Source organism: Leptinotarsa decemlineata, unplaced genomic scaffold, assembly GCF_025532065.1.
Source record: "Leptinotarsa decemlineata unplaced genomic scaffold, Ldec_3_MD MMD2_tig00026328_RagTag_RagTag, whole genome shotgun sequence".
NCBI classification, from domain to species: domain Eukaryota; kingdom Metazoa; phylum Arthropoda; class Insecta; order Coleoptera; family Chrysomelidae; genus Leptinotarsa; species Leptinotarsa decemlineata.
In genome coordinates this window covers 20,762,135-20,906,313 of record NW_027412688.1, presented here as the reverse complement: position 1 = coordinate 20,906,313, position 144,179 = coordinate 20,762,135, and the positions used below count along the sequence as shown (strand labels likewise).

The window sequence follows — 144,179 nt, the reverse complement described above, 5'->3', positions numbered from 1 at the left end:
GTCGAAACTAAAACGACGAGCAATGCAAAAATTTGAGCGCGGTTCAAGCCGAAATACAGATGTTCAAATTTCTTACAGCGGTGACGTTTCGAAGACTTCATCCATCTTCATTATCAAACCTACGATCAATTTGATGTTATCAGTGTCAATAATAATATCAAATTGATTTACATCAAAAGTAGAATCATAAATACAATTTATGTTTTGATTCAAATAGGTAGGATAAAGAGAATGGATAGTCACCAGATTATGCATATTTACTTTTATATGCAAATTTTTATAAAATAAAGTCATTGAAAAATTAGATTTTCTTTCGAAGAGATAATCAATCAAATGCAGTTATTTTTTTGCCGTTTCTACATTTGTATTTATTTTAAAAATTGATATTCTGATTATTTTATGGATATATAGAAGGTAACAATTCCAAATGAAAAACTATTTCAAATATAAATTGTCCTCAAAATAAAATATTCAAACAAAATTTTCATGATATTTCAATTTCAATTCAATGTCATATAGAATATATCATTGAAAAATGTATATTAATACCTATTGAAAATATTTTTAACGCAATATGAGAAAAAACGTCGGCCACCTCTTTTGATGTTGGTTGTCACAATTTTAATGGCTTGATAGAGCCGTCTTCAACGGGCATAGCGGGTAGAAATATCTCACAGACTTTGTAGAGATGAATTGCAGTGCTACTTGCTTGAGAAGACTATGTTGCTTTCTTTGATGTACCGACATGTTTGCATTCTTCAAATTCATTCACTCTCAGACAATATACCGAATATACTATAGATGTTGGGTAATGAATACAAAATCGGGGGGAAGCACCTTTTTGTTGCCATATCATCATAGGTCGTTCGTACAGATCGATATGTACTAATAGTTCAGGTGAGGTGTACAATGGAAAATCTAAATTTCGAGATAAATTTTATCCATCGTTCAAAATCTGTGACCCGCAAACCGTACACTAATTGCACTTAATTGAACTTACTTGAGGTATTTGTTTTTTTGGTATTATTTGAAAGGTGTTCTCACTAACTCTGAGTTCTGTTGGTTACACTCGAACTGAAACATGTGACTTCAATTCAGCATAAACAAGATGGAAAAGATTCCAAACAGTAATTTTTCACTTCACGGAAAATTTCATATGATGAGATGACGATGATGAAAACGATATACGATATAATGATACTAACTACAGCACTCTTACGGCATTGACGAGATATTGGTGTTCCTCTACGCTCCGGTGGATATAGAATCCGTTGAAGGGAACGAGAAATGCCGAATTCATTGAAACTATTCGTTACCCACCTTCAGGTTCATACGAGCTAATAAGCCTGATGTAATTCGTCTCGACCACCAGAGCAAGACCATATTTCTAGTGGAGTTTTCAGCTCCTTGCGAGACGAATATCATCCAAAAAGAGGAGAAAAGACGAATAAAATATCGAGATTTTCTCTTCGAACTCCGCAGACTCTATCCAGACCATTCTGTCAAAATGGTTGTTCTAATATTGGAGTCCTTGGTGGAATGATGCCCTCTCTATTCTCGAATCTCAAAATAATACCGGCTTGGAGGACTGAGGCTCACTGCGCTTGCTCAGGACACATGATTCTCGGACCCAATGATCACTTAGCACACGGTATGGGGAGTGTTCGTTGGTTGATAATACATACTATGGTAAAAAATATAATAATAATGTGTTCATTCTCAACAGGTTTACACCCGCAAATAAAGAACATACAAATAGTTGGAGAGTATAAAAAAGATTCAGGTCATAAAAAAATGGAAAATAATCATTACATCGAGTTTTTAATACTTTTTGGAATGAAATGTTTGCTGTCATGATGTATATCGCAAGGTCGGGTACTTTATTGAACAACTCACACATTTCAAATATCGGCGACTTTTTCAATACATTTGTCCTAAGATTCTTATTGTGGGAAGTAATCATATGCCTGGATTGTTATCTAGGCACAAGAAATTGAATTGGTTATAGCAAATTACTACAATCAATTTCGTTATTCAAGAGTTCAACAAAAATCATAATCGCGGTGCATTTTTTTTCTTCCAGGGCTTCTGGGTTGATTGTGTTTAATAAAATATTATGATGTGTGCTCTTAGCTGAATAGAATCCATTGCAATTATAAAACATGAATTTCAAGCACTTACGCTGAACAGATTCTAATCGCTGATACTCATGAAAGTAACATACAATAATTTGAGTGTATCAACATCTAAAAAGTTTTTCCAGTTTCTAGAGAAATATCCCAATAGCTTCAACGCCGACAAATATAATGTGAGTTATATCAGTATCAAATGCAAGCCTTCGATCCAACACGACCCCTAAATCTTTAAATGTGTCACGGTTTTCGACAGCCGTATTATTTATGAAATCTTCGAAAAATCATTGAATGAAGTTGTCTGTAGAAAGACAGTACTCTGCATTCACCCACATTGAGTTGAAGTATGTTCCCACTATACCAGATTTGAACTTTATCAAGCAATTCCTGTAGATGATAGCAGTCGTAAATCTCCAATTCATTTGCGAAAAGTGAAGGCATGTGATTCCTACCGAAATATCATTTACGAAAAGTAAGAATAATAGTGGCCGCCGATTAGAGCCCTGGGGCACCCCTGAAATAGAAATGTAACGGTTCGACTGTAATCCCCCTCCCATATTCGATAAACTGAATGCGATCTGCCAGATAAAATTTGGGCAATCCTATTAAAGAAGTTGAGAATCCGATTCTTTGAAGTTTTTTCAAAAATAGAAAATGGTCAATCTCATCGAAGGCTTTTTTATATCAGTATATCTACAGAAATTAACTTTAAATGTTCAAGCCCGTCTCGGGCTTGAACCTCTGACGCCTATCAGAAAACGACTACTTCCCTGGCTAATACCACGAAGGGCGTTGGATTATATCCGACAGGCATCAGTGCAGGGATCTTCACAGAAAATTTTCTGCATATGCAATTGGCAATATAACTGAAAAAGTCGACCTTCAATTTTGGAACGGGCACATTTGCAGATCGGTTCCGGGCTCCTTAGCCGCTCGTCAGGGCAAATCGAAATTCTTTCAGTTATGGAATATCATTGACTTTAGGTCGATGATGGTCACATTACGAGAAACATATTCAGTTTTAATCGCCAGGTTTGTTACGGTAGATCTTTTAGACATGATTCCATGCAGATTTGGTGTTATTATCATTCTAATATCGTTATATATTTGATCATAAGAAATGTTTTCGAAGATTTTTTCAAAATTGCATAATATAGCTACTGATCTGTGGTTGGATATGAATTATTCAGATGCTTTGCGAGAATTTCTCCAAAGACAAGCTTTCACTTCTCCTTTCTTGAATATGAATTGTGAGAAACTTCCAAAGGATGAAAGGAAGCAATTAGACTCAGAATCTACTCTCAAAGAAACATGAACATCGAATTATACGAAAAACAATTTTTCTATTCACCTTCACTCCAAACATTCATTATGGAATTGAATCAAATATCATTATAAGGGATGCTATACAATATAATAAATGATATAAAAATACTTTCGAATATGGAAAATCACCTATTTCGAAATGTGACTCTTATATTTTGTAGCGTTCCTATTAATAATGACTGATTCAGTTAAATAACGAGTGTTTGGAGTACATACTGAAAAAAAAGTGATTTCCGTATAATGCAATGTTCATAGAAAAGTAGATGTTTCGAAAGTATTCTTCCATATTCATATTTGGAATGGCTTTTTCAACCAGTTTGTATCTGAAAGTAACTCATACGATCTACACAGTTTGTAAAGAAATTGTGCATCTCTTCTCATGACGAATATAACGCGTGTTGACTAAATTCTGGGATTGTATGAAAAATTTTATATGATAGTATTTACAGTGACTACGATGATTATAGAGATTCATGATCTATTTATTTATTTATTCATTTATTTATTATCAAAACTGGCCTACAAGGCCTTATTACATAGATAAAAAATGAAATATAAATTTAAATTGATACATTTACATGGCTTACATTCTGATACTTAATACATGCTCAATTGAAGTTTCCTTGATATTCTCCTAACCAAATTTCTGATCCGAATTCAAGTTTCGATCTGACTAATATGTAGTAAAAAATCTTCATAGCTTCTATATTGGAAAAATATGATGTTTTTCTCACTATGAAGCCTAACATACGGTTTGCTGATTCAATTATATTTTTTACATGGTTTGAAAAGGATAGTCTATCCTGTTATGTAATACTCAGGTCTTTCGTTTCCATAACGCTCTTTAACCCCTCTCCTTGCATCATGTAATCAAATGTTATCGGATCTCTTAACCTTGTTATTCTCATAGCAGATTGAAAAATAGTTTATTTTCACAACTCCACTCGCATATTGCAAGTCTATCTGCAACATAACACTGTCTCTAACAATTTCAATTTTTTCAAAAATTTTGGGATCATCTGCAAATAATAAACAGCTTGAGTATTTGAGAATTTGGAACAAGTCATTGATAAACATAACAAAGAGTAAGGGTCCTTAATTCGAACCTTGTGGTACTCCAGAATTAGCTTCATATATCCCCGAGCTATTTCCATTATGTTTAACCACCAAAAATCTATTTTCAAGATAACTTCCGAACATTTTGAGTGTGTTATTAGAGAGTCCAAACTCATTCAACTTTGTTAATAGTACATCGTGATGATCAACTTTATCAAAAGCCTTTTTCAAATCAGTAAATATTTCATCGAGTTGTGACTTAATCTCAAGTGTTTCATACCCTGTAGAAACGAAGCTGGATAAATTTGTATCAACAGATTTTTTGGGAACGAAGCTGCTGCTGAGGGATTATACTATTCCTATCATAGCCATACAATCTTGAATATATAATTTACTATTACACCCTGTGTCTCCTTAGGTTTCAGTTTTTTTATTGCTTCTTTATATTCAGACTGTGTGACTGATTGCATGTTGAACTTATCTCTCAATACCACATTTGTTTCATTGCCGTTCGTAAACTTGAAAATCTTTCTTTATTGCACATCTACAACTTTAAACTAACCTACATACAAAATTTCAGCCTCCGAAAATATAGCGGTACCGAGAAACAGTGATAAGAAGTTAATTTTCATATGTATAGTTCGTTCAGTATTGTCTGAGAGTAAAAAAATTTCAAAAATGCAAACATGTCGCTACATCAAAGAAAGCAACATAGTCGTCTCAAGCAAACAGCAATGCAATTCACCCACAAAATTATTGAGATATGTCTACCATTTATATCCCTTGAGGACGCCCCTAACGAGCCATTAAAATAGGGATATGCGAAAAGGAAAGCGAAAACACCGACAAAGAATGCGAAAATACCGCCAAAAGAACCGCTCGATGTTTTGTCTGATATTACGTTTAAGATAATATTATTAGGTGTCGAACTGGGGGTATCAATATAAATTTTCCATATGTTATTCTGTATGATGAGGAGATAATTGGAATTTGGTGAAAACTAATTTAGTTTAAATATTTTATTTTGGGAAGGACAGTTTATATTTGAAATAGTTTTTCATTATTTAGAATTGTTACCTTCTACAGATCTATAAAATGATCAAAATAATAAATTTACAAATGGTGTTCTATGATAGTGTCGTGCACAATGATGCAATAGGCTCTAGTATTTTGAGGAAATCCCTCGGATGCTTCGATTTCAAGTTTTACATCAACACTGGAACTTTTGATGCTCTCATCCCTTCTGGAACAATCGATGACAAAGAGAGCTTTGTCCGTAAAGACGGTGGAAGTGAGAAGAGGATTATGTTGATTGGTCATTTTGTAGCTGAGACCAAATTGTGAGTTGTTGAAATAAGCTTGTGAAAAATTCTTCTTTGCAAAATTCAAATGCATATTTTCTTTGAGGTAATTCTCACCGTTAAGAGTGAGCGTTATATTGGTAATATTCAAATGATTGAATATTGTTGGATCATTGTTGACTTTAGTGTAGTCACGATTGTTTTGGAAACATACAATCACATAGCGAGGGCTTTCGAGGAACGAACAAGTCTTGACGGCCCATATTTCATTTTTTGCACCTTGTGTGAGAGCAGGCAGCATATGAAGTTCCCATTTTCTGAACGGTATGAGAGTAGGAGTGTCTGCTTGGATAGCTTTCAAAAGTTGCAATTTAATTTGATCATGCGGAAAGAGTCGTTTAACTTTCAGTTCGATATTTTCAATTTCCAATTTAACTTCCGTTTTCGGTGTTAGTGCAGCAGGAGTCTCTTCTATTTTGAAACAGTTGCTATCATCTCCAGCTCGTACTAATCGAATGGTATGTTTACCGTAGGAAATACACTGATAATTATCAGTTCAACGATTATAATCGTTGAAGATATTCAAAAAATGCTTGATGGGTATGAGCATATTGAATGTTAGATGAGTTGTGTTGATGACGCCTGTATTGTTGGGAAAAGTCCAACCGAAGGTGGCCAAGTGTTTGATATCTTCGTCGGTGTAGATGAGAAAACCTCTAACAGTACTAACAATTCCAAGTTCACGAACTGCTTCCAATTCCTTACCACTCTGCTCATTACTAGCAGATTGAAACATGAAAGCACCAGCATTGTTTACGAAAGACACCTTACCGTCACCTTTAGTCTTCTCAACTTTTCCACCAATGAACAGCAGACTATCGTACAAAGCATCGTAGGCATCAGATTGATTGATGTTGATTTCAATAACATCGTTGTTGTGGAAAGATTTGACATAAGGATAGTAGGTACGCCACTCTACCTTTCGTATGGACTCATCGATTTGCGGTTTTCGGAAAATGTTGAACACTTGATTGGACAACATGATAACTAAGAGATTCCAGAAACAATTTATTTTCCGTTGTCAATAGTTGTCGACTAGTGAAGGTCTTGGTGAAGACTGACTTGGGGATTGGAGGTGTATTATTTTTATAGATAGTCAGCACCATACTTCCGCTTCAATTCCAAACGAATTATTATTTCTTCGTTTCGGAAATCAATGAGCCTAGAATGTTGGTCGAGAACTCGCAGCGTGATATTGTTTATTTCGTCTCTATCTGCAATAGGTAGGTAAATGGGGTGATTAGGTGTTTCGTCAATTGCATACCCCGGATCAACACCCACAGCAAATTTGTATATCGTATGAGTCGGTGTGTCGTTGTAGAAGGCTCCAAACGTAATGTTGCTATCTATGTGTATGGTGCGTACTTTAATGATATCCACAGGTAGATCGGATTCGTGATGTAAGTTTGGTTTGAGAAGAGTAGATGAAAACTCCAGAATGTGAGCCAAGCTATTTGCAGGTCGTAAATCAATCGAGTGCTTCAGACAGAATATTTCACTTTTCAGCTATTATTATTCGGTTTCAGATAGAAAAAATCCTCAGGGTTTTCCTTGAACGTTTTAGGCGTGATGTATTTGCTTATTAATTCTTCAATGTCATCAATTTCGTAAGATCCAACAGGTATATCGATCTGTTTAGTTTTGTCAGCGTTTTCATAGTAGTAGAATTTCGTACCTTCTTCAATGTTGGGTATACTGTTGTACGAATGGAAACTGAGCAAAGCCAAAGTATATTCAGAATCAGAATCTAATCGAATGGGAGGATTGAAATCGATGGAGAGCGTCGAAGAACGACTCGTTAGCGTTAATATCATAGACATGACTGATATATAATGTCAGTATGACATCTCCTTAAATAATGATTGAAACAACAACATTTTGCATAAAAATCATTTATTTCTACAATAATAACATTCTATTTGCGAACTCACCGGACCATAATACATTGCTTTTTGTAGCGATGATGCAGCTGATGTAGGTGGTGGTACCTCATGTCGGTAATGGATGAAACATGGTAAACGAATCTGCAAAGCAAATCGATGTTGGTAGTTCTTTGGTAATCTATGCCAAACATCTAATAATTCCCAAGGTTTAGCATTCTCAATCAAATAGTCGATCGATAAAGTTTTCAATCCAGCATCGGTTAAATCTCGCAAAGATTTATCTCCAACCATTTTGGCAGACATTATGGAGCAGAAACTGTAGGCACAGATGTCCGCAATTACTCTGATCAAAATTTTGATAGTGATCATTGTTATATGTAATCGTGATACCCCCTCCAAAATATCTGACCAATTCCATTGGAGGTTTGAGATTACCGAAACTATCAAAATATTGTATAGCATTCCCGTTTTTAATGTAAGCTACCCAATGAGTGCCTGCATTCAATTGAGAATCCAAGTTCAATACAGCACATTCTCGCAGTCGGGAACCACGAGTTGGCAGCGTGTCGCGCATAAAGACTCCACGAAAATGTGGAATTCTCAGTTGACGTAGGAGTTTTTTTGCTTTTTCAAGTAAAGACCTCGCCCTTTGCGTTGCTTTTGTTTCTTTAGAAACAGACCAAATCCTCGAGGTGTTTTGCGTAGATACAAAGCGGAACCTAAATGTTCCATAGCTTTATTGTGGCGTTGATCTTCTTCAAGATCATTACGGTTTTTGCGATAGCGCCTACTCCACCTGCCAACAAACCCAAAGCTGAAAGGGCAGCGAATATAGGTATGAGGGGAAGGATTCCTCCAGATTTTGCTTCGAATGGTATTATCCTAGGTATCCGTACGTTTTTACGTCCTCCAGCATGACTCAATGCCATTTTAGCAGCTCGCAAAGCCGGAGCACTAGATTTCTTAATATTGGTAGGATGTGGCTTCCAATTTTTAGTAATTTTTTGAAGCATATTACGTCGAAAGGACAACCCCATGCCGAGCTCACGTTTCGCTTTCATTGTTGTAGTTACGAGCCAAGCTGCAGCTTTTTCACCAAATCTTGCGTCTTTCGATTTAACGCGTTCCCAAGCTCTATTTTCCAACACTTGATCTGCTTTATGACGGTCTTCTAATGAGTCGCTTTGAGAGTACGCGATATCGTGATCTTTACAATATTCGTCCAAAGGATTTACACCGGTGTCACCGCGTTACAATCTCTTTTTCAATTTGGTGCCTGATCCGCAAAACTGATAACCATGTAGATGTAATCCGAACGGGAGCTTATTGATAATCGAATTGACGACACCTGCACCGGAGTAAGTCAACATTGAGAATGATTGGGTGATGAGTGTGATGTTTTTATTTATAACCGTAGCGCACTCATTATCCAGCATCACATCATGCAAGTCGTTCAACAAAACAAGACATTACCTATTGAAAATTTAGATTTTTTGAATGAAGCCAACAATAGTTGTGTAGTTGGGAAGCATGGTATATTATTACCCAATTCGTTTCGTGCAATAATTTGTGGGCCGAGTGGTTGTGGAAAGACAAACGCTATCTTAACATTGCTATTCCACCCGAATGGCGCCAAATTTGAAAATATCTACGTATATTCAAAATCATTGTATCAACCTAAATATCAAGTGGTTCAAGAAATTTTCAGTAAAGTCAAGGGGTTGGGATATTATCCATTCAGGGAAAATGAGGATATCATAAGCCCTCATGAAGCCAAATCAAATTCCAAATTCATTTTCGATGATGTCGCATGTGATGGCCAACAGAAAATTCGCGAATATTATTCTGTATGTAGGCATAAGAACATTGACGCCGCCTATCTTTGTCAGACATATTCAAAAATCCCCAAACAATTGATACGAGACAATTGCAATATGATTGTACTTTTCAAACAGGATGAAATGAATTTGAAACATGTATTCGATGAACACGTCTCTCCCGACATGTCTTTCGATGAATTCAAGAGAATGTGTGCCGAATGTTGGCAACATCGATATGGAACCGTTGTAATAATGAAAGATTTCGATAAGAATGGTGGACGTTATCGTCAAGGATTCGACAAATATATAAGTATACACAGTGCGTGATGTAGTATCATTCACCATCATGAAACCGTTGAGCAAAGAAGTTGATGTTATTCGAAAGAATAAAATCAACGAAATTGCACGCATCATTCGAAAAAAATATTTGGCTCTGAAATTGGGCAAATCCGAAGAAGATGAGTCATTGCAAAGATTTTTCAAACTTCTGTCTATTCCATTGAGGAAAATAGCTAATAAAACAGTAACACAGTCAGCTAGTACCCCATTGAAAACTGAGGCAAAAACCGAAGTCAAACAAGAGACAGTGGAAGAGCCTGAAACGACTCAATTCCAATCCCTCGTACATGTTGCAGGTACAGATGAGGATGACGATGATGATGAAAACGTCTTTAGTAGGTATGCAGAAGACGAACAAGACGACAACGTTGCGTCAGACATAAATGAACAAGTTTTAGAAGAATATATCGATCAATATCCGATAATGTCTCAACCGTACATTAAAAAACATTGAGGATACATAAAATTGGCTGGGTATCACTGGAAAGGAACACCCGGTATATATGAACTGTTATTTCTCGACATGCCTGAAAATTATAACACTGAGGATTTGAATGTATACAAAAAGATTTTGAATTCATCGAGCGCTCACAAGAATTCGGCTGGGCATCTAAAAGGCACACAGAGATACAAGTACACCAAAATAATCAAACCGTTGTTTCCTACAGCAGGAAATCATGTCTACCCAAAACGTCACCTCTTGCAATGACATCCAATACGAAACACGAATACATTTATTGGGACGATCCCAACGAGCTATGCGAACGTCTCAAATTATTGCTAGCTTCTCGAGATGCAGGAAATACTTCAACAACAATGAAATCATTGCCATTTTGAATGAACTCAAAAAGGCAAAAATAATTCTATAAGATACACTACGTTTCCCAATATATTATCATTTTCAAAATGGTTATCGATAAGTTTGGACGTAGCGACAGCAACAGAAAGCGAAAATTGCAAACGCCCTCTGGAGGATGTTTGTTGCATTATACCTCAGATGGTAATATTCATTGTGGTGATGTGAAATTGTGGATGGAACCGATAATGAACTTGCTTCATTTATATATCAACTAAAACACGAAAAAGAAATGATCCAAGTAAATGAAAAACTAACCAAATTTCAAGGTGACATCTCCAAACAAATTACCGAAATAAATTCGAAGGTACAATCTACTATCAAGGAAATCAAAAAGATACAAAATAAAGTTCAAGCATAACCATAATAAAAGAGCGGGGTTCACACATCTTCACCATCAGTCGTCATGACTTCCAAAGACAAGATTCAACTTGTCAACGAACTACATAAACCAATTAGAAAAAATTATCCTCGACGCCATACAGTTATCAAAGGAATAGATGACTTATGGCAGGTGGACTTGGCTGTTCGCTCACCAAAATCGAAATTTCAAACTGATTCTAGTCGTCATAGATTGTTTTTCGAAATTTGTGTGGACTCGACCACTGAAATCAAAAACGGGAGAGGAAATTACGAAAACGTTTGCAGATATCTTGACACATACGAAACGTTGTCCAAAAAATTTACAAACCGATCAAGGTAAAGAATTTTACAACAATAAATTTCAAACTTTGATGAAAAAACACGGAATAAATCACTACAATACGTACAGCATCACTAAGTCTTTTATGGCTGAAAGTATCATTAGAACGTTAAAAGAAAGACTTTTCAAATATTTCAGTCTGAATGGCACCTATAAATGGTTGTATGGCATGCCTGAAATCACAAAATCCTACAATGATACGCGACACTCGAAGACGGGCATACAACCTTCGAAAATCACCAAAACTAACGAAAAACAAATTCTCAAATCAACATACACCCATCTGAAAATAGCTGGACCGAGAAAATTCAAAGTCGGTGATGTTGTACAAATCAGTAAGGCGAAACACGTTTTTGAAAAAGGCTATACGCCCAATTGGACTACGGAATTATTCAAAATTATCAAAAGCAATATTACCAACCCCGCCACCTTCATGCTAGAAGATATGCAGGGTGCTTTTTATGAGGAAGGATTACAAAATACTGCAAATCCTGATATATATCTCGTTAAAAAAGTCTTGAGGAAGAAAGATAAAAAAACGTACGTAAAATGGCTGGGTTTGGATAACAAACACAACAGTTGGATCGAAAATGTCGTTTTTGTATAGAATCTTGTGGAAAACAAGCACACTGACAATGTATTGGGAGGGCCTTTTGTGAAAAAATATTTGTGTGTTCAACAAACGCCCAATATTTGAAATGGACCACGTGATCTGAAGCTATAAGAGCGCATGCAAATACAGATGGATATTCAGTTTGAAAATGTCTCTCGATAGTGGTTACGGTAGTGAAGTTGAAGTAATGTTTGACAGTGATGGTGAAGATTACAATGGAACTCTAAATGCAATAGACAGAGCGTTGGAGCAATACGAAATGACTGCTCGAAACGAACATCAATTGCTGTTGATGGCATTTCCCATGTCATCTTATGAAATTCGATGTGGCCTAAGTCCATGCAGAGACTTCAGTCCATGCATAATTTTGAAGCAGCAGTTCTCCATTCGTTCCATCAATTTAACAAGTTATGAATGGGCGACCCTCATTGACATCCTGTAACAAGTGAAGGAAAATTTCTTTGAATCACAAATCGATGGATATGTAGACGAATATGATCCAATTACAACACGTTGCGGAGATTACATTTACGTCACACAGTACATCGAAAGTAATACCAAACAAGTTTTCATTTCCAAGGACACCACTAACATGGAGCTGTTTCAACGAGATTTAAACGAGATCCTGAATACTTACCTTGGTGTGCTCTCTGACCGTATCGCAATGCTGGATGCTTTGAACTTTTGTGATTATTATCGAGGTGTTTTCAATATAACAAAATCATGGTTACGTGAGAATAAAACTAATTTAACTTTGGAAGAAATCATAGAAGGTTTTTGTCAAGCCTCAGCTCTAGATAGTCTGTATGCTGATGCTTCACGTGAATATTCATTTTATTATAAACAAAAAAAGTGTATGATTTATGTAATGAATGAGAAAATGTTGTAACATTTGTTTCATTTAATGTATAAGGTGAAAAAAAAATCAGCTTTAAAAAGTTACTTGCTGGAATAAAACACCAAAATGTCAATATATATTTTATTCAAATCTTATCAACGTGTATGTACAACAATAAATAAGTATACAAAATTTCAATATATTTCATTCAAATTATATCAACGTGTACATGTACAATAATAAATAGTATACAAAAACTAAAATACTCAAACATATTTCTGTTTGCAGTCAATTCTTGAAAAGTTGTTGGTCTCGTACCGCTGTTGAAAATTCTCAGAGTAACACACACCTATCAGTCATATTCAAACAAGGATAAAATATATCAATGAATCACATCAATAGAAATAAAATCCAAATGATAACCTCATTTCAAGCTATAGTGCCCCCAAGGTAAAGTGTCGGATGATTTGGAGATTCATTTTCGTTTATCGTCGTGTGGACTTAAGCCTATTTGCACCTGCTTGATACTGAAAACGTTGTGAGCGTATGATCGAATAGTAAACTGCTCACATATTTTTTCTTTTAAATTTCTGAAACAATCGATATAATTTTTGAAATCAATTTTAATTTTGACTACATTATATCGAATTCCCTTTGATTTTTTGATAACTTTTCCACCCTGCACTTTGTAGGTGTACATTTTGGAACGTAACCCTGCAAAGTGCGTGATGATTTTACCATTTGCTTCATCTTTCATTAACCCAGGAATTTTTTTATTCACAAGTGGAATTTGAAACCTATTATCGGGCGAATAATCGGAAGTATCCAATTTTTATAGGTTATTTTTGATTAGTTCTGAATAGACATCTTCACACCTTATTTCGTAGATGAAGCTATGTGCATCTGTATACATTAACTTGCAATTTTCTATACCTAGAGTGGGCACCATGAAATCGTAATGGAAATCAAACATGCATGTTTTTGAAATATCTAAAATTGCCTTTCCGATGTACAGAGGTTTATTGAAAACAAATTCAGTCTTTTTCAATTCAATAGCCACCAAGTCTGTATCGAAAACGGTTCGACTCTGAAATCGAGGGCTCGCAATTAAATTTTTGGCGCCATAACGATCATTCCACGAATTCACAAGTTTGACCACCCTGTCTAACCGAATGTTTTCCATCGTTTTCCCAAAAATAGCATTTACCATTAGTTTATATAGATTTTTGCCAAAAGAACTGGTGGCTGCAGCCCTTAGACGATTATTCAACTCGATGTAGGGACGCAGTCATGCAGATTGTTTGAATTTCACAACCCGATGAATTTTGGTTAGAATCAAACCGTTTTTCAATGCTTGTTTCAAGTTGCGATAATGCAAAATATATTTGTCTTTATCATACAGAGTACCCATCAATTTTGTTTGTTTGGAATTTGGTGGTGCTTGATGCTCTGGACAAAACGGAAAATCTTTATGTGAATCATGTAATCTCTCAAGGTATTTCAGATCAACTTCCAATGCTTCAGAAGGCTACATGCCTTCTGAAGCATTGTCAGGAATTTCAGTTAGGTACATCTATGTCAAAATTTTCCACCCACTGAAAACCGTCGTAAGGTAAAAATGCTGACATTGCCCACCCATATAAATTATTAACGTCTGAATATAAAAGATATTTTGAAGGTTTTTCAGGATTGTATGCTTCCATATATTTATTGTTTGCTTCAGAATATCTATTTGAACAAACCGATATTCCGCCCCTTATCCCCTTTTCTACAAACCTAATCATGTCAATGTCTTTTAAAATTTGTAATTTACACTTCGTATACTTCAACATGGCATCCCACGTGTACCCAGGCATAGTATAATACCATGCGGGGTCCAACCCATAAGTTGCCATGCTTTTTTGACGAAAAATATCTGTTTTCAAATATAGGTCCGCACACGATCCCAAATTTGTAATTTCGAATGATTCCCAAACATTTTGTGCGTGAGCATATTTCTCTTCTGTTATCTATTCATCATTTAATTTATTATAGAATTCTTCTCTTGATGGTAACTCGGTGATGTTCAATGTTTCCATGCTATCCATATAATCATACGGAAATACTCCCTTCCTGGTGAGAAGAGCGAATTTCTCATCATCTAAATGACTATATTCTTTTTTTAAAATTTCCAATTCATTTTGATCCAATGTGGATACTGATTCATCCAATGATGTTCCCATGAATCGAAAAGAATCTATAATTCGAAATTTAATTTCAGGTAAAGGAAATGTATTTTTCTTTATTTGAGGGAAGTATGCTCACACATCCTTTTTTTGCGATATCTCTGATAATGAAGTGACTGTCGTATCCTGAAAGATTATGAAAAGTAATGGCTACCAAGTATAATTTTCGAAAGTTGACATTACAGGGGGCTTGGTGCGCAAAACCGCGGAATGCCCCCGTATAGTGATCGTAATCGTACACGATCACGAACGGTTTTTCGCAAATATGACAAGTCGTTGCAGCACCGATATTATTTAAAGGCAATGTCATCGGCTCAATATTCTCAATTTTAGATTCAACAAATTTTGCAATATCAGACAACTCATCGGCAAACCATTTCATACAGTTTTCACCTCGATAGCTTTTGAAATGAGAGAGACTGTCGTCATAGGAACACTTGAAGTAGTAGCCTGCACTGAAAGGTATATGTTTTTGGTATTTTGTAGTTTTGTTAGATATGCTTTCGTTACATCTTTCCAACAGTGACTCGAAATCAGCAAAAATTATAAACGGGCATTTCTGTTTATAAACATAATTTCGAAATTCCACATAATCGTATGTAGGACAGGAAATTTTACAATCATTCACTTTTTCGCACAAAACAGTATGATCATTTAAATTTTGCTGACATTAATGTTTTGTACATATGCATTCTTCCTAGCGATTTCTTGCGGCAGTGGAATGGAAGAAGAACCGTTACCAATGACATATTCATTAATTGCTACTTCCAACAAAAGAATTTCACTCAAAGCCCACCCCGACAATTGTTCTTCAAATTCGCCTAACTTATTCAATATAACATCTACAGCGTTTTCATTGTACCAAGCAGTCAAGTCCGTACCTGAATCGATAACTTTATTCGGTGTACTGAAATATTTACGATCAACAATTTCCCCATCATTCGATTTCTTAATAAAATCCCCTGAAAATGTAAAATTAACTTTGAAACATGACATTTGTTTTAAAATTTTGAAAATCTCACGCTTGAATAATGGAAAAGCATTGCCTAGAAACTTTTTAGGATCTTTATGAGTTAAATTGATGATTGCCCCCGTTGTTACTCTACGATTGAAAACATTGTTAACAGTTTGCCACTTCACCCTGGAGCTTCGTCGCTTCAAAACCAAGCCTGTATGTTTATTATTCATCATTTTGATAATCACTTCAAAGCGTTTCAATTCCCCAATTTTTGTAATTATTTTCTTTTTTTCCCCAACCGAAAATTTAATTTTTTTCATAGCTAAAACGCATTTCCTTATATGTTTCTTAATAAATTGTAAAGCTTGTTTGGCAATATACTCTGAATAATTATCTCTAATGACTAAAAGGTAATTATAAATTATCGACTTGGTTTTTGGAAAATAAATCATTTGGATTTTATTTATTGACATGACTCACCGATATTTTGTTCACAAATGAAATTTTTGGTGTGATGAGTAGGTTCTGGAAGCTGCAGAGGATTGAATCTCGTTCTGTGGAAAGTGTTGAGATGGTTCTGGAAGCTGCTGTAATTTTAAACTCGTTCTGGAAAGGTTGCTAAGTTGGATTTGGATGTAGTTGTTGAGATGACTGAACTGATACTGCACACGTTGATGTAGTGTTCTGAAATAAATGCAATCTTCAATAGAAACATACACCAAAGAAAAATAAAATTCAAGAGTGGGGGTAATGTTTTCCATGGAGTGATTGTGAAAAATGAGCGAGCTACAGTTATAATTGAAAAAATCAACTGTCATTCAAAACAACGAATTCAAAACACATATTCTGCACGTACTAAATGAAGACAAAATATTGAAAACACTTCTTTATGCGGATCATATCTATGAATAAAAAAAAATTTTGAGTCGAACAAAAAATATAGTATACAACCACAAACTCTATACATATATTGAACAGAGAAAAAAAAACAGTACTAACCTTAATTTCGTACAATTTCAAATGAAACAACACGACAGCGTATTTTCTAAATGCTTCTCACGATGTTGGCTGTCAATATCCTCTGCGGCGTCTCTACAGGTGAATCTGCTATTTTGTTATTTCGTTTCCTCTCCACGACCAAACTTGAATTTCAGGAAATCCACCTGCGAGAAACCAAAAATAAAAAAACAATGTTTCAAATGATACGAACACTCTCTCAATAAACGACAACATGAATGAAAGTTATTCGTAACTTACTATGCGTTTCATTCAACTAGAAAGCTGCTCACAAAATGAGCTTCTGTTTACTACATAATAAATGTGTATATAGACAAGATATGGCATTGTCAAAAACAAATAGATAAAATACGAGAAAAACTCTTATTCAGCTTGGATGATTCTCGAGTAAAATTCATAATCACGTTTCCCGGTTATGAGGCTGCCATCTAACATCAAAACAATTTGTACGATACAATAATTATTGTAAGAGATAGTATTCGAGAAAAATGGCAAATACCGGTTCTTATATTTTATTCATTATTAAAGATTGAGAAATATCAGTAATTGTTATTTCTTATCTTCTGATGTATGTAGGATAAAAATAGTTGTCCAGGGTTGGCTTGAGGAATACATAAATACTTCTGAACCGTTTTGTATTACAAAATTATTGAAAAAAACGTTAATCCTCAAAAAATATGTACAAAAAAACACTCAAGTATATCAATCTGAGGAAAATTTTGGAAAATTAATGATAATTCAACAACATCTCTCACGACCTTTGAATTAAATTAAATTTGAATAAATTCTTCTGTGAAAAAGTCAAAAACGTATAAAAAATCTTGCAATAAAAATTCATAAAGTGAACATGAAAAACACTTACTTTCAGATAAAATCGTTGCACTTGTCACTAGTATCACTGATACAACTAACTCATCATTTCGCCTCGCAGGAGGTATTTATAGGAAAATAAGTGATGCCATATTTCAAAACTAAACAGAGAGCCTTTGTTCCGTCGCTTTGAGAACTGCATATCTCTGGGTGCTGATTCAGCATTGACAGTGATCAATGTCACCTTGGGTAAGAATAGGAAAATAGGTGATGACATATTATGCAATCAAACAAAGAGCCTTTGTTTCGTCACTTTGAGCCATGTGTCTAGCTTTACCGATAAGTGATAGCGATAATTCTGCATACCTATATCATATATTTCCACCAACTTGAAATGAAACAACATTTACTCAATAAAAATATTCATTTTTTTATTAAATTCCATAATTGTTGTACAACTCTAATCAAAATTTTTTCTCTAGCCTTGTTGCGTATTCTGGAACAAATTCAACAGTTTTTTTTTAAATGACGAAGATCTTGAAATATCTTTTTCAATTCACATTTGAATGGTGTATTCTTTGGAATTGCGCCTGCGCGAATACTGCTAACTGACCCTCATTGACTGATGTTGAACGAATCGATTTCCATTGTTTACACTAGTTTTCACGCATATTTCCTTGGAATTTCACCCACATTCGGTACGTTCACATATTGAACAGAAATTATTGTAGTCAGAAGTACAAAATTTGTTTTTCAGAATCGTTGACAACATATTCTACACTCTGAGGCTGGAACACTTCGTCTTGAATGTGTAAATTATTCAACTGCTTGAGAACCATCTTCTTTTCCTCATATAATTGAATATCTTCACTTATTCGTTGGACACGTCTCTCAAATTCCTCTACTTTACGTCTGTATTCTCTGAATGCCATTTTATTACTAATGTTTGTTTACCAACGACGTACGGAACATCGTTTTCCTTCGAAACTATGCAAAACAACGTATGTTGAAATGTCATTGTCGAATATTTCGCTCCCCCATTGCCCGCACGTTGAGTCCACAAAGCTTAACCTCTCGACACTTTTGGATCTCCTCTTTCTCCTGATGATGCTAACTAAGTTAACAAAGATACGAGACGTAGTGCCCTTTTGGCATGGTGGAATGCTAGACTTCTGTTGAACCGACATGTTTTTTCTTAAATATATTTTGACGCACCCTGTGCACTTCGACGTTATGTTTGTTTTCAATGATGTATTTTGAGACACCCCGTATACAATGACGGATCGCAGGTTAAGTTGTCATATTTTTTCTTAAATCTGATTCATTATTATAAAATATATCATTTTCGCGCTTCCAATTTTCGTCAAGTAGTTTACGCTTAATTTTCAAACCGGCAACGCTACATTACTCCATAAACATTGATTTATTGTACAACTGGCAACACCTGCTTGCACTAGCAACCGGTAAATCTCGATACCATCTCCATCTCTCTTTGCATCGATTACGTCACACGCGTCTCTCGCTCTTACCCACACATACACATCTTTACATGAAATATCAATTATTTCCCAAATCTAACTATATTTTTCTGTCTTCAATATGATAATGATGATTACAGTCTACGGAAATAAAAATAAATGCTGTCGAGTATAATGAATGAGTCAATTTCGGTCCCGACAAAACTAATGCTGTAAATACCCAACATTCGCAGTTACCTTCAATATCTTACGTTGGTGAAGAGGCTAAGGACAATGTCTACGTCGCGGACGATCCAGGTTCGAATCTCATAACTATAAACTTTTTTTAATTAAAATCACGTGACTGGAACGTGACAAGGGGGCTGAGGGGTGAGGAAGAGTCGCAAGGGGGCCTGAGCGGTGATGTGGAGTACTAAGGGAGCTGATAGATTAGGTGGAGTACCAAGGGGGCCGAGGGGCGGAGTTCCACGCTTGAATCGATACTATACTCGTTCCATCCTGCGTCGATTTCGATGACGTTTCCCCCACTCCCAAGTGGTCCAGAATCGGTGTTGTTCATCTACCCATTTCTGAACAGATTATAAACGCACTCCTCTTATCCCCAGGGATTCAGTTGAAATAATTTCTTTACTGTACTTCTACAACTTCAAACTAACCTACCTACATACAAAATTCCAGCCTTCGAAAATATAGCGGTTCGGAAAAACAGTGATGGCAAGATAATATTCATATGTAAACGCGTCCCAGTTGGTATATTGGATAATCTTTCCGAAGTGCGCTTCTACGACCTAAGAAGCACCTTTATATGAAATTTTAGCTTCCTATGAGTTACCAGTAAGGGGAAAGAGAGATAATGAGTGAGTATTGAGTGAGTGACTTTCGAATTTATAAATATAGATTACACCGATACTTCTCGTTTGATTGCGTTGTCATATCCAATTCCAAACTTTCAAGTCAGGATGAATAATCTAATTAACTTAAAAAAAAAATCTGGTATGAGAAAAATCTATACATTTTGTATCAATCGATAATTTGAAACTGACCCAATCAATTCATTCAATAATGAATGATTGAATATTATCAAAGACTTAGTTTAATGAATATTCCTAAATTTTCAACTGTTAATCAGATGAAACATGATTTTCATCAAACAATTTTTCTCTTTGAGAGGTAACTTAAACTAGCTCATAATGAATCTCTATTAATAATTGGAAAATGCCATATCTCAAAGCTTTGGCAAAATTCTGAGGATCACAGTACTAACTCGTTGATTTTCAGATAATTATCCTCTTATAATTATATCAACTTCTTTTATTTCCGAAAGTTTGAAAGTTTCCTCCAAAACTTTTCGTTAATACCCAATACGAAATTTCAGATAATTTAATATTTGTTCACAAGTCGCTACTGAAAACAAAAGTTTTATCAGTTCATCAAATATGCTTGAGATTGGGAATTCTCAAAATTAGGAGGCAGTCATTTCTTGGAATATTCTTAATTCCCTTAAATATATAAGCCTTTTCATTTCCTCTGATGAAAAATTGAAAGTCAGTGAAGAATGGAAATTTCAGCGTGGTTCACGAGATGAAGAATGGGATTTTGTTCAGAGCAAACTTTATCATGACTTATGGAGATAAATTAATTATAGGAAGGATATTTAAATAATGTCTATATTATGTCTGAAGTATGTGAAATCATAGATAATGAAGATATGGAAAATATGAAATAAATACATAAAAATACTTAGATCAGAAGAGATGCTTTTCTGCTTCTTTCGAAAGTAAACAAGAAATAAAACTAAACAAATAAAGACATTCTCAAAAATAGATCTTGAATTCTAAAACGACATCATTTGATAGGAATGTTATTGTACTTACCCAGAAAAAGTTAATAACTTTCAAAGTACACATTGAGAAATTATTTTTGAGAATCCTCTCAGTTGAAAAATCAAATTAACTGTCTCAAAATTGTGTCAAATTCAATTATTTCCAAATGAAATAGTAGTTACATGATACATTGATTTGAGCTGTTCTCTATATTGAAATTCGAAATGAAAACGTTTTTTTCATTTTCTATTTCTATTATAAAACAAGTATAAGTGAGGCACCAGTCAATCTAATAATTACACTGATGATCTTCAAACATGACTCAACCTCTGACGGAAGCACCAAACTCTTACGAAGGTTCGAAATAGTTGAACACTTCAATCCAGCAGACTACTATTATAATCGTCATGCAGTCATTGTTTACTGTGGATCTGGCGTTGAATCTGGTCATTATTACGCCTTGGTCAAAGACGAACCTAACTGGTTTAAGTTTGACGATAGTCGTGTCACTAAATATTCTTGCAATATCTTGAATTGATTGATCCTCTGGAGACACCCTACATCACATTTTATCAAAGAGAAGACATTGGCAGATCAACATCTTCAGATGATGTGGTGCTACAGGTTTTTTCGGCTTTTTCTGCAGCTGAGAAAGAAAATGCGCGATTGGAATAAATGAAGGCGCCCCGGAGCGCCAATTAATATATTATTATATATAGTATAGTATAGTATAGTATAGTAATACAAATTATTCCAATCGCGCATTTTCTTTCTCAGCTGCAGGAAAAGCCGAAAAAACCTGTATATATATATATATATATATATATATATATATATATATATATATATATATATATATATATATATATATATATATATATATATATATATATATATATAGATTTCCAATCCTTCTTTTCATAAAAAAAATTTAAATACACTTTTCCAATTATTTATTAACAATTCCTAACCGGATCCTCTACTCTTATTTAGTACAACCGTTGACGTTCAAATTAATAATAACAACCAGTTGGACACAAATCCTTTAGAGTCTGAAAATGTCACAATTGGGACTGATTCACCTCCAGTTCCTATTATTTTCTCTTCTTCACCATACATGAGTGATATGACACCCAAGTTATGCAGAATTTTCAAAGATTTTAATATAAAAATAGCTTTCAGAACCATATTCACCATCAAAAAATTATTTTCTAAACTCAAAGATAAAACTCCAATTAGTTTACAGTCTCAATTAATCTATTATATTCCTTGCTTAAACTGTGGTAGGGAATATATTGGTCAAACGTCAAGATTACTCAAAGAAAGAATTAGTTCACATAGAAATGATAGTAGATTACATCCTAAGAGATGTGCTCTCAGTGACCATGTGTTCAAAGAAGGTCATAAAATGGACTATAATTCAACAAAAGTTTTATCAACTAAAAGAAACACATCTAAAAAATTGTTTTTGGAAATGTCATTTATATTGTGTCTCTCTCTTTTGTTCTTCAACCTCATGGCTTTTACCGGTAGTCCTCAATTTTGAAACAATTAACGATTTTTAGTAAAATTTTAATGTATTCTCCTTTGTATCTTGTGAGGAGTCAACCTTTTTTATTTAGTGCCTTGTTTATTGTATTGACAAGTTTCCATTTTTTAAATGTAACATTCTTTTCGACACGGCCAACCTCACTAACAGTAAGTTGACCTTTCATATTAATAATTTTTCATAGTGTATTACCATCATAATAAATACTTAATAAACATAACTGCGTAAACGCAAGCGAGACATAAGTGGAACCACCTATTGGTGTGACACCCAAGTCAACTTGCCAAGTTTTTATGTCAGTGTTGGTGGTTTGACCAATCAACCGACAACTGCGGTAGCAGAAATTTGGGAAGCTAACCTGAAATGTCATCGGAAAACGAATCCACATGTTTCTAGAAATGATATAAAATTGAGCAAATACAAATACAAATTATATAAGTACATAATGATATAAAAATAGAAAATATATTGAGAATATACAGAACAGAATGTCAGTCATAAGGCAGAGTACAAGTCTAGTCGGCAGAAGATACTTGTTCTACATGTTGTAGAATCATACGAAGAGTGGTGTTGACACAGTTGACCAATTGTGTACAAACTATAATGGTGCCAGGAAAACAAGAAGGTGGCCTGTGTTAATTATTACCATATACTGAATATAGCTGCAACAAACGCATTTGCAGCCTTCAGCTCCAAAAATTGTGACTCAACTATACTTCGAAGAGATTTCCTAGAACGACTTTCAATTGACTTGGTTACGGATCATCACAAAAGGCATCTAACAAGTGCCATGTTTACCCCGAATGCGAATAAGAGAAATCTGCCAACAACAACACGAAAATATCCCTGCAGATCAAGACAGACCGACCGCATGATAGATGTTTCTTTTGCGACATGAAAAAAAGTCGCAGAACAAAATATAAATATACGCATTGTAGCATATTTTTGTGTCTAGAACATATTAATGCGCTGTGTATCAACTGCGGTTTTGGCCACTCTGTAGAAGATTACTTAGTCTAATTTAAAAAAAAACTGTTTCTTTCGTTAACCAGCTATCGCAGCCCTACGAACGACAATCTTCAGAACTCGAAACCTGTGCGAGCTAAGCACTAACCAGGTATTACCTTTTAACATGTGATTCTTAACACGGGTTGGACGATAGCAAGTGAAAATCTATCGTTCAGCCTGGTGCTTGAACCAGCGACCAACTCGGCGGTCGATTTCAGTGAGTGAACAAAGCATCCACTTCGAACCAACCGGCTACCGTACGAACAATTGTTTATTGTTTTTATCATATTATTATAAATTATGGAATAATAATAAATCGACAGCTAACATTATTTATTTTTATAAATGGAATCACTTTCTAAGTACAAGACAAATAAAAATAGCATTTCTCCCATTCGTTTTCACAGAACGATGTTAGTACTCGTGTTAGTACTGAAGGGTTGAACAGATTTAAATAGTTTTCTACTCATATCCCCCTAACCTCCCATGTTAGGATGGTTAAATAATGAGTTCCGGTTGAATAATGCATTTCAAAAGTATAATTTCAAACCAACATCTTCAGATATTCTTGTGATGCACTGAAAGAAGAATTAACGAAATGTCGACTTTTAGAAACGACGAAAAGCAAGATAAATATATCCCAATTCAAATCATCTGAAAAAACAATTTGTTCGGGCCAGTACCAAATTACATACACTGTAGGTTAATAGACTGACTCCTATCAGAAAACACCTACTTCCCTAGCTAATTCCACGAAGGACGTTGGATTATATTTGACAGGTGTCGGTGCTGGATTCTTCACTGAAGTTATTCCTGCATATGATGTTGGCGGTACAACTGCCGCAATCGATTTTCAATTATTGAAACACACTTCCAGACCCGTTTCGGGATGTTTGCCACTCTTTAGTGCAAGGTAATGTCTATCATCAACTTAAAGTCGATGATTTCCGATAATTGAAAATTGAATTTCTTCAGAGGCTGAAGCGAACGAAATGAAAGGACTCCAATTCGAATATTTTATTGTGCCATTATTTTTTTTGTGTATATAAATTACTTCATTTCAATTTTCATTACAATTATAGTGTTGGTTTTGGATGTTAATATTGCTATCATTTCTTTTTCTGCTTATTGAAACACATATGATATATTTTTAATGAAGATATGTTTCAGATAATCATAAAAGGTTTTCATTGTAGAAAACGCTCGGAGCAACGGAAAAAATATGAATAGGTACCCAAAAATAAAAAAAAACTCTATAAAAACCCGTTTCGGGCTGTTTGCCAATCGTTAGTACAAGGTAGGTATCATCAACCTAAAGTCGGTGATTTCCGATAAATGAAAATCGAATTTTTTCAAAGATTGAAGCGAACGATAAACAACAAGTTTGTCATCACCCCATCTGCCTGCGAACGAGGTTACCAACCGCATATCCGAAATTTGCCCAATTCCTCGTATAAGGAAAAAAACTTCACAAATTGAGTGGGCAATAAATGACCCAAATGGAAAACTAACCAAGAAAATGTATTCATGTTTGTATGGATGGAAACATTATTTTTCAGAAAGTTTTCGACACCGTCGACCACTCTATTTTACTGAATTTTCTGGACGATGTGAGAATTAGAGATATAGCGAATAATCTTTTCAAAAGTCACCTTTACAACAGAAAGCAAAGGGTAAAAGTGGGAAATCATATTAGTGGAGAGGAAACTATTACATGTGGTGTGCCTCAGGGGACGGAATTAGAACCAATCCAATTAAATAAAATATATATGTTTAAAATATGTTTTTCCGTTAACCAGCTTCAAATTCAATATTTACTTGCTTGTGATTACTGACACTTCACATCACAGTGGACAGCTGGGCTGAATTTTCTAGTGAATCGTGTTTTGACTTTTCCTCTCGCACATAAGAGGTTCACAAAATATAATACAGAAAATAGCAGTCAATAACAGTTTTTCGAAGGGTATTGTAGACAATATAATGAGGAAGAAAAAGTTCAGGTTGAGAATGAACGAAATATCGACTTTCGAAAACGACGAAATTCAAGATAAATATATATCAGTTTCACACCACCGAAAATGCGAAGAACTTCGAACAATTTTCAAGGAACTAGGCATGAAGGTGGTTTTCAAAACAAGTCATACACTGCAGAGCCTTCTAGGAAATCCAAAACACAAAGTCGAGAGTTCGGAAGTCTGGAATTTACGGACAACGATGAAAAATATTATGGACAGACAAAAAGATCTATCAAAATAAGATATGAGGAACACTTAGCACACCTGAAATATGGAAGAGCAGAAAAATCAGCAGTCGCCTATCATATTTTGCAACAAAACCATTCCATAGACTTTAGTTTTTTAAGATTAGTTAGACAAGTTAACAACAACAGGCATCTAGATGCCTTCGAGACTGTAGAAATTAGTGAACATAATAATATTATGAATAACGGTTGTGGACCAATACCTAATAGTTTACTATATGGCTTGGTAAAATAATATTTCAATTGTTAGATTTACCTGACTATAACATAAGGATACATTGTAAAATTAGTTCATGACTAGTAGTTAAGGTAATATTGTGAAATTTTTCAAGACACTGAAGACGCGGGTATCTGGAAGAGGTATCTATGGTATGGATGAAAATAACATTGTAAGTATATTTAGTTTATTATCCTGTTAAAAAAATCTGTTTTCCTATCAACCAGCTGTCGCACCGATACGAACTACAATCCTCAGAAGTCGAAACTTGTGCGAGCTAAGGATTAACGAGGTCTTACCTTTTAACGTGTGATTCCTTTTGAAGATAATCACATAAGCGAAAAGTCGATTTCTCCGAGTATTTTTCAAAATATATTTTATCATGAGTATCGGACTATTTTTCTATTATCAGATCATATATTATACGAGCTTCTTCACAGAATGGAAGGTGTATATGCCATCATTGAGCAATATTAATTTTTCAACCGCAAATAAGTGGTACAACACGCTGTATTACGAAGAAGAGAGCAAAGGGGAGGTAGCGTTTCCATATCGATTTCCCCTAGTTCGCAATCATCCCGGGGCAGCATCACAGGTTTGCCAACTGTCAGATATGTAGGCGTAACATTATTGCTCAAAATTTGTTATTATAATCATGAATTTGTTGAAATGTGAGTTGTGTGTGTGTTTTCTCGTTATTCTGCTCAATAATGTATCGGGTGAGTACTCCATAATTACGGGGTGAATAATTTCTGCTGCAGTTTATGGGGTCATAATAATTATTCATAAACCTAAAGTAAATGATTGATTGTTATCAGAAAAGCATTCGTGAGTGTTAATGTTAGAATACATTACATTATTTCGTTAACAATTTTCATTTGGATGTACCTCAAGATGGTGATGATAAAATAATAGAAATTTGTGAATTCAAAGGGAAATTTTCATGAAACAGTAGCATAAAGAAAAGATGAATCCATTGAATAGTTCGAAAATAATGTAGTGTGTAAAAATCACTAGACGGTTTTTCGAAGCACATTTTTTCAATATAATATTCACTATATTCTTTATTGAGTTTTCCAATTCAGTTGTTTGATTTTCCAAATGTAATATTCAGATTACTTCATTGAAGAGACACGGTTTAGTCAAAGTGGTGAAAAAATTTTGATATTTAACGAATGTTGCACTGCAAAACTTTCAAATTACTGGACAAAAATATTGAATAGCGATATAGATTGAACCAGACCGTTCATGTTTTACTAGGATAGATCCCAGTAGGCAGTATCCTGATACCACTGTCACTAAATAACTAGTGTTTTTACTATTCAGTCTTCAGTCTTGAAAGCTGGCGAAAGCCAAATTTTCAATAATTTTTGTTCAATCACTTTACTGCTGTGATATTACATGTTTATGACCTCATTATATTGTCACAAACCTGATTATATCTTGAATTCCGTTTCGATCTTCAGAGTGAAAATTTCTGAATTTTGTAGCATATTCAATTCGCTTTGTAATATCAAACAAAGATTTAATGCTGTTTCGAATATACATTGTTTACAATTATTCGTATTACAGCAATATATGTCGATTGCACACTGAACACCGAGTCATGCGAAGAGAGGAGAAAGAAACGTCTGTCCTACGTTTCTCTTTCCTCTGAACAACTTCATATAACTATACAAAGATGTGTGGATCATGCAAAGAAGTAACTTTCAGGCAAGAACATACTTCATGGACAAGATAATTAAGAAATGAACAGCAATGAGTAAAAAACTGAATGTAGGATACAGAGAACTGCAGAGAGTTGAAATATCTGAAGGAGCATTTGCCGACGATATAGTGATCATAGCAGATAGCGAAAAAAAATTACAAAAAAATTTGGATGTATGGAATGAAGTATTGAAGGATTACGTAATGACGATGAATATAAACAAAGCACAGGCAATGACAATAGGCGAAAATAGAAAAGAGATGCCAATAGAAATAGAAGGAACAAGAATAGAACAAGTTACATCCATCGTACAAATATCTTGTTATATTAGATGAGAAGGGAACACAAGATGCAGATATCAACAACAGGATTGAGAAAACATTGAAATTCCATTAGGTACGGTATGAATAAAACATTTATTAGCAGAACAGAGATAAGACGCAAAACTGAACTGAAAGTTCAGTTTTCAGCAAAATAGTATAATCTTGAAATGAAATTCCTTAGACGAGTGAAAGGAATTACGAATATCGATAGAATAAGGAAAGAACTCTAAGTAAAGCCAATGAAAAATTGAAATTATTTATAATCTCTCATCAGAATTCTGGGAAAACAATCCAAATGAAACTCAACACTGTCTACTGGTATATAAAGAAAGAAAACCTATTTATCCTTCACCCGGACTCGATATAAGTACAAAAAAGACCTCATCGAGGTGATTTCTTCATGAATTTTATTCACAAAGCAAAATAATCATATACAAAGTGAAGAATATTTCGATATAATGAAGGAGAAGCCTTTCATTTTCAGTTACTAGGAAAATATAGAATGTACATAATGAGCAATATTTTGTAAAGAAAATGTTTATGATGTGAACAGAAAGAAAGCAATAAGAAATTGAAGCTCAAAATGAAAATATAATATATGAAATTGAAGCAGTATGACAAAAAAATATTCTTAGAGCAGGAAAATATCTATGTAGTAAGTTACCGTGAAGTAATTTTTTGTTTGATCTGAATTCATGAAGAATGCATTGAAGAATTATTTTCTGCATTAAACACAATTGCTTGAAACTTTTTTAAACCGAAATTTAGCACAACAAAGCATCAACACTGATTTGCTGGAGTAATTTTCAGGCACTTACGTCTCACAGGGATCAAATTATGTCTGAAGACTGTATAGAGGAGTTAAATACGAAAAACATCTGCGGGACTAACCTCTGTGAGGTAGGTATCTTGCATAAATATTTGTTGGATATAATTAAATATCCAGCGTGGTTTTAGTAAGGGATTTCAGTTGTTTTCTGACAGACATTTATCAGAATCAACGATGTAGGTAGTTGGGACAAATGAATATGTTTCTAGTACGTAAGTATCTCCCCTCGATCCAGTCTTCAGACACGTTTTTGATCTGTGTTAGAGATTGGTAGGTACATGAGATGTTTCTTTCCTGCTTGATGCTTTTGTCACGAGATAAAGCTGTTACTATGTTCCTCTTGAATGAATGTTTCATACATGCAGTGGAGCTGCGTTGAAATTATTCGAATCTCAAGCACTTTACTGTTTGGGTCGGGCCTTTCCTGCCCTAATAAGAGGTAGGTAATAGCTCGAAATCGGTCTGCAGGTGATCTACTTGAATAATTTCAGCATGGTCCTGCTGGATGGACTATAAACATCTGGGAGACTAACCTCTGTGATATAATGTAACGTGTATTTAGGATATTGAATTTTTTTGCTGAAAATGGCGAGTAAAATGAAGGTTAAACATTTACTCATCGATGAAATGAATTATGAATTACGTATACGAGGTGTTGTAACTGCACGGGACATGAATGATAAAAGGAAAATTTTGTCCAGACTGTTAAAGAATAACACTACTTCAATTCCAGATAATGAGTATACTTTTGATACTGAGAAATCAGCTATTAACAGTACAATCGACAGCTTACGAACTTTAATTCCGGACTTTGAGGGTTCTACAGAAGATTCATTATTTCTTAGATTACAATCTAGACTTTGTCACGTTATTGACAGAATTAAAAGAATGCCAATTGACATTTCTATAAAAGAACAAGTTGATTTCAAAAATGAAGCCCTTGCCACAGCGTTAACTTTAGATTCTGATATTGATGAGCGAATAACTGAGCCTTCAGCTCAAATTAACACGCAAGCAAATTTTTCTTCTACATTTATTCAACCACCAGCGCCAGTTAGTCATGAAAAACCTAGAAGTGAGGCAATTTATAAGTGGAATGTTAAATTTGATAGTTCAAAAAAAGGTTTAGTTGTTAGGGATTTTCTTGAACGAGTTAATGAATTATCAGAGGCCAGGCACGTATCAAAAGAACAATTATTTGAATCTGCAATAGATTTATTCTCAGGTAAAGCACTCCTTTGGCTTAGACATATTAAAGATTCTGGTAATATTAGAGATTGGGATTCGCTTGTTAAAAGATTAGAAGCTGATTTTCTCGATAAAGACTATGATGAAGAATTATGGCACGATATTGAAAATCGGAAGCAATCGGAAGATGAGTCAGTAGTTATTTTTGGGGCAATTATGGAATCTATGTTCAACCGTTTGACTACTCCACCAGTGACAACAACGAGAATAAAATGGATTCAGAAAAATTTGAGACCGGAATATGTTTCACGTTTAGCACTCAATGAATATATAACTTTGGATGAGTTGTTACATGATGCAAAAATTATAGAATCGGTTTTGAAAGACAGTTTGTTCAGGAACGGACCAAGAACGCCTCAAGTAAGCGGTGTAAATATTGATGATGAAAATAGTGTAACGAAAAATTCAGCTAGAAACAATAAATTTGATGGAAAAAATCTTGATTCGCGGAATAATAGTTATAAAAAGTTCAATACATGTTCAAATCGAAAAACTAATCCAAATTTTTATCGAAGTAATGAACCATCTGGTTCCAGCCGTCTTGCAAAAGATGCTAAAAATAATACTGTTTACTGCTGGAATTGCAAAGGGCTTAATCACACTTTCAATTCGTGTATGCAAAAACGTGACAAATTTTGTTTCTGATGTGGGAATCCGGGTGTTATTAGTTCGGAGTGTAAAAATTGTTCGGGAAACGATCAGTACGTTTTGCACGTTTTGGTGGCAATGTGTCGCTTCAGAATCCCATAGCCACTCTTGAATTGAGATCAAATGTGCGTTCAAACGAACAACGGTTCCATTTGAAATTTGTTGAAGTTTACTTTAGCGATTTGAAAAATATCATTACAGCTCCAGTTTTTGCTCAAGTCGCATCTGATAATAGACCTCACATCCGCATAAATATTTTTGGTAAATCTTTCACAGCTTTGTTGGACTCAGGTGCAAACCATTCTATTCTTGGACAAGGTCTCATAAATTTACAAAGTTTATTCGAAACCGAAGTAAAAGAATCTAAGCATGAATTTGTTATCACAGCAGATGGTGCTAATCAACCTGTATCAGGTATGGTTGACTTACCCATATGTATTGAAAATACTTGTAAAGTTGTTTCATTTTTAGTAGTTCCATCTTTAAATTGTTCAGTTATTTTAAGAAGTGATTTCTACATTTCTTGTATAGATTCCGAAGATATTAAATTGGACATGGAAAATCATATTCAGCCCATTGGTGATTTGAATGAGGATGAGTTGAGCTCAGTTCATGATATTATTTCGAGTTTCAGAACACTCGCGGGTGATAGTGAAAAGCTAGGTAGAACGAACAAAATGATCTATCACATTGATACCGGGGATGCTCGTGCTGTTAAGGAGAGACAGTATCTCATGTCACCTTACATGTTGTAACATTTGAATAAGGAGTTAGATAAGATGTTAAAATTAAATGTAGTCGAACCATCTTGTAGCGAATGGTCATCTCCCGTATTGTTAGTAAAAAAAACAAATGGAGACTTCAGGTTTTGTTTCGATGGTCGCAAACTTAATGCACTGACAGAAAAGGATAGCTATCCACTACCAGTACTCGACCGTATATTAGCTATGTTGAGAAATGCACGTTTCATTTCTTCCATAGATTTGAAATCAGCTTTTTGGCAGATTCCACTTGACCAGGAATCTAAAGAGAAAACTGCGTTTTCAGTTTCGGGAAGAGAATTATTTCATTTTAATGTTGTTCCTTTCGGGTTATCAAATGCAGCACAATGTCAGCAAAGACTGATGGACGCAATTTTTGGACCAGAACTAAAACATTTTGTTTTCGTTTATATCGATGACCTTATAATGATCTCAAAAACATTTGAAGAACATATTCGTTTACTCAAAGAAGTGGCGCGCCGTTTAAAAGAATCTAATTTAACGATTAATTTTGAGAAATGTGAATTTTTCAAGCCGTCTTTAAAATACTTAGGGTATGTAGTAGATAAATTGGGACTTAGAACGAATCCTGATAAGGTTTCAGCTATAGTGAATTTTCCGATACCGAGAAATACTACAGAAATCAAAAGATTCGTTGGTATGTGTGGATGGTACCGTCGTTTTATTCCTCAATTTTCATCTCTCATGGCTCCCATCAATCAACTTTCACACAGCAAAAAGAAAGGTCAGAAAATTAATTGGTCGGAAGATGCGAATAAGTCGTTTGAGATGGTGAAAGAAGCTTTTATATCGGCACCAATTTTGAGTAGCCCAAATTTTGATATTCCGTTTTGTATACAGTGTGATTCTTCAGACGTCGGATTGGGGTGTGTTATAACACAAAACCAAGAAGGTACTGAAAAAGTCATAGCTTTTGCCTCTAGGAGTCTTTCTCGGTGTGAAAGAAATTACACTACAACCGAAAAAGAATGTCTTGCGTGTGTCTTTGCGTGTGAAAAATTCAGACCTTATATTGAAGGAGTGAGTTTTACTTTGATTACCGACCATGCAGCGTTGAAGTCACTTTTTAAAATGAAAGATCCTTCAGGTCGTCTAGCACGGTGGAGCGTAAAATTAAGTCAATTCAATTTCGAAATAATTCATCGGAAAGGCAAATTCAATGTTGTGCCAGATGCTTTATCTCGAAACCCGGTAGATCCACCGCCAGACGATATTTGCTATATTGCTAAAGTGGATGATAATAGTAGTCATACTATAAGTCTACGTCCATTTTACGAAAAATGCGTTCGAAAATTCTAGAATCACCACAATCATATCCTCAATGGTTAGTTGATTCAAATTACGTATACAAATTAATTCCTTCGAAGTTGTCTATAGATACCAACATATCGGAATGGAAACTGTTAGTTCCTAAACGTCAAAGACGCCAAATTATACAGCAAAATCATGACTTAGCTACCGCTGCACATGCGGGCTATTCAAAAACATTTTCGAGAGTTCAACTATCATATTATTGGCCAAAAATGAGGCGTGATATTTACCGGTATGTGAAATCATGTAAAGAATGTGCTTCTCAGAAATCTCCTAACTATGGTAAATTAGGTTTGATGGGCACGGAGAAGAAAGTACGTTTTCCTTGGCAAGTCATTGCGCTTGATTTAATGGGTCCATTACCTAGAAGTAAGAATGGGTTTCAGTACATCTTAGTTATTAGCGATTGGTTTACAAAATATCCGTTAATCTTTCCTTTGAGAAAAGCTACATCACCATCTATTATGAAGTTCATTGAAAATGAAGTATTTTTAGTCTATGGCGTTCCGCAAAGAATTATTTGTGAATACGGTTCGGAAATATCATATACTCTATATTACCATCCTCAGGCGAACTACGTTGAACGTTCCAATCGGACGATTTGCACAGCTATCAGAAGTTATATAGGGAATTCACATAAGGATTGGGACAAGCAATTAGGAAAAATCGGGTACGCTTTAAGAACTGCTAGGCATGAAGTAACTGGTTATAGCCCGGGATTTTTGAATTTCGGACGTGTCATACCTTGTAGGGGAGATTATTATGGAAAGTCGAATTCAGAAAACATATTATGCGATGATAGGGAAAAATGGGTAGACAGTTTAGGTAACCTTAAAGATATTTACAAAGAGGTTGAAAAAAATTAAGTGAAGCCCATTCGAAGAGCGCTAAGTATTATAACCTCAGACGAAGGGAAAAGGATTTTTTTATCGGTGATAAAGTTTGGAAGAGAAATATTGTTTTATCTAGTGCAGCCAAAAATTTCAGTCAAAAATTAGCTCCGCGTTATGTGCTGTGTACTGTTATAGGAAAAAAGAGTAAATTAGTATATATTTTGAGAAAGGAAGACGGTAGCCATCCATGCAGGTGAGTGGCATATTCAAAATTTAAAACCGTACTACGGTTCTTTATCCGAGATTTCAGAAAATGAATCGGGATCAGGGAGTGAAATGTAAATAGATGTATATATTAGGGAAGTTTGGTAAAAACTTTCGTTCAAGGTGAATTTTGATGTAGATATTAGATTCTATTGGTAAATGGGGATTAGTATAAGTTAGTAGTAGAGAGCTCTTTACTAATCGTGGTTTGTTTATATAAATAAAAAAAAATAGTCAGAAATTAATATTATTAGAAAATAATAAAAATTGTCACTAGAAAGCAACAATTTTTATTATCTGGAGAAGGGGGTGAATGTAACGTGAAAAGTTGACTTTTATCAACAATCCAAAGCACTTGTTACGAAATGTATCATTTAATTGTGGAAATCATAAAATACATGTATACAATTTCAATCAAAGTATGTTTGATTGTGAAATGAGTCATTGAGTTTGATTGAATGTATTATTTATTATTCATTATGAATAACCCACAAAGATAACTTTGTACCATCACATTTTTCATGAGAGTATTACAATTAAATGATTGACTTTGGTCAGTAACTTTATATAAATATATTAACCACTTAGTTATTTTTCAGCAGCAATCAAACACATAGAGGCCAACCCGGATGCAAAAAGACTATATGATGATTTGCTCAGCAACTACAATAGACTCATCAGGCCAGTCATCAATCATACTGAAACACTCACTGTTTGGCTAAGTCTCAAATTGTCACAGCTCATCGAGATGAATCTGAAAAACCAGATAATGACCACGAATTTATGGGTTGTTCAGGTAGGAATAAATTTAATTCAGATTTGAAGTGCCATTTTCGAAAAACAATATCTTAATATGATAAAACTGGCAGATATTACATCTAATCCATGATTATATATTCAACAATTTATTGTTTTGTACCAAAGTCGTCAGATGATGCTATTCATTAGTGAAGCAATTGTTGGGGATATTTAACTGTTTTATGAAAATTCCACATTGAAATACAGTGTTAACAAATATGGGCATACCGAGTGAGTCAAAAAAGTTGTATCAGACTTCCATATCCATGTTCATGATTACTTGTTGAAATAACATTTTTTCTTCTCGGTTCCACAAGTTAATAATCGATATGATAGTCAGGTGGAATGTGCTTGAAAATTTAAGTTGTTTCTGAATGTGGATTTGTCATTTAATTTGTCATTTGAACATTCATTATTCATTCAACATTTTTTGGGAAAGAAAGTTTTTGGCTTTCTACTACTCCATCTGATACAAAAAAATGGATGAGAGAATCTTCCAAAGAAAGGAAGGATTATTCAATTTGAAAATAAGTAACTCTATACATTCAACATGATTTGTGAGTTTCCACAAAAGTATTTAAGATGATGATTTTTTCTTGATGTCATCGTATTTTCAAATTTGAAAATAACCATAACAACCTTTGTTGAGCATAAAAAATCATTTCTATAAAAAAGAAACATATTGATAGAAATAAATCAAATTATGACTTGAACAATCTTTACTCGTATATGCAAATTTATTTTTTGTAATTATATAAATAATTTCTTTTTGGGTTCATTTAAAAATTTACTATGAAAATAATAGTTGTCAAAACCATAAACCATTGATGACCTTAAAACTCAGTAAAGTATCTGATATGAAGCAAATATTTCATATCAAGTTTTTGTCTGAAAAATACCGTCTTTTTTCGTCTTCTATTCATACACTTCCTTCTGTACATTTGGATTATTTTGAACCCCAAAATATTCGATATTTCTCAAATTCGTCATAAAAACGTTCATTCTACTGTTACCTGAGAGTTGAAGAACAACAGCAAAATATTTATGATCAGTCACCTCAAGTTATACATTTTTGATCGTGATGACTACGCTCAGGGGCAGGATTCAGGTGAGGGCAGGTGGAGCTACTGCCCCGGGGCCTCTACAGGAGACCCAACAGGGGTCTCCACAATAAAGATAAAATAATTTCCAAATCTTGACGGGCCAGCAACTTTTACGTTTTTCTTTCCAAACAGTGTTTCTTTAATTTTCGCTAAGAGCACAAAATTATTAATATTGTTATTGATATATCAGAACGCCCCGATTGCGGGTTTCCATTTAAAATAATTTTTTGATTCGATCGAGCATTTCAGTGGCAATACTTTTTTTCAATTTTTAATTTGTACCCATGAGTTGCTGACAATGAATTTATTAAAAAGAAATATAGTGTAAGAAATTAATCAATTAACTGTCTTAAGCAAATTTATTTCTAACAATATTTCACAATATCACAAACTGATTTATTTACAACACTTAGCAACTAACGCTTAATTTATTTCCACTATTTGAATTTTTTGTTCAACCACTCCCTTTCCCTCCACTGCTCTTTCTGGACGAGAAGCCGGCCTTATATATCGGTAACGATCGTTCTAGAATTCTATAGTCGTTTCGATACTCAACTATAGTTTAATCGGCGGTTGCCGACTATCAACTATAATGTGTTTGTTCGCTGGCCGACATATTGGTCAGGGGCAGCTTCAGATTCATTATAATAGCTGTTATTTGGAAAATAATTGCTCCTAGGCCTCCGTACTTTCAAATCCGGCCCTAACTATGTCGTTTTTTTTTGTTGATGAATGATATACTAACAAGAATTGAAGGGATTTGGATATCAGTTCAATTTATTCTCTTCAAAAATTGTTTTCATTTCATACCATTTGTAGACGGTTATTTTTTTTGACCTGTATTATCATTAATATGTATTCTTCCTTCTGAATAGAGAGCAATATAAAACGTAAATTACAATGAGATAGGTACTGCCCAGAAGCAAAACATTATTCCTTGTTAGATATAATAATAACAATAATAAATGGCATTTATTGGTGAATACCAATCGACCGGTATGTTAGACATATTTTCAGTATTTTATCCTTCTTCCCTATCATATTTTGGCAACTTTGTTTACTTTTTCTCAAGATACTGAGTTTCCATATTTTTATTGCTTTACTTTCAGAATTAATTATATTTTTTTACAGTATTGAACATTTTGGAAACAAACTATTCTGACATTTCTGAAAGATTTCTACTATTTTTTCTAAATAGGTCTGTTCTGTTTCTAAGTTTGAACAGTTCCAGATTGTTCAAAATCAGTGAGTCAGTTGTATAATGGAATGATCTACGCCACATGATCCAGTTGGACAATTATTTTATGAAAAATAGTCCAGATAGAGGACCAGAACAGACCTAATGCTTCCCTATTTTCATTGTAATAGGTATCAAACAAAAATTACCCAAATGATTTCAAAAATCATTCTATTCTTTGATAACTTGGATAATATTCATATGAATACTCCCACCTATCCAACAATAATTAATATATTGTTATTTTCCACAGAAATGGTATGACTACAAGTTGCGATGGGACCCAGAAGAATACGGAGGGGTTGAAATGCTATACGTACCATCGGAACATATATGGCTTCCAGATATTGTCCTTTTCAACAAGTGAGAAAAACTACTTGATTTGATGAATTTCACCACATTTTCCAAATGCGATAATATTACCTTCTAGTGGTCGTTTACTCTCCTAGGAAACCTTTTTCAAACCCGATTTCAGATTTGTGAAATTAGAAGAATAGAGTAGGTTTTACCTTTCCAATTTGTCTTAGCATACTATTCATTTGTTTGCAGTGTATTCCAATTGGAAAGAGTCACCCTTGATAAGTCATTCAAAATTGAAACTGTAGGAAATTATCAAACACGTCAACCCTATAAAATAAATATTTCGAAATGAGATCACTAAACTTTCACCTCTCCGAACCTTCCTACAGAGTAGTTCCTACACCTGCCGGAAATCAACTAATTTTCCGGTTGATATCAGGTCCCCTGTTGGGAGAGATAAAGGTTTGGGGATTTTATTTCCAAATATTCATTTTCCTCATATATATATATATATATATATATATATATATATATATATATATATATATATATATATATATATATATATATATATATATCAACCTGAACCCACAATTTCACTATTTGAAATGTTCAACATGAGCTCTATTCAATGATACTATTGTAAATTACAATATTGTCCTGAATTCCATCACCTAGTTACAGTAGAAATGTCAAAATTATTCTGACCCGCGTTTTTCCATCCAAACCGAAAGGCAGGGCATGAATAAAGATTGGAATTGTTACATGAATTCATGGTAACGTATCCTCAATAACGAAGAACATGACCGTTCAAGATGATAACGAATGCATTGATATTGCAGTTCTAGAGCAAGTTGTCTTGATGGAAAAGAAGCAGTCGTTGACTAAGTTGTACCAAGCATCAAAATTGAGTCATGTAAATGTTTCCAAAATTCCTCAGAAATATAAATTTCTCAGTAACAAACTGAATATGACTCACCACCAATATTCTTATTATAATTATTTTGGAAATGAATCTGAAATGATGGAATACTAAGATATGCACGTTGCGAAACATTTCAATACATTTCTTTAATACAAGTGAACTGCAATAATTGTAAATATATTCTGATATCGAGATGCGGCATATATTACCTACGATACACAAATTTCTTCTTGGTTTACTTTTGTGGCCCGAAATTCTATTTCAGTGAAGAAGTGTTTACCCTAGGGAACGGAAAACAAATATACTCTGCGCGATATTTTTTCTACTGAAACTGTCATATTATTTCACGATAACAGGTAGAGCGATATTTTGAAAGCTTCGTTGTTTGTATATGTAGAACCATAAGATTTTTGTTATTCCTTGTGGTGAAGTAAAAATACAGAATTTTTTGAGTGGCAGGGGATTGATTCGTTCAATTTTTTCAGGTCGATAATTGTTATGATACTCGTATAATGGAATTAATAGGCTGCTTCAAAATTTTTGTCCATTTTTATGAGTCCACTTTGAACTGTAATATCTCAGTGGATACTTATTCAAATAATTCCAAATAAGCGCCATTTGAAAATGTAACATTTTCACGTTCATTTCACGTTCATTTCGTCAGCATGGAAATTCTATGATCGGGATTGGGTGAAGTCGAGAAAGCCGTTTTCTCCTGATCCTCATTGACGAAGGTTCTACCAGTGCGAAAGTTATCGAAGTGCTTGGAGAGATGGTAGTCGTTGGCCGAAGGTCTGAGGAGTATAGTGCGTGGGGCAGAATTTCTGATCATGAAGCATGATCAGACATCTTCTATTGACCAGTTTCGGCTGCTGCTGATGCAATTTTCCGAATATTTCGTTAATTTCCTCATAAAAGGACTCTGCTGTTATGGTTTGGCCCAGTTGCAGTGATCACACCAGCCGCTGACCACTTTTGGGAAGTAGGTATCTGGGTTGCTCATCGGTGGCCAAACACTGTTCCGAATGTCTCCTGTCGTCGTAAAGGATCCACTTTTCGCCACACGTGACGATTCGAAAAAGGATCTTTCTGGGTGCCCAAAAGCAAAGAAGAACAGACTTCAGGACGTGACAATTCCTGTGAATCGTTCAAACCGCAGTACAATCACTTTTTAAGCTATTTGAACTGTTAGGGTTCTAACCCGCTACCAATGTGGACTCTATATAATTATTCACTAGTATTAATGAAAGCCCAAGTACTTTCAACAAACTATATTTCCAAATGTTACACAATGTGCAATGTATGCACTGCCTGTCTTCTTATATAACGTGTTACTATCATTACACTTGACTAGCAACCCAAAAGTATTATCTCTGTATGCGCGAGGGGTGTGTTGGCGACGTTGCCAGATATATAATTTATCCTATAATCACTAACATACCCCCCACTTTGAAAGATTGTCTTTCAAAACGAAATGTAAAGTAACATGGAAATAAACATAATTTTACAACTACAAATCAAGCATCAATATATTTATGTGATTGCATTGTCAATTGGTAAAGGACACACCTTGTAAATAGCTCTTTTAAAAACACCATTTGTTGTTTTAATGGAAACAACACGAGCTTTCCCATAAGAACCTGAGAACACTTCACACACACGGCCAAGTTTCCATTGTAGAGGAGTAAGATTTTCTTCAAGTACTATAACCAGCGTTTCAGTCTGTAGGTTATCTTGCTCAATTTGCCATTTATGACGCTGCTGGAGTTCGGTGATATAGTCCTTTGACCACCGATTCCGAAAGTGTTGGTGTATCAGTTGAATATGCTGATTGATTGGAATTTTCATTAAATTTTGATCAGGTAAACTGGTTAGTCTTTTTTCAATCAGGAAGTGAGATGGTGTCAAAACGTCCATATCGTTTGGATTGGAGGAGAGTGGGGTTAATGGTCGAGAATTCAAAGCTGCTTCTACCTGGGTGAGCAGAGTTGACAATTGTTCAAATGTTAATGAAACATTACCCATTACCCTCTTTGAATGAAATTTTGTTGATTTCATTCTTGCCTCCCATAGTTTGCCTCACATAGTTTGGAGAATTGAAGGGAATAAATTTCCAAATCACGCCTTCATTTGCAAAGTAGTCTATGAGAGGAATCTCATCGTTTTTTAAAAATTCAGCCAATTTTTTCAATTCCGAATTGGTACCCACGAAATTTGTGCCTTTATTAGACCATACACAATTCGGTTTACCTCTACGCGAGCAAAATCTTCTGTATGTAGCAATAAATGCTTCAGATGTAAGGGAGGAAATTAACTCTAAATGGACTGCTCGAGTTGAGAAACACAAATAAACAAACATAAGATTTTGAGAGCCTTGCACCACGACCAGGTTTATCTTTAATTAAAAAAGGACCTGCATAAGCCACTCCAGTGGTAAAAAAGGGTGACATCGGACGAACCCTTTCTTCGGGAAGGATACCCATAATTTGAGAAATACCCTTTGGTTCAGTTCTAAAACATCCAACACATTCTTCTGGTTAGGTTCCTACCTCCAATTATCCAGAAATTTTCCCTTATTGAACTTAATAACATGATAGGACCACCATGGATCATGTTCAAAATATAGTAAAATATAGGTGAAATGATGTTTTGATGACAAAACTAGGGGATGTTTCTTAGCATAATCCAATTCTGATAGTTGAAGTCATCCAAAAATGGACTTAAGCTAGCAAATGACTTCAACTTAATCGGTTTTTTCGCTTCAATATTATTCATTTCCTCAACAAAGGACTCCTTTCGAGACCATTTTACTAATGTTGTCATAGCAAACTCTAACTCGAGGGGTGTTAACGAATCATAACGTTTATCAAATTTACTTTTTCAATTGTGAATGAACCTCAAACAATAAGCCAATGTGCGTTTCATTTCAGATAACGATGAAAATTTTCCAAATGGAAAATATGAAATTTGTTGTACTGCATGACAAGATGGAACTTTTTATTTCTGGTATATTTTCTGGCTCAATTTTTTTACAAATTGATGACCATTTTTCCTCTGCAAGTGAAAGCCAATTTGACCTTTCCACCACATTTCACAATCACCAATTCTCACAGGGCTTATACCATGAGACAGAGGATCTGCAGTGTTGTCCCCACTTTTAATATACCGCCAATCTTTCGGATCAATGAGATTCTGTATTTGCGAGACCCTGTTTGCGACAAAGGTCGGTGATAAATGTGGTGATGTATCAATCCAACACAATGTCACAGTTGAGTCAGACCAGAGCACTGTTTTTGAAAACTGAAGGTCTAGAGATACCATTGATACCATTGTGTATGGATGTCAGACGGCAATGTTTCCTCCCAATTCACCTTCAATGCCCATTAGGTGTGTAACAACATCTTGGCAATAATAACACAAGGACCCAATAAATCAAGTGGATCAAATATTTTTGATATATCAGACAAAATTTATCGTTTTGTTATTTTGTCTGACTTCGAAAAATCAATACTATATTTGAGTACATCTAACCTAAATCACCATACAAACCAAGCATTTTGTTCTCTTCCTTCTCACCGAAGCGAACATTTTCCAATTTAGAAAAATTGCCATTAATTTTTTCGGTAACTTGCGGATCACTGCTAATCCACTTCCTCAGTAGAAATCCACTCGCTTTCAATAATGATGACACATCATTAGATAACTGAACTGTCTCTTCAAGAGAATCTGCACCAGATACAAAATCGTCGACATAAAAATGATGTAAAATAGCTTGTGCAGCCTTTGGGGCACTTTCTGAGTTCTGAATACCAACCTTCTTTAGACACCTCATAGCCAGAAAAAGTGCTGATTTTGTTTCATAGGTAACAGTGTTCAGAACAAATTCCTTGATACTTTGTTCCCGATTTTTGCGCTATAAGATTTTTTGAAGATTTCTATGCATAGGATCTATTCAAATTTGCCTATACATTTTTTCGATGTCTGCGCAGACTGCAATATTTAATTGACGAAAGTGCAACAAGATTTTCAAAAGATCATCTTGATTATTTGCATCTTTATACTGTATGTCGTTAAGAGAGATGCCCTTACTTGTTTGTGCTGATCCATTAAAAACAACTCCTAATTTTGTTGTCGAACTTTGTTCTTTCAGAACACCATGATGTGTCAAAAAATATGACACTTGTTCATCATATGAAGATGGAGGTGCCAATGTACTTTTAACAAACTATATTTCCGAATATTACACAATGTGCAATGTATGCCTTCTGTCTTCTTATATAACGTGTTACTGTCGTTACACTTGACTAGCAACACAAACGCTCCTAAACTGTTATCTCTGTATGCGCGAGGGGTGTGTTGGCGCCGTTGCCAGATATATAATTTATCCTATAATTTCTAACATGAATTTTCCAATGTGTTATAAATCATCAAAAACCGCTTGGTATCTGACGCCCAGTTCTTTCGTCATCCGACGCACCGTTTGTGATGAGTCAGTCTCCACCAGGGTCTTCAAATACTCGTCCTGAATTCTCAAAGAAAAATTAGTCGAAAATCGCTCAACGACATAATATAGTGATGAGCTCAAAAGAGGAAAAAAAATCAAATTAGTAAAAAAAATTAACAGCATTAATGTATGTACTACAGAATTCTCTATCGATCAGTATATACCACAACACAGTAGAATACATATTTATTGAGATATGTGTTGAGGTTCCTTGAATTGAAACAATAGCTGGAGATAGACTTACTTTAATTTTCTCTGCAGTAATTTTTTTATATAATAACAAAGGTTATAATAACAAGTTTAGAAATACATTAATCATTCAAATAAAATTAAAACATACATGATCATATTCTTTTTTTTTCAATCAAGATCAACCAAGCCCACAAAATGAATTATCATTAATATTTCAATCTGTCAGGTTTTTTTATTCTTCTACCAAACACTGTTTTCTCGGGTACTTCATACAATGTGTTATCAGACGCAGTCATTTCCAAATCATTATCAGAATCAACATCAATTTTATTTCTACTGTTGACTACTGTTGGTAAAGTTTCGATAATTCACGGTTTCGTATAACTGAAGTGCCATGCATCATCTTTTTGGATTACATACGAGCGTTCCCTAGGTTTCTTGACTACTTTGCCAAATTTCCAAGTTGAATTTAATCTATCTTGATTCGATTCGATAGGTTTAAAGGTTTAGGCATTTTTATTGTAATATTCTGCTTATTTCTTGAGACTTGATTTTATTTGGCTATTAAATTTAGTAAAATTGACAATTTTTGGTTTCAAATAAGTTTCAGTAGTAGGTAAAATATCTCTCAAATTTCTAGACATTAATAATTGAGCTGGTGAAAAACTACTTTCTAATGGGGTATTCCTGTGCATAAGAAGTATTAAACCTAAATCTTTTTCATCGTCTATGGCTTTATATAACATTTTTTCAACAGTTTGTTTTTGCCTTTCTACCATCCCATTCGATATAGGGTAGTTAGGACTGGAAGTGATATGATCAAAACTGTATTCAACGGAAAACGCAACAAACTGAGTCTCTTTAAATTGCGGCCCATTGTCTGAAATCACTATTGCTGGAATACCTAAGCGACTAAATATTGCTTAAAGATGTTTAATAACCTTCTGCGAGGGAGCATTTTGATCCAATAATATCAATTCTACCCATTTAGTATAATAATAATGGTAGAGTTAAAACTTCAACATTTTTTTAATGCCTGGATTTCCATAGAATCTGATGAACAGGAAGCCTGTGTAATGATATTAGACTGTTGTTTCGAATTCTCGATTGATACACAGAATTTGACGTCTTTTTCCAAATCCATCTTGTCGTCTTGCAGTAATTTTTCTCGAAGACTTTGGTATTGTAGTCCACAAGTGAAAATGGCTTCAATTAGGCTTTCCTTCAAGTCGCCAAACTCGCAAGAACGTGCTTTAGTCTTGAGATCCGTCACAAATTGTTTCACTGTTTCGTTAGACAACTGCTTGTGAGTAAAAAATGTATAACGTTTATAGGAAATATTTTTTTTCGGCAAAAAATGTTTCTCGAACGTTGCCAGTACAGTTTTTATTTTGTTTTTTTCGGTGTCGTTCTCAAATACGAAGTTATTGTGAATAACAAAACCTTCCTCAAGTATGTAATGGAGAAGTTGGGCCATTTGAATTTTTTCATCCTTTTTTCCCATTTCCAAGGCAATGAAATAATTTTTAAATATTTGTCTCCATAATTTCCAGTTTTCGGAGATATTTCCCGTAAATTTCCGTGGGAGCCATCCCACTAAAGTCATCCAAATCAGACCTGTTATTAATCACTAATATTACTATTAAATACTACTTTTAATTACTGACTGCGCCATGTTAAGGTTCCTTGAATTGAAACAATAGCTGGAGATAGACTGACTTTAATTTTTTTGCACTCATTTTTGTTATCAATTTTTACATACAAGTAAAATCCATGGACAAAGCATCTAGGTACAGTAAGTAGCAGAAATAACTATATTCCTGACAATATGGATCTACAAAAACACACGATATTAAAACTGACAAAACTTTCGAATCTACCTAATATATTATCTATAGTGAAAAAATAAAGCAGTGACCGAGAATTGAGTGAAAGTGAAATGTAAATAGTGAAAACACAATTCATTTTCTGAATGAAGTTAAATATACATTCGATATTATCTATACAGGGTCCTGCAACAGTGGCGCGGTGTTCCATATCTCTATATAGGAAGCAGATAGGAATCAAATTTTCTATAATATTACCTTATTGCTCGAGCTCGACAAAATAAAAATATTGGCGGTCACACAGGGTGTTCGATTTTTTCTGGGCGGATCCCAACTGTGTCTTTTTAAATGGCAACCTATATTTTTTATCGCTTTTTCGGTTTCTTCATAGAAAATAAAATAAACTTTATGTATATCTGCACTTCAAAAATATTGATGGTTTTCGAGATATCTAACATGACAGGTTTTTTTTCCAATATTCGTCACTCAGAATATTTGAAATTATAAAGTGGTGCCAAGTACAGTTGAAATTTTTTTTTTGGTCGAATATTCTACATTGGTAACTCTCTCAAACGATATATCTGAAATCGACCTGTGATATACAGGGTATGAAAAATCGCTTGCCAAATATTGTAAATGAAAATTTGCAAAATCTTCCTTAGATTAAATGGAACACCCTGTATATTATTGATCCATAAGAAGCGCCAACGAAACCTCTACAAATTTCATTAAGTATTCCCTATGGCTAAGTTCAATAGTTTTTCTTAAATGAGCATTTCTTTCGAAAAATGGTCATTTTTTCAAAGCGAAATCCATTTGACGACTGATAAAAATATACGAAAGATATCTTGTTTCAATTTTGTACATTAGAAGGTGTCCAAACAAATATTTTTTAACGAAATAAATGTATGTACCTATCACTTTTTGCTAAATGGAAAATTATTTTTTCATTGGATGCAGAATTTCACTCATAAATCGTGCAATATCAAACCAAACAAGTTAAAAAAAAAAACATTATAAATAACTATTTTTTTCATGTTATTATATTCATTCAGAGCTTGAGTTCTAGATATTCAAATTTGTCAACTGGCAAATTACAAAACTACAAAAGGGAGAGTTTAATTAAGGTTGATAATGAAACTTTTATAAAATATGTTCAACATGTCTTCCATTTTCTTGAATGCAGAGCTGAAGTCTATGTTTGAAAGACTGTTCTACCCTGCGCAAGACAGCTGGTGTAATGCTGCGAAAAGCATTCGTTATTCTAAGTCGCATATTTTCGGGAGAAGTTGGTGGCTCAACGTAAACCATATTTTTTATGTATCCCCATAAGAAAAAATCTAGTTTCGTCAAATCTGGTGATCTAGCGGGCCACCGTACAGGCCCATTCCGTCCTATCCATTTATTGGGAAATACTTCATTTAGATGATCTCTCACTTCTGCCGAATAGTGAGCAGGTGCACCATCATGTTGTAACCACATTCTATTGCGGAGGTCAAGAGGAATATCATCTAACAAACCTGGTAAATCATTTCGTAAGAAATTGAGATACATTGCACCATTCATATGTCCCTCAAAAAAGTATGGACCAATTACATATTCTCCAATGATGCCTCCCCAGACATTTATCGACCACCTATGTTGATAATCCACCTGTCTCAATAAGTGAGGATTTTCTGTCGCATAATAATGGTAATTATGTCGATTTACAAATCCATTTTTATGGAATGTCGATTCAACCGACCATAAAATATTATTGAAAAAATATTCGTTTCGACGAATTTTGTTCATGGCCCAATTGCAAAATCTCACTCTTTTCTCGAAATCAGCATACAGTAGTTCTTGATGTAACTGAACGTGGTATGGATGCAAGCGATGTTTCTTCAATACTCGTTGCACTGATCTCTCACTTATATCCACTATTTCCCCAATTTGTCGTTGACTCCTACTAGGAACTTCTTCAACAGCAAGAAGAACTTGCAATTCATTATCTTCATTAGTAGCTGGCTTGATGCGCTCATGTTTGGAATAATTAATAGATCCAGTTTCAACGAATCGTCCCAAGACCTTTCGGAAAGATCTTTCATCTGGATGCCTTCTATCTGGATACCGTTGAGAATAAATTCTACTTGCCAATAAACAATTCCTGTCTGATTCACCTAATATGAAAATCATATCAATCAAATCACTTTTTGATAACAACATTCTGATGAAATTATACCGACAGTTCAACTTCACGATTGACTAAAAATTTCAATATTCATTTGCAGCCAAATATTTTGTTCTGTCATTTGCCAGACTACTTGATTTCCAATAAATATTCCATTCGCTGAAAGGTTGTTTTAGACCGAAAGAATATGGCACAAATTCCGAGATTTTTGAAATTATTGTAACTATTCAAGAACGTCCATTTTGTGGTGTAATTCGCAACTTGTTTATCTAGCAACAGGTAATTTTAGGAATGGGCGATATTTTAAGGAAAGGGTATTTTTTGTATATTCTTATCAGTCGTCAAGTGGATTTTGCTTTGAAAAAATGACCATTTTTCGAAAGAAATGCTCATTTAAGAAAAACTATTGAACTTAGCCATAGGGAATACTTAATGAAATTTGTAGAGGTTTCGTTGGCGCTTCTTATGGATCAATAATATACAGGGTGTTCCATTTAATATAAGGAAGATTTTGCAAAGTTTCATTTACAATATTTGGCAAGCGGTTTTTCATACCCTGTATATCACAGGTCGATTTCAGATATATCGTTTGAGAGAGTTACCAATGTAGAATATTCGACCAAAAAAAAATTTCAACTGGACTTGGCACCACTTTATAATTTCAAATATTCTGAGTGACGAATATTGGAAAAAAAACCTGTCATGCTAGATATCTCGAAAACCGTCAATATTTTCGAAGTGCAGATAAACATAAAGTTTATTTTATTTTCTATGAAGAAACCGAAAAAGCGATAAAAAATATAGGTTGCCATTTAAAAAGACACAGTTGGGATCCGCCCAGAAAAAATCGAACACCCTGTGTGACCGCCAATATTTTTATTTCGTCGAACTCGAGCAATAAGGTAATATTATAGAAAATTAGATTCCTATCTGCTTCCTATATAGAGATATGGAACACCGCGCCACTGTTGCAGGACCCTGTATATGGAAAACTATACGTGAACAAAACACATGGACATGAGTATGCACGATGAACCTACTTGAAATAATAACATGAACAATTTCGTCTACAACTACGGAATATGCATCAGAGTATTCAGGGGTAACTTAGATAATATGTCACAGAATATTTGGAAAGATATGAGCTTTTGGACCTAAAATGATCTCTTGGTCGAATCAAACATTCATCAAACTTATGTCTCATCAATATCGTGCACCACCATCATCAGCATTAGTTGAGTTATAGAAAGTGTAATGACTTGGTATTTGAGAAATACCGGGATACATCCTAGGTGCCCTATATCCAATCCGGAGATCATTGCCTACATCTGACAGGTGCAATTTTCGCAATTCCATGATGTGTAGACGTGTATACTAGAGTTTCTTGAAAAAGCCATTAGTGCAAGTATCTGAAATTCATCAGACAGCCAAGCAGCATTGAAAGTACTAAAGGTATTCACTTGTCGATCTAAACTGACTTGGAATTGCGAACTCTCTCTTGGATTACCAGCAGAGACAATTCACGCAAACGTTGTACAGGTGCCGGGCCACAAAAAATGTATGGCATTTTTCGAGAAAGATGAAATCAACGCATTTTTCTGGACTGAAACTTGAGAAGAACTTATCAAGAATTTAGGCAAAGAATACTTGAATGGAATGCCAGAAAAAAGGCAAGCGAAAGAAGAAGTTTGAGTGATTTATCAACAGTTTCTAGTGTTGGACAGAAAGCCTCAAGATTGATCATGGGACTTCTGAAGAAGTATTGCTTACTGAGGTATCACCTCCGTGAAACTAGTAGATTGACAATACCCAACAGTTACTACTATTACCGCTACCGAAATCCAGAACACCTGCCTTTCAGTTGTTAAGCTCCGGTCTGTATACGGCTCGACTTCTTCTAGTCTAAACAAGTTCAAAAACATGACAATAGAGATAAAGGGCCTGAAAATATGAGCGATAGCTGATTCGATTAGAAATCACCTCTAGAAAAATGATTTTGAAGGAAGAAAATTATAGAAACAGCTATGTATAAGAAAGTGCCATAATTTTTTTTTCGTTGATTATAAGAAAGTATTATAATAAATAAAAAAAATTTATGGAATTTTTTATATATAGCTGTTTTCATAATTTTTTTCTGATTCAGGAAAAATATATAACGTTGGTCAATATTTGTTTAAAACAAATTGTTGAACTAATAAACTATTGTAATGAATCTGAAGCCGGCCCTGACCGGTGTCCCAGTCAGCAAACGCATGACGCATACCGCGAAAACTCTGGATGGGTCCCGAAATCCGCAGAGGGATCCGGAACGTTCGTTGACGATATAAAAACGTTGCTCTTCGTCCCGAAGAGTAGTCTGTACCAAGAAAGCGAATCGAGCGGTTAACAAACGGTGGAGATAAATTAAGCGTTAGTTACTGAGTGGTGTAAATAAATTAGTTGTGATAGTGAAGTATTGTCAAAATAAATTCGTTTAAGACAGTTAATTCTTTAATTCGTTACACTATTAAATAATGAATGAAAAAAAAGTTTTTTCAAAGTATTTAAAGTTACAGTTACAGTTTTTAAAAGCAAAATTATTTCTTAACTAATTATTTGAACAATCAAAATATGAAAGAATCATGATTTTCTCCAGACATCAAAATAGCAAAAAAAATTTTTCAAAAATATTGAGTTTCTCTATTTGTTTAAAACAATTTAATAAACAAATTACGTAAAAAATTCAAATCCTATGTTGATAACTTCCATTGTTTGATGTGAAAAAAATTCATCAACAATTTTTATATATTTCATTTTGCAATAGTTATACAAAATCATAAATAACAAATTAATGAATTTGTATGAACTTTCATCGCAGGATCGTATGAAGTATATATATCAAAAGGGCTCCACAAAGTTTAAAATTTATATGCCAATTATTTATACCTTTTATCCCATTATTTATGCCATGGATATTGGGACAAAATTTGTTAGTTAACAATTGAATAACTTTTTGAAAGATGGTGTTAAACCTTTTTTTTCCACAGAACTCGATTCATTCAAGTGTTAAGAAGATACTAGATGTTTTAAGAATTTTTTAAATAACATTTTATGCTATAAAAAAATTATTTCTTTTGATAAACTCTCTTTAGCGGCAGCGTGCTCATGCCGTAACAGCCGCGCGGAACCCAATTTTCAACGTCAAATTAAAATTATAAATAATGGAGATAGAGTTTCGGGAACTTTTTTAACAGAAATTTCCTCCTCTTTAATGAGATTTTTTCAAACTTGCTTAAATAATAATATTTTTTGAGTTATTGATGAAAAACTAAATACCATTTTTTCAAAATCTTATTTTGTTAATAACAATTGCAATTTTTTACCTGCACCAAAATTCTTCAAAAAAATTTTTCTGGAGGTGATTCCGAATCGAATGAGCTATCGCTCATATTTTTAGGACCTTTATCTCTATTTTTCAAGTTTTTGAACTTGTTGATTAGACTATTCGAAGAGATAAAAAATACCCTGTGATATCAGGATATTGTTTACAAGAAAATTGTTTTTGCCGAAAATTTCAGTACTAGCAACTTTTTTCAACGAGAATATGAACACCTTAATGGAATTACACGCGTCCTTCAAAACATCTTTCATTAGATAAAAACATAAACCGTGAGTCACTGATAACATTAAAATTATAATGAGAACGCGATAAAAAATTTCAAACGAACCAATAACTGTATTTTGAGGAATACAAACAGCTTCGAAATTTCACTAATAAATCAGTTGAGAGGAAGAGAAAAGGTTTTTTGAATTTTCACATAAGCAGGCATACTGATAATACATGGGACATTTTGAAAACATATATTTTGAACAAAAAAAAACGATATTCCAGTTCACCCGTCAGATATGAATGACATAAATATTTTTAACGCGCTTTTATTAGCTTCACCTGTATGTATATATGTATGTTTGTAACACTCAAGCTCGGGATCTGTATTTGACAGAATCATTGAGATTATTGCTCGATTTATTCGCGGGCAAATGGCGCTCTACGTAACCTCTTTGATATATCGACATTAATGCTTGATCTATTCGCGGGCAGATGGCAATGTACGTAACCTCCTTGATATATTTCGAACTCACTATAGATCTATTCCATTCATTTCATGTATTTCATTCGAAAAAAGTATTTTTTTATTAACACGCCTGTTGCCTTATTTGTAACCTCCTTTGCGCACCTGCTGCCTTGGGCTTGGTAGCTGATTTTCAGGCTCCCTCTCCGGAATCGGAAAATATCAATGATCATTTTTCTAAACAATATACGGCTGATTGATTCCAAAGATCAGATAAAATAAATATAGTTCAAAAAGACTGAAAAACACCCTTTTATAGCATACGAAACTAAAAAATGTCAAGTTCCTTCTCAAGACCTTCTCCAGAGCGATGGTGGAACAGACTTTTTTTTCAATATACTTTATTGTCCAAAGAAAAAATCTTGTTGACAAAGTTAGTAAATAAATATAAAATAATACATAAATGTCACATGAATATAAAAATATAGATAAAATATAATGTGAACTCAAGTATAAAAACACTTAATGAAAAACCACAAATAATGGTTGAAACATACATATACATGGCTGCAGGAGCATCGAAAGGAAGAGAAGCCGTCAAAACCAGTGCTTGCACTTCCCTACATTGGAGTAATATCGGTAAGAATAAGAAGAATTAGGTCCAAGTGCAACATCAGAACCTGTTTCAGATCCGGAAACAAAATCCGTAAAAGCCTCACGAAACCCAGGCTACCAAACGCCGACTGCGATTCCAAGAATTGCATTTACCGGATACACTGTGAGGCCATTGAATGTTGCCGAGCATAAGAAACACACACTGCTACAGGAAACCTGCAAATCAGGAATATCAGAGCATGTTTGAACCCATCAACATAACATCGAGTGGTCCCAAGCTGAGATCATACATAGAGATGAACATTATTGTAGGAGGAAATTCCAAGAAGCCGCATACATGTTGCCCAACAATGTATTCAGCCGAGCCAGCGTAGAGATACGCAACATATGGAAACCCATAATCCAGCGAAATATGGCTAACTCCCACCAAAGGGTTATCTCCCACTAAACCGGTGAAGGGGAAAAAGGAAAGCGGAGATACGTGAAAGTATTCGAATGACCCACAACTAGTCATCTTTCGGAGGTATTGGTTCAGTCATCACCCGAAGACGCTTGTGGATACTAACAATCGAAACGTCGTAAAGTAACTTGACGTGAAATCTCTCAATTTTTCATTCTTCATTTTCATTTTTCGTTCAATTGTTCTAGTTTTACTTGTTTTTTATTTCACAAATATTTAATTTCAGTTTTTTTTTGCTTGATGTAATTGTTATTTTCAGATATCCATTTTAAATTCTTCTTTTTTTATTTGTTCTTTGATGGATTTCAAATCATTTTATACAATATCAGACAATGGAAGTCCGAACTAATAATGTTCAAGGTACCTAATTGGATAGGGATTATTTCTCGAGGATGAAAAATGGTTATTGTGGGTTATCCGTAAGGGATATATCATATACATTTTCTGTAGACCTTTTTGGGGTGTACAATACTGTTGTACATAATGTAGTACAGCGCTTGTAATTTAAGCGCAAAAAATTGTTCATTTACGGCTTCACATCAGAAATCTCTGAAATTATCAGTATTTTTTCAAAATATTATGTATGTTATATACTTATAAACCTTTCTCTTGAATCACTCCATCTATTAAAAAACCCGCATCAAAATCCGTTGGATAGTTTTGAAGATCTAAGCATAGGCACCGCTCTCAGAGCGACTTGAGGATTTCCCTGTAATGCATGAAAAAAAATTATAGACAGAGGAAAGCGACTTTGTTTTATACCATATAGTGATTCAGTTGAAAGGTATATCTAGAACTCCCATTTTCCATCTTCCTTGTGGGATGAAGCTTCAGTTTAAAGTACTACAAATTTATGCGAATCGGTCCATTCAAACGTGAAGTTGCATTTTTATGAACCTCATCATAATTTGTTTAAATGTATATTGAACGAAAAGATCGCACTATAACTGTGTGAATTAAAATTGATACATCGCTTTCCTCTCCAGTGAAACGAATGAGCAATTGTGCTATTTCTGACAAATATATTGTTATTTTTAATGTACATCACGCTATAGAAAGATTTATTATCTGAACGAAACTTGGCTAAATGAAGAATATTTTGTTGGATAGATGTGGCAAGACGAAGACATTACAAAATCATGTCAAGCAGTTTCTGAAGGTTGGTCTACCGGATTGAAGTAGCCTTCTGGAAATGAGAAGCGCCTGATTATCACCCACATTGGGAGTGTTGATGGTTTTGTTGAGGACGGTTTATTGATGTTCGAGTCAAAGAATTCTGGCGATGACCATAAAGATATGAACGGCGATGTTTTTGAAGAATATTTTGAGTAAAAATTAAACCTCATTCTACCTAACTCTGTGACTGTGATAGATAAATAATGCAAGTTATCATTCTGAGAAAGTTGGAAGAATACCAACTAATGCATGGAGAAAAGCGAATATCATCGTTTGTCTATGATAGAAGGCGCAAAATATATATCCAAATTTCTACTTATTTTGAACACGGCGTAAAACATCAGAGAAACGAATAATAATTGATACAAAGATTAGTTACCCTTTGATTATTTCAATGGGTTCAATTCAAAAATCTCGTGAAACATTTCTTGGCAAAAAATACTATGAAAATACTGTTCAGTTGATTTTGCTGAAACTTTGATTAACTATATATTTATTGTTTGTGAATAATAGCAAAATGAATAGAAGTAAATAGTATACTCAGTATAACAGAAAGCCAATCAGTTTCGTTAAAGTATGTATCATTCTTTAACTTACGTGGTTTCTGTTTTATGGTTAATAAAGATTAGAAAATTTGCACTTATCCTAAAAAGGATGGGATAAATTATAATCTGGAACTACTTTTCTTTATTACAGCGCCGACGGAAACTACGAAGTAACTCTTATGACAAAGGCCACTCTTTCTTACACAGGAGAAGTAATTTGGAAACCCCCGTCAATATATAAATCTTCCTGCGAAATTAACGTACAGTATTTTCCGTTTGACGAGCAAAGTTGCCTAATGAAGTTTGGATCTTGGACGTACAATGGACTTCAGGTTAGTTATAGTACAGAGAAGCTCGCAATTTATAGCAGAATCAATGTGATTTACTGATTGGTAATAGGATAATCAATGTCCATATACTCCTGACATTCAGTTTTAGCCGTAATTATAGATTAATTTTTGTGAAAATATACTTGAACAATGGTAAGTACCACAAAGAATTTGATAAGTTTGAAGTCGAATTAATTCACCACGGGTTTATAGTTCAACTTCAATATTGTGAACGTAATTATCTTTAGAAATAATAATGAATTAACTATTATCTGCCCGTCATAGAGTTTTATGAAAAACTGTAACACAAGTGTGAATTCCAACTTTGCCACTATCGATATATACTAATTATATGAAAATAATGGATCCATCATATTATTAATAATTTTGTGGCGTAACTTCGAAACCCATTCTTGGAAACATGAAAATCTCCAATGATCATGATATACACATATATAGAGGCCACATCACATGACAGAATTGCCAGAGAAAGGACTCTCAGCAGAAATCCAAAATAAAATGAATTTTGTATGAAAGGGAATATTGTAAAATCAATTTAAAACTGGTAGATAAGGCAACATATAAAATTATTTCAAGACAATTAAGACGCAGGTACCTAGAAGAGGTATGTATGGTATGAATAAGTACAAAATTGTATGTAATTCAGTTCAATCTTCCTCTTGAAGAGGTGTATGCACTTCCGTCCAAGCGAGCCTCCAGGATGGCTTCAGCCCTTTTCGGTACGCACACGTCTTCAGCTAACAGGGCCCTGATCGTCTCTTCGCTTCTTTCATGAAGCACCAGCTCTTCTCCGCCGACACGTATGACGCCGTCTTGAAAATTCAGCTCGAACCCTCTGGAATTCATTATGTCCATTCCAATGATCGCATCGTCCTCGATGTCCACCAATAGTGCACGATGTTTCAATTTAGTGCTGCCCAACACCAATTCAATTGGTAGTTCTACAAGTATAGTGGCTGGATCCCCTGTTGCAGTGCGTAGCTTCTAGCTAGACGGTTCAATTCTTGCCGGTGTTTTGGCAAAGGTTGGCCCAAGAATGGTTCTCGTTACACCTGTATCTAGAAACATGGTGCAAGGCTCGTTGTTGATGAGGGCGTCTACGAAAACACCTTTATCTTGTCGTTGGAGAACGCCAACATAAGCGTTTTTACGGGAACTTGCTGGCACTTTTCCATCTTCCTCGATAGCTCGAACTTTGCTCTGGCTCTTGCAGGATTGTTTTGCAGCCTCAAACTCCAGAACGCTTGCCAGTGCATTTACGAAATGTTTGGGATGAGCTACTGCCAAGGCCTGCCTCGTTTCTTGGTCGCGAAGTCCGTCCAAGAATGCCTGAACTGCTAACCGCCCATTACATTTTCCGGTGTAGCAGGATATGCCAGACGAACTAATCGAGCTATGTCGGCTTCAAACTCCTGTAGGGATTCTCCTGATTTCTGCCAGCTGTGAATGGTAAACGTGCTCTAGGTGGGCCTGTCCATATCGCAGATCAAGATGCTTTACAAGTTGATCATAGTCTTCCTGTTTCTGGACCGTGAGGGTTTGCAGAATATTAGTTGCTTCTCCACGCAACGCCATTGTCAATGCTTCTGCCTTTTCTCTTGAATTCCATCCATTCGCTCTGGCCGCAGCTTCAAATTGTCGGCGGTAATTTGCCCAAGAAGTTTTTCCGTCAAACTGGGCGGCTTCATGAAGAGCTTTCTTGGTTCAAAACTGACTTTGACATCTTTCAGTTCAGGAATAGAGTTTTTGGTAACCGTTTATGTGTGGTGGGCAGAATTAACGATTTGGTTTTGCAACTTGCTAATTGTTTTCTCTATCTCGCTGATTTCCGCCTGAACTCCACCTTTGATTTCCTTTACTTCTGTGTTCATTTCCTTCCTGATTTTATTTATCTCTGTCTCGATGGTTCCTATCCTTTCTTCGAGTAGGCTTGCCACACTACAAAGCTCTTTCTTCAAGCCTTCTGCATTTTTTAGAAGTTCTTTCTTCAAACTATTCGAATTCTCTAGAAATTTAGAAGCTTCTCCTACAGGCACTTCGAATTCTGTTGAAGTTTATCTTTCAGCGATTTGATATTCTCATCGAGTTTGCTGATTATTGAACTGAAGTCACCCCCAGAAACTTCGAATAAATATGTTTTGGGATTTTCTCCTGACTCCGTCAAGTTATCCCACAGTTTCTCCTGGAGTACTGATTTCTTTCCAGAACAATCTAGCTCTCTCTCCTCCAATTCTTGCTTCAATTCGGCAACTTTCAACTCCACTAGGCGCACTTTCCTTGAAAACATTTCGTCTCTCATTGTCTATTTCCCACTTATTTTAATCGAGTCTGAAACACTTATTTATTTTTACAAGTCTATTTTTCACGAGAAATGTCTATCAGTTCATGTTTCCGTAGTCCGGTACTGTCCACTTCGCGAAACACAATGAATCACCAGTCTCTACGCGAATAATAATAAATCTTATAGTCCATTTCACCGCAATACAAAGATTGTCCACCACGCGCTCACAGATTTGTTTTACAAATCCACTTATGATCACCAATTGTAACGAATTAACAATATTTCACTATCACAACTAATTTATTTACAACACTTAGCACTGTATTGATTTTCACTATTTCAATTCTTTGTTTTCCGCTTGATTCGCTTTCTGATCTCATACACTCTCTCTGAACGAGGGGCTGGCTTTTTATATCGTTAATGATCGTTCTAGATTTCTCTAGTGGTCTCTGTTCTCGCCTAGTATTTTCCCGGCGAGTCAGTCCGCATTCTTTCACGGTGATGTCATGTGTTTATTCACTGGCTGAGATATCGGTCAGGGACGGCTTCAGATATATAATATTGTCGCGAAATTCGGATATTTTATAAAAAATAACAATTTTTTTTAGGAATAATTCTGTCAAGATCATGTTATTTTCAAGTTTTAGTCAAGTATAGGCAATAATATATATCATATGAACAAATCATTGATGAAAAACTCTTAGGCGTCTTGGAGGAAAGGAGTTTTGAACCCGTTTTCAAAAAATCGCCTGGTTGGTCTGAAGAGTTCAAAAAGTTGGGCTCAGAAAAAACCAATAGTAGCCAATTTCACAAACCCTGATTTTTCAATTTTTACAATAGAGGTTATAGCAAAACGAAGCCGATTTTTCTCTGGCTGATACTTTGACGGAATTATAGTTATAATAAATAAGAATGGCAATATAGAGAAACACCCATAGAACAATAAGCATTCAAATATAGCCAGTACTTAGAGCCATGGCCGGCCCTAGAGCTTTTAGCGCCCCGGGTAAAATGTAAATTTGCCTTCTTTCGAAATTCTTTTGGACATTCCATGCTCTCAAAACAGAAATCAATGAAAAATACAGAAACATAATGTAATGGTATGATTTTATTGAAAACTCGTTTGTGTTTGGACGAAAGTCTAATGCTCACAGTGAACGGTGATGTCAAACTGTTTGAAACCGATATTGAAGTGGAAGATAGCAAAAAATATATGAAAAATTAATTGACAAACTACAAAATACCTCACACTCGCAAAACTTTCGGAAGAGGTGAAAGAGGTTCATGTTGAAATGTCAATATTTCGGTTTGAAAAGAGAATATATTCGTGCTGATGAGTGAACAAGCAGAAATATCCTAATACAAATCAGATTTGGGATTGTAAATTTAAAATGGGACAGTATTGAAATGTTGAGCTGTTTTACCCGAAACAGAATAAACTAGAATCTAACCTCCTCAATTATGATTTCCATATAGAAAACTAGCGACCCGCTTCGGCTCCGCGCGATTGCAATGCTGAAACTAAATATAAATTCAGCCCCTTGTCCCGCCACGGGTGGCGCACCGTTTGGAATATTTGTAATCCTTTCTTGTTGCATATCTACATCATGAAACGAACCTACATACAAAATTCCACCCTGCGAAAATATAGCGATACGGAGAAACAATGATGAAATGGTAACTTTATTTTATAAACGCGCCTTTTCCCCCGCGGCTCGCGTCCCAGTTGGAATATTCAAAAATCCTTCCTTTTCGCACATCTACAACATAAAACGAACCCCTCGTACAAAATTACAGCCTCCGAAAATATATCGGTACGGGGAAGGAAGGTGACGAGAAGGTAATTTTCATTTGCAAACGCTCCCCTTCAATCCTCAGGGGGCTGCCCCACTTGGAGTATTTGTAAATCATTTCTTAGTACAACCTTTTTCCAACACAGAATGATGACAATTCTGTTCGAAATTTTTTCGAAGACTGACGCAACTTGCCGATATATTGAAAACAGAAAGACATGATCTGACACTATCATATGCGGCCAGGCGACAAGCCCATCAAACTCGACAACCCTACATTGTTCCAGTCACTCCCACTACAAAAGCAAATATTCCATTTCATGAACGAAAAATGCTTTCCCTCAACCTCATAGAGATACAAGAATTTCCAAATCCAATCCAAACTTTCAAAAAGAACTCCTCCATGGCGTATTCCTTTACCGAATATAAATACTCAGCTACTATCCAATAGCAAAGCAACCACAAATCCCCAGCTAATCCAAGCTGATTACCAAACTTTAATGTCAAAATACCCACTTCACCAGAAAATTTTCACTGACGCCTCAAAAACAACTCGTGGTGTAGGATGTGCATTCGTAACGAACGAGACCGCCTGTAAATTTTCTTTACATGAATCTGCCACTATTCTCACTGGAGAACTTTATGTCATCTATAAAGCTCTTTTCTTCATTAAAATGGCACCCGGTAAAGAGTTTTTGATAATTACGGACTCTCTCAACTCCCTTATTTTTTTGTCGATAATATATACCCATCACGTATTGGTAAATATGATTAAAGAGGAGATGAATCAACTAGATAACAGGACAGTAACTCTCCTATGGGTTCCTTCACATACTGGGATTTCTGGAAACGATATAGCCGATAAACTTGCCAGAGAAGCTGTAGAATCTCCAGCATGAAATTTCATTTGTTTCAATTCGGGCCTGCATATTTTATGACACTTTTCGAAATAACTTTTCACGCTGAGTTCAACGATATATCATACAATGTCAATTCAAAGTTGATTTTCAATTGATTTTCACCCTCATCCAAATTTCTTTGTTTCGAATTCGTATTGAATTCACCTTTGTTGAAATTAACAACATGCAATACATTTCGATAAGAAAATCAAATCACTCATCTTGAACTGAATGGAAGGTATCAAAATCAAAGCAAGAAAGAAGTAATGATTATTTACATATTTCAAGTGAAGAAAAACCTAATTCATGATAATTTAATGAAAATATCATTTATTTGAAAGAAAAATTAAATGATTGTTCGAAAGTGAATGAAAATTAATGAAATCCGAGTTCGAAATGTCCACCATATTGTAAAATGCACTTTGCGGTTCTGGAAGTCAAACTTTCTATACATTTGCTTATTTCGTCGCCTTGAATTTCTTCCAATGCATTCTCAATCTTCTTGCGAGAATCACTATTGTCGGATTTGTCATTTGTTCCGTTGAAACAAATTACAGAATTGAAATATTTTTTTCAAGATCATTACGATATAATTTTTGCAAGGCTTGCAAGATTTTTGCAAATCTAAAATCATTGTATCCGCGTCTCTTGACTGTTTTATTAATAGCAGTTTTTGATGAATTACATTCACTGGCCACAGTACTCGATATTTTTTCTGAATTCAATTAAATTTAGATCAGAACATCAATATCGTTGAAAGACTTGTTTTTTCGCAATTTTCAAGTAGTAGGCTGTGGATAAAAAAGAATATAACACAAGAAATCTCATATTATTTGTCATTTCGTTCATTATTATGTCACAAAAACTTTTTGTCGTTAAATACTTTTTTGTAATTTCAATTCAAGATACACAACTGAAAAAAAGAGAGACATGTAGATACGGACTATACATACATGAAACTAGATATTCGTTCAAAGCACGACAAAGATATCTTGAATTATTTATATTGTAAAAGAACGAAACCAATAGTAGGGGAGCCTACGATGAAAAATGGGGATTTACTCGAGGGTCATAGAGACATATTAGGTTGCAAAGCTTATATGATGAGAAGAAGAGAATGTTATATAATATATACCTTTTCATCGGTGGGGGAAGCGGCTATAGATTTTTAAATATGTAAAAAAGTAATGTTGCATGGACATACTCGAGCGCGTCAGATATTGATAGCATCAATGTCCTACGTATATTTAATAATGTTGGTATGTTAATCTGATCGTTTACATGATGCGGGTAATGGTACGTAAGGGTTAAAAGTGAAAAGAAAAAAAATTCAATCGAGCGTGTCAGATTTTCTAAGGGGGTGTTATTATATATATTATTATAATTATAATGTTATTATAATTATAATAATATATATAATTATTATTATAATGTGTAAAAAAAAATCGCAATTTTTAAAGACTCTGGCGTGTCAGATTGAGATATATATCGCTCATTTTTATGTTCTAGATGCTGCCTCATAATCTGACGATTATCTAGAGGGATTTGCCTATTCTTAAAAAAAAATTGTTTTTTAATTTTTTTTTTTTAATCGTTGAACTTAATTGATTGAAAAGCTCAGGAAATAGCATGCAAATCAATGAGTGTATGTTTTTAAGTAGAATACTTGTATTTATAAGAAAATAATTTTTGAAAAATGCTCAAAAAATTTAATTTTTTGTAATCAATTGATTAATTAATCATCATCTTCAGCTCCATCACGAACGAGTCTCTGTGATCAGCTGTGATGGGGTCATGGCAACAGAATTCGGAGTGGGGACGGAGTGAGAGAGTGATAGATAGTGGAAAAGTGAATAAAGAATAGAGGAATAAAAACTCGGAGAGGGAAATATAGGTATCACACAGCTGCACGCATTGAACTTTATCGACGAATTTTTGTTATTTCGGCTTGCGGAAATCGTTAGATAAATATTTTTCGTTATCCTTGAATTATTTCCTTCAAATTAAAAACAATTAGCTGCGCTCGAGAATGTCAAAGTGACGTTATTTTTTTACAACGTTGCTGCCATCTCCTTTCTTTACGTCACTCTCAAATTGTCAGATTACTGAAATATACCCTTTTTAGCATGTAATTAGGTCACCCTACCTTAATCTGACGCGCTCGAGAATTTCTGATGATCAATTTTTTCCACTAATCTGATCCTTCATCCTTCACGGGAGGTCTTATATATGGGGCTCATATTTGGTGGAGGTACTTAACCGGGTACAAGGTATCCCCCTGTATATTAATCTTGCACATAATTCAGACATTAAATCCAGATTTCGTTATGTAAGATGAAACGCGCCTATCAATGACATCAATGTCCTGGCCCAAATTCGAATGAATCCAGGAATAGGATCGAGACACGGTCAAGTCAAGAGCCACGGATACCATAACTACAAATATCAAACCGTGCAAAACATATTCCGTAATGATCCTGAAAGAAGGTTGCAGTTGGTGTCAACGAAAGGTGTACCCTATTTCAATGACGGCAACCTAACCAAAGCAAAATATGTAGAAATGATAAAAGAAATGCTAGATGATCTTTCTATACGATATCGGCGTGATAGTCCCTGGTTCCAACAAGACAGATGTGGTCCACACAACTCAAGAATAGTCACATATTATTAATATCGAACTTTTTGTGATTCATGGATTGGAACAAGAGGTCCAATGGCATGCCCTTCCGAAATTCCGGATTTGATTGCGCTGGATTTTTATTTGTGAGGATATACCAAAAAATATGCAGGTCCCTATTGAAAAAAAAAATTGGTGGAGGGTGGCACAGAGAGTACGAAACGTTGGATTCGAAATCTGATCACGTCAAATCGAAGAGAATTAGGTATCGAATAAAAATGCGTGTAATATTTTTTGATAATTTGTGAATGAACGCGAGAAAAAAGAAAAACAAAATGAAGCAATTCACTGTTCTTATGATATATTAATAACCCTGATATTCTCGATTTGTTTGAACCACATCACAATGTTTGGACGAATGCAATTTTTTCTCCATTCGACCGACCTTCTAACTCTTATGGTTTGAAAGTTAAAAATTCAATCTCATTAGAAAAGTGGCCACTCTGCATATTCACAAATGGATCAACTATATTCGAATATCTTCGCTTGAATAAACGCGGAAAATTAGGGTTAGCGGTTTGCATTGAAATCACTCGATTATGATGGTACTATTTTAAACAGGAAAATTGAAAATTATAACATAAAGTTTTCACAAACGATAATATTCATTCTTGGAAATTCTGAGATCAATATAAGTAGTGGATATTTCAATGCTTTCGTAAATTGAGACAGTGTGGAACGAAATATTGGTTAACGTCAAAACTAATTTCATATTATGTATCTTCATAAATTTCATGAAATCTGTCTGTTTAAAAATCTGTTTCTCCGTTAACCTTCTGTCGCACCCCTATGAAAGGCAACTCTCAAAAGTCCAAACTTCTGCAAGCTAAGGACTATCGAGGTCTTACTTTTCAACGTGTGATTTCTAGCACGACTTGGATAATAGGAAGTGAAAATTGATCGTCCGGCTTTGCGGTTCGGATCACCGGTTCACACAGCGGTCAATTGAGTGAGTGGAGCAAACCACCCACGTCAACCCAACCGGCTACCGTTCCACGTATCAGGTTGATGTTTGGTCGTACTTGTTTTTTGATGTTAATAGTAATTCATCTGAAAGGTAGCTGTTATCATTGATTTGATCTACCTTTGCATCCAACATATTGTAGTTCAGTTTCGAATGGAAATCATAAACATCACTGAGTTTTTTCCCGAATGTCCAATTGTGAGTGGATGTAATTTTTTTGGATCCACCTGGGAAATCCTTTTGCTATACATCACATAACATTTTTAAGTATTTTTAGATAGTGCCTTATATCCACATGTTTTTCACTTCATTTTGCTTTCTACATTATAAAAACGATATATCATTACTTTTCTGATAATACTTCTATAAAATCATTCACGAGAATGAAGACTACTATTCCGTATCTATCTTTCCATTTCGTGCCTTTACGTGTTTCCAACTAAAACTTTTTCATGTGATATACAACTGTGTCAAAATCCACCGCCTTCATATCTAATAATACTAAAAAACTCACGGATAGAGATTATTTTTCCAGACCCATGTTGAGCTCCATAAACATCTATTGAAACATATAAAAAATATATGAGACACTAATAAAGCCATCCTAAAACGCAGTTTGTCGTAAATAAAGCAATATTAGATTTTCCAGGACAATTTTAACTTTATTTTTGTCGTAACAACTATATGATCCCGTAATAATCAGGGAAGTTTTATTTTTGTTCTCGAAATTGCTGGCTTGGGGACCATGTAGGATTTTCTAGGTGACCGCCAGGATCTTTTCCCGTTTATTTTGTCCCCAAGAGATATAAATGGTGTGATTAACTTATATGGGAGGTAACATTTACGTCAAGTTGTTGAAAGTCTTATTAACACAGACAGTGGTGATTTCTTAGAATGTTTTGTGTTCAGGCGAACAATGGGTAACTGATGGCTGATAACAGTATATTATCTCCAGATATAATTCTGATCGGACAATGACATCAAATTGTTTGAAGAAGAGACAGTCACAGGGATTATTTGATTAAATAGAAACAAAAAAATCAAATTATATCCTGTGTTTTTTAATGAGTGGCATATTTGGATAGAGAACTCATCTACATATTAAATTAATGGAACTGACCAATAAAATACATATCATAAGTTACTGATACGGTTTACTGAGAAATTTCAATTATAAAAGGTTTACTAATAGGTATACAATATTTTTCTTATGCAAGAATGATGAATTATTCCTGATTTGAAATAATTTTACACTCTAGAAACATTAGCTGTTACCTTATTACGGTACCGTCCAATAAGTTGGCTCTGTTTGATGTGGCCTACGATGGGATCGGTTTGAAAGTTCAGGCACGACCTGGGGTTGCCTGATACCTGATTGCCATCTGGACTCGTCCAGTATGTCCTGGAAATACCCCAAAATATACTCCAGAGCTCCTAAGAGTCTGGCTGTGGGGTCCTTTTGGTGGTAGCGTATGTTTTTCAAGAAGTAAACAGCTTGTCGATGAAAGCGGTGTTTTTGCTGAAGAGGGTTCGATAGACGTATCGGCCTCGAAATTCCTGGATTCTTGAGTTGATAGGTGTGAGTTTGATTAAATTATATTGGTGATTGGGTGATAATAGTTAGGAGAGGTTGTGAATTTTTCGAACTATTCTTCTCTCGGTTGTTAGTAGAGGGTGGGAAGTAGAGTCTTAGGGACACATTTTCCAAGGTTGCATTATGCTTACAGGAGATTTTTAATTTTTTCCATACTATGTTCAGGGTCTCGCGTAGGTCATTCCCAAATAGGACACCGAGTCCGGAATCGAAAACTTTTCTCCCAGTAGACGAAGGTATAAGTTGTTAGTAGTTCGTCATAGTCAAGATAGGTGTTGGGATGTCTGTGGCGGATGGTTTGTATTTAAGTAAGGTTCATTTTGATCTGTCACTTGCTGCACCAGAACGCGAAGTGGTTTATCATGGTTTCAGTTTGTAGGATTCGGGTGTTTGGAGCTGAGGAATATAGAATGGTGTCGTCGGCCTAATGAAGTATCCTTTGGACTGTGGGTGCATCGTGGACTAATATAAAAAGCAGGGATGGGGGATTCCAGCTTTAGGGGCAAGTGGGATGGAAATAGCAGTACCAACTTTGATGCAGATTAGCTGGTCGAAGGGCTGGGAGGCAATTGGCTTGATGAAGTACGAGAAAAGGTTTATGTGTATGAGCTACCAAATGAGGCCGTGTGGCAGACCTCATCGAAAGATTGTTGTATGTAGTGCATGGGAGCAGTAATTGTTCTGGATGTTTTGAATTGTCGCCTTCTTTCACTTCTCAATTATAAAATAACAAATTTTAAGTATTTTTTTATTCGACAGGTGGATCTGAAACATATGGATCAAATTTCCGGAAGCAATATAGTCAAAGTAGGAATCGATCTGTCGGAATTCTACTTGTCAGTGGAATGGGATATTTTAGCAGTGCCCGCAACAAGAAATGAGGAGTACTATCCTTGTTGTAGTGAGCCTTATTCAGGTAAGAAATCACTGAATTTCTTTAGAAATTGTAGACAAGGTCGATTATATAGTGTAATATTGAGTAATTCCGTAGAGATATAGATAGATAGATAGAAAGAAAGACATTTATTGATCATACACCAATTTACATTGTATTAATTGTTTGAAGATACTTTATATTTATGATAAGAACTTTATGGAGACTTTTTATAATTTTATTCCTAGTAAATAATATAACAACTGAACTTGACAATATATATCAACATACAACCATAGAAACATCGAATTCATTTTTGTTCTTAATCTCCAACACCCCTTATCAATAATAATGAATTTTCTGTCTTCAATCTAATCAAACTTCTTAATGTTGACAATTTTTCAGGCCCAAGTGGTTTTTTCAGAAAATCAGCCAACATCGAACTGGTTGGACAATACTGAAAATTAATTTTGTTTTTCTGCTTCAGATCTTTGATAAAATTGTATTTCGTTTCTATATGTTTTGTCCTGTCACTCATTTTGCCACTGTCAATTATTTTAACACTTGATTGATTGTCTTCGAAAATAATCGTCTCTGAGATCTCGATTTGAAAATATTGAAAGAGTTCTGTCAAATATAAGGTCTGTTGACAAGCTTCTGACAGGGAAATGAATTCTGCCTCGGTAGATGAAAGTGCCACACGAATTTGCTTCTTACATCGCCAATCGAACATCGCCCCCATGTATTTGAATCCACTATTTGACTTTCTGTCAGTTTTATCTCCAGCCCAGTCAGCATCGGAAAAACCGTATAAAATATTATTTCCTTCTGAAAGATTTCCCAACTGAATTTCTATATTCAGAGTTCCTTCAAGATATTTCATGATCCGTTTTACTTCTGTCCAGTCGTATTTATGAGGATTGCTAACATTTCTTCCAAGAATTGACGTAGCAATACATATATCAGGCCTTGTATTCACAGAAAGATACAACAGTGCTCCTATTGCGCATCTATAAATATCTTCATTATGAAATTTTTCATCAGTGGAAAATCTGTTTTTGTAGCATCCTCTATTCAAAGAAATGCTAGCTGGTTTGGCAGATTCCATATTGGACTTTTTCAATAGTTCTGAAATATATTTCTGTTGATGAATATAATAAAGTCCATCACTATTTCGTCTTACTTGTATTCCAAGATAATTTTCAATGTTTCCCAAACTTGTCATTTTGAAAGTTTTTTGTATCAATTCGGCTGTTTTCTCGATAATGGTTATGTTTTCACAAGCTATTAGAATATCATCCACACATATCAGTATGTAAATGAAATTATCTTCCTCTTTTTTAGTATAGAGACATTGATCATAATCACCCCTTCTAAAACCGATATCAGTAAGAACTTTGTTTATTGTTGAATTCCATATTTGGGCTGATTGTTTTAATCCATATATAGTTTTATTCAATATGCAGACCAAATGTTCTTGTTCTTCTTCAATATAGCCTTGGGGTTGTTTCAGGTATATTACTTCATTCAAATCCGCATTTAAAAAAGCCGTTTTGATGATGAAGGTGCATTTTCTTCCTCCCAGCAATGGTTAAGGGAAGACGAAATGTTGTTTGTTTGACAACTGGAGCAAAAACTTCGTCATAATCAAGACCATATTTTTGAAAAAAACCCTGAGCAACAATCCTTGCTTTATATCTGGATATATTGCCTTGATTATCGGTTTTTAATTTAAAAATCCATTTGCTTCCAATTGCCGTTTTATCTGGTGGTAATTCAGTTAATGTCCAAGTATTATTGTCTTTCATGGAACGTATTTCCTCGTCCATAGCCTCGATCCATTTGTTCGCATCTCTCCTCTGTAGAGCTACACTATGGCTCGGTTTGAATATTGTCCACTGAAAATTCTTCAGAATATTTCTTGGCTGAAACACTTTTATTCATTTTTTGTAATCGTCTCAAACCGTGAACTTCATCTTGGATTTTCGCATTACTTCTTTCGAGGTTACACTTTCCTCAACTTTCTGAATACCAGTCTCTTCATCAGTCATTTCTGCAGAGTATTCTTTAATATTTTCTGTTGGAAATTCGTCGTTCACATGAATATTTCCATCAGAAGTTGTAGATTTTTGACAAAATGATATTTCAACTTCACTGTTGTCATTTTGACATTCACAATCACATCTATTTTTAGTGTTTTGAAACTCGTTCATTTGATGAAATCCGCTATGAGCTTTTTCTAAAATATGTACATCTCTGCTAATGGTGATTTTTTCAGTGGTTCTGTCAATAAGTCTATATGCTTTGGAACCAGCTTCGTAAGCAACTAATAAGAATTTCTTTACCTTTTCACTTAATTTATTGCGTTTTTCTTCAGGAATATGTGCATAAACAATACTGCCAAAGGTTTTAATGTAATTTACATTTGGTTTCTTCCCGTGCCATACTTCAAAGGGGATCCTATTGGTTGACCTTGTCAGAACCAAATTTTCAAGTAAATTTGCTATCATGGTTGCTTCGCCCCAATAAGTATTTGGTAGATCAGCATCAATTAACATGCACCTGACCATCTCTGTTAAAGATCTATTCTTTCTTTGAGCTACACCATTCTGCTGACTTGAATATGGCGCCGTGAGTTGCATTTCTATACCTTCATTTTTCAGGAAATTCCTAACTTCTGTGTTCATATACTCATCTCCTCTGTCAGATCTGATGATTTTTGGTTTTCTGCCAAATTTATTTTCGACCATTCTGACGTAATCTTGAAGTTTCTCTGATACTTCGGATTTCTGATTGAATAGATTCAATACTTTGGTAGATTTTGTCCAAGATTTCTTTGGGAATGATTTTCTTGACAGTTTACCTTTAATGCAAGTTTCATATGTCAATAAACGTCCACAATTCTTGATTTTCATTCCATTCACCATGTTTTTATTTGTAATTTCTCGTATAATGGTAGAATCACAGTGGCCAAACCTTTTGTGCCATAAATGAATGCAGCCGCCATTAGAGCCTTCCCACACAGTCATTGCTGAAATATACTGATTTAGTTTATATAAATTACCAACCAGCGTTCCTTGAGCAACAACTCTATTATTTGATTTGATGAGACAATGCTGTTTATCAAATTCGACTTTGAATCCAAGAAGTGTTGATTTCTTGACCGAAAGTAAACTTGTACCGAGCTCGGGTACATAAAGGGTGTCCTTCACTGTGTTTTCTGTTTTCTTATTGTCATTCAGAATACAAATTAACTGTCCAGTTCCTACAGCATAAGAACGAACTTTCTACAGTCGGCTAATTCAACTTCACTCAGCGAATCCTTGAAAAACTTAAAAAAATCCTTATTGTTTGTCATATGACTACTTGCTCCAGAATCTATATACCATTCATAAACTGGAGCTTTATCACTAACGTTAAAGCAAGCATGAGTGTTTTCGTCAGTTTCTTCATTATCTGTAGAAACTACATTGGCTGTATTTGATCGTCTTTTCGATTTCTTATAATAAAAACAAGCTTTCTTCATATGTCCCATTTTCTTATAGAAATGACATATTACACTTTTCGAGTTGCAGTACTCGAATGCCTTTTTAACAGACCCTTTCTTGTAAACTTTTAGAGCCATTTCACTAGTTGATGTGGAATTCTCCTTCCGCCTATGATACTCCTGTACCAATTCGCCTTTTACCATTTCTAGAGTCAGATCACACTCTGCCCTTCCTTCTAATGCTGTTACCAGATTTTCATAGCTTTCCGGGAGACTGCATAAAAGTAGTGCTACTTGTAGATTCTCTGCTAGATTTTCTCCCAATGTGACTAACTGATCGATAATGCTCATCATATTAGCTACGTGCTTTTCCATGTCACCATTTTCAGGTAATGTAGTTTTACATAACCGCTTCAGCAGAAAAACTTTGTTGGTAAGGGTTGGTTTTTCATATTGTTTCCTTAAATTCTCCCAGGCTTCTTTGGCTGTATTACAATTCTCAACATGTATCACTTGTGAATCTTCGACTAGTAAACCAATTGTAGCTCTCGCTTTACCATCTTTTGTATCCCAATCACTGTTAATTTGTTCAGATGGGTTTTGAGTGACTATGCTCCATAGTTCTTCTTTCAGTAGAAACATTTCAACCTTACATTTCCATATTTGGTAATTATTGCTATTCAGCCTAACTATGTTGAATTTTGTCACATCCATATCAACAACAGTTTTACTTATATATGCCAGTTTCATTGAAACGTGACTGGGCCCATAACCTGTTTGAAGATAGGGGAGAGGTGGCATGAAAGGGACATTTTTAGGGTAAATATGTATATAAGCAATATCAATGAATTTTACATTTATTGAACCTGATATTATAATTAGTACAACATTTGGAAAAGGATTTTGAGTATAAAAAACATAAAAAAATCAGTTGTTATTAAAAAAATTAGAAAAATATGAATCACTGTGTTTGTCCCTGAAAGGGACACATTTGGGGCTGAACGGGACACATACAAAAACATTTGAAGTAGGTGTGATAAATCAATATTAAATGAAAAAAAGGCTTTCACTCTTGCAGTCCCGGTATTATCAAGAGGTGGAGGTAGTTTGAGTACTATATCCCCTTTTTTGACATCAGCCACATCATCAATCTTAGGAAAAACAGAGTGGTAGGAACTGTCATTAACTTTTTTTAAAAACACTGACTTCGCCATCTTCCATGACTTCATTTATTTGCCCAATAAAATGTCTGATTATTTTCTTTTCCGCAAATTTAACGACGATAAAATCATCCACGTTGAAAGAATCATTTTCGGCGAACCTCGTTTCTTCCTCAACCTCCCAATCCAAAGAATTGTCACTTTCAGCATAGACAACATCCTCTTCGTTGCTACTTCCACTGCTACTACTTTGCAACACTTTCCTTTTCATTGCTTTCTTTATCATCTGTGTTGATCTTGTTCAGTTAAATTTTTTTTAATGCACAGGCTTCCTCTATTTCATTTTTCTCTGGTGTGGCAGTGATTATGCGACTAGTTCCTCTTTTTCTTCTTCTTCGATTGAGTTGTCTCGGAGGTGCCTTTGGAAATGGTTTTACAGAAGCAGGTGATATAATTATAGATGGGTCAATGGAGCAGGACGGACGCGGTTCAGCAGAGGGTACACCTTCTAGATTGGGCCCTTCTGGATCTTCGTGGTCTGTTGCAGATACGTATAGGAAATCTTGTTCCGCAAATATATTTTTATCAAACGGATAAATACCAGCCTTTGAAAATCCGGAGCAAATATTCTTGGGTGTAAAAGCACTGATAAAAGCAGAATTGGCTAATTTTGGTAAATGATAGATTGACATGGTTTTACCCGGATTTGATACCATCCAATCATTTTGGGCAACTTTGAAATAATTTTTGAATGGCCCGAATACCGAGATGTCTAAGGGCTGCAGTGTGGCGAAAATGTTAATATTATGACGCCATTTTCACGGGCATGATATTTGACATCAATATTAATGTGACTCTCGTGATTGTCAATTAGAAGTAACACCGGGTTTTCTTTAGATGGACGTACTTTTTCCACAAAATGTTCAAATGCCAAATAAAAGTTATCAGAAGTAATCCATCCACTTTTGTGACATAAGCCTAGGCTTCCGGTAGAGCAATCTTCCAGCATAAAGTCCTTAAACCGAACCCTAGGAAATATGAATAACGGAGGAACGTGGTTACCTGAAGCCGAAACAAATGCCAACATTGTTACAAGCTGTTCCCGTTCAGCAGAGGTAACCTGACCGACTTGCTTGGCTCCACGTTCAGCGATGATGGAAAGAAGCTCAGTAACAGTGGTTAAGCCTGTTTCGTCGGCATTATAAATTTTGTCTCCTGTAAACACTTTTTCCAAGATTTCGAAAAATGTCTTCACTGTTGTTGGATTAAAAGCAGTAGCCCGCGACAAGCTTGTTTTCTCCGGGCGGCGCAGAGACAGCTCGGAATGTCAATTCATAAACAGTTTCATCCAATCTACTCCTGCTTTTTTGTCAGATCTCCAATTTTTTGGCATCTCCTTATTTAGTTTCTCAGCGTATTGGTACGCAAGTTCTCGAGTTTGTGAATAAGTGAGACCATGTGCCATTTTTGAGGACATTTTTAAATATTGGCTCAAGCTTATCTCTTCTTCAAGTGAAAATACTCTTCTGTTCCCAATCTGTGGCTCATAAACAAATTCATTTTCAGGCGTACACGCTTTTGCCAGTGCCACTAGTCGAGCTAGCATTGATTTAGCTATATCACATTCAGATGCTGCTGATCTAATAGACATTCTACCATCAAACACCATGTCGATAGCCTCCTGTATAGTTTCTTTGGATTTTCTTATCCTCTTTTTGGGTTTAGCATCCATATTACACAATATTTGGACTCTGTAACTGAATTATAGAATCTGCTTACTTCCGTAAGCAAGTGGGGACTACTGCACATTTTTGATATATGAGGCACTCTAATAACTCATTTTTCGAGGTGGCAAAGTGCTAAAATTGTATTTCACCGTTTTCGAAGAAGCCCGACAAAATGCGACAAGATACGCCTGTACAAGCAGGCGTATCTTGGGGTGGTTTGGTCTGGTTCTCATTCATCGAATAATTCAAAAGTATCCGAAGATCGAAAAAAGTATTCGGTATTCGGATATTTACAAATTTGGCCATGGATACGGATACTGAATACAATATTTGAAAAATATCCGAATACAGCTTTCGAATACATATAAAGTATCCGGATACTGTATCCGGATACAGAAGTATTCGGATACTACCCAACTCTGTTTCACATGTTCGGGAAGGCCATTTTCAAATAACAAAAAAAATCAGTGGATCCAGGACGCTACCCTGAGGAACTTCTAATTCCACACTAAGTTAAGAGTATCGAAGGCACGGGATAAGTCGAAAAACAATCCAATGATCAACTCACCTGCCTCCATCTTATCCTGTATCAGCTGAATCAAATCTCTAGTTACAGTTTTAGTAGAATATCCTTCTCTGAAACCTTGTTGGTTTGGGCTAAGTATATTGAACTTTTTCATGTATTGGTTCAGCATATGTGCCATCCCTTTCTCCAATACCTTTGACAATATACTCAATAATGCAACAAGCCTATAGTTGAGTTAGGAATGTCTGTCATTTATTTTTAAGGTAGGTGATACTAAGAATATTTTCAGCCGACTTGGAAATTGACCAAGTTCAACTGATTTATTCAAAGTATACGCAAAATATGGTGCCATTTCTGTAGCACACTTTTTCATTAGGTAAACTGGAATTTCATCTATTCCAGTAGATTTTTTATTATTTAGGTTTTTCATTATAACTTCTATTTCTGACGACAGAAAAGAAAAAGAATTCATTTTTGTTATCGATGATGTTGTGCAGTTATTCAAGAGACCGTTACTGAAATTGGCTTTGAGTTGTTCATCTCCTACCATCACGAAAAAGTTACCAAAAATAGTTGAAAGTTCCTGTTTATCCGAGATTCGTTGACCATCATGATCCATCTCCATGTCGTTTTGTAATTTTTTTTATTCAGACGTGTATTAACAATATTCCATATATGAATCTTGTGTATGCCATTTATACTTGAAATGAAATTGTGAAATGTAACTTTTCGGGGACAAAATGATATTTTCATGATATTTTCGTGTATAGATTGGTAGCAAATAAACTTCTGAAAAAACCTTCAGTTATTTCAGTCGTCACGTTCAGCTTGATAGTTATCAGTATTTCTTATAAATTATAACAGTAAAACCTGCATAACATGGAATTTGATGAAAAGCTTTATTCGAAGCTCGATACCTCAATTTTATACTTCATTCCATATGATTTTTTGTGAATTGCACAATTGGTACAAAACAAGACGCAAGTCGAGTACACGAAACTGACAAAACTCTATCACATTTCGCAAAATTTGTCTTTGTTTTTGTTCGTTGTTCTCTTTAATCGTGCAAATTTCTGATATCAAGAAAAACTTTTTTTCTGCTTTTCAATTGATCCAGTATTAGAAAAAAAAATAGTGACCAATTAATTATTATTCCTAAAGATAGGGATGGAAATTCTTTCCATTCTTTTAAAAAAAACCCAACCTTGATTTGCCACTCTGATAATGTCTATTCTGATATTGAAGAATATTTCAGAAGGTCAAAGGCACTGATATCCCAATCTATATTGAAAATTTTTTGATAATTGCCCCTTCATCTCTAACTTCTAATGTTAACTCGATGTAACACACACTGTACTTAAAAAAGAAGAATGAAATAATGCATTCAATATTTAAAGGGATTCGTTTCTATTTCACTATTTGGTAACATCGGTTATAGCTAATAAAGGACAATGAATCTGTTACCTATATGAGACAAACAAAGATGACATATTTCAGAGATGACAGAGTTCCGATACATTCTGTGACATATGACATTTTATGTACCTAACCTATCTTCTTCAATATATAAATAAATAACAAAACAACTGTTGTTCATGTGGCTTGTGGAGGTGGTATCGAACTATAATTTATATTTTGCCTTAATTGTTGATTTATAAAGATAATTTTCCTTTTTTAAAGTAGAATATTTAGGTATGTAAAAATTATTTCAACTTGATATAGGCGCTGTTGCCAATATGTGAATTAGAAACAAATTCCTTTATAAATCAAAACCCAACATTTGAAACATCAATTTGAATACTTTTCGAAGTGAATTTCAAAAACTCATGAATTAAACTCAACTTTATTTTGTTCAAACTTGCATTTGCTGTAATAACCCAAATTGAGAAACATTCCCCATTCATCTATAATTAAAATACGCATGAAATTATTTAATGTCCTTTAATCATCAGGTAAAATCTGTAACTATAACAAAAATTGCATTATAAATTAATGCGATTTTTGTGGTTGCATATTCTTTACTAAATTCTGAATCCTTGGTTCAGTGTTACTTAAACTTAAACGCATCTCAGCAGTGGCATCCAACCGATTTTGGTGCTTGTTTTTAATAATCAGAAGCGCCGAAAATATAGATATGTCGAAGAAAATAAAGTTAGGGAACGAATAGCAATGTCTCGAAGTTTTGGTAAAGAAATTGCCGTTTGGCTCCAAAATTCTTCAAGATTAATTTCTGATTCGAATGTATCTTTTAAGTTGCTATCGTGTAGCATATCAATTACTTCTTCTTAAACTTCATCAGGCACCTCAGAAACGTTTAGAATAAACGGATTGCGGATCAGTTTTTGAATACTTTTATCCTCGCCGTCGGGAAAATAGCGATTGAATTCAATTTTTAAGTTTTTCAAATGTGATATGTTCCTTTGTATTTCTTCTTTAATTCAAGCACTCTGTCCATCAATAATTTGGTTAAGCTTATCAAACACAGAAAAGTTATTACTTTCGACCTTGTTGATCCATAGCTCGATTTTAGTGATAAACGCACTGATTTTATGTTCATAAGCAAAAATATTGCTCATACCTTGCAACTTCAAATTTCCCGACCCTTGCAGTAGAAGGTTCAATTTGTTCAGTTGAGCAAAAAATCGACCAAATAAGCAAAATATATTTGAAACTTGTACTCGCAAAACTGATCGTACAACTCTTTATTTTCCTTGTTAGTTAAAATAGTTTTACTTCCTCTCTTAGTTTATGTTTCCTTTGGAAAGTCAACGCACTTCCGTGTGGAAAAGCAAAATTTCATGTTCAGAGTTCATATTAGATCACAATTGTTTGAAGAGACAAGTATTGAGTGCATACTTTTCAATGAAATTTACTAATTTTATAGTTATTTTCATCGTCTAAGCAAAGTATTCTGGAAGCGTCTTGGCAGCTAGTGCTTGACGATGAATAACACCGTCCGTACAAAACCCCGCAAGCCGTTCCCACATAAGTCCATGTTTCTCTACATATTGACTTATTGACTGAAAAAACAGTAACTCTTCTTCAAACATTTTAGCGGCGGGTCGCATTGTATCGTGTCGACTCATCTAACATTTATAAGGATGGCTTCGCGGACCGCTTGGGATGCTTCCAGGAACCACCAGTAGTCCGCGAACCACCGGTTAAGAACCACTGCTTTAAATGGTTTTGTCTCTCCTAATTTGGTGATCCAATGAGAGGATGCGGCGGTAAAACGCATGTATCCGCTCATTACGCGGAACTCGAAGCTTAGTGTTGAAAACAAGCTGCTTATTTACAAACAAGTGATTAGAGCAGCTACGTTGTACGCTTGTCCCGTATTCTGTAGCCTCAAGAGGACACCTGTGCGGAGACTCGTAACGATTGCAGAATAAGGTGCACCTTATTTCTGTTTAAAATCTGTTTTTCCGTTAACCAGCTGTCGCACCCCTACGAACGACAACCCTCAGAAGTAGAAACTTGTGCGAGCTAAGGATTAACGAGGTCTTACCTTTTAACGTGTGATTCCTAACACGGGTTGGACGGTAGCAAGTGAAAATCGATCGTTCAGACTAGGGCTTGAACCACCGACCAACACGGCAGTCAATTCAAGTGAGTGAACAAAGCACCCACGCCGAACCGCTTGGCTACCGACTGCATGAATAGTGACAGTTACATTTCATTGAATGATCTGTTAGATCTGACAGAAGACTGTCGGGATCATGGACTGAAGTCCTAGATTGAGGCTGAAATGAAAAACTGTTGAGTGGAGAGCTACCTGCTAATACCAGCGGAGGTGACTCCCATTATACATTTGTTGAAGTGTGAGGTGGCTTTACCTTTTGTTGTCATTCCGGTCTCTACAATTCAGTGTTCTTCTGTCATTTCCTCCCTATTCTTACACCCATCCTTTTTCTGGTCCCTCTACCCTACTCCCATATGTGGGAGAAGATTATATTTGAATAGTGTTTTCCATTCCAGAGTATTAAATGCAAACACTTCCTCACTACCACTGACTTAATAGTTATTGGAGCAACTATGCTGATAGTCCCACCATCTTAAGATTATTAGACAGAACAGACATCATTCCATTATGTCGAAGATCAGAAAAACCAGGGTGATAGAATAATTTGGGGTTCTTCAATTCCAATGGCCCTTGGTCAACAAGTATTGAATGGACCAAGAATGTGATTGCTTATCTCGGACGACATCATGTTCAAAATCCTATGAACATATTCTGATAGCTAAGTGAGAGTCGCTGTGACAAAGATTGAACATATTTTCAATATTTTGCGAACAAAAATCATACAAACAAAAATAATCTTTACAATTGTCTCCTATATTTTCCGAACCGAAAAAGCTGAAGTCATTTCAAAAATTATGTCACAATTAAACCTACTCTCTTCAAAAATGAGAAGAAAAACCAAAAGTTTCAAAATTTTACTGCCTTTGTAGAACAATTTAACTCGAAACACAAATATTTTATTACACAAAATTGAATGTTTTTCAAACTCATATTTCCAAAAATGAAAATGTGAATCTAGAAAAAATTTCTCAATTCATCTTTGAAGTATATCTTACTTACAAAATATAAAATTCAGGCAGTGTTCTTTTTTCTCACTACCATTGATGAATCTTCTAAATCTTTCAATTTAACAACTCGATTCCCATTTGCTTCTAGTGATCAGCGAAAATAAATCACCCTGTATATGTCGTGTATTGCACACTGTTGGGAATAATAAACTTCAGTCATGTCGGAGGAAAATAAATTTCAGTTCTGTTTTTGATTATCCCATTTCATTTTGAAGTTTAAACTAGTACCTCATGCAATTTTGACGAAATGTTTAATAAGAATTTATATGAGGATGGAACATATAAGGATCTTTCATTTCTGGAGAAGCAATCTAGCCGTCTTGCCTGGAAGTTTTTCACGACTTTGCGATTTGTCTTGAGGGCTGTGAACTATTTAACGCTGCATATTTTATATCTTTGTCAACATGATATACAGACTACACCAAAATGTATGAAGAAAGGCAAATTATATTAAAACTGATAACCTAATAAAACATACTGATAGGCCGTTTGTTTCTGAATTGTCTAATGAGAGAAACTTCAAGTCAGGACTATAATATCCCACAAAAATCATTTACGTTTGTATCAAATTTAAAAATTTCACGAAAAAAGAAATAGAGAAAGTTCAACAAGAACGATTGAAGATCGTACCTGACACGTATAGGATACAGAGTCAACTACCATGAGATAGTAGACACATTAAAAACCAACAAGAATATCACTATTCAACAGGTTTGTATACATACATAAAAACATTCATTCCAATTCACATTCATTCAAACAAGTAAACACATATTCATCTTGCATCAAGTAATTATCCTTTCAATTTTTATTTGAAGAAGTTTTTATTCTGTAGCTCTTTCAGGTTTGCAGAAAGATACTTGTGATGCACTGTTCGGAACCTTTGGTATAGTAATGAATATTACTGGAGTTTTTTTCCCAATATTGAACCGTTATTTTGAAATCACCACACGTGTTTCGATCACCAAGTGATCATCTTCAAGAGAAAGTTCAAATTGATCATACTTACGAAGCTATCCTCATTTATACCATAGATACCTGTTGTTGGTCTCTAATTAATTTCACAATATTGCCTTATCTACTAATTTTAAATCAATTTTATAATTGTCCTTTAGTGATAGTCAGGTTAATCTATTATTTAGAATATTATTAGCTATATGAAATTAATTTCACAATATTACCCTATGTACTAGTCTTGAATTAATTTTACAATGTGTCCTTAGGTAACAGTCAGGTAAATCTAATAAATAAAATGTTATTTTAACAAGCTATATAGTATACTATAAGCTATTGGTGCATCATCGTTATTCATATTCACCAAATTTTAATTTTTCCTATCAATTATAATTTTGAGTAATTTCGAGCAAAATAGGCATAATTTTTTCAATTGCACCATAGTGAAACTCAATTCTGTCGTTCGACAAAAGAGAACTAACTTTTACCACTATTTTTCACGTATAGTCAGTGGGCATACTTGAAGACTGGCTATAAATCAAATCATCTGAAAGAACAATTCGTTCAGGCCAGTCTCAACACCCTACACAGTAGGTTAATGGACTGACACCTATCAGAAAACAACTACTCCCCTGGCTAATACCACGAAGGGCGTTGGATTATATCCGACAGGTGTCAGTGCAGGATTCTTCACTGAAGTTATTCCTGCATATGCTGTTGGCGATACAACTGCCGCAATAGATTTTCAATTATCGGAACACACTTGCAGACCGGTTTCGGGCTGTTTGGCCACTCGTCAGTGCAAGGTAGTGTATATCATCAACATAAAGTCGATGATTTCCGATAATTGAAAATCGAATTCCGTCAGAGTATCATTCCTCGAACTAAGCTGAAGACTACAACAAACAACAGGTTTGTCGTCGCTCCATCTGCCTGTGAACGAGGTAACCAACTGCATATCCAACTTCAGTGAAGAATCCTGCACTGACACCTGTCGGATATAATCCAACGCCCTTCGTGGTATTAGCCAGGGGAGTAGTTGTTTTCTGATAGGTGTCAGTCCATTAACCTACTGTGTAGGGTGTTGAGACTGGCCTGAACGAATTGTTCTTTCAGATGATTTGATTTATAGCCAGTCTTCAAGTATGCCCACTGACTATACGTGAAAGATTTCTTTCCTTTTACGAGGAATTGGGCAAATTTGGATATGCAGTTGGTTACCTCGTTCACAGGCAGATGGAGCGACGACAAACCTGTTGTTTGTTGTAGTCTTCAGCTTAGTTCGAGGAATGATACTCTGACGGAATTCGATTTTCAATTATCGGAAATCATCGACTTTATGTTGATGATATACACTACCTTGCACTGACGAGTGGCCAAACAGCCCGAAACCGGTCTGCAAGTGTGTTCCGATAATTGAAAATCTATTGCGGCAGTTGTATCGCCAACAGCATATGCAGGAATAACTTCAGTGAAGAATCCTGCACTGACACCTGTCGGATATAATCCAACGCCCTTCGTGGTATTAGCCAGGGGAGTAGTTGTTTTCTGATAGGTGTCAGTCCATTAACCTACTGTGTAGGGTGTTGAGACTGGCCTGAACGAATTGTTCTTTCAGATGATTTGATTTATAGCCAGTCTTCAAGTATGCCCACTGACTATACGTGAAAGATTTCTTTCCTTTTACGAGGAATTGGGCAAATTTGGATATGCAGTTGGTTACCTCGTTCACAGGCAGATGGAGCGACGACAAACCTGTTGTTTGTTGTAGTCTTCAGCTTAGTTCGAGGAATGATACTCTGACGGAATTCGATTTTCAATTATCGGAAATCATCGACTTTATGTTGATGATATACACTACCTTGCACTGACGAGTGGCCAAACAGCCCGAAACCGGTCTGCAAGTGTGTTCCGATAATTGAAAATCTATTGCGGCAGTTGTATCGCCAACAGCATATGCAGGAATAACTTCAGTGAAGAATCCTGCACTGACACCTGTCGGATATAATCCAACGCCCTTTGTGGTATTAGCCAGGGGAGTAGTTGTTTTCTGATAGGTGTCAGTCCATTAACCTACTGTGTAGGGTGTTGAGACTGGCCTGAACGAATTGTTCTTTCAGATGATTTGTTTTACCACTATATCAGAACAAAGTCTTTCTGGGACGATGTCACGATCGGAGAACATAAAATCTGGGCTAGTAAAACGGAACTTATAGTACTAAACATTTCGTCTGCTACTGCGGCTGACATCATTGGTGGTATGGGCGTTGACCGCGAAAACGAAGGTAATATCTCGAAGTGTCAGAAACTGAATTATTTCAACAAGCTATTACTTCGGTTTTTTTACTGAGAATGACTCATTTGCCATTAAAAATGTTGCAATCCCAAGAAAGGGTGGCATCCACCTACAGGGTAAAAGCAACCCCCAGTACATGATTAACTTTGATGTACCTAGAGGATAAGCAGAACCTAATTTTTGAACATTGGTGTTGTTTAGGAAAAGTCATACCGGGAAAAGGTAATTGACTGGTTTCAGGGGTAAGGTTCATAAAATCCGCTCATTTCTGCAGCTGGCGTATAACAGGTTGCTCATGTTCGAAATTTATCGTGATCAACATTTCTGAATATGGTGTCCTAATTTTCAGAAGGTTCACGTGAAATTAAGTTTTTGAAGTGTTTTTGATGAAACAAATTGAGTACTAAAATATCAATTACATATCAAATGAGTTATTCCAGAATAGCCTATGGGTTCATTTTTGAACCACATTATTTGGAGTCATGTCCAGATATGAGGTTTCTGTGCAGGGTCAAATTTTTTAACTGCATTTCATATAGGTATAGTCGAAGTAACCGATATAGTAATTCTTGAAGCTTCGGCGAACTCAAAGGCCACAAAAACCAATACAAAGGAATAATGCCGCTACGAATTAGTCCACGTGGATTGAAGAATTGGCGGTTCGTATTGAATAATGTTTTCTAACTGAATTTTATGATTGACTGAAGAGTCATAGAATTAAATTTGAAGTCATGTTACGGTGACCAACAGAATGTGAGGATGGTTGGAAGAGTCGTGTTGTCAATGTTTGGTTCAGGAACTGATCGGATATAGGTCTGGCGACCTCGCTGGCCATTCAATATGTCCACGTCTATCAATCCAACGGTTCGTAAACATTTGGTTGACATACCTTCGAACATCTGAAGCATAATGTGGAGGCGCACCATCCTGTTGAAACCATAAACTTTCAACAAAACTTTCAGTATTAATTCTACTGGAGAATAAATTAATTAAACTAGGTACAAGATATCCCCTTAAAAACTGAAGGTAAGTTGGCCCGTCTGAAGTACCGTCGAAAAAGTAGGGTCCGATGATCCTGTTTCTTACAATGCCAGCCCATACATTTACCTTTTGCGGGTATTGTGTATATGATGCTCACGTCCAGTGGGGGTTTTCTTTGGCCCAGTACCTACAATTCTGACGGTTGACCCCACCATTTGATGTAGAAGTTGCTTCGTAAGAAAAAATTATATTTTTTACAAGGAGACGGTCTCGGTGACAGTTATCCATCTTGGCTTCACAAAATTCTATTCTTCTATCTGGATCCTCCTCGTTTGATTCCTGTAGAAGTTCGATTTTGAAGGGATGCCATTTTTCCAATTTTAATACTTTTTATACAGTTGTTTTACTGACATCGAAATCATGACTAACCTTACGAACAGAAGTGTGCACATCTTCAAAAGCAACTAGAATATCTAGTTTTGTATCATCATTTACAGAAGGACGACCTGATTTTCCTACATTTTCAACTGTACCAGTTTATCGAAATTACTTTTCAATCCTACTGCTAACTGCGTTATGCGTCTTTCTGGATATTTTTCATTAAATAAGTTACACACTTCCATCTGAGTTCGCGATCTGTCTCCATAACCAATCATCGTAAGTACCTATTTCAATTCTTTGCTTTTCACTTAAATTCATTACTACTTCAAATTAATTCAAAACAATACTACAGAAAATTCACGAGTTAATACAACAACTACTGTCCTATTTAACAGTTACTGAACGTCAATCAAAATAATGACATGTCACAATAACAAAAAAACTAGCTGCCTAGTTTTTTGAAATTAATAAGAATACTTGTTAGCACTGGTACTGTCAACTACAGCAAAGACCACAGTTCGAACATTAAAATTAAGTCATGTATTTATTGCTGGATTACTTTCCCATTGTGTGAATAATCATTAGAAAAAAAATATAAAATAATAAATTAATTTCTACTATCAATAAAATTTATTTTCTAAGCGCACATCTTTCAAATTCTGTCCGTTAGACCCAAAGTATCATATTTTTTCGGAATCAGTTCGTTACGGATTATCTAAAACTGACACCAAATATAGGGTGTTGTGTTTAAAAAATTACCCATGACGTCATCACATTAATATGGATCACCCTGTATAATGAAATGTATAGTGGAATATAGAATATTGAAATTAAAAATCGATGTGTTTCAGGTTTTTGTAAAACGAACTTTGGTTTTGGAAATATTGAATTTATTCCATGCTTTGAGGACACACTGTATAGTTTCGTAGTGTCTTACTATTATGTACACGCTTTCAGTGGGGTGTACGGTCTTGATACCATTGGTCTAGGTATCTGTGGCGTCATTTCTTGAATCTGAGATGAATATTCACGTTGTAGTGTGGTGATAGCTTCAGTTATCAAGTCTGTGATTGAGCAACAATGCAGATGATTGCAGCCTTTTCTAAAGTAATATTTTCGTTTCTGGGTTTTCTATCTTATCACCACAAATGTTTTTTTCAGTTTCATACATTTCCTGGGAATTTAATCGCGAATTAATAATAACCTTGAATACTATTCATTTGAAAAGAACGCGAGTGACGATTTCAATAACAATCATGTTTTCGATGAAGAGTTCGAACCAGTTAATGGGTTATACATCAGAAAATTATGAAACGGAGTATGCTGAGTTTGAGGAGAATTTGAATGAGAGGTACACAACTGAATACCTCTCGCATCAGCATGGTAGAACTTAAAGAATCTGTCATACCTGTAGTTTTTCAGCGAACGGTTCTGTAGATACGAGTCCGAAACCATCGTTGAGTCAAAACTCTTTTTTTGACACACAATGTACCTTGAACACCACATATAGTGAAAATCTTACATCTGATTTATTTTCTTAACGTTTTATTTTTATTTTACGGAAGTGAAAGTCAGCTAACGTCAAGAATAACCCAAATACTTTCTCCAAGGGATATTGAGGAAAATATCCTGATGATGAATAATGGAAAAACAATATTTATAATGCAAAAATTTATTGAAATTCCATTCATTACATCTTTTCAAATGTTTTCATAAGTTTCATTTCTCTCATGATGAAATATTAAGTAACAAAGACGGAAATATCGCAGTAAATCAATTTTTCAATTTCTTACCTTTCTTCCTGGAAAAACTTCATTTATATTCAAATTCCATTCCCGTTCTTATTCCATTTATTTTTCAGATATCACCTTCAAGATAACGATGCGCCGCAAAACCTTATTCTATACAGTCAACCTAATCATCCCCTGTGTCGGGATTACATTCCTGACTGTTTTGGTGTTCTACTTGCCTTCAGACTCAGGGGAGAAAGTAACGCTTTGTGTGTCGATTCTGCTCTCCCTAACGGTGTTTTTCCTTCTCCTCGCCGAGATTATTCCCCCAACTTCGTTGGCTGTGCCCTTGTTGGGGAAGTATTTACTCTTCACTATGATTTTGGTCACATCGTCGATTTGGGTCACAGTTTGCGTTCTCAATGTGCATTTTAGGTAAGTTTCAGGGAAAAGTAGCATTAGATCTGAGTACATCTTTTCATAACCTCAATATGCAATTTAAAAACAATTCTGTGAATAACCAGAATACAACTTCAGTCAAAAATAATCAATGTAATATAATGTGAAAGTATAGTAATAACAGTTTCTCATCAAATTACATATGTCATGGTAATTCCACTAACTCAGTTTTATATGTTCTGAGTGTTTAACTAGTGTTTCACTTCCCAGCGAAACTTCATTTTGTGTTTTTTCAACATCCAGTAGTAGATTAATAGTCCATCTTTCATGATGTTGCTCTATGATTTCCTTCATATTTCAATGAAATATTTTGGCTTGTTATTCACTGCTACCACCAATATTTTATAGGGAGTAGTCAAAGTTCGAGTACAGAAAATTCACTTTCAGGCTTAAGTTATATCTGAGAGTCTTGAAGTTTTTGAAATTCTTGCTACAATGATCCTAAAGTCGAGATCTGTTCTGTTTCCAAAAAACTTACCTTTTTTGGTTACAATTTTTCAACTGGACTCATTTCTGTTGCAGAGCTGTCATCCTCAACGAGTTTTCGAATGTCAGGCAAAACAAATTTTAACTGTAGTTCAGCTAACTCAGCCACCATAAGATATCTAAATTATCCCTTTTCTTTGACAAGGCCACACCAGATTATTAATATTTCATTATACCCATTTACGAGACTACCAGACTCACCTTCTCAATCTTCTTAGTACCGACCTCCTGAAGTTTTCTGTCATGGCTTTCCCATCTGCAAAAACATGGATACTTTTTGAAACTATCATTTCAATGTTGCTTGATCGACAAAGCAACATTGAAATGATTTTCGAATCACCACATATCAAGTGAATTTTAACATCTGTTTTTGGCTTGACTATCTGAGTTTAATCAGGATCAGCACAAGGTTTTGGTATGTTTTCTTTAAGTGCACCGAATATAATTGTTGTGTGATGAAACTAGTGTTTAATTTATGTTCAATACTCAACATTAAAATTGCCATAACTTCAGGAGGTTGTTATGAAACACTAGGTTGGTTCTTCTATTCCTAACGGTTCTTTTTCTTTCCTTAATCACTCGCCTAATTCGCTGTCCGTGCCTTGGGAAAGTATTTACTCTTACTTACTAATATTTTGGTCACATTGTCAATTTGGGATACCAGTTTGCATTCTCAATATGCACTTCAGGTAACCTCTTACGAAAACCTTTTAGAGTAAATCTTAACTATTGCTTCGTCCATCCACCAAGTTATCATTCAATTTTTAGTGAATTCAATGCATAAATGAGTTTGTTTGAAGGTGGTTGACAATGTTTCGTAGTGCATTTCATCAGTCCAGACTACCACTGTCTAATATGATATAAATTGATTTAAAATCCCTGAAAGAATCTGAAAATAAATAAATGAGTAAAAACAATTTTATCAAGCAAAAAAACTGTACCTATGTTGTCTGACACTTATATTTTAAACGTTTTTTTGACATGGATAACTAATGTTTGGTAAGTGCACCTGTTTGTTTCTCTTTTACATAATATGAGATTGTATAAACTTTATAAATTTTGCAATATGTATTGGCATATACTGTTCACTTATTGAATTATTTTATTGTGGAGCCCTGATGATGGATTTAATAAAGTCCGAAACGTTGCCATAAAAACTAAATTGTTTATCTACGAATATTTTTGATCCCTTTCCCAACCAATCGAAAAAACCGCATTTAAAAAACTGAAATTACAATGAAATAACATACAAGCAACAACCAAAAAAAAAACAAAAAAATTGGACTATCAACACGAGTTGAAAAATTTAAAAAAAAATTATTAACAAGAAATGCAACTCAAAATATAAAATTGAAAGATTCCAAACCAAGTTATTTCACTACTCATAAATGACTACTAATGCGACCTATCTTCGCAAAAGTTGCAGAACATATATCTTTATTTTATTTCACATCATCTTGCTTGTAAAGAAGGTATCTAGTTTTACCTGGAAAGCTTTTGAAGTTGAAGAGATTGGAAGTTCTGCAGTCTAGAAATTTCTAGAACAATTCAGAACTTGAAGCGCATTTGAAATCATTCTAGAACATTCTGGAATATGGTTTGTTTGAAGGTAGTTGACAATGTTTCGTGGTGCATTTCATTAGTTCCAACTTCCATTGTCTAATATGATATTAATCGATTAAAAATATCTGAAAGAATCTGTAAAGAAAATAGAAAAGATTAGCTGGAAAATAATAAATATATTAAGTACAAAAAAAATTAGAATGAAATAAAATACAAGCAACAACCAAAAAAAAATTGAACTATCAACAAGAAATGAAAATTAAAAGATTCCATACCAAGTTACTCCACGACGTTTCGATTGTTAGTATCTACAATCGTCTTCGGGTGATAAATGAACTTATTTCTCCAAAATATGACTATAGGTCATTCGAGTACTTTCACCTATCCACTCTTCCCTTTCTACGCTTCATTGGTTTTAGCGGAAGCTGATCGTTTGGCGGGAGTTACGTGGTCATAGTTCCCACGACACGGCCATTCACACGGAGATTCAGCTGAGTAAGAGATATTCCAGGAATCCCTTATCTCGACATGCAGTTAGCATCCAGTTAACATTATATTAATTATCATTCTGTTTGTAGCTCTCGTAAGAGACAGTCGTCTCTAGTTTGTGAAATAAATTCTTTTTAAAAAGTTATTTTCTCGTTCCAATCATTTAATTGGCGCAGTCGGTAGGATTTGTGCAGCGTGAAAACGAACTTTTTGCGTCGTGGAGTTTCAACCCCTTCAGCACAAATTCAACAAGAATCCTTCGAGGACCACCCAGAACGAGCGGACAAGGAGACGACAGAGCCCCAGGGAAGCTGCAAGGAATCAACGGAGAAGGAACTGAAACTTACAAGTAAGTGCCAAATATTTCCTTCTTGCCTTCACGAACCCTCTGTATAAGGACTTCGGTGAAGATATATAGTATCGTTCATTGCGAACAAATTGTTGTCTATTCGAGACGAGTAATTTTAAGAAACTATTTATTGAGAAAAACAATTATTTATTTATGAGTGAAATTGAAGATATTTTATCACGATTGAATAGTTTATCATTTCAAGAAAGTTCAGCAAATAATACTGAAAGTTTTGATAATACTTCTCAACCTACAATGGTTCCACCAGTTCCACCCCAACCAACTCAAATAAATTGGAACCTTTTCAAATCTAGAATAAACAATTTAAAAACTTTTGATGGTGACAGCAATACATTGAACAAATTTATCAGTAGATGCGATGCTATAGTTAACGCGTACAATGTGTTTAATGATGCTTCACTTAATGAACACGTTCTTGAATGTATTCAAGGAAAATTGACAGGTAAAGCCGAGTATATGGTTGGTAACAGAACCGAACTTAATACTTGGGACGCCTTAAAATCTGCTCTGAAACAATGTTTTTCGGATAGGAGAGATTTGGACTGTTTAGTTCAAGAATTAACTAGAAGACGACCCCATAGAGGAGAAGACCTAATGACTTTCGGTAGTAGAATTCAATTAATCAAAAGTAATGTAGTTCAAAGAGTCAGTAACAACCCAGACTTAACTCCAGAAGAAAAACTTTACCAAACAACTCACTATGATAAAGTAGCCCTCAGCATTTTCATTGCTGGTTGTCCTGGTATTTTGAGAAATAATATGCATCTCAAAAAGCCAGCCTCACTGGAAGATGCCATGGCATACGTAAACGAGTTCGAAAATTTTGAAAAAATGTATGGTACGTTAAACGATTATAAATCAAAGTTCAATACTTTCGGTAGACAATCCATCATACCAAACGTCAACCAAAATGGCCCTAGATTCATACAACCTCAAAGACAAAATTTTCAAAACGAAAATTTCTCTAACCCAAATTATTTTTCAAAAAATGAACAACATTTTTTCAATCCACAATTTTCAACTAGACCTAATTGGCCTAGCCAACCAATTAATATCCAACCTAGACAATTACCACTGCAAAGATACCCTACAAACCGAGAAGTTTCCGGACCTCCTCAGAATGTTTTCCACCCAATCAATTACCGAAACCGGAACCCATGTCCACTACATCAAGAAACCCAACAAAAATGTCTCAAAGACCTTTTTCTCAACAAAACAACACTTTTAGGAACCCTAATAATTACCGAAACCCTCAAAAATGTTTACCGCAAGTCAAAAACCGAATTTTATATCTGAGGAATTATTTTCTAACGAATACGATGAATTTCCCCAATATAATGACACTGATCAACAATTTTATGATAATCCCAACCTCAGTGAAGAAGCATACACTTCAGAAAATGCTGTTTATTTAGAAAACGAACCAAATTTTCAGAATGAATACTTAAGCGACATAGATTGTGATGAAACTGGAAATTTTCATTTAACAACCCAATTCGAAGATCATACTTAGCCGAAATCAATGCATTTTGTAACAATGCATTACCTTATGTCGAAGTTAGTCACAAAAATAAAATTATTAAACTACTAATCGATACTGGAAGTTCAAGATCGATTATTAAACCATCTATTATTGAAAAATTATTCCCAAACAAAATTTATCATTCAAATACTATTATCAAAACGGCTTTAGGAAGTCAGAAAGTAAGGTACCAAGCCTCGATACCTGCTTTTCCAGAGTTCAACACAAACTATGAAATTACTTTTATTTTATTTGATTTCCACGATTACTTTGACGGAGTTTTAGGATTATCAGACTTGATAAATATGCATCTGAATATAGACCTTGCAAATAAGAGACTTATAGGAAATCATGTTGAAATTCATTTCAAGTTCAGACAGTCTACAGATACGAGTTTTTATTTCTCTGTCAACCCACAAGAAAGAGTACTTAAATATCTGCCTGTCACAGTTTCTGAAGGTGAAATTCTTACCCTTGAGGGAACACTTAATGATCTTTTCATTCCGCAAATATTGACAACTTCAAAAAATGGTTACGCCCTTATGGAAGTACAAAACCCCACCGATAAAACAATATCAGTGAAATTGATACAACCGCTTCCTGTAGAGAGCTTTCAATCCTCTACTTTCGAAATGTATTCTTACGAAACTTTCGAAAATACAGGGACGGACTCATCTAAATTGGCAACCGAAATTAATATCGCTGATTTGATACGTACAGACCACATGAACAAGGAAGAAAAAAATGCTATACTGAAACTCTGTAAAGAATTTTCAGACATAATTTTTGAAACCTGGAGATAAATTAACATTCACCTCCAAGGTCGAACACGAAATCAAGACCACAGACGAAATACCCATACATACCAGACTATACAGGTATCCATACGTTCATAAGAGCGAAGTTCAGCGTCAAATAAAAGACATGCTTGAAAAAAATATAATACGACCAAGCTGTAGTCCCTGGTCTTCCCCGGTCTGGATAGTTCCAAAAAAGATGGACGCTTCTGGGAAGCCAAAATGGTGTGTGGTAGTCGATTATCGAAAACTTAATGATAAAACCATTAGTGATCGTTACCCACTCCCAAACATAAACGACATTTTAGATAAACTGGGACGAGCTCAGTACTTTAGCACCCTCGATTTGGCAAGCAGTTTTCATCAAATCGAGATGGCCGAAAATTCAATCAAAAAAACGGCTTTCAATGTAGAGCACGGACACTACGAGTACTTGAGACTTCCGTATGGCCTTAAGAACGGTCCATCAAGTCTTCAGCGCGTATTAGACGAGGTTCTGAAAGACCTACAGAATAAGGTATGCATGATTTACATGGACGACATAATTATTTTTAGCACTGGACTCCAAGAACACATCCAAAACTTGAAATTGGTCTTCTCCAAATTACGAGAGGCACAATATAAGATCCAACTGGATAAATCAGTGTTTCTCAGAAAAGAGGTAGAATTTTTGGGTCATGTTATTACGCCCGAAGGCATAAAACCAAACCCAAAGAAAATCAGAGCTGTTCAAAATTTTCCAATCCCAAAAACACAACGAGAAATAAAGTCATTCCTAGGACTATTGGGATACTATCGAAAATTTATAAACAACTTCGCAAAACTAACAAAACCTCTCACAAGTTGTCTTAAAAAGAACGCAAAAGTTGAACACACTAAAGAATTTATCGAATGTTTCAATACTTGTAAATCGGTATTGACTTCAGAAACGGTTCTCGCATACCCCGATTTTGAAAAACCCTTTGAAGTCACAACCGATGCTTCAAATTACGCCCTTGGCGCCATTTTGTCACAAAATGGACACCCAATTTGTTACGCTTCTCGAACACTTGACCCACCTGAAATTAATTACTCAACTATCGAAAAAGAACTTCTTTCGATTGTATGGAGCTGCAAATATTTCAGACCATACCTTTTTGGCAGAAAGTTTACAATTTATTCAGACCACAAACCCCTTCAGTGGCTTTTCTCACTAAAGGAACCTAATTCAAGACTTGTGCGATGGCGTTTGAAATTAGAGGAATTCGACTATGTTGTAAAATATAAGAAAGGAAAATGCAACCAAGCAGCGGATGCTCTTTCCAGAAATCCTCATACAAATGACTTCAATGCTATCGAAACACTTTCAGTTCAAAATAATCCTGGAGACATAAACGAACTTATCGACATCTATTTGAATAACGATAATATTCCAGTCTTAGACAACGACGTTCTCAATGAAGTCCTGGAACCGCAAGAACCGAAAAACAAATTAACATATTATCTGATATTCAAATTGTTCCCCCAAAATCAAATGAAATCGAAAAAACATCGGATTCACAAACCGTTCACACTTCTCTCGAAGACCCTGTCTTTCAAATTCCCATTTCAGAAAGACCAGTTAATACATATAAAAATCAAATAATTGTAGCTATTGGTGACATAGAAAAACTTAAATGTAGAATAGAAAAGGTATTCGAGAATTTGCGATCTTATATTACCATACCCTCTAAAAATATGAGCGAGAATATTGTTAAACTTATTAAAGAATATATCGATCCAAAACAAACATTTGCCTTCCATTTTAAAAACCCAGCAGTCTCACAATTGTTCAATACAACAATCCAAAATTTACTCAAAAATTCTTCATTCAAAATTGTTCATTGTCCAACATTCTTAGAGGATGTAGAAACATCGAAAGAACAGAAAGAGAAACTTAAATGCTATCACGTTAAGAAAACATGCCATAGAGGTATAAATGAAATGAGGACATCCCTCAGTTCACGATTTTATTGGCCAAAAATGGCAGAAGACATACAAAATTATATTAATAATTGCGAAACATGTCAGAAAAACAAATACGATCGGAATCCTCCTGTAATTAAATTCAACCTAACTCCTACAACTTCTAAACCATTTGAGCATGTTCGCATAGATACATTCAAAATTTCAAACGAAACTTTTTCAACAATTATCGACACATTTTCACGATATGGTCAGGCATATCCATTAAAATCCTTAACCGGAGTTTTAGTCGAAAATCTACTCAATTTTATTACCCATCACGGTTTAACACTCAAAATAACCGCTGATTCAGGCACCGAATTCAAAAATAAAGATCTAGAAAACTTTTGTAAAATTTATAACATTGAGTTGCATTACACAACTTCAAAAAACAGTAATTCTAATTCACCAGTTGAAAGATTTCATTCAACACTGATTGAGCATTATCGATGCTTAAAGGATAAAGGAAAATCGTTCACACCTGAACAGCTGATGAAATGAGCTGTCCTTGGCTATAATAATTCAATATATAGTGTTACCAAATTTACACCTTTCGAAGTAATTAAAGGTCATATTAATAACACAGACCCATTTGATTTAAATGATCGTATAATTGTTTCCGATTACGTTCAAAAACACAAAGAAAATGTCAAAAAACTGTATCAATCTATTCAAAATTCCAACCAAATTACTAAAGAAAAAGTCATTGAAAACAGAAATACCCAACGAAATGAACCCCCAGAGTTTGCAAATCAACAAGTATATTAGAACAAAGGCGCGAAATAAAGATCGACCGAAATTTAAGAAAACTGAAATTATTGAAGAGACCGATATAAAACTCAAAACAAATAAAGGCACCTACCACAAAACAATAGCCAGAAAACCAAAAATTCCAAAAAAACTTTTGTTACAGGGAGTAAAAGAACATGAAGATACACGTGTTGATAACGCTATACCTTCTACTTCACGTGCTCCGAGTCCAAAGTGAAGATATTCAAATAACCCCTATAACCAACCCCATCCTTCCCATACAGCTGGGAAACGCAAGAATTATATACAGCAAACATACATTTTTATATTACATAGAACTTAGCTCTATAATAAAACAATCAAACAAACTAGACGACTACTTCCAAATAATCAAAAATAATTTTGATAAGGGAACAATTAATAACCCAATTTCCTATCATGGATTAGCATACAGCCTGCTAGTCAGAACCGAGTATCTTATTGAAATGACAAAAAAGAAATTAGAAAACCTCCAACCCCATATCCGTATTAAAAGAGGTATGATAAATGTTATTGGAAAAATCGAAAATTGGTTATTCGGTACTCTTGATGCTGATGATGGTAAACGATACGATCAAAGTATCGCTATATTAGAACGTAACCAAGAAAATATGATTAATGAGGTAAACATGCAAATGTCTCTGTCCAAAAAATTAATCAATCACTATAATAAAACTATCCAAATTTTGAATTCAAATCAAGAAAAATTAGAAAACAGTCTAAAAACATTTCAAGTTGCAGTTCAAAAAACCATTGGCGACCTGACGAATTACATTAGTTTTCAAGGAATTGTTTCACAAATAACCCTTGATTGCCAAAATATGATTACTTTTATCGATAATCTAGAAGATGCTATCACATTTGCAAAGTTAAATACCTTACATAATTCAATAATACCTAGTTCTGAACTGAAAGAAATAATAAATCATTTAAGCAATATCTATTATGATTCAAAAATCCCGATATTCGAAAGTATGTTGACATATTATCAATTTTTCGGTGCACAAGTAACTTTTTCGAATGACAGAATAATTTTCGCAATACACGTTCCTATTGTCGGAAACGAAGTTCTTACATTTTTCCACCTTTATCCTATCATCCAAAATCACAGTATTTTTATCCCAAAATACCCATATTTGGCACGAGCAAACCACAATATCCAGTTCGAAGACAGTCCATGCCCAGTATTAGAGAAAACGTATTATTGTCCAGAAGATTACTTTTCCGAAGACCAATGCACATCCCACCTGATCGAAGGCAAAGTCGCCGATAATTGTCAGCCTCTTCCAATCAATGTGGCAGAGTCGATTATCAAACAAATCACTCAAGAAGAAATCCTGGTAATTCCGATACAGAGTGAAAAAATATTTTCCAAGTGTAAAACTGATCAATACTTGGAAATAAAAGCGCCCACCCTAGTCAAGATCCCGAAAAATTGCCAAATTGAAGTGAGAAACAAGATTTTCACCAACAACGTGAAAATAGGAACAGGCAAGCCACTGATCTTACCTAAAATTGAAATGAAAAATATCGAGAAGTCAACAATATATGAAACACAAAATTTCTCGAGACTAAATTTTGAAGAACTCTACGAAATCAACAATATGGTGGACCGATTGAAACCAATCCACAAATTTAACAACTCCGAAAATAACACTACCATTTTTGGCATTTTTGCAGGAGTTACTATCACAATAATTGTCCTGATATTGGCAGCTTTTAAGAAACATTGGATTAAAACCCGTATACTGGGACGTTGTTGCTTCAAAACACCCCAAAAAGAAGAAAATACCAACGACGAAGATATGGTTCCAAGCCGCCAAAATAATTCCATTATTTTTTCGGCCTAAGGAGGGAGGAGTTACGTGGTCATAGTTCCCACGACACGGCCATTCACACGGAGATTCAGCTGAGTAAGAGATATTCCAGGAATCCCTTATCTCGACATGCAGTTAGCATCCAGTTAACATTATATTAATTATCATTCTGTTTGTAGCTCTCGTAAGAGACAGTCGTCTCTAGTTTGTAAAATAAATTCTTTTTAAAAAGTTATTTTCTCGTTCCAATCATTTAATTCGGGTGTTGGTCGTGTTCCGCTTGATTGGAGGTTTCCATATGTTACGTATGGCTTGGCTGAATGCGTTTTTGGGCAGCATATATACGGCTTCTTTGAATTTTCTCCTAAACCAGTGTTCTTAGCTTGAGCCTACTTGATGTTATCTTGATGAGTCCAAACCTGCTCTGATATTCCTGATTTGTTGGTTTCTCCTCGCTGTGAGTGTTTCTTGAAATCGCAGTCCGCGTTTGGTGACCTGGTTTTTGTGAGGCTGCTACGGATACTGTTCCTAGATCTGAAGCTGTTTCTGATGTTATACTTGAACCCAATCTTTCTTATCCTTTTCGACAATCCTCTGATGTATAGAAGTACAAGTACTGGTTGTGGCGGCTTTTCTTCCTTGTGGAGCTCTTGCTGTCTTCTAGCTAAAGCCTGTTCCACCATCACTTTGGGGTAACCATTCCGTTGAAGGTCATTTTTGGTGATCCCTAGTTCCTTGTCGAGTCCTTTTTTTGTATTACGGAGCCCGAAAGCACGGTCCAGTAGATTCTTGGTGATTTCTCTCTTAGTCGATTGATGGTGGTTGGATTCCTGGTGAAGAGGACCGACACGAAATGGGAAACGTCTGTGTATCGAAAACTCACTCACACAGTCACACTGAACAAGTCCAGTTATCACCCGAAGACGATTGTGGATACTAACAATCGAAACGTCGTGGAGTAACTTGGTTTGGAATCTTTTAATTTTCATTTCTTCTGAACAATTATTTAATTTTCCTCTCGTATTAATAGTACGATTTTTTTGATTTTTTGGTTGTTGCTTGTATTTCATTTCATTATATTTTCAGTTTTTTTTTGCTTTATATAATTGTTATTTTTCAGCTAATCTCTTTTAATTTTTCTGCAGATTCTTTCAGGTATTTCAAATCAATTTATATCATATCAGACAATGAAAGTCCGAACTAATGAAATGCACCTAGAATATGGTGTTATATTCAAAAATAATCCGGAGTGTTCGTGAATATCTTTGAACATCGCCGATTATTGTGGAACGATTATTATTTGACAACATTCCAGAATGTTCTGGAGTGTGGTGTAATGTTCGAGAACCTCCCGAAACATCCCAAATCATTGTGAAATGATTGAAGGAGTTTCATTTCTATTTCCCATTGATAGAATATTTTCCAGTTTCAAAATGAAAGGCGTCATTTTTGAGATAATAGCCCTTCTATTATAATTCTCGCTCCAATAAATTTTAAAAACCGTCATAACAATCGTGAGAATTCTGGAACATTTGACAACATCCAAAAACAATATTCAATGTTCGGAAATGGTCTGGAAGGGAGTGCTTTTGAAAATATAAGCGCTGGAAGCTTTGCCCTTTATAAATTTCTGGAATAGTGAAGAATACTCCAGGGCATTCTAGAGCATTCCAAAATATTTCAGAATATACCTGAAAATACTGGAATGTTGCGGAACTGTATTTTGTAGACCAAGCAGTAATGCATGACAAATGCTTACCTATATCTCATTTCTAATTTCAATAGAGTTGAATTTGAAAGTGTATTTATTTAATCCAAGTCTTCATATCAACCAAAATTTGAGATGCTGAACAATGTATTGGAATGACTTGAGTATTTTCTATTCAGCAGTAATGATGAGAATAATCGTATTATCTGACGCTAAAAATAAGTTTCTGTTTATATTCGATAACGTCACTATGAGCTCTGTAGACAAAATTCAAGAATATCTTTCAAAGTGTAGGAATAGGTACAGATACCGATGTCGTGTATTTAGGACAAACATACAGTTGAATATCGAAAACATTGCTTATTGTAATATGATTTTTTCATTCAAACAAGACGAACTCAATCTTCATCATACTTATCTCGATGGTGTATAGCTCCAGATTTTACTTTTGATAAATTTGAAGAGATTTGTGGAGAAAGTTGAAAGGATAGATATAGCTTTTTGATAGTTATGAAAGATTTTGACCACAGGAAGATTCGTTGTCGAAAAGACTTTGATACCTCTAGAAATATTAAGATAGAACACATATGTCATTCATCAATATGTCAATTGTGCGGGCTGGAAAGTAATGCGATCTTACTTTTCAACGTGCGATTTTCAGAAAAATACATGAAATTGATCAACAATTTGCATTAACTACCATATTGGATGTAGAAAAGTTTCATAAAATATCACAAACTTTGAATACTTCCATATCATTTTTGTTGAACCTAATTTTGGTAGGTGAGCACTCTATAGATATAGAGAAAAATACTGAATATTTTTCAACTAATTCATTTTAGGTTACGAAAGATTCATTTTTCGTAATGATACCATTTCGCGATTTCGTGAGAACACGCTCTTATGGTGTCATTTTCAAGGTCATATTGTCAAATTCTGTATCGTTTTGATTTTAGCTTGGCAATATACCATGCGACCTTAGTAGCGGTAGGGGGAGGTCCATAATTGGTTGTAATTTCCAAGGTCATGTGACATGCGACTCAGGGTGATCAAATCGTTGCCGCTTTCAAAGTCACATCATATGTTCATAGAGGGATCACACGTAACTCAAGGTCAAATCATAGACGAAAAGGAGATTTCGAAGTCAATAACTTTCAGAAAAGTGTTGCTATGAATTTGAAAAACATTTAAGTGTACATGTATGAAAACATCACTCCTGGAAACGATTGCATATACGAATAACCTATTAGAGAAAAATCCACTCCAGCTTTGGTACAGAGATATTTATGTATCATGTACACAGAGCATGTATAAACCCAAATATCGAGTGGAACCTTATCGACAACTCCTCACTACGAAGTGTCTGGAAGCTAGTACATCGCACACGTCGCTCTCAACTTATCGAAAGCAGTACTACCATACATTTTTGCACCGCTGTATCCTCGTTTTGATTGAACGCTCCACGGCAATGGTCTGCTCATCACTTTGTTTTACAAAAGTACACTATCCATCCCTACCCCGTCATCGACGGCAGAATCTCAAGGTCAAACTTCATGTTGAAAGGTCATAACTCGAAGTCATAAGAAGTCATTCAAGGACATGTCGTATTATGTCAACATGAGGAGTTTGAATAACGGCATTAGACATCTACTGTTGATGGTACTGAATGGGCAGGGTCATACATTATTTTGGCACGGATAGGAGAAATCTTGTTTCTGCGGATGACACCTCACCCGGCAGGGGTATCCTGATGCACCACGCAGAAGGATGGACTATCTAATAATAGAATGGATGATATAGGTCCCAATATCGACAGCAAACTGAATTTGGTAAAAATATGAATAATATAATTATATTGAATGAATGAACTCAATCCTTTTCTGATATAAATGATTTACGGTGGAATGAAAATACCTACCTCTTTTGTAGCGAATTTTCTTAGATTCATATTCAAATTGTTTTCGTTTTTAGAAAACTCAGATATAGAAAATATAAATCCTTATTTGTTACTATTTTTAAATTATTGCAGGAACATATTATGAATTCAATAATACACCATTATTCATTGATACTTTTGAATCAATTGAATTGATGACGGTGATGGGTGAAATAATATTCCCTGTCGTACATATAACCACTACGGTAGCAATTAAAAGTAGATTAAAGAAATATTCTTCCTCTCTTCGCTAATATCCTGTCACGATATCCCTCGCAAATTAGACGTCCATGGTCTGAAATAGAACACCTTGATATTTTCAGAGAAAACCTTCCAGTTGTTAATACCAGTTTCATGCTTATCCAAGTTATACAATACGTTCTGAGATTTTCCCAGTATAATTTTGGTGTCGGAACTTTTCCACGTGATATATTAATTTCAGTATTAGCGTGCCCAAATACCGAAAAAGTAATTTAATATGGCGTGTAAAACATGAATAATTCAAAGCGTCATTAATCCCCTAATCTGAAATTAAAAGAAGTTCAGAAAACAATCGCGTGGCGTATCGGAACAATACTAATGATATTTTGATGAAGGAGTAGCACTTTTTTGACATACCTTGATGGATTATTCTGCTATTTTGTTTCCAATCGTACGATACGTTCAGGTATTTAATCATCTAAAAGGAACAATGTCGAAATCTGCTGTACTCGTAGAAGTGATATTCAGCTGGTTTGAATTTAAAATTGTAGGAGGGTTGTTCAAAAACAAATTATAATAATGACTCTGAAAGACGCGCTAACAAAGACTTGTATAGATATACAGTAATGGACGTGTACTAATGAATCAATTCAAAAGTTCTTGTAATACAAAATGTCCACCTTCATTTAAAGATGTGTAGCTTTCAATTCAAATATTCAAAATGAATTCCCGTCTAGCTTGGTGAAGGTTTCTTCTACCACGGCCCTGTCCGAAATGTGTTTTCTGAGTTATTCATTTTGTTGACTCAAGTCACAGTTGTGAAGTTCATATTCCATTTTCCTTTATTTTCAAAATAGTTAGGTTAGTCACAAAATCTGAATTATGATGGTGATTGGAATCAGTTACAATACAAAAAAATAACAAGAAATAGTTAGAGTTTTCAATACAAATTCCATGAGGACCATAACTCAATTAGCAGTAACCAGAATTGAGAGGCGTGTTTCGTGCAATTAGTACTGTTGGAATTGATCATTATTCTCAACCTGGGAGTCCAAAAGTAACTGGGGAAACTGAATTGAATGTTTTTCAACTATGATGTACTATATGTACTATGATGATGTACTAAGATGTACTTTAATCTACCCATGCGGTCTAGATTATGTGAAGTCATCTAAAGAATGTCGTACCTCGTCAACTAGGTGAGACAATGCCGATGAATCGAAATATAAGATTAGATATGAATGTAACAATATTTCTCAATGAACTGTTTTTAAATCACAACCAAAATTTATTGACTCTCAAGAACAAAAAAAATCTGTTTTAAAATCTGTTTTCCCATTATCGTCGCCCCCATACGAACGATAACTCTCAGAAGTTGAGAAACTTGTGTGAGCTAAGGACTAACGAGGTCTTACTTTTTAATGTGTGATTCCTAACACGGTTGCAGAGTCATCCCAGCTTCAACCAGATAAATTCTTCCGAGAAAAATATCTGGTCGAGGCAGGAATCGAACCCACGGTCTTCCGATCGTGAGTCGGGCGCACTACCACCGCGGCCAATTCCACAACACTAATACATCATTCCGGTTCCTAAGAGAAAATATGTGGACTCACTTGAAAATTATCGTTCTATATCAATCATTTCGACAATTGGATAAGTTATATGCTTATCGTCAAGAAGAGACTGATGACGTACTTCCAGAAAGAAAAGTTCCTGGATCGAATTCAATATGGTCTTCCGAAGAACTGATTTTACACACATGAAGTAACGAAACTGGTCAGTGATGTGATTGATCATTTCGAAACAGGTGAACACATTATATCTACCTTGTGTGATCTGAGCAAAGATTTCGATTGCATCTCGCATCTGACATTCATATCAAACATAAAAAAGTATAGTGTCTCAGGAGTTCACTTTTTTTTTATATCATCCATATAATCCTCTTCAAATTGCGAAATGATTCGTGTATAACTCAAAGTTCAGTTCCAGAGCCACTTCTTTCCATTATCTGTATTAATGACCTTTTTGAATACTTTGATTATATTAATGATATTTTATTTGCAAATGACGCTAATTTTTATCACCTCGTTACAAATTTAATAAATTTTACTATCAAATATTTGACAATTCCTGCCAAATTTCAATTAATGGTTGTTACCTGATCTAATATATGAAAATAGATGTTTGTTGGTTGGTTGGTTGGTTGGTAAGTGATAAACTTCTACATCGCTCAACCGATCGTGATGAAACTTGACATGTATAAGTAATTTTTCATAGAGAAGGTTTTTAGGCTATACATTTTCCTGTAACTCGCCACAGATGGCGCTGTTTAACATTTTTTTTGAAAGCACTGTTCTATAATGCTGCGCACGTCTAAGTTCGTTGATTCTGATTCTGTCAAAACATTGGAACAGCAGCGATACAGCAACATAGTACTAGTAACATATAAAATGAAGCAGAAACACGAAATATTCCTTCTACTATGAACAGTACTTTGAATCTGCATAACCCTCTGGAACTATTAGGTATCACACTAGACCAATCCCTTGAGAGGACGATACATATTGATTACAACAAAAAACTATTTGGTTAACTATTTTTGTATAGTAGATCACACGTATCTTTCGGAACTATGTTGCAAAGTGATTCTATACATGCTCACCAGATTCTGACACTGCAAAAACGTGCTGCAAGGCTAGTCGTCGAATCAGATGCTGGCGAATCTTGCAGAAAGTATTTTAAACAGTTCATTTATTTGAGTCCACTGTAATCTAATTTGAGTGATGATAAAACTTATAATTATAACTTGAGGTATGGTTATTTTCCCATGAATGGAAGAGTCAGGTTGGACATCTTATCTCGTATTTGCCAAATTAAAATTTGAAATGAAAAAATGTTTGATAGTTTGCGGTCTCTAATCGTTGAAAGAATATTTCCAGATATGCACATCTCATCCCGTCCCGTCGCGTCCCCCTTCCCTTCCCTTCCCTTCCCTTCCCTTCCCTTCCCTTCCCTTCCCTTCCCTTCCCTTCCCTTCCCTTCCCTTCCCTTCCCTTCCTTCCCTTCCCTTCCCTTCCCTTCCCTTCCCTTCCCTTCCCTTCCCTTCCCTTCCCTTCCCTTCCCTTCCCTTCCCTTCCCTTCCCTTCCCTTCCCTTCCCTTCCCTTCCCTTCCCTTCCCTTCCCTTCCCTTCCCTTCCCTTCCCTTCCCTTCCCTTCCCTTCCCTTCCCTTCCCTTCCCTTCCCTTCCCTTCCCTTCCCTTCCCTTCCCTTCCCTTCCCTTCCCTTCCCTTCCCTTCCCTTCCCTTCCCTTCCCTTCCCTTCCCTTCCCTTCCCTTCCCTTCCCTTCCTTCCCTTCCCTTCCCTTCCCTTCCCTTCCCTTCCCTTCCCTTCCCTTCCCTTCCCTTCCCTTCCCTTCCCTTCCCTTCCCTTCCCTTCCCTTCCCTTCCCTTCCCTCCCCTCCCCTCCCCTCCCCTCCCCTCCCCTCCCCTCCCCTCCCCTCCCCTCCCCTCCCCTCCCCTCCCCTCCCCTCCCATACATTAGTATGGATTCAACGTCTGAGTTTTAATGTCTGATCCCGAACATTTATATTGATAGTATCGCTATACATCATTTTCATATGTTAATCAAACTTGTTAACTGTAATGCGCAGACAATGAAGTGTCAAGTTTAACCTATAGTAAAATGATTCCATGTGTCCTACACCTAAAGATAACAGTTAATAAGTTAATTTCTTTTAAAAACATTGCATGTTTCTTGAAAAATGAATTACTACTACTGGGACTTCACTGTAATATTTGAAATGCCTGTGTCGAATGTCGGAGTATAAAATATTTTTGTGATAATTATACAACAGAGATTTGTCCATTGCTACAATCTAACTTTTTGAAGTTGGAAAGAAGTCGTCGGTATACGTAGGCAATACTAATATTATTTTTGCTGAAAGAATGGAGCAGACAAGTCCCCATCACTGATCCCAGAGGAATTACTAAAACTTTTTTACAAAAATGGAATATCATATATATGACAGGGTATTTAATTTAATTCAACTGAAAGATGGTTTCTCATTAATTGTTTTAGTTCATGATAACCATAAGCTCCAGAATTTTCAGACTTCTGTTTAATAAAAATTGTTGACAGATCTATCGTGAATATCAATGATTTCTATTCAACTATGCAAGATTATCTCAATTCTGCACATATCAGAGCTGTGGACAAAATCCCAATTAGTTGCTATTGATACTGATAATGCAAACATTCCACAAATTGAAAAATAAGTTTTCTACAGGTTACTTGCAGGAATCATTTCGATATTACAATTATTGAGCCTACGTACAGTAGAGGGCGCTGATTGCATCGATTCATTTACCGACTGTGACTGGTGTACAAAAAATAACGAATATTTTCATTTTTTCAGTTTTTGATTAAAAAAATACCTCTTTCGTACTATAATCTTTTGATACTCAAGTATATTTTGAAGGCGACTTGATCTATGACAAAACTGTAATACCATGCTATGTAAATGTATAACAAAATTTTAAGTACGAGGTCTCTTCAAAAAATTTTGCGGGCAACTTATATTCGACTAGCGATTTTTTATGTTGTATTCTGAATAGAATGACCAAATAGAATTTAATTCTTTTCCTCTTCTGAATCATTTTTATGGTGTGGTTACTGGTATTCAGTTTATTACATGTCCATTTATGATGTTCAATTTACACTACACTTAGGTAAAATTATCAGTGATTGAGTGGGGTGGAAAGTCATATGTGATATGATTCAATTTGATATTATAGAATCTGGTTGAATCTGATCATTACTACGCGTTGGTCAAAGACCAAACAGATTGGTTTAAGTTTGACGATAGTCGTGTCACTAAGTATTCTGGCGATGTCTTGAATTTATTGGAACACACTACATTTTGTTTTATGAAAGAAAGGACATTGGCAGATCAAGATCTTCAGATGATGTGGTGCTGCAGGTTTTTCCGGATTTTCCTGCACCTGAAAAGGCAAATGCGACACTGGAATCAATGAAGTCGCCTCGGAGCGCCAATTAATTTTGGTTGTTTCATAATTTCACGATTTGTATTACTTTCTTCTAATATATTATTGTTTTGATGAAACTCAAACTGTGATTCTGTTGGAATCTGTTTTTCCGTTAACCAGCTGTGAGAACTCTCAGAAGTCGAAACATTGCGAGTCGAGGATTAACGAGATGTTACATTTTAAAGTATGATTCCCTGGATTGGTATAAACGATATACAGTAAAAAATGATCGGCCAGTCTCACGGCTTGAACCACCGACTCACACAGCGGTCGATTGAGTGACTGGAGCAAACCACCCACGCCAACTCAACCGATTACTATCCCACCAAGTAGTTCATTAGATATTCATTTAATGAATTGGTGAAAATGTTCTTCAACAATGTTAGTTTTTACTTTAATTTAGACAAAATCATAAGTCATTGCGTAGAATGAATTTAGTCAATATGAAACAGTTTCATGACATATCATATTCCATCACATAATAATAGATCGCACATAAACGATTTATTTACAAGCCTGATTTCCTGAATTGAATATAATACAAACAAAAACATCATTCTTTTCTATAATATTATATTTGTATCTTGTGCATCTAAATCAACACCAAAAATATTTCTAGTGCTGAATGAAAGGGGGACAATTTTGAAGAGAACAAAATAGAAATTGATAAATAAAAAAATATTTTTTGAGAAAGTAATTTATGAGTTCTATTTCAATATCGTAGCGTTTTTGAATTCTCAGACAAAATAAACTAAAAGGTAATCAAGATTTTCAAATAGTTTCTAAAATAATTCGAAAAGTTTCAGAAGAAGTCTACGTTTTGATCAAAATGTTTGATCTATACTAATATTATAAATATGAGAATTTGTGGGGATGGATACATTTATGTATGTATATGTTTGTTGCTCTCTCACGCCCAACCGACTGAACGGATTTAAATGAAACTTTACATAAATACAGCTTATACACCAGAATGACATATAGGCTACAAATTACAAAGGTTTTGTGTAATTTTGGTCATAATATAATGATGAGTATTCAGTAAGTCGTAAAAATTTTTGCTCCCTGAGAGCTATCTTGGTTGGAGTATCTTGGATAATGTACCGTAAGATTGTTTATCTTAAATAGTTCCAAATAAAAGTTCGCGAAAGCGTATATCTATCTCTTATATGATAGCCACATGCAAAATACTGAGCCATCAATATAATTAAATTGGATACTAATTTTTACAATGCACATTCTGGAATAGCTGTCAAATCCTTAAAAAATGTATACAATTTTCATTTTAAGTGAATTTCACTAGTTCGGACTTCCATTGTCTACTATATAAAATGATTTGAAGTCCCTGAAACAACTAAAAAAGAAGAATTGAAAATGAATAGCTGAAAATAACAATTATATTAACCAGAATAAACCTTAAATGAAAAAATAGTGGAATAAAATACAAGTGAAAATAGAACAATTGAATAAATAAAAATAAAGAAATGAATAAATAAAATAGAAATAAAAAGTGGAGAGATTCCAAGTCACGTTAGTTCACGACGTTAAGATTGTTAGTTTAGGTTTATTTTGGTTAATATAATTGTTATTTTCAGCTATTCATTTTCAATTCTTCTTTTTTAGTTGTCTCAGGGATTTCAAATCATTTTATATAGTAGACAATGGAAGTCCGAACTAGTGAAATTCATCATGAAACATTGTCAATCACCTTCAAAGAAACGTCATTTTAAGTATTTATTATACAATAACTTCGTCTTTTACACTAAGTAATGTGGACGAATCGTTCAAAAGTTATCACAATAAGATTATGTTGATGCAACGCAGTCAGCCATTACGCGTTTCGTCTACTATAAGACGACGACATGTCAACAGAAATATAGGCAATATTTCTTGATCCTCATTCCTCTATTTATCTGAATGCTGATGCATATAACATATGCTTATGTTGCATAAACTGCACATCACGATTTGATCTTCACAAACTTCATTTCAAGAAATATGTTACGACATGTTTCGCTACCATAGTAGCTTTTTCGTAGTAAATGACTGTCAGTAGGTCATTCAGTACGAAAAAGTACCTGTGATAGTGATACGTGTGATATATTTTTGAAAGGAAAGTTTGTAAAGATCAAATCGTAAGGTAAAGTTTATGGAATTACTATGGATCTCTATCAAGCAACGGCCGGATCAATTAGAAAAATATTAGTATAGGAGCTAGCAACGTTTTCGAGAAATAATTTCAGAACAGTTGGTTTTTTTATATGCTGTCTTTCTTGATTTTTCGGTTAGAGTCCGGGCTACCTGACTGGCGGTAGTGGTTGCGTTTATCATTGCGCATCTTACCTGCACAGGTAAAAATCCTTAACTTTAAAAGCATTTTTTAAAGCGTAATTTCTAATTTTTTGCCTTTAGATAGATCCACCAGACTTCAAGTTTTTATTGCCAGGCATTTTTGTTGTTGTTAATTTTGCGCCATACGCGATTTTTTAATTTTTTTAAATAAAAAATTCAAATTATATTTTTAATGGCTGTGATTTTTATATTTGGTTCTTCAAACATGAAATAATCTTAAATTAATTTGCCAGACGTTAATTCGATTGTTAAGTATTAAATATAAATGAAAATGTAATGAAAAGAATTGCGGTATAATGCTTGTAGTAAGAGAGATACAGTTTGAAGTGCAAGACAGATAGAAAGCGACGGCAGTGCATCAGCAAATGGACAACATGGCGTCAGTCTAAAGTCACATGTTTGTTTTATGTTTTCGTTATTTGTGATGTTTTATTTATTGATTTTGTAATAATGGCCAATGATAAAATGAAATGTGTTTTCTGTAAAGAACATAAAGATAAAATCATACTTTTCGTGGTTGATAAACTGAAGAAATGCCAGGAAGTTTTGAATATACGTTTAAAATATAAATTAAAGTACAATGACATCGAGTTGCCTACTGAAATAAATGAAACAGATGGATATCACAGATAATGTTACAGAAGTTTTTCAGCTTCAATGGAAAAATACCGTGATCTATCGACTGGAATAGATAGTATTAGTAAATCTACTTCACATACTTTGCCATTAAATACACCAGTAAATGTTAGTGAAACTATTGCGGGAAACATAAACAGTGGAATTGCAAGTGAGGTTAGTGCTTCGAGTTTAATTCATTACACAACATCCGATGAAAAATAGATTTTGTCTGGTTTGTGGGAGAGCAATTACCTTCCACAGTTGCATATGTTATTATTCGAAGTAAGTATTGAATAGAACATTAATCAATGAAAACTGAATTATTACATAACGAACAAAAACAATTACAGGAATTTTAATTTGTTTGTTACTAGTGTTGCCGCCGAGACAAGAGATTCTCGACTCTTGTCTCGTCTTGTCTTGTCTAATCATGTCTCGATCGAGACAAGAGAAGATTTTCCTTTCGAAAAATGTTGTCTCGTCAAGACAAGACATAAGGTCATCTTGGACAAGACAAGACAAGACAAGAGAGGCTTCTTTCGACAAGAGAAGTCAAGAGAGGTCGAGAGAAAAATAGTATTATAGAAATCCAATTATAATATTCTTTTGATGCAAAAATATATGGTTCATTACAATTTTTGTATTTGATAATTTCGAATTCTGACAATTGGAGTGAATGAAGGTAATAATTTGCAAATTAAGTTTTAATTGGTGCTTATTTGTTTATTGATACCACCAAAATACATTTATAATGTATTATATATTTTTTGGTTAATCATACCAGCTCAATTTCAGAAGTAGTCAACTGGTAGTAGAGCTGATGTAACATTTCTACATTTTCTAATAGGAAAAACTATAGATTTTCTTCAGCTCAAATGGAAATATACCAGATGCACATGGTGCATTTCATAATTTACATAAAATTTAAGATTTGTTAAATTTGTATAAAATATTCTTCAGAACACAGAAGGATTTAAATGAATAGTTGTAGGGTATTCTATTGTAAATTCAGATTTGGGATTGAGGTTATAATGGGTAATTGTTTTAGTAATAAAGTCTTCTATGGTAACAAACCAGTGGTTCATTTCTTTTGCAGATTTTATCTATAAACACATTTCTATTTATTTTGATTTCTTTAATTATTGTATTGTCAAATCTAGTAGCTTTGTTACGTAAGCAATAACTGATATACTGATAATATATTATTCCATATTTGTTTTAGAATCACTACCACCACGAGTGTATTGATCTTCTATAAATTTTTCTCTTGCAAGTTTTTTTTAATTATTGACCTGATTCTTTGTTGATTTATAATTTTGCAGAGCATTTTCATCATCAATATGATGTTTTTAGAACAGAAGATATGGTTGTGCATTCCACAATAATTTCAAGATTACTGAAATTTTTGCAATATTAGGATTTTGTTGTTGAAACTATCATTTCCAGAAAAACTTTTTTCAGATTGAAACAACGATAATGAAACTGAAATATATATTTTAAATTCGAAAATAAATTATTAAAATTCTATAAAACACTCTGATTTAAGATAACACAAGAAAATAAAACACTATAAAATAAAATATCTAAATGAAATTACTTCAGTTTATGGGCCATCGAACAGGTGAACCAGGAGTTCAGACAGAGAAGACTTCTAGCTGATTCAGCATTCAGTCTGTTTCTATGTTTCCTTATAGTAAGGCCAGCTTTTGAGAAAAGTCTCTCTGCAGGCACACTTGTTGCTGGAATTGCCAGTAAGTCTCTAGCCATTTTTGCTAGTCGTGGATATTCAATCTCATGTTCTTTCCACCAGTGCAAAAGATTGGTTTTTTGTGGTGATCGTGACAAATCTAAATATCTATCAATTTCCGTTCTCTCTCCCTCTCTTTGAGACTGTTCTTTGTCAATGGAGCCATAAAATGAGTTCAGATCCTGAAAGTCTCCATTTTCCGAAGGCTCTTCTAAATTTTCCTCAGAAACGACTATTTCCGGTGGCTGAGCATTTTTATGCGCAAGATAGTTGCCTTTGAAAATTCTTTCAAAATTCTCAACAGAACTTTCTTTCATTTCTCTCCCCCAGCTTGTTCTAGAAAATGTAGCTACTTTGTGGCGGGGATCCAAGATTAACGCAGCACAATAAATCCAGTTAGTCTTTTTGTAATGTTTGAGCATCTTATCCCTACCTGATTTGAATGCACAAATAATTAATTCATCTGATTCTGTTCTATTTTGTTTCGAATCGAGTTCAAACATAAGTTTTTCTATATTATCTATCAGAATATTGAAGCCAACAATTACCGATGGTAGAGTTGGATAATGATCTCCACATAAGATGGTTGAAAGATCCTTGAAATATATCAGAAAACTATTTACTAAGGTAAGAGTGTTCCATTCGTCGTCTCGAATTTTGAAATTTTTCAAACATTCATTGTGGTCGCATAAAGGGTTGATGGCATTTTTCATCTTGAGAGCAAGTGAAATCATGTTAGAGGTTGAATTCCACCTGGTAGCCACATCAATAGTCACAGCTGAATATTTCACGTTGAAAACTTCGCATAAATGTCTTAGATTATTAGAAAGCTGTTCAGATATTTTTATTTTTTTCATTAGTATCCTCAAACGTAATACTGGTGAACTTGCATTATCAATAAAATCAGGATCTTCATCGGATATCTCTTCGTAGTCCCCCTTATCCTCTTCGAAAGGCACTTTCATTGATTGGAGAATATCTTGTACTCCTAAATTGAGAATATGCGCGAAACATCTGAAATGTTGTTCACTTGCATTGAATTCAAAATTTTCTTTATTTTCAGTTAGTAAATTTCTTAATTCCAACAAAAAAGTGGTATTTGCTGAAACGTTATCTACTGTTATACCTTGTATTTTGGTTAGTATATTGTATTGTTTCATACAATCGTAAAATAATGAGGCGATATGTTTACCAGAATGTTGTCCTTTGGATGGAATGAAATCAATGACGAGTGAATGCATTTGCCATAACTGATCGATAAAATGGGCTGTGATGCCATAATAAGAATTATTGTTTATGGAGGTCCAACCGTCAATCGTGAAAGATATTTTTGATGAATTTTCTACCAGAATATTCATAACATTCTGCTTACATTTCTCAAATGTTAGGAGTACCTTCTCTCTCATCGAGGTGCGTTTAGGCATGACTACTGCTGGGTTCAAACTTTCAAAAAACGTCTGTGTTGGCTGGTCATCGAAAAAATTGAATGGTAAATACTTTATGGCTAGCCACTCAACTATTTTTTCATCCATAGGGTTTGTGTTACACTCCTATAACAAAATAAAAGCATTTCAGATTTGTCTACTCAGAATTCAAGGAAATTATCTACTTTTTTCAGCCATGATGTATATTCAAAAGGTGTGAATCATTTGTTGAAATTATATTCACTTGTGATTAAAACAATTCAAAAATCGAAAATGAAATATAGTTTCAAAAATGAGCTTCTTTGGAACATTTTGAAACAGTTTTCTGCAAGTGGCCGAATCAAAATACTTTTGAAACTGATAATAATTATAACAAACTTGATACCTCAACCCGAAAAGGGCATTTTATTTTTTACAATGAACAACAACCAGCTAATAGTAAGTGTATCTGTAGTTAGTGTATCTAAATTTTACGTTATAACTATGTTACGAGTATACCGTATATCAAAACTGAAATTCTTCTCGAATTTAATTCAATTATTTATTGGCAATGGTAAAAATTTCAGCAAATTTATTACGCGAGAATACCCTTATGAGAAAGTGAAAGCGTGAACTGACATGTAAAATTGCATAGGTATTTTCTGGTAGAATGTAAAACGATATTCATAAGAACTGCATGCAATAATTTGTGTTTTGGTTTCAACATATTTTGAATCATTTTCAAGCTTCAGACTGAATAAAAAATAATATCACCTACCTCCTTTTGTTTGTTTTCCACCTGGAACATGTTCACAATTGTAGGTTGACGGACTGGATTGGTGAAATTTTGTGTGAATTCATTTTTGTGGCATTTCTTCATGTGCCACTTGAGACCGCTAGTATTAGAGTTTTTCATTTTAATTTCTACATTCAATTTATTTTTCACGCACAGTTGGCAACGAGCAACTTTATTTTTATTCTCGATAGTAAATGTGAAGTAGTGATTGTATTTTGAATTCATCTTTGATAAATTATCTGTTGTTTGAATTTGGCTATGAGTGAGGATCCTAGATCCACTAGGAACTTGTGTATTTCTTCTTTGAGTGTCAGAGATTTCCATAGCGCCTAACGTGCAAGAAATAATGTAATGCGTGTTAATATTCACCGTTCGACGATAAATGTTCATCAACTTCGAACCTCAACAACCAGTGAAATCTGACTGTCAAGCTATTCGGACGACTGAAATAGACACTAGAAAGATTGATGCCAAAACAATAAACACCTTATATGGATACATAATAATTTTCGAATAACTGAAGATGATTACGAAATGAAATATGTTCATGAGCAGAATACCTGCTGTTTTCGAAGAATAATCAAGTATCCGAAACTGTTTTGTCAGAAAGTTTTCGATTAAATAATGCCTGATATACTTATACCAGAATAATTCGAAGTTATTCACAATTAGTATACAACTGACATCACTGTTAAACGGACGAATCCAGTGCAGCGTTCAAGTACCCAAATAACCACTAAGTTTCCGTTTACTGCAAATTCTGAATACCAAGGACGTTCTCTCGCCAAGAGAAGTCGAGACAAGACAAGACAAGACAAGAGAGTGCCTGAAAAACAAGTCTCTTGTCAAGACGAGAGACCATTTTCTCTCGACTTAGTCAAGACAAGACGAGAGAAATCATTTTCTTGTCTTGTCTCGACAAGAGGCATCACTATTTGTTACAGATGATGGATTGGAAAACAATGACAATTCCCAAGACGATGATATAAATAATTCTGACAGTGAGGGGGAAGATGATGATGATGATTATGAAGATGCCTCCTTTTTTTGTGACACTATTATAGAGTGAAGATAATTTAATAAAAAAAAATCTGAAACTTTGCATTATATTTGTAATTCACGTGTTATATTCAATACTTTTTCAATTAAAAAAAGTAATTGTTGAACCTTTCTTGATATAGTTTTCATTCCATTCTTTTCAATTTATGGTTTTTTAATTATATTTTTATTTTTGTGTTTAAATTTTTTCATTCCAACTTCTATTTACAAGAATATAAGTAATGTATTTTTTCAATTATTTTCTGTCTCATTCTTAAAATTTTCTGTTATACACTAGCCGATACACTACCGTCGCCTTCTATCTCTCTTACACTTCAAACTGTCTCTAACCACAAGCATTATACCGCAATACTTTTCATTACTTTTTTATTCATATTTAATACTTAACAATGGAATTATAGTCAGGCAAATTAATTTTAGATCATTTCATGATTAAAGAACATAATATAAAAATTACAGAAATTCAAAAATACTTTGAATTTTTTATTTAAATAAAATAAAAAATCGCGTATGGCACATAATTAACAACAATAAAAATGCCTGGCAATAAAAAGTTGATGTCTGGTGAATCTATCTAAAGGTAAAAAATTAAAAATTACGCTTTGAAAAATTCTTTCAAAGTTAAGGATTTTTACCTGTGCAGGTAAGATGCGCATTAATAAACACAACCACTACCGCCAGCCAGGTATCCCGGACTCTAACCGAAAGAGCGAGATGGCCAGCATATCAAAAAACTGTTCTGAAATTGTTGTTTTCCAAACGTTGCTAGCTCCCGTACTATATGTTTATGTTTCGAATCAAATTGTACAAAAGTCTGTAATTATTTTATTCTCATGAAAAATGTTCACGCAAATTTTTTTTAGATCTCCGTCAACACACAAAATGTCACCAATATTTAGGAAAATATTCCTTCACTTTATGCCAAAGCTTCTGATTATGAGACGTACAAAATATTCTCTGCCAGAATATGACGATTCGCAGCCACCCAGAGGATATACGAATGATATGGAAATACAGTAAGTATTGAAGTATGTGCAAAGTTTTTTATTTTTAGCGCGATTTTAATAATGTTTTGATGAGTGGATGGAATTTTTTCTCAGATTAATTAACAGATTCACTATTAGGTTGTTATAAAAGTTTTGTCCGTTTTTATGAGTCTACTTTAAAGTGTAATATCTCTATGAATAGTTACTCAATTTAATTGAAATGAACGCTGTTTGAATCAGTGCATCTTTGCTAACGTAAGACAAGTCGATAATTCCGTTAGCATAAAAATTGTGTACTTGAGATTTGATGAAGTCGACGAGGGCTGTTTTTGCCTGATCCTGACTAGCAAAGGTTCTACCGGTGAGAAAGTTACCAAAGTGCTTGAAAAAATGGTAGTCGGTTGGCGAGAGGTATGGTGAGAGAGATATAACTTCGACGCTCAGGATCGTACCTTTTCTGTTGACCAATGCCGCTCGCTGTTTCTGCTGTGATAGTTTGGCCCGGTTACAGAAAGTTTCGTTTTGGTTGCGAAGAAGCGAAGAAAAACATACTTCGAAACGTGAAAATTTTTGTCGTTCTTTCAAATCTTAAGACACGCCTTTTCGAGCTTTCTGACCTGTCCAATACGTTTTGAATTATTAAAAACCGCATGGAAGCTAATGTCCAGTTTTTCGGCCATCCCGCGTTCCATTTGTGATGGATTGTTTCTTTCATCATGTGTTAACATTGCTATATTCTAAACCGTAACAGATATAAAGACGATTGAATGGGAATGAATATAGTTTAAAAAAACTAAAAAACACGCTTTTAAAGAACATCGAACTGAAAAGTTAAAAATAATCATTTTAAATAAGCTTAAAACAATAACGAACGAAAAATACTAGTATTATTGTGAAAATAGCGACAAGCGCCTTAATTCTAATTTTTCGATTTTTTGAGTGACTGAATTTTTTGGGTGTACAATTTACGATAAAGTTTTCATTGTTGAAATCCATCTGGTTTGCTTTCATATTCGAATTAGATTTTAAAATATCTTCCGTTTCGTTCAAAACTTTTTTCTGTACTGAATCACGGGTAATTGTGAATATTTAAATATTTCATCTATAGTACAAAATTTCGTTAACACTCAAAATTCTCAAAATACGTTTTTTATTTTGATTTTCTTTTGAACAACTTATCAGGGAGGTTACGTATAGCGGAATCTGCCCGCGAATAGCTCAAGCAATAATTGATATTTACGTACAGCGCCATCTGCCCGCGAATAGATCAAGCAATAATGCCAATAATTCTGTCAATACAGATCTCGAGAACCTACATACAAACAAACATACATACATACAGATGAAGCTAATATAAAGCGTGTAAAAAAGGTAACTGTCATCGAGAACAATACAATGATCGAAGCAAATTTACGGGAACTCTCGCCGTTTTTGAGTTATACGGGGAAAACAAAAAATGCTGTTTTTTGTGTTTTTCGAATGGAATTGTTATTTCGGAGAATATAAAAAAATGGAAAAAAAGTATTATTGTATTCGAAGTGTGCTATGACGATGTAATAATGAATATTTGATATAACGTTTCGTGTCAACATGGCCACCATCAACTTTTTTTTTGAGACCTGTCTTTTTTATTACAGATATTGATAAAGCGTCATTTCTTTGGTGAATTGTTTCGATTTCTTCAAAATATAATTCAGGCAACCCAATAAATTCGACAGGTAGGTACTCGAACACAATGAAAATTCTTTTTTTTTTTCGGTTTGGAAATATTTGTATTGCCGTAATCCTTCTTTCAAGGCTTATTTCTCCCTAATCAGTTATAATACGTGATATTTTTATAATTATCAATCCTGGAAGTAACGCATGGTGAGAGATCATAAGGAAGAAAAGAGAATTGAAACTTTCTATGTTTTTGTATGAGTTTAATGTATAAGTTTGAAAATGTCCTTATAGGACGAAACTGCAGTAACGTTAGGTACAAATTAATGTGGTAAAAAACATACAAAGTTTCAATTTTCTTTTCTTCATTTTGTTTGGTTTCTATGGCAGGAAAAATGGAAGCGTTGTTGATATCTGTTGAGAACATATCAAATATGTATTCAAATGATGAAAGGACTGATATGCTATTCAGTTATGCAAAATCAAATAGAAATCATCTTTTGGCAAGAAATATGTATGTTAAGCTATACCCGAATCGTCGTATTCCGGACATCCAAGTGTTTAGATGATCAGAAAAAAATTTGAGGCATTATGGTGCATTTGACAGAAAGAAAACAAGAAAATGTATGGTTACTGGAAGTGAGAGGAATCAAATTAATGTTATGAATAAGTAAATATTACCACATACAAATTCACACAGTGAAAATATCATTTTTTTAAACTCAGGATTGGCCAGGTCCAAAAATTATGCTAATCTCTTGTAATTTCTTGTAATGAAGAACAATCCTTTGTTCTTCATTACGAGAAATTGCCCACGTAATGAGGATTTCTGTAAAATCCACCAGAACTATTTTTAAAAAGAGCAATGCTGCAGGATACGCAAAATTTATCACCTCAATGAAAGGGATTACGGCAGGAGAGTACAAAGTGGTTAAGACGTAGAAATAGGAAAGTTGAGAATATTTGTATAAATATATAATGGACGGCGAATCAACATTCACTAACAATGGTTGGTTTAACAGAAATATCCATTATAGGTGGAGTAATACAAATGAACATTCACATAGGGAAACCAATTTCCAAGAAAGGTTCGGAATAAATGTTTGGTTGAGAATTGTGGGAACAAAAATCCTTGGCCCTTTCTTTTGCGATGATCATTTGAATAGTGAAATATATCTTCATTTTCTATTCAATGAATTCGATGGCTAGTTGGATGAATTGCCACTGAATATCCGCCATGAAATACAATATTTTCAACAGCACGGCGCTCCTTCCCGTAATGCAGCAATAGTAAGGGAACATTTAGAAGCAATATTCCCAAGAAAATGGATTGGAAACAATAGACCAATAACCTTTAAATTTTGTTGGGGATAAATGAAGAATAAAGTTTTTTCAACACCAAGTACAGATATCGACCATCTCAAACAAAAAATAAGAGATGCATGTATTAGTATTACACCTATTATGCTAGAAAATTTCCACAAAAATTGTCTAGACCGACAATTTATGTGTATTCAACAATAAGGTCATCAGTTCGAGCATTTAATGTAGATTGCCATGTAGCTTTGATTTTCCGTAGTGGTTTCATTTTTCCCAAAAGATCATGATAAAATAAATTGTTTTTCTGTTTGATTGTTTTGTCACTGATAATGGTGGTAATTTCTAATGAAACGCTATAAAAATATCATATGTGATATACCCTTGGATTATGGATTTATCGCTCTATCAATATCTGTAATGAAAAAGACAGGTCAGTATTCAAAAAAAAGTTGATGGTGGCCATATTGACACAAAACGTTTTATCGAATATTCGTTCCTCTCTTTTATGAAGACAAAATGTTCGTAGATTGTCTTTCGTGATTTCTCACACGTCTACGTAAATAAAAGACGAATGTATAGGAAATTAACTAAACTTGAATACGTGATGGTTTCGAGTGTCGTTGAAAAGCTGTCTTTCACCACAGAGTGTCTCAACTTGATGAAAGATATATGACTGTGTTTCTCCATATATGTATCTTCATTATATTTTGTAGGCTCAACATGGGGGAACCTTTCACAACTGATTTTAAAATAACTACTAGGGAGCCGAGTTTTGTTCTTCAAAACAACGAACAAGAAGATGCCAAAATGAAAGCTCACTCTTCCAGTAAGTAATTGAAAATTTTTAATGATATATTTCAGTACACTAAAGAGAGAGAGGAATACTCATTTCATCATCAACTTCACAGAATAAGTAGGCAAACTTGGAGATTGGCTGTAAATCAAATTATCTGAAAGAACGATTCGTTCAGGACATAATACTAACATTCAAAAAATTATGTTAACCCATAGATGAAAACGACGAAAACTATCAAAAAGATTGTTTTTGAATCAAATATTATTATTATTGATATAAATTCCCAGGCTACTGATTCTAACCCGCATTTCTTTTGTTACCAGTGACAGGATCATCAAACATGATCCCTAAAATGTTATCTGAGAATGTGCTGGCAGCATTCCAAGGAGTAAGGTTCATCGCTCAACATATTCGTGATGCAGATAAGGACAATGAGGTAGATATATCAGCTTTATTCATTCTGGAGGTTGAATATGAAAGGGATATTAGTTTGAAAAACCAAAAAATTGCGGATATATTTATGACTAACAGTAATGCACACGTATAGTTGATGTACAATTTGAGAAAGTCGTTTCATGGGGTTATGAGTAGTCTCATCATTCAATCTAAATTCTACCTGAATGAATCACAGTTTTTCTAAGGTGCATACAGAGAAATAATGAAGAAAAGATAAATGAAACTTTCTATGTTTTTACTACTTTTATTTGTAACTAACGTCATTGCAGTTTCGTCCTATACGGACATTTTCAAACTCATACAATAAATATATATAAATATTATATAAGTTTGAAAATGTCCATATAGGACGAAACTGCAGTAAAGTTACATGGATATTTTCAAACTTATACAATATTTATAGATTTATATATATATATATATATATATATATATATATATATATATATATATATATATATATATATAATATATATATATATATATATATATATAATATATATATATATATATATATATATATATATATATATATATATATATATATATATATATATATATATAGAGTAGTAATTTTTCGGAGATTCTGTCTGATTAGAATAAATATTTACTCTTTTTAGCTGCCCGAGCTTTCGCTAACGATAATAAAAAATTTGAAAAAGTATTTCACATTATTCAATGTCAAAAAGCTGTCATTTTGATGTTGAAGACTTCTTTCAAAATTGAAATTTCCAAATTGAATATTCTCACATAGCACAGGTATTCTGTTTTATCCGTTATTATGTTATATATATATATATATATATATATATATATATATATATATATATATTTATTTATTATGTCCTTTTTATATTACAGCCCCCGATAAAGCTAATAAAATAAACATTAGCGAAAGCTCGGGCAGCTAAAAAGAATAATCAGACCGAATCCCCGAAAAACTACTACTCTATACATACATACGGTCGTTAAACTATCAATTATATATATATATATATATATATATATATATATATATATATATATATATATATCTTTATCTTTAATTTCACCGACGTTTCGACAAAATCTAATTTGTCATTATCTAGGTGCGCTGTTACGTGTTCAGAAGTTTGTTGAGACCTAGATAATGACAAATGAGATTTTGTCGAAACGTTGGTGAAATTAAAGATAATATCACATACACGGATCAAATACCCGGAAAAACCAGTTCAGCATAGTAACGTGAAAAACTTCAGATTTAACATTCGATACTTTAACGGGGAGATGGGGTCAACTAAGAAGAAGAACTCAGGTAAAACTCAACAACATTCAAGTAGTAGGTAGTAGAGCGTTTATGAACACTCTATCGCTGAACACGTAACGGATACCATTTTACCAGTATAGTTCGAAGTGAGTCGAGCAGGGTCAATATATATATATATATATATATATATATATATATATATATATATATATATATATATATATATATATATATATATATATATATATATATATATATATATATATATATATATATATATATATATATATATATATATATATATATATATATTTAAAATGAATACAAATATCGATTATTCAAACGAAGTTCTTATGAAATTATTTATTATACACATGAACAAAGTATCAAATCATTGTCAGAACGTGTAAAAAATTCAACCAAATGTATCCTGAATTAACACCAATGAACGAGAGGAAGTTTGTAAGGTTACAAAATAATTTCCTTTACTATGACTAAAAGTTTCCAGGGAACAACTGTACCAAAAATCAGTCATTTCTAGGTAAATAGTAAGATTTTGTGGGCTAAAACATGTGAAAGTACAGACAATAACAGAATAGGATGATTCAAAATAACAAAATTGTAAACAAAATATCACATTTTCACAATAAATGCTGAAAATGTTGTCCATTACATTCTAAACACTTTAAAATGTTTTTTTGTGCGCGACTTGTGGTTGCTTTTTCAATTTCCTGGGGATCCAGATCTTCAATACTCCGCACTATTCGCCATCGCAATTCTTCATTGGTAGGCACTGGAGTCCTGTATACCCTTTCTTTCAAAACAACTCATGAAAAAAGTCAAATGGCGTGAAATCGGGAGATCTCGGTGGCCAATCCCACGGCCCTAAACGTCTAAACCAACGATCGTCGAAGAGTTCGTTAAGTTTCCTGGAAACTTTCTGGGTGGAATGAGCTGGCACTCCGTCCAGTTGAAACTACGAATTCCTATATTCCTCTAAAGGCAAATTTTCAAGAAAATCGGTTACAGTCGTCCTTAATATTTGGAGATATCTCTACGCATTCAGTGTGTCTTCATGAATAAAAAAGCTAATTTCATTGTTCTTCAGAATACAGAAAACATTCAGGTCAAATTTTTCTTGAAAACCCATTTCTTTTGTAACATGAGGATTATGATCATTCCAAAAATGTTTATTTCTTCTATTGAAAATACCATCCCTCGTAAATTTTGATTCGTCGCTCCAAATTATTTTTGACAAAAATTCTCGATCTTCCTGTGTATGAATCAGAAGGGATTCACGAAAATGCATTCTACGTTCGAAGTCTTCTGCTTGTAGAGCTTGAACTTTGGTAAATTTATGCGGATGCATTCCGTGATTTTTCTAAATTCGTTGTACTGAAGCATGTGATACACCTAAATCTTTTTCTGCACTGCGAATGGAAGCTTCTGGATATGCATAAAAATATGCCAAAACGTTAACAGTATTGTATTCATTTGAAATAACAGGTTTTGGTAATGTTGAAGGCGCTTTTAACATGGAGCCATAGTTGAGGAATTTATTTTGTAGGTAATCTTACAAACTTCCTCTCGTTCATTGGTGTTAAGTCAGGATACATTTGGTTGATTTTTGTACAAGTTTTGACAATGATTTGATCACACTGTCCGTGTATTCATTTCTGGCGATTTTATGAAACACCGTCAATAACCATTTATCAATTACTTATAAAAGTCACCAAACTGTCATAAGCTTGATATTTCCACGGCTACCCAGAAATCAAATTCTTTGAAAGTCATTTTATGTACAACTGTTATTTAAAATCTCTTTGATAGAACACCTACCAAAAAATAATTTAGAAAAGTTCACACATGCCCTGTAACAATGTTGTTCTTCTGCAACTTCTATGGATGGGAGATTTGCCAATATGAAAGATGTAATTTTTACCAATAGATATTTTCGAATTCTTCATTGATTCAGTGTTATTTTATTGTCATTTCCACATTTACGAACAGTTTTGTTTAATTGTATTCCATTTTTTGATATTTTTGATATCTTCGTTCGTATCTTCATTATAAAAAATATTGGCCATTTTTATCATTCAATAAGGAATTTATCATACTTTTTTCCCTTTCCGGTAAATCCAGATATTGTATCGCAACCAGAAAAACAATGCAGAAATGCAACAATATTTTTGAAAGATTCATATTTGAAACAATTAGACGTGAAAAATAGATCTTCTACATTTCCAGAACATGGCTTGAAAAAATAAATATCATGATTATTTGAATAAAATTTCAATAAATAGCTCAGAATTCTCAGAATTTAACATAATGATGAAAAAACAATTTTCAGATTCGAGTTTTTTCATTTTTTTTTTTACATTTTCTGAGACAATTTGCAATAGTAATATATACTTCTTTCACACCATCAGAGAGTAGAGATCTTAAGGAATAAGGAGCACATAGATGTTTTTTTAAACATATTCTTACGTGTGAATTTTCAATTGAAAATCAGGGTGCTTTTTTCAGTAGAATATAAAAATAAAATACCAAAAAATTGGTTTTTTGAATTCTTCGCATAAATTTTGAGTTTATGTGAAAAAATTTAGTTGTAGATCTTTTTATTACCTACAACTCTGCCATTCAACTTTTTTTCCATAGGACTTGTAGTTTTGCCGGAAATCGCGAAAAACCGTTTTTTAATTTTAATAACTCATCCTCTTCCTTTTTCCGAGCTTAGATCGCCTGAAATTTGTTTTCATTTCATTTTTGTCATATTTGCTTCCTTTTCCAATGGGTTTCATCTACAAGTGAACTTAGTTGGCATTATCAGAGTAATGAAGCGATTAATATAATATGCTCCAGAAATATTTTCACATGACGATTGTGAGATTATGAATTGATATTGAATTCAATTGATGAAATGTTAGATCACACATTATACTGTTGTAATCTAATCACTTCTTTTCCACAAACTAGTTGAACGATTTGAACCATTTCGCTCATTAAATTTTAATTTTTGGTATATTACTTGAGATTAACTTTTTTGAATTAGAAGAGGCCAAGCAAACCCTCTTCTGAATTTACAGTAATAGTAAATTGCAATTATCATTAACAAATTGAGGCGGAAAAAATGACATTCAGTTATTCGTTCATAACTCAAAAACAATCAAAAATTGAGGAATTGAAAATAGATTTTAACAGAGGAGGAATTATTCAATTACATAGTTCCAAACTCTCGAAACCCTACCACCTTTATTTATTATTTTAATTCACCTTCGAAAGTAGGGCTCCGACCCATATCACGACATGGACATATCGGCAATGAAGACGGTACACCACCGCCGTTCACTACAACCCCACTCTTCAAAAGATATTTTTTTTCAGTTAGTTACAATTACATAATTACATGCTGATAAGTGTATTGAATAGCAAATGTACCAATGTTTGATAAAATTTTTCAATACTGGAATATTTACCGCTCAACAGCAACAGATGATAAATAAATAAAGAATATGTTATTCATAAAGTCCTCGTTCAGTTGATACCAAAAATCAGTAACTTTTTATTGAATGAAACTGAATGATACATACATTAGTTTGATGATCATTGAGTAATTATTTCAAGAGGTCCTGAAATATATTATTTATAGTGGCCCCAAAATTTTCCTAACAAAGGTCAGTTACTCGAGTGAATAGTTCGAATAGCAATGCATTCCATTCGATTTCACGTTAGCAACTCCCTTGTCAAGGGCAAGTTATTTTATTATTGAAGTAAATGAGTTTTGTACGTTTTTGATATTTTTCCAAATTAAAAGATCGTGTTTCAAAAACTATTTATTGAATGATGAGAAAACAACATAATTCTATAAATTACAAAATAAAAAATTATTATTTTATGTTTTTTTTTTAATGTGTATGTTCACATTATATCAAAAAAGTGGGTACCTTTCTATTTAATGAAACTCAATAGTAAGTATGATCTAAATAAATTACTTTCAAGAAAAGAATTTCACCTGAATACATTTTTTTCGAAAACAATCTCCTCTAGAATAGACATCATTTGATGATCATATGAATTAAATACGTTCAAAATTTCTTCTTTTCCATCTACAGGTATGGTGAGAATCAAATCATATACAAAACGTTTGATGAATGGAATACGGAAAGATAATTTTTGAATACATTCACCAATAAGCTCATCTAAAACAAAACTCGATAAAATTGGTGAAATGGTGGAACCCATAGGTGTGCCAAATATTTGTTTATAAAATTTGTCTTCAAATATAAAATATGTTGAATCAAAAATGAAATCTAAAATACTCATGAATGTTATTTTGTCTAATTCACAATGTTCTTCAATGTTAGACCAATTTTTGTTCAAAGTTTGTTTCACTACTTTTAACGGTAGGTTTGTGAAAAGTGAAACAACATCTAGGCTTATCAAAACATAATTTTGAGGAAGCTGAAAATTATTTATAAATTCACTAAATGAAAAAGAATCTTTAATATAATAAGGATTGTCTGTTTTATAGGAAGTTGTTAAAATATTCGTTAGAAATTTACAAAGTTTTGAGTTAGGTGCATCAATGGAAGATACAATGGGTCGCATGGATAAAGTAGGTTTATGAACTTCAGGTAACGAATTAAACCTACTGAAATATGATAAAGAATATAAAAAAACTAGTGATTCGAGTATCATTCAGAATCTTCCCACTTGACATTGTCAGCCAAAATTTTTATCCACTGTCATTATTCAATGTTTTTCTATCTGTTTTTGAACCATTTTATATTTTATTCTCACGTTAGTAAGTTCTCCATATTTATATATTTTTTACAAGATATATAGGTAATCTTATCTTATTATTGTAGTTGTCTTGACGAAGGTGTGAAATATACCGAAAACTTGACATATAACAAAGAGTTTATATATATATATATATATATATATATATATATATATATATATATATATATATATATATTCATTGCATAAACTTCAGTAACGTTAGTTACGAATAAAACTGGTAAAAAACATAGAAACTTTCATTTGTCTTTTCTTCATTATGATTTCCTACCACGTAGTTACGGCTACATCCATCAATTTATACAAAGAAATAACTTCCAATAGTGCCTTCCTCCATTCTTGTTATACACTGTGTCCAAGATAAGAATGAACAGCATGGGTAATCGGAAACGGTAAGTGATACGGGGTCGAATTTTTCTGCGAGGTTTCGTCTTTTAGAAAACATTATCAATTTTATATTTTTATATGGGCCAGAACTAAAGTATAGCATTTATACGACTCCATTTTTGTGTGAATATAACGAAGTATCACACAATATGATTTCATAACCATTTTTCACACAAAATGAAAAGTGAATACTTAACCTGCTTTTCTTCAATTTTAGAGAGTACGCGCTGATACATGCAGTAAATTGATTAGTCTTATTTATAATAAATTTCAACTTACCACATGCCGGAATTTTTGCGTTGTTGAATACGAAGATGAGGTGCAATATCAAAAGTTTAGTTTATAAAATGTAATTGTAATGTTTTAATAAGGAGCTAATATGTATTATAGGAAATAAACAGAAACTTATTCCAAGTTTTCGAATAAACCGCCGTTATTTTCTAAGCACAAGTACGCTCGTCTCACAGGCAAATTTGAAACTTCAGTTAACATATTCGGGAGAATATTGTTAAAAGATGCAGTAACCAATCTTACCAAATCATCTTAATTTTGACAATTATGAGAGTTAACTTGATTCTTGATATATTCACAAAGAAAAAAGTCTAGCGGAGTTAGGTCGGGGGACCTTGAGAGCCAGAATGTAACACTATGAGTACCAATCCACTGTCCTGGGAAGCGACGGTTCAAATAATCACAAACAATTCTAGCATTATGTGCTGGAGCACCATCTTGTTGAAACCAGCAGCTGTGGGTAACCTCTAAAGGCAAACTATCTGGAGCGTCTTCCAAATCATTTACTAACAAATTTATGTAGCGCTCTTTTGGTAAATTGTTTTGATAGATAAAGGGCTCAATTACATTCGTACCAAGAATACCAACCCTAAATATTGATTTACCAGGTTGTGTCCTCTCTGGATATTTATAAGAGTACGCACGTGCAGCATTAACAAAATTTCTTTGGCACAAAATGTAACATGAAAACATATCAAATTTTTCAGTATTCGAAAAGCTGCCGTTTTCCATTTTCAACACAAATTAGGTAGGTAACAAGATGTAAAAGTAGGAATAGTATTATTATGACAACAAAACATTATGTGTCATTTTTCCAGCGCGTACTATCTAAAATTGAAAAAAATCAGGTTAAGTAATCACTTTTCATTTTTCGCGAGAAGTGGTTATGAAATCATATTGTGTGATACGTTGCTATATTTACAAATAAAAATAGAGTCGTTTACGGGGTATACTTTAGTTTCAGCCCATATAAAAATATAAAGTTTATAATGTTTTCTTAAAGACGAAACGTTGCAGAAAAATTCGTTATCGTTAGTCTTAAAAAAGTGGTCATATCAAAGTGCATTTCTTTTTACATTCATTCTGAAAATAAAGCTAGGAGAAAATAAAAACGGTATTCTCAAATTTGGGTTTTTCTCGGATATCTCCGAAACTACTCGGAGTATTGAAACTTTCTAAATGGCATATTATTAGACACAAGAATGCGCTACTTTTCTTTAATTCAATCGATCCCGTATCATTTACCGTTTCCGATATCCCCAAGCTGTTCACTCTTATCTTGGACACAGTGTATATACAATGTAGGCTTAGGAACTGCAAAATGCTGACAAACAGCCAAAATCACCCCATTATCAATCCCATAGCATACACTGTAACAGCATGTCAATTTGAAAAAATATCACCCTCTACAGAAAATCTGAAAATATGCAAAATTATGTCAAACTTTCTTTCGAGGTTATTTTGTGGGCTATTTGTCAATTCAATTAAATCAACTCTCTAGTGGTGGCGGACGCAACCCCTGAAATCGTGAATAGAAAGATTGATTCAAAAATACTAGTACTTTTGGAGAAATCAAGTGAAACCCTGAACATATTTGAGTGTCAACTGTTCTGCAATCAAACATAAAACCTAGTGGAAAGTGATTAATTTTATGGAATGTTCGAAATGTGTGCAATATCTCCTGAACAGTCATAAAGTCTGCGCTCTCAAACTCCGATCTAACATTCCAAAAAACTTCCACTTTGAGTTCTCATTATGTAGCTGTTATTCTTCTCTTCAAATCTTCAAAATGTCGAGACTGTGTTTTATAAACAATCGATGTCGGGTGATGGTGGTGGCCATTCTATTGCTCCTTTTCGACCAATCCATCTGCCAGGAAATCTATCATTCAACCACTATCCAACTGGAAGGAAGAAGCGTGATGAAGCTCCATCCTGTTTGGAGTGAATATGATTGTCTTGTAAAATCATATTACAAGCCGCAATGGCTGATTGTCATTGAGAGCTCACCAATTATATTTCCCCGATGATTGAAAATACAAAGATGATTCTTAGAATATCAGCTCTATGGATTTATTTATTCATTTGATTGGCTTATGAAATTGGCTGCAGTGGTAGTGCGCCCGACTCACGATCGGAAGACCGTGGGTTCGATTCCTGCCTCGACAGGATATTTTTCTCGAGATAATTTATCTGGTTGAAGCTGGGATGATTCTGCAACCGTGTTAGGAATCACACGTTAAAAGGTAAGACCTCGTTAGTCCTTAGCTCGCACAAATTTCTCAACTTCTGAGAGTTGTCGTTCGTATGCGGGCGACAACTGATTAACGGAAAAACAGATTTCAAACAGATTTTAACCAAATAGGCCAAGATGGCATAAAAAATACATATCAATGAGTCCCCAATGACTTGCAGGGGCTTGTACGAAATCCAAAATAAAAATTTTGGAAATATCGAGAAATCCATTAAGATCTCCTATTGAACATTATTCAATAGGAGATGTCCAGAATGTGATTAATAATTACTGTATGAAAGACAGTAATTATTAATCTGTAACTGTTGATTAATTTCATAATGCTGATGAGAGGAGCTTTTAAAGTAAAGAGAGAATTTGGTATATTGAACATAAGTATTGTACGAGTATGGCACCCAGGTATATTAAAAGGGATAAGTGAAAGAATTTCGGAACTATTTAATTGACTCTTGATCACCTTGCACAGAAACATAATAGGATATATATCTCTTCTTTGGTCTAAGGACATTATTTTGAATTCATTTCCTTAATTAAATGATTTAACTGTGTTATAGTCAGACCACGAACGGATTTTTCTATAATACAATATTCTAAAAAATTTATTCTGTACTCTCTCTATTTTATGTAATGAGGATGCATACTCCGAGAACCACACAATGATGCAAACTCCAACTTAGACCTTATAAGTGCAAAATATAAAGTAGTTTTATTGTGGTAATATTTGTGAAAGTTACAGATTGCCTCATCACATATCCTAGGATTCTGTTGTCAGTTGATCCTATATGCTCCGCAAATGAAAAAACGATATTGCAGATTACATCAAGATCCCTAATTTCTGAACATCTGATTAGTTTCTCTTTCCCCATCTGGTAGTTAAAGATAACTCTCTCATAAGTTCGAGTTATACTCATCACTTTACACTTACTGAGATCGAAATGCAGTTTGTTTATTAGACTCCATTCATAAATACTACTCATATCCTTCTGCAGCAGAACACAATCCAATACTGATTGTATTTTTTTATATACTTTGAGGTCATCTGCAAATAGGAGGCATTCTGAGTACTTATTAAACGAAGATAGGTCATTTATGAACATAACGAAGATGGGACGCCTCAAATTGGAACCCTGTGGTACTCCAGAGTTTGCATGATATTTTTCGAATACATTTCCTTTGTGTCCGATAATATATTTCCTATTTTCAAAATAACTTTTCAATTATTCGTAAGGGTGCTATCGCACCCCTACGTCAGAAGTCAGAAGTCAAACTTGTGCAAGCTAAGGACTAACGCGTTCAGAAGTAAAAGTGAAAGTAACTTTCAGTTTACGTTTCAGGAAGGTATTGTATAGCGAAATACGTGTCGTCGTTTTTGTAAAACCCTTTATAATGAAAATCATACAATATACTGTATTAATTAGTTCAAATATGGATTTTCATCAAGTGTTGGCCAATTCTATTCAATGACCGGTAATTTTCAATGTTCGCCTTATCACCAGATTCAAAGATTGGTGTGATGATAGATGTTTTTTATTGCTCTGGAAAGACTCTCGTTCCCTAAAAAGTTCGAATTTTCATAGCTACAGGAACGACAAATTTGTCTGAACCAAAAAAAAACACACTCAACAGTGAAACAAATAATGTGCAAAATATTTGATTTTTATTTATGGAATCCATCATTCATTTCACAAAATGTAATGCTTCTACCGAAATCGTCTTCATTGCGCTGTTGAAGCATTTTCGTTTCATACTATTGGCATATAATTGCGAAGTGCATAAGGGTGCCTAAAATTTCGCTTTCCGCTGCTTCATCTTAAACACGCATTTTTTTTTTGTTTACAACAGAGCCAGTTTCACTGATCTAAGTTCTTGCGTGAATCATTGAAAATGATGCAATAAACGCACAACCTTTTACTCGTAAAACTGATTTTGCAATAACGTAATTTTGGTACCCAAAAATTCTATCAGGATGATAAATGAAAAATAATTAAACAAAAACTCAAGATTGCTTTACCTGGGCCGTTTTTCTGAGGTATAAGAATTCTATTCAACTTGTGAAATGTCGCAACATTGGTAGAAGGACCAAATCAGTGAATTACGTTTATTGACAGCTGTTTAGCTAATTTGTCCATCGTAACTACCATACAAGTACTAATTCAAATAAGTTACATTTTTTCTTTGATAATAATTTTAACGGAATATTGTGCTTCTTTACCATTTTGAGGGCTGATGTAATTCAATTCAAAACTAGCCTACAGAATATTTCTATTAAAAAAAATTCATATTTTAAGATTTTCTACAGGGGCCAAAATATCGATGGTTTTCAAGTTTACACTGTGTATGATGACGAATGAAGCCTCGTTTATCGTTGATATTCGAAAATTGCGTTCTCAGTCAAACCCATAGATGGCGACTTCTTCAATTATAAGTGTTCAAGACTACTTCTGAATAGTTTTAGAGTAGAGTACAATAAACTTTCATTCATTTCATCGAAGTGAAGTTCATCTGTTATTTTTCTACACATTTTATTACAATTGAAGCACTGTTGTTATCGGTTGATATTCTAATAACTTATTATTCATAATAAATGGTTACGAAAATTGTTCAATCAATATTATCAATAGTGTTATTTTCATGAAGTAACGGGTCAGTCCATTCATAATCAGCCAAATTGTTTTCATTAAGAGATAAACCTAATCATCTTTTCCATTTATACTTATGTCGGTGAACTTATAATTTCAACTCAATTCGCTAGGTTTATTTGCAAAGTAAAAGAAATCATCCTTGCTAGTATTTACTGTAACTAGTTCTAAAAGTTGTACCTAACCAATAATTTTTTGTTTCAGATCGTGGAAGATTGGAAGTTTGTGTCTATGGTCCTGGACAGATTTTTTTTATGGGTCTTCACGATCGCGTGTATTGGAGGGACATGCGGTATTATTTTTCAAGCACCTTCTTTGTACGACACCCGAATACCTGTTGATCAGCAGCTCAGCGAAATTCCGTTGAATAAAATTTTTCAACTTCCTCCAAAACAAGTTCCTTTCATATAAAATTTATGAATTTCATATCGGCATATCTAGTATTATTCAACCAGTAATAGGACTGTAAAATTACATTTCTCGTTCTCATATTAGAGATTTCAATATAATGAAAGGAAAATCAAATATATACCATATTCTGAACAGATTATTGAAATAGTGAGGTATCATGTGATTCTATCGATTTGAAATATATATTATTCACTTTGAAATAAAATTCATTGTTAGCAAAAGGTTATCAGTAAACATGTCTCATCTCATCAACTCTAACTGAGCACAGTGAGCAGATCCATCTTCCTTCTATCTAGAGATTGGACATAACATTGACACCCTCCTTGAACTTGATAACTTGGACGTTTTGATATCATTAGGGGTCATTTGTCAACCTATATGGGTTACCTGGCTTTGGATGCTACATTATGGATTTACTTTCCATTGCTTATAGTAACTGAACCAATAAATCTGCTAGTATCCGGGAAGAAATTGAGTGAACGGAGATCTCTCTTTTATTTCTGGCTTTCATGAACGTAAAATATTCCTGAATATAGTGGAAAAGTGGAAATATATCAGACATTTTCAATTCCATTACCTTAACCATTACCTGACACTGGCAAAGAGCTGGTACTCCGAAACTGGTCGGTCGGTGGTCATCACCACCAGATGAAATTAATTTTGGCTATTCAAATATAAGAAGTTACTTTCTTCGTTTTTTCGGTATTGCAGTAGAATGTTTCCTGAAGGGCTAAATATGGAACATTCAAGCTCTCAAAAAATTTTATTTCTTTCTTCAAGAAAATATATAACAATAAAAAAAAGAAGCAAATAATAAACGAATGAAATCATGGAACAAATTCACCAAAGTTAGAGTAATAAGGAATATGCCAACTTTTCCTTATTACGAAATACCACGTTCCAACTGTTCCAGAACTTTCATCGGCTAGTTCCGTATATTCGGAACTGAATTGCTTAAAAAAGTCAAATTTCTGACTTATCAAAAATGGTTTGTTGATGAAAATTTCAGAATTTATTCTTCAAAAGTATATCTATCGACTTGTTCAAACAGATTTGCGTACCATACGTTCCTTCGGTGCGAAAAAAAAGTTCCGTATATTCATAACTGAATTACTCATAAAAGTCAAATTTCTCACTTATCAAAAATAATTTTTTAATGAATATTACAGAATATATTCTTCGAAAGTATATGTATCGACGTGCTCGAACAAATTTGCATATCATACGTTCCTTCGGTGCGAAAAAAAAAGTTCCGCATATTCGAAACTGAATTACACAAGAAAGTCAAATTTCTCACTTATCAAAATTAGTTTGTTGATGAAAATTTCAGAATATATTCTTCGAAAGTATATGGATCGAGTTGCTCAAACAGATTTGCGTACCATACGTTCCTTCGGTGCGAAAAAAAAGTTCCGTTTATTCGGAACTGAATTACTCATAACATATCGACATGCTCAAACAGATTTGCGTACCATACGTTCCTTCGCTGTGATAAAATGTATCAATAGGTTCAGCTCATTCACGAATTCATACATCAGAATGCTGGTGATAATTTTCATTAACAAACTATTTTTGATAAGTGAGAAATTTGACTTTTTTGAGTAACTCAGTTCCGAATATACGGAACTTTTTTTTTCGCACCGAAGGAACGTATGGTACGCATATTTGTTTGAACACGTCGATAGATATAATTTCGAAGAATATATTCTGAAATTTTCATCAACAAACTATTTTTATTAAGTGAGAAATTTGACTTTGTTGTGTAATTCAGTTTCGAATATACGGAATTATTATTTTACGCAATGAAGAAACATATAGTACGCAAATCTGTTTGAGCACGTCGATGAATATACTTTTGAAGAATATGTTCTGAAATTTTCATCAACAAACTATCCTTGATAAGTAAGAAATTTGACTTTTATGAGTAATTCAGTTCCGAATATACGGAACTTTTTGTTTTTCTCACCAAAGGAACATATGGTACGCATATCTGTTGGTACACGTCGATAGATATACGTAGAATATATTCTGGAATTTTCATCAACGAACTATTTTTGATAAGTGAGAAATTTGACTTTTATGAGTAATTCAGTTCCGAATATACGGAACTTTTTGTTTTTCGCACCGAAGGAACGTATGGTACGCAAAAATGTTTGAGCACGTCGATAGATATACCTTTCAAGAATATATTCTGAAATTTTCATCAACAAACTGTCACCTCACAAACCACAAGAGGGGACTAAATCATCTGTCGGTAACAAATAAGACAGATGGGTATCCGCGGCTAAGCTAAACAGTGGAGACGGGAGTGGGTTAAACAACTTAGCAAATTTCAAATAGATCTTAATGGGCGCCAGGTAAATTTAATCCTCCAGATACCCTAAGTAACTCACAATATCAATAACTTACCAATTAATATTGGAAATAAAAGATAAAAATCCCCAATATGATTTATTCAGTAATCCTAACTTACATGGATTAACCAACAACGCTTCTAAGACAACAATGCAATATTCACACTACTACGCGATGTTCAAATGTCCATACAAGAGCGCGGTGTATCTAACCACGAATTCAATCAGCCATAAATTACGGTAGTAACGACGCTCAAAAAAACTACAATACGTCGAGTAAAACTACCACGAAAATTGAGTAGGTGAAATCGTAAATACTAGTATCGGATGGTAAGACAAACTCGTTTGCGTCGCGTGAGCTCAGGCGTAGGCGCATCGGTGTCAATCAGCAATCGTGAAAGGAAGAATATACCTCAATTTCCGTTTCACAAATATCTATGTCAATCAGGTATCAATAACAAACTCTTAATCAATAAACGATAAACAAACACTATATCAACAGGTATCAATAAACATAAGGGCAACAATTATTCAAATATCTCAGTATATCACAAATATTCAATTAAATCAATTATAACTTGCGTGCTCCTTTTGGGCCACCCGGTATATGGTGTTAGGCTACCCTGTAGTATGGCGGAGATGGATCACCCTGTAGCACCGGAGATGGATCACCCTGTAGCACCACCAAGATAGATCACCCTGTAGCACCGGTGGATCACCCTGTAGTACGGCGGAGATGGATCACCCTGTAGCACCACCAAGATAGATCACCCTGTAGGGCACGACAAGCTGGACCAGTAATGGATCACCAAATAAGATCCAGAAAGAAAATAAAGGAAAACAGGAACCCTTGACGAAGACAAAAAAAAGCAGGAAGAAAAGCAGGAAGAAAAACAGGAAGAAAAGCAGGAAGAAAAGCAGGAAGAAAAACAGGAAGAAAAGCAGGAAGAAAAGCAGGAAGAAAAACAGGAAGAAAAACAGGAAGAAAAACAGGAAGAAAAACAGGAAGAAAAACAGGAAGAAAAAGCAGGAAGAAAAACAGGAAGAAAAACAGGAAGAAAAACAGGAAGAAAAAGCAGGAAGAAAAAGCAAATGTCCATACAAGAGCGCGGTGTATCTAACCACGAATTCAATCAGCCATAAATTACGGTAGTAACGACGCTCAAAAAAACTACAATACGTCGAGTAAAACTACCACGAAAATTGAGTAGGTGAAATCGTAAATACTAGTATCGGATGGTAAGACAAACTCGTTTGCGTCGCGTGAGCTCAGGCGTAGGCGCATCGGTGTCAATCAGCAATCGTGAAAGGAAGAATATACCTCAATTTCCGTTTCACAAATATCTATGTCAATCAGGTATCAATAACAAACTCTTAATCAATAAACGATAAACAAACACTATATCAACAGGTATCAATAAACATAAGGGCAACAATTATTCAAATATCTCAGTATATCACAAATATTCAATTAAATCAATTATAACTTGCGTGCTCCTTTTGGGCCACCCGGTATATGGTGTTAGGCTACCCTGTAGTATGGCGGAGATGGATCACCCTGTAGCACCGGAGATGGATCACCCTGTAGCACCACCAAGATAGATCACCCTGTAGCACCGGTGGATCACCCTGTAGTACGGCGGAGATGGATCACCCTGTAGCACCACCAAGATAGATCACCCTGTAGGGCACGACAAGCTGGACCAGTAATGGATCACCAAATAAGATCCAGAAAGAAAATAAAGGAAAACAGGAACCCTTGACGAAGACAAAAAAAAGCAGGAAGAAAAGCAGGAAGAAAAACAGGAAGAAAAGCAGGAAGAAAAGCAGGAAGAAAAACAGGAAGAAAAGCAGGAAGAAAAGCAGGAAGAAAAACAGGAAGAAAAACAGGAAGAAAAACAGGAAGAAAAACAGGAAGAAAAACAGGAAGAAAAAGCAGGAAGAAAAACAGGAAGAAAAACAGGAAGAAAAACAGGAAGAAAAAGCAGGAAGAAAAAGCAGGAAGAAAAACCCTACGGAAGAAAATTCTCAATCAGAATCAGATGAAACAAGGTGAGATTCAACCCCCATTCAATAGGACTATTTGACTAATCAATACCCCTGGTATATTTTCATCAAGCAAAGTAGCAAGATAACAAGAGTATATTTTTGGGTGCCCTGTATAACCATATGATCCGTAAAAATCAAGAAAATTGAATGAGTGTTGAAACCTCTCTTCAATACTAATATTCAGTTGAGATATAACGATGGAACCAGAAATTACTAAAATCATTTAAAACACATTTAATGGTAAAATTCTTACCCTGGCCAAGGGGTTTTCTATACGATTCTTCGTGTGCGGTGTTCTGCACGGAAGTCCTGCTGGGACTTGATGAGTGACTGAGGGCCTTCTGTTTCTTATGAATCTAGAGACGAGAAACGAAGGTTGTAGATTTGAAGAAGTGATATCATAGCTAAGATCACATGAGAGATGCGACAGTGATTCAGACATACCTAATTTCGGAAATCCTTCCACCTGGCACGAGTTCGGTAACCACCACAAATCCTCAAAAGAGCTTAAGTTTCAGACTGCAAATATCCACACCAAAATGACCAATCAGTCTTCCACTATACAATCCTGACTTGTAGAAATAATCCCCGTGAAGGATGGCACAAATACAACCAAATATATCCTACAATCAGTCTGATGGTACCCTTTGAACTCCGATCCAAGCTCACCGAAGGCTAACTTCCAAATACTAAGCGACTGCCACATCTGACAGCTAACCAGTTGTTGCCACAGTGCATCCAATCTACACTACAAGCACCAAGGGGGCGCTGTGCACAACATCATACATCTATCAATTCCTCCACAGCCACTTGAGACAATATCAACAAGTCCATAACCCATCAAAACTCCTTCTCAAAGCAATGCAACCCTAAAACAACCCTTGACAACTTGAGTAACCGATAAATCCTCCACCCGTGAACAACTGTAGAACTAGTTCGGTGTAAGTCGACGGAACGACACTACGAAAGTTCGGCAGATGTCAACCAACAGCTGTCTCTTAACCTTGTTTACGAATATTTACAAAATATATTGTTCCAACCTATTTTCAACTATTTACCAATCCTTATTCATGCGATGGAATAGAAACATATAAGGTAAGTCGCCATAACCTTCCCTTTCAGTACAAATATTAGAGCATTCATATTATGCAGAATATTTACCGAAAATATCAAACAGTATTCAGAAACCCAGAGGTAACTAATATTGTTTTTCAGGCGATATGGCTCTAATATGTCAGTAAACCTTCTGGAAGTGATGAATAACAATCTATGCAAGAAATATTCTCGGAAAGGTATAGGGAATAAGGCAGACAACGGCTGAAAAAAATGATAGGTGAAGAAAACTGAGAAACAAACAATAACAACTATTTCAACCTAGCGAGGAATTTCGGATCTCCAATGTCGATTGGCAATAGGAGAACGCGTAAGTACTGGTCAAAGCAGTTAGTCAGGGAGCATACATTTATTCTTATACATTTCAGGTATGGTTTTCTATGGAACGGAAGATTCCCATTACTATGATGTTAAATGAATAAAATGAACTTGTAACTGAATTACATTGTTAATATCCTCTGAATAAAGATCTTAAAAGGTAAGGTAGTGGTTTTGAAAGGTCACATAAGAGCAGTTTGATCTAGTGCTAAATTGAAACGTAACAACTTCTTTGAAAATGTAGGTCGGGCACACTGACAAACCAGATGTGTCCCTAGCTGTGACGAAAAGTTCGTCATCAATAAATGACAATTCTGTCGATTCCATAGTAAATAAACGAACAATATCTACAATATTTACAAGTAAATTTAGACCGTTACAATTCCCCCCTTGCCTCAAGAAAATTTACTAGCGTAAATTTTCATCAGCGCTAGCTGACTTTAGGTCTTTCGCATTCCATATTCCCTTATAATTACCGTCTTCATCTCTTAATTCATATGTCCACGGGGATACCCTTTTTTTAATATAAAAAGGCCCGACAAATCTTGGCGCTAGCTTAGCACTAAAATATTTGTCCGCCTCCGATACCACAAAATTCTTCCTCCAAACGGGTTGATTTGGCCAAAATTCTTCACTCCTTCTTCGAAGGTTATAAGTTTTTTCATTCTTTCGAGCAGCCACATCTAACCTTTTCCTTATCTCCTCAAAGAGTTTTCTAAATCCTTCAGGCCTCGAATCTTCAGCAGGTTCACTATCAACCAATAGATTTTTCCTCCGAGAGATCTCCTCTCCGCACAAAACCATTGAGCGGCCGAAATTCACGAAATATGGAGTGTGGTTAGTCGTCTCATGTCGAGCCGTTCTCAAGGCGCATGATAGCTTGGGTAAGTTGAAATCCCAGGTCCTGTGATTATCGGACACATACATAGCCAACATTGACTTCAATGTTCTGTTCACTCGTTCAGTCGGGTTTGCCTGAGGATGATAATGGGCATTATACCTAATTTTCACCTTATATTCTTCCACGAGTTTTCTCATCTGTCGAGATCGGTATTGCGGCCCATTATCGCACAAAAGAATTCGGGGAACTCCATATACCAGAAAAACTTCCTCTTCGATCTTCCTTATGATGATTTCTGCTGTTGACGATCTTAGCGGAAAGACTAATGAAAACTTGCTAAAGTAATCTGTTACGACTAAGATAAATTTATTGCCTTTTGTAGATCTAGGTAAGGGTCCCATGATATCACTGGCGATCATTTCCCATGGCCGGGTCACTTTCGGTTGTGGAGTCATTAGTCCATTTGGTCCTCTGAGGTCGGGTTTATAGGCGGAACAAGTGGAACAATTTCGAACAAACTTCGACACGTCAGATTTCATCTTTGGCCAATAATGCCTTTCCCTGATACGATGGTAGGTTTTGAATATTCCTTGATGTCCTGAGGTCGGGTCTGCATGAGTTTCAATAAGAATTTTCTTCCGATCCGCTTTTGGTACAACTAACTTCCAAACGTCGGTTTGGTCTTCTAATTCCACGTAACACGGTTTGACGTACTTGTAGAGTGATCCCTGAGAGAATCTCCAATTGGGGTATTTTTCGGGTTGTAAACTCACTCGATCTTTCACGCGCAGGTACCACTTGTCCAAAATCTCTTCTTTCATCTGCTGGTTGATGGCATCAATGACTGGGACCGATCGAGAAAGGGTGTCAGGAACGATGTGATCCTTCCCTTTCCTGTGAACAATTTTGAAGTCATATTGCTGCATGCGGACTGCCCATCTTGCCAGTCGTCCTGATGGATCTTTCAAATTCTGTAACCAGACCAAGGAATAGTGATCGGTTATTACGGTGAACGGAATAGCTTCTAAATAAGGTCGCAGTTTTTCAATCGCCCACAGCACGGCCAAGCATTCCCTTTCTGTAGTAGAAAAATTGCGCTCTTGTTTCGTCAATGATCTACTCAAATAGCAAATTACTACGTCCTCATCCTCGCGAGTCTGAGTGAGAACAGCGCCAATTCCAAATGCCGAGGCGTCTGTTTGCAGAACAAATGGGAGGGAATAATCCGGACAGCTCAAGACTGGTGCTGATATAAGACGTTCCTTCATCTTCTGAAAAGCGATATCGCAAGTTTCGGTCCAATCAAACTTTCTACCCTTTTTCAGCAGCGATGTGAGTGGAGAAACGATGGATGCAAACTCAGGTATGAATCTCCTGTACCAGGAAAAAGTACCCACCAGTCTCCTGACATCTTTTACCGATTCTGGTCTAGGAAGCTGCAACATAGCCTTGACTTTATCGGGGTCGACATGCAATCCATTTCTATCTACAACGTATCCCAAATACTTCATTTCTGGCCTACAAAATTGACACTTTTCGAAGCTAACAGTGAGATTTGCTTCTCTCAATCTGCGGAAAACTTCATCAAGAATTGTCAGATGTTTCTCCAGAGTTTGGGTAACGATCACTACATCATCCAAATAGACGAAGACGTGTGGTTCTAGTTCAGGTCCTAGGACGGTATCGATCAACCTCTGCCACGTTGCTGGTGAATTATGTAATCCGAACGGCATCCTTTTAAATTGGAACAAACCACGCCCAGGAACGGTAAACGCTGTATACGGTCTCGACTTTTCCGCCACAGGAACTTGCCAATACGCAGACTTGATATCAAGAGAGGATAAATAATGTGCATTTTTCAATTTATCGAGCGTGTGGGAAACATATGGGAGAGGGTAGCTGTCTCGTTCCGTTACCGAATTTAGTTTTCTGTAATCAACGCAAAAGCGGTAGCTCCCATCTTTCTTCTTAACGAGAAGAACCGGTGACGACCAGCCACTATTCGACTTCTCGATAATATCGTTCTTCAACATCTCTGTTAGTTCTCGATCAATATGTTGTTGAATAATAGGCGACACTGGATAATAACGCTGCTTGATGGGTGGTGAGTTGGTCACGATGACATGTTCAGCTAGATTCGTACAGCCTAAATTATTCCCCATGAGCTCCTTGTTCTTCTCTACTACAGCGTTTAGCCGGGCCTCTTCCAATGGTGATAAAACTGTTTGTCCTCGAAGATGGTCCAATGCGTTCAGATAGCAAATTTCCTCAGAAAATTTCCACTCGTTGTGCCTCAGATTCGGAACCACTCCCATTGCTCTCCAGAAATTCGTTCCCAAAATTAAGTGATGAGGGACATCAGGAACCACTAAAACTCGAATTAATTTCAGCTTGCCTCTTAAACAAAATGGCACTTCACATTCTCCTATACTTTCACATACTTGACCATTGGCAACAGTGCAACTAATTCTCTTTGCTGAATTCAAATGTACCAAATCTTTTACGATTTGCCAACCTGGGTGTCCCAAGATAGTGGCTGAGGCACCTGAGTCTAATAACCCCAGTAAACTACGCCCCAAGACTTCAACTTTAAGGTAGGGTCTCTCATCGTTTTCGGCGTGATCCAGAATATAATCAAGGATTGGTTGAATAGCAGTCGCCGAGTGCAATTTGCGAGCGCCTTCCCCTCGACGATTCAAAGGCGTCGCTTGTCGTTTCCCGACACGGAGCAGTTTGGACAATTACGAACGGTATACCCTTTTCTCTTACATCTGTAGCATTCCAGTTGCTTCGGTAGAGCACATCCTATAGCACGATGTCCGGGTTGATCGCATCGGAAACATACTATCTCCTTCGACTGATTGTTCGACGGAATTCGTGCCGTTGCTATCTCTAAGGCATTCAATTCCTTGGTGACCTCTACGAAAGCCAAATCCTTCTCTATCACGTTGCCACGACGTGCTGATGGTTCTACGTAGCTATTGATTATGTCCCTTCTGGCTTCCATTCTTCGACATACCGAGCGAAGTTCTGAAATGGTTGTGGGTAAGGGTTCACGTAATCTGTCTTGGTAAAAGGGATGTAAATTCTTCATAACTATGTTCAGCTTAGCTTCCTCTGTCATTGGGCAACCTAGGCGGCTGAAGTAGCTTGACATCACTGCAAGATAAACTCCGATGGTTTCTGAGTGGTGTTGAGTCCTTTTCTGCAATTCTTCGAACAGTGCGTCAGAATGATTGGCAGGGAGATATTCTTCTCGAAACTCTTCCACTAGTTCTTCCCAGGTCGATACTCGATTCCGACAATCTTTATAAAATTGATACGCCTTGTCAGCAAAAAGGTCCACACCTGAGTCCAACAAAACAGCGTTGGGGACATGTCGCGCCAGTCTCAACTCCTCTATTCCCTCGAAAAATGCTGTCACCGACATTCCTTTATCATCTCCAGAAAACTTCTTCAGATTCCATTTATAAGGCGGAATCATTTTACTGGTTGAGTATGGGTCAAAGACTGGATCTTCCGTCAGAGACGATCGAGCAACTGCTCCTAAGTTAGCATGGAATGATTGCGCTCCCAATCTGCTTTCTAATTGATTTAGTGCAACCGGCACACGCTTCGTATCACTTCTCTTGCTGCTGTCAACTTTATGTGAAAATTCGTCCATCAACGACAGAGCCAAACCCAGGAGTTCGGATTTCCGGGTTTCTTTGTCCTTATCCTTATCTGGGTCCATATTGTCTATACGATTCAACACATGTGCTAGCTTGGTCTGAAGTTTCATTGCCCCGCTACTCGTTCCAGAATCGGTTATGTCATCAATCAGCCTTCTGATATCATCTAGTTTCCCTCTGATTGCAGCCTCATCTTCCTCGAAAGTGAATGGATATGAAGGATATCGAAGACTCTCGCCGTACCTTTCCATCTGCATTACTTGAACCAAACGATGTCTCATTTCCTCACAAGTGCCAGTTGCTACGCCCCGATATGCTAATTCATAGGTCAGTTCGTCTTTATCAAGACGATTTATTACCAGTCTTCTTGCCATAACGCTATTCTACTAGAGTGGTATCAATTGAAAAAAAAAAAAAATATTTATATTTTTCCAAAGTTTCCAAAAGTCACCTACTAACGCCAAAACGCAAAAAAAAAACCTTCTTTTAAGGGCCCCACGTTGGGCGCCAAAAATGTCACCTCACAAACCACAAGAGGGGACTAAATCATCTGTCGGTAACAAATAAGACAGATGGGTATCCGCGGCTAAGCTAAACAGTGGAGACGGGAGTGGGTTAAACAACTTAGCAAATTTCAAATAGATCTTAATGGGCGCCAGGTAAATTTAATCCTCCAGATACCCTAAGTAACTCACAATATCAATAACTTACCAATTAATATTGGAAATAAAAGATAAAAATCCCCAATATGATTTATTCAGTAATCCTAACTTACATGGATTAACCAACAACGCTTCTAAGACAACAATGCAATATTCACACTACTACGCGATGTTCAAATGTCCATACAAGAGCGCGGTGTATCTAACCACGAATTCAATCAGCCATAAATTACGGTAGTAACGACGCTCAAAAAAACTACAATACGTCGAGTAAAACTACCACGAAAATTGAGTAGGTGAAATCGTAAATACTAGTATCGGATGGTAAGACAAACTCGTTTGCGTCGCGTGAGCTCAGGCGTAGGCGCATCGGTGTCAATCAGCAATCGTGAAAGGAAGAATATACCTCAATTTCCGTTTCACAAATATCTATGTCAATCAGGTATCAATAACAAACTCTTAATCAATAAACGATAAACAAACACTATATCAACAGGTATCAATAAACATAAGGGCAACAATTATTCAAATATCTCAGTATATCACAAATATTCAATTAAATCAATTATAACTTGCGTGCTCCTTTTGGGCCACCCGGTATATGGTGTTAGGCTACCCTGTAGTATGGCGGAGATGGATCACCCTGTAGCACCGGAGATGGATCACCCTGTAGCACCACCAAGATAGATCACCCTGTAGCACCGGTGGATCACCCTGTAGTACGGCGGAGATGGATCACCCTGTAGCACCACCAAGATAGATCACCCTGTAGGGCACGACAAGCTGGACCAGTAATGGATCACCAAATAAGATCCAGAAAGAAAATAAAGGAAAACAGGAACCCTTGACGAAGACAAAAAAAAGCAGGAAGAAAAGCAGGAAGAAAAACAGGAAGAAAAGCAGGAAGAAAAGCAGGAAGAAAAACAGGAAGAAAAGCAGGAAGAAAAGCAGGAAGAAAAACAGGAAGAAAAACAGGAAGAAAAACAGGAAGAAAAACAGGAAGAAAAACAGGAAGAAAAAGCAGGAAGAAAAACAGGAAGAAAAACAGGAAGAAAAACAGGAAGAAAAAGCAGGAAGAAAAAGCAGGAAGAAAAACCCTACGGAAGAAAATTCTCAATCAGAATCAGATGAAACAAGGTGAGATTCAACCCCCATTCAATAGGACTATTTGACTAATCAATACCCCTGGTATATTTTCATCAAGCAAAGTAGCAAGATAACAAGAGTATATTTTTGGGTGCCCTGTATAACCATATGATCCGTAAAAATCAAGAAAATTGAATGAGTGTTGAAACCTCTCTTCAATACTAATATTCAGTTGAGATATAACGATGGAACCAGAAATTACTAAAATCATTTAAAACACATTTAATGGTAAAATTCTTACCCTGGCCAAGGGGTTTTCTATACGATTCTTCGTGTGCGGTGTTCTGCACGGAAGTCCTGCTGGGACTTGATGAGTGACTGAGGGCCTTCTGTTTCTTATGAATCTAGAGACGAGAAACGAAGGTTGTAGATTTGAAGAAGTGATATCATAGCTAAGATCACATGAGAGATGCGACAGTGATTCAGACATACCTAATTTCGGAAATCCTTCCACCTGGCACGAGTTCGGTAACCACCACAAATCCTCAAAAGAGCTTAAGTTTCAGACTGCAAATATCCACACCAAAATGACCAATCAGTCTTCCACTATACAATCCTGACTTGTAGAAATAATCCCCGTGAAGGATGGCACAAATACAACCAAATATATCCTACAATCAGTCTGATGGTACCCTTTGAACTCCGATCCAAGCTCACCGAAGGCTAACTTCCAAATACTAAGCGACTGCCACATCTGACAGCTAACCAGTTGTTGCCACAGTGCATCCAATCTACACTACAAGCACCAAGGGGGCGCTGTGCACAACATCATACATCTATCAATTCCTCCACAGCCACTTGAGACAATATCAACAAGTCCATAACCCATCAAAACTCCTTCTCAAAGCAATGCAACCCTAAAACAACCCTTGACAACTTGAGTAACCGATAAATCCTCCACCCGTGAACAACTGTAGAACTAGTTCGGTGTAAGTCGACGGAACGACACTACGAAAGTTCGGCAGATGTCAACCAACAGCTGTCTCTTAACCTTGTTTACGAATATTTACAAAATATATTGTTCCAACCTATTTTCAACTATTTACCAATCCTTATTCATGCGATGGAATAGAAACATATAAGGTAAGTCGCCATAACCTTCCCTTTCAGTACAAATATTAGAGCATTCATATTATGCAGAATATTTACCGAAAATATCAAACAGTATTCAGAAACCCAGAGGTAACTAATATTGTTTTTCAGGCGATATGGCTCTAATATGTCAGTAAACCTTCTGGAAGTGATGAATAACAATCTATGCAAGAAATATTCTCGGAAAGGTATAGGGAATAAGGCAGACAACGGCTGAAAAAAATGATAGGTGAAGAAAACTGAGAAACAAACAATAACAACTATTTCAACCTAGCGAGGAATTTCGGATCTCCAATGTCGATTGGCAATAGGAGAACGCGTAAGTACTGGTCAAAGCAGTTAGTCAGGGAGCATACATTTATTCTTATACATTTCAGGTATGGTTTTCTATGGAACGGAAGATTCCCATTACTATGATGTTAAATGAATAAAATGAACTTGTAACTGAATTACATTGTTAATATCCTCTGAATAAAGATCTTAAAAGGTAAGGTAGTGGTTTTGAAAGGTCACATAAGAGCAGTTTGATCTAGTGCTAAATTGAAACGTAACAACTTCTTTGAAAATGTAGGTCGGGCACACTGACAAACCAGATGTGTCCCTAGCTGTGACGAAAAGTTCGTCATCAATAAATGACAATTCTGTCGATTCCATAGTAAATAAACGAACAATATCTACAATATTTACAAGTAAATTTAGACCGTTACAAAACTAGTTTTTATGAGTGAGAAATTTGACTTTTTTGATTAATTCTGTTCCGAATATAAGGAACTATTTTTTTTCTCACCGAAGGAACGTATGGTACGCAAATCTGTTTGAGCACATCGATAGATATACCTTCAAAGAATATATTCTAAAATTTTCATCAACAAACTATTTTTGATAAGTGAGAAATTTTATTTTTTTGATTAATTCAGTTCCTAATATACGTAACTTTCTGTTTTCTCACCGAAGGAACGTATGGTACGCAAATCTGTTGAAATACGTCGATATATATACTTTCGATAAATATATTCTGAAATTTTCATTAACAACTATTTTTGATGAGTGAGAAATTTGATATTTTGTGGATGAGTCTTTCCTGGGCATTCGGTATTGTTCAACGCAGGATATTTCAAATGACGTACTTTTCACAAGTCATGAAATTTTTACCGAGAAACCAATTTTGCAGTTCCCATACGCTACCTGTTTCGATACAAATGAATTTTTCCTGAATAATATTATACTCTTATTTTACTTTTTTTTTTCGGTATTAATGCTTGTATAGGGATAATTGGCTGATATAATGAGGTCATGTAGAATGCTGACTCATTCATTCGACATGTTTCAATAATATATCGTGTTTTTGAAATGATAACATCGAAAAACAGGTAAAATTCTTAATATTTGCAATCTGGCAACACTGTTCGCATATCTCATTCCAAACCCTGTTCGATATTCCCTCGCCATAAACTGTGGATGAAACGTTGTGGGTAACTTCACACTAATGCAATTTGGAACCTCAGTGAAGTGATAGCTTGTCTAAAATGACAAAATGACTGCCGTAGGCTGTTTTTGTGGTGTGGAATGTTCTTAATGATCGGCATCGTGTATGATTGGTGGGAAGTGTCCTGGTTAGTTGAAGGGGGAAATCAGTGGTGTGATGTGTTTGATTATTGTTTCGAGCGATGTGAATATGGCAAATGCGATATTGCCGAAACGTCGTAATTTTATCAAAGACGAAAGGATTCACATCAGGGATACCACATCAGCATGTGATACCAGCTGTAAATGATTTGCTAGAACATATCACATCTCTCAGGAAGGGAACATGGAAAAACAACGGAACATATATGTGAAACTGAGAACGACGAAGTCAACGTCACCATGCAGCCTAACTTTTCCAAAAAGATGCCGTGATATGGATCTACAACCACTATGCACGAAGGCAAAAAACACGCAGCACCGGTAAAATGTATAAGGAAGCGAGCCGATTCCTCCTACGGAAACGAATGAGAGGAGCAAAAAAATACAACCACCTGGAAGAAGAACTTTCAGTATTACGTATACAACTGAGTAACAAAATACACCCATCTCTTTGGAACAGACTCAAAACTGAAATCGAACACTTCAGTCAAATATATGCGTTTCTACCCGATACAGATAAGGATTTTCAACAATTTTTATAATACTAATAATATTTCTGAACGTCTCCCTCAATTGTGTAAATTTGATATAACAGTTTATAAAACTGATTATTTTCCTACTCAATAAAATATTTGAAATTTGGTTTTTGAAATTGAGTCTTATAATTAATTTTGGTAACGACAATTCAAAATTTCACACATTGGTAACAGTGTTGCCTCACTCTAGTTGATGTTTCGTCTTGTAGTTGTATCTAATCACACTTTCAAATAGGTATTCCATGTTCATCAAATCTAAATATGAATTAACCTATCGGAAATTTAAGGACATAAAACAAACCTACATACGAAATTTAGGCCTCCAAAAATATAGCGGTACGAAGAAACAGTGATGTTTCGCGTCCCATTTATCCCCAATGGAGGCACCTCAGTTTGAATATGCAAAAATCCTTTCTTTTTGCACATCTACAACATAAAACAAACCTACATACGAAATTTTAGGCTCCAAAAGTAAAGCGAAACGGACGAACAGTGATGAAAAGGTAATTTTCATATGTAAACGCTCTCCTTTCACTGAATTAGTTTTATCTGAATTGGTGCTTCAGATACTGTCCCGTGTGGATGGGTTTTCGGTATACAGATGATTTCCACTTAGTGTCGATACTGAATGAGAAACATCTGTATACCGAAAACCCAACCACAAATCCAACCACTATCAATCAACTAAAAAAGGAATCATCAAGATTATATTAAACCATGTGCTTTTGGGGTCTGTAATACGAAGGAATTTCTCGAGCAGTACGTAATCTGTTTAAAAATCTATCTAAATCTATTTTTTCGTTAATCAGCTGTCGCCCCCATACGAACGACTATTCTCAGAGGTTGAGAAACTTGTGCGAGCTAAGGACTAACGAGGTCTTACCTTTCAACATGTGATTCCTAACAAAAATGATCTTCAACGGAATGGCTACTCCGAAGCGATGTTGGAACAGACTTTGGCTAAAAAACAGCAGGAGACTCGTAAGGAAGAGAAGCCGT

General features: G+C 34.8%; 2 protein-coding genes across 4 annotated transcripts; one reads left to right on the top strand and one right to left on the bottom strand.

Annotated features, from left to right (window-relative positions):
- Positions 1-26,832: 26,832 nt before the first annotated feature.
- Positions 26,833-128,263, top strand: LOC111513755 (acetylcholine receptor subunit beta-like 2). Of its 2 annotated transcripts, none has more exons than XM_074182612.1 (10): positions 26,833-26,991; positions 34,818-35,014; positions 37,610-37,719; positions 54,273-54,453; positions 65,439-65,595; positions 83,517-83,820; positions 111,389-111,541; positions 115,204-115,316; positions 115,610-115,722; positions 127,566-128,263. In XM_074182612.1, the coding sequence occupies exons 1-10, from the start codon at positions 26,928-26,930 to the stop codon at positions 127,770-127,772; spliced, it is 1,599 nt and encodes a 532-aa protein (XP_074038713.1). In that variant the 5' UTR covers positions 26,833-26,927; the 3' UTR covers positions 127,773-128,263. The 2 variants fall into 2 exon arrangements, with proteins under 2 accessions (XP_074038713.1, XP_074038714.1); XM_074182613.1 differs by having other exon boundaries at positions 34,821-35,014; positions 127,566-128,258.
- Positions 128,264-137,142: 8,879 nt separating this feature from the next.
- Positions 137,143-141,713, bottom strand: LOC141485614 (uncharacterized). 2 transcript variants are annotated; one of them, XM_074182615.1, is made up of 3 exons: positions 140,359-141,713; positions 140,168-140,270; positions 137,143-139,877 (listed from the first exon to the last, which is right to left on the bottom strand). In XM_074182615.1, exon 3 carries the CDS (start codon positions 138,490-138,492, stop codon positions 137,143-137,145), a length of 1,350 nt encoding a protein of 449 aa, XP_074038716.1. In that variant the 5' UTR covers positions 138,493-139,877; positions 140,168-140,270; positions 140,359-141,713. The 2 variants fall into 2 exon arrangements, with proteins under 2 accessions (XP_074038716.1, XP_074038715.1); XM_074182614.1 differs by having other exon boundaries at positions 140,168-141,713.
- Between the last annotated feature and the right edge of the window lie 2,466 nt (positions 141,714-144,179).

Excerpts from the sequence above, each read along its gene's own strand:
- LOC111513755 (XM_074182612.1), top strand. The coding sequence starts at position 26,928 with ATGAATTTGTTGAAATGTGAGTTGTGTGTGTGTTTTCTCGTTATTCTG. Across the intron at positions 26,992-34,817 it reads TCTGCTCAATAATGTATCGG|CAGCAATCAAACACATAGAG; the intron begins GTGAGTACTCCA and ends GTTATTTTTCAG. Across the intron at positions 65,596-83,516 it reads TTGTAGTGAGCCTTATTCAG|ATATCACCTTCAAGATAACG; the intron begins GTAAGAAATCAC and ends TTTATTTTTCAG.
- LOC141485614 (XM_074182614.1), bottom strand. The coding sequence starts at position 138,492 with ATGGCAAGAAGACTGGTAATAAATCGTCTTGATAAAGACGAACTGACC.